Below are 128,003 nucleotides of genomic sequence, written 5' to 3' on the forward strand. Positions count from 1 at the left end.
AAAGAAAAGAAAAGAAAAGAAAAGAAAAGAAAAGAAAAGAGAAAGGAAAGGAAAGAGAAAAGAAAAGAAAAGAAAAGAAAAGAAAAGAAAAGAAAAGAAAAGAAAAGAAAAGAAAAGAAAAGAAAAGAAAAGAAAAGAAAAGAAAAGAAAAGAAAAGAAAAGAAAAGAAAAGAAAAGAAAAGAATTTTGAAATTCTTTTTAAACTGCTGTTTGAGATGAGCCTGTGGGTTGATTTTTCAGAAATGCCCCGATCTGTAGGAGCTCGGTGATGTGGAGGAGGTAAACAGGAAGCACTCTGGAAGCAGGAGGGCTGAAATCCTCAGGCAGGGGTTTAAAAAATAAACGAAGTACACTCCCCTTTTGTAATGCAGAGTGCATAATTACCTGGTGGAACTCATTGCTGCAGGACAATGTGGAGGACAAAAATACAGGCAGAATTCTAGCATTATTTACACCAAGTCTTGTTAAATTGAGAATGGTTAACACACTTCGTCTTTGGGTATCTGTTCACTGGCCACACCACCTTCTTGGATTTTTTTTTTTTTTTCCATTGTCTAATTTGAACCTCCCAAGCCACAAATTGTGGCTGTTGGTCACTATCTCACCATCTTCCACTGTTGGGAAGAGGCTGACTCTGTCATCTTCGTACCTCACCTTGAAGTAGATCTAGGCTGCTATCGCGTCATTCCTTAGACCCTACAGTTGAGACAGCTTCTCAGTCCCAGCCTTACCAGCTCCCAGAGGGTCCCCTGCATTGAGTCCAACCAGGCCTTCTCAGGAAGGCAGAACGTTCCCAAAAGAGCTGATGTCATCTCCTGCCTCTGCACCACACAGCAATTTGTGCCCAGCGTTCTGATTTATACAAAGAGGCTGGAACATGGATACCAGGACCCAGGAACCACACACACCTTTGCAGAAAAGCAGTGAGTAAAACTCACCGCCATGTATTGCTGGAAAAATACCTTCAGGTGGGATGCTGGTGAACAGTCTGCAAGAGGAGGATGCAGCCCAGCAACATTGGCTTGTGTCAAGCCACTTTCTGAGATCTCAGCATGGCATTGAGATGCATCAGTACTGCACCTCTCAGAGGAAATCCACTCTTCAAGTTATCCTGGGTGCTTTTTCGTGATGCTTGTGTCACCCGAGATGAATCAGGGAAGAATGAAGTACGCCAGGCTTATTAACATTTCTTTAATTAGTAACAGAACAAAAATGTTTGGATTTTTACTGATTATTTTACACAGAAAACATTGGAATAATGTATCAGGTGGTTTTGTGTCCATTTTGCTCTGTTTTATTTCCATGTAAAAATATACATCTGGTAAACAAGATTAAAAAAAATAGATTTTCACAACAAAATAAGTGCTTTGAGTACTAAAAATTCACTTGTGCACTTTAATGTTGGCCTAAATATTTACATTTTCTAGCCACATCCCCTCCCTACCCCCAAAATGGGCAAACCCCAGGTTATAAATATCAGCTGTGTCTGGTGTACAAAACTTTCCCAGAAAAAGGGCAGGAAACATAAACATAACACTGCGGTGGCTCAGACAATTTGATTTTAACTCCCCCAAAACAGTAAAAAAAACAAACAAAACCAAACCTTCGATTCATGTCAAAAGAAAAATGGCACAGGGAACACAACACTACTTATCAGGCATTGCAAGCAGAAGGGGAAGAAATTTTGAGATGTAATACCTTTCAGGGGAATAATGGCACAGACCAGGTAGCAACAGTATGCTTTCAGAAGGTCAAAAAGGTTTAAGAAGAACTGATCTGGCCTTTTTGGAAGAACAGGGTAGATTAGATGTCTCTTAAAGTCCTTCTCCACCTGATTTACTATGCTGTAGGGTTGGGTAATGGAAAACCAATAATTTCTACAGCCAGCATCTGCTGATCGTGAGCCAAGACAACATGTCAGGAAATGCTGAAATGTTGAAAATGTTGTTTTCTAGCAACAGCTTCTTTCCACTTTCTGAATCTTTTTTTGGTAGGCTGTGCTGATCACACTGAAAAGTGGCTTAGTTCATCTCCTCTGTCATGGGGCCACCTTGCCATTAGTCCAAGCATTGTTGGATGCATCTTAGCACATCATGAAGTTCCCTCTGCCAAGTGTGAAAAATCCCTCATGGGTAAAAATGGTCCCTTTGGTAAAGCATGAATTAGGGCAGGAGAGACATTCATAGCTCATGGTTAAAAATGACATGAAGGCAGTTGGGATTGAATGTCACCAGCTTTGCAGAGCTGATCTCAGACGTTATCACAAACCCACTGCACGTGGGAAAGGTAACAGGCGTTACTCGGTAGCCAAGGGCACACCTGCTCACAGGTCAGGAATCACTAATAAAATATCTGGAGATCAGTGTAGCTGGGGACAAAACAAGAGGAAACGTAGCTGAAGGGATGTTACCAGACATGAGATTGAGTCTTAGAAGCCAGAGTGTGCAAAAGTCAACCAAACCTGCCTTGTTCTCCAGTGTGTCAGTGACTTTCTAAGACAGGAGCCATACAACAGAGATGGGGATCTATTAAAAAAAAGTCTGTCCAGAGATGTTTGGCAAGCTTAGGATTCAGCCCTGGCCTGAAGAGGCTCTTCTGCAGTGTTCATAGTTCGGTGAGTTGAAATGCCCAGAGCGAGTCTTTGGGAAAAGGTCTCCCACCACAGGGTGCCTTGTCCCATCGGGCTCCGAATGAGCCAGCTGAGTTCGCCTGCCAAAATGCTTCAGTGGCAAATTCGTTCTGTCATTTCTTTCTGCATTGAAGTGGGAGAGAAAAGAAAGAAACAGTAAGTGCAAAAGAGGTTTTCGTAGAGTGGCACATCAGGCAGTTTGGTAGGTGTCCAAAAACAACTCAAGGAAGCGACCGTGGGAGTCTCAGGGAGCATTTCTCTATTTCCCGTACCAGCCCTCCTGGGAACTGCTCTGCCTCAGCAGCTCCGTCCTGGCATCCTCCTCAGTTTCTGTGGCACTAGGTTATTTTGGCCGTGCTTTGCGAGCAGTCCAAGGAAAGAGCAGTGGCTGAGATGTTGCAAGATGCAGGTCCTGTTCCTGACTCAGCCGCGGAGCAGCCAGACAAGGTGGTGCAGCTCTCAGAGCTCTTGGTTTGCAGCTGCTTAGGGAGACGGGACACGGAACTGCTCCCGGCTCTCGCTCCGGGAGGTGACAACAGCTTGCCCAAAGGACCTATGGTTTTGGCAAGGGATCCCATGGTCACACTGCATGCAAATGAGTGCTAATAAGAGCCAGCCACGGGAAACCTCCTGCGAGAGCGAGCTCTGTTTAGGCTAACAGACTGTTTTCTTTAGCCGGGGTGGCATTGTGCCAGCTGCATTAGGAAGGTGCCCGGCTTTCAGCTGGTGGAAGATGGTATTTGTCCTTAAGAAGCTCAACTAATAGCTTGCAAATCATGTACATTGCTGCAGCGAGGAAAGTCCGTGATTCTCTCTGGCTCATCAGGTTCATGGCTCGTGTATCTGCACGTGCACACAGCCCCCCTCACGCACCCCAGAGAAAGGTTTGCACATCAAAATGTACTCCCAAAATAGATCTGAAGTAGGAGTGGTCTGCGGAGAAGGAAGGACGAAACTGAAAAAAGGAGAACTGGGAAAGTAGTATGACCCTTGAGTAACCCTATAAAAGGCCCTTTAGTGATACAACCAATGGGGACAGAAGCTGCAATCTCAGCTCTTCAGTGCTGAGAGCTTTTTTTAAAAATCCGTTTGGGGGAGAGTGGCAAAGAGAGGGCTTCTCTGTAGGAGTAACAGGCAAAATCACTGGAGTGCAGAACCATGCCATCAAATGAAGAGCCGATGCTCTGCCACAAAAACATGTTGCAAACAGGAAGTGTTTGCAAACATCTCGGAAGGAAACAGAAGAGGGTGGTGAAAAGACTGTGAACATCCTCTTGCAACAGCATCCCGCCCACCCCACTAGCACAGCACCATGCACAACAGCAGCCGTGAAGGGGATGGGTTGGGGCGGCCAGGGGACTGCCAAGCCACCCACGAGCTCCTCAGGCTGGCCCCAAATGTCCAAGGCATTCATCACACTCTGGAAATCCCCACAGCTCTGCCTTAGTACGTAACCAGCTGGACCTCTGCCAGTGCTGCTGCCCGGCACCGTGACCTACCCTTGTCAAGGAAGCAAGTGCACGGCTTCCCTCTGCCCCCAGATTTCTCAATTTGTTAAGAGAGTGAATCACTGCCTTTCGCTAGCTCTGCCCGTACAAAGGACCTATCTTGTTCTCTGCTCCCAAGATTTGCTGCTAGGAAATCATGTCCCAGAAAAGCTTGCCGAAAGGGAAACTGAGGCAGCAAAGAGTGATTCAGCCAGAGGCAGGCTTAGAGACCAAGAACTCCTTCATCCCACAATCCCTTTAATTTTTCTAAGCTATTATTGACTAACAGGACACTTTCTGGCTACCGATGTGCTGTGTTTTTCTTCTTACTTCTAAATCTGAAAACTGGGACTCCTCAGTAGAAAGCCCACGTCTGGAAAGCCATTATACATCACTCAGACCTGCTGTCCTGCTCCAGATGTGCTCCCTCCACATGCTTGGTGACCTTCCACAGTCACATGCAGGAAACAGGCGCCTCTGCGGGCAGGAGTCTCCTCTGTCATGGGATTCATGTGGAATAACTCTGTCCATCTAAATGTGAGGTTAGGACAGTTGTCTGGGCTTATGAGGCAGTCGAGCGACTGAACCTCTCAAGGACAGCTCATCTCATCCCTGCTGAGAGATTATCGCCTTTCCACAAACGTTAAGAACTTGCAAAAACTAAACCCTGCAGTCTTGGCTGAAAAGGAAGGCAGATGCAATGCACTGTCTGTCCTTGCTTAAGTGTCAAATCATCTGATGAATCCTTCAGGACCTAAAAACACTTGGGAGCAGGGCAACGGTTATGGTGCAGCCCAGTGAGAAGGGGAATGAGCAAAGCGAGTCACTGGTGCTCTGGCCTGGGCTGGGGAGTTTAATTAGCCACAAGAAAAGTGGACTGTGGTCAAGTGGAAAGTGCTGCAGAGGTTGGATGTTACTATTTGTGCATCCTCACAACTGCTGCTGTAGCAAAGCCAGAAGAGCATGAACGCTGGGCTCCCCACACGCTCCACAGCACAATGAACCGGAGCCACGCCAGGTCCCGGGGGCTTATTGGAAAGCCCCGGAGATGCGCATGAAGAAACTTCCCATTATTGCTTTCCCTGCCTGGAGCAGAGAGAAATGCTGTTAGAAGCTACTGGCTCAATCCTAACCCACGCAGACTTTGGGAATGATGGCAGTGCCAAGCTCCAGCCTTCCTGGGCTAACAGCATGGCCAGAAGGACCACTTTCTATTTTTGAACGTTGTTCATAAGCTGCAGCAACTTATCCCTCCCTCCTCAACTCAGCACTGCATCCTGGACACAGCCAGCCTCTGGTTGCAGGACACTGTCACACACACCCCCCAACAACAAGTCATCCCCTGGGGGAAGGAGGTCCCCCATGTGGTTGGGTCTGCTGTAGGGCTTGGATGCCAGGCAATGGACACACCAAGAAATGAGACACGGATAAACCAGGGGTAAATGTGTCTCATTTCCTTGTAGTTTAACCCTGGTTGCATCACACAGGAAAATATGTTCATCTGAGATTCATCCAGACCCATAAATCATCCCATGTTGCATGTGAGTCACTGGCATTGAAAGCCTATTTAGCAATGTCAGCCTCTGCTTTGGCTATTATGTGCTAATTATTTACATTAGCAAGCATCAGTCAAAGGAGATAACATCATTATGGGCTGTATATCAATGCTGAAGAAGTTTGTCATGAGGAGTGGTGGTGAGGAGGACTAGCAGAGGACAGAGGGATGCTGAGCTGCCATTTTCTGGAGCTGAGGGCCATTGTGATAATATAGGTCACAATCAAACTCTGCGAAATAATTAATGTCGATGCTGTTGTCATTCAAGTCTCCCCTGATTAGATCATCATCTCTCCATCACCCCAGATCACCAGCAGAGCAGACAGGCAGCAAATTGACTGAGGCAAATGAAAGCAGAGAAGGAGTAAAGCGCTTAGCATTTCTCCCAGATACTCCTAAACAGGCAGCTCATGCTTGGACTTTCCTCAGTTGTTTCTTTCTCTGGGATTAGATCCTCTTGGTCTTCCCTCAGTTAGTTATTTCTCTCTCTGGAATTAGATCCTTTTGGTCTTCCCTGGCTCTCTGCTGCTGGATACAGCCTTTTCTGCAACCCAGCCCTTACCACAGACTGCTAACTCTGTGTTAGGGTTCCCTATTAATTCTTCTCCCCATTGCAACATGTCCTCTCTAGGTCAGACCACACTCAACCTGGCCGGTGACACACTTGCTTCTCTTACAAAACTATGTGCATTCTCTAGTTTATGTGCCTGGGCTCTCTCGCCTCTGCTTCCCCCTGGTCCTGCTGTTCTCAAGGACTCTCACTCTCTGCCTGCTAATTGCTTCCCAAGGGAGGCTGCAGAGAAACTTGGAGCTCCAGCGTGGCCTCTATAGCTGTTGTCTGAAGTTGTGTGTCCTACCGGGGCTTGTTTTCTTGCAGCCTCATTGTAATTCACACTAGGATCTCAAGCAGGGACCCGAGTCTGCTAATGAGAAAACTCAAGACTGTGGAGAGGAGACTTGGGCTCAAATCTGACCGCTGAATGCCACATGGACACAACTGGCTGTAAACACTTTGATGTACAAATTGCATTAGAGCTACCAAGACAGTATAGAGGGACACTATGTTATGGTGGTCCTGAGGACGCTGAAGAGCAATTCATAGACATGGCAGCCAAGGCAAAATTTAAGGAGGGTTTTCCAAGGGTAAACAGTTTCCTCAGTGTTGCTGGGAAGTTCTCGCTCAGAGGGTTGATAGTTCTCGCTCAGAGGGCTGATAATTACAGGAGAGAAGACATGGGTGTGCTTCTGAGGTAGCATGACTGAAAGAGTCCAGAGAGGGTGACTGCACTGCTCAGAGTCCAGCCCCCACCTGAAGCTACCAGTGCTGTGTTCAGCCCACGCCACTCTCACCCCCTCCACCTCCCCACCCCTGGGGCATCCTTACCAAAGGCTCCAGCTCCCGGTGGTCAACGAGGCTGAACTCCCTGATGAAGTAGTAAAAGTGCTTGTAGCAGGTGTTGACGTGAGCCTCAGCACCCATGTTGATGATGCTGTCAAAGTGGTGGATGTAGACATGGACAAAGACACGGAAGAGGCGGGTGAGGATCTTAGTGCAAACTTGCTGGAACTGCTTGGGGAAGGGAACACCTGCAAAGCAGAAGCAAGTTGGAAGCCATTTGACCATTTCAAAAAAAAAAACAGCTAGCGTTTAAATGTCACTGTCGTGCTTAACAGTCATGGATGAGGAGGAAGGAGTCCTTCGGCTAATGTCAAGAGTGACAGCTACAGCAGGGCAATGTGCCATCTAGGTCTCCCCACATACTTCCTTATTGCCCAACTAGCAATTTCACACAGGCATGGTCTGAGGATTTGGGGGGAGAGAAGATTTCTCATCCAGTGGAGAAGGCCACGTCTCTCCACATCTGGCTCTATCCAGAGCAATCTGGCAAAGGATCCTTCTGTCCTCTCTCCCTGCCTTTCCCCTACAAGCCTGTGCAGGCCCAGCGTAAGTCAAATTGTATTTACCCAGGTCCATGAACAAAACTAAACCTCCTCCCAGCAGAAAAGATACCTTTCCCAGTCCTTTGAATCAAAAACACGGTCCATACTGTTTTTCTTCCTCCACACACCCTCAAACATCACTTCTGATGCATCAACAGAAACAGGTGGGGCTTCTACCTTTTTTCCTGATCCTTGTTTCAAACAAATGCCTCATTAAAACAGGAAGAAAACTGCCCATCTTAATGATGCTTAGGTTGCAATTTCATCACACCTGTATGATGCTCCCTCCTGAGATGTCCTCCCAGGTTGTTCAAGAATGGGACCCACCACTCATTGCTCTATACTTTTAGCCATGTCCCACACAAAGACACAATTTCATACTGTACATTTCCATCCTCGTCTAAATGCACTGCTGTCACAGTGAGAATCTCAAGAGGTGTGATACAGTCAGTGTCAGCAAACTTGGGGTAAATCTCTAAAGGGAACATGGCTGTGAAACCCCGAACACATTTTTGGGGAGGAGGAAGATGAAACAATTGGAATTTGTTTTCCTGAAGCTTCTTCCTCTCCCCTGAGCAATTCAATGCAAATTTGCAAAGAACAAAATAAAAACATCCCTTCCAACGGTTGCACCAGCCTCCTCCCTTAGCTTCTTACTAATGCAGCACATAACCTCTTAAAAATCTTTCCAAATAATCTCCGCTCAACCGCGGCCAGCTCGCACATTTTGTGCTGTGGAAAGCATCAGCAAATCTCTTCACTAAAAAAAATTAAAAATGGTAATTTTATCTTTGCGCCTTCCTCCTCAGCCTCGCTAGGCAATTAAACTATTTTTTTCCCAAAGGCTCCTGGCAGTTTGGTTTCCCAGCAGCAGTGTCGTGCCCCTCTCCTCCGTGGGTGGCAAACACGAAGGATGTGTCCCTCCAACATGATGCGTGGAGCCTGTGTTTTCAATGGCTGAGGTTCAGCGGGTGCTGGGTTCGGTATCGCAGTGTTTCTCACAGAAAATGATCTTTGGTCTAAACCAGCGTCACCCTCAGCCCAGCCCAGTCTCCCTTTGCTTCGTGCACAGCGTGGGTGCGGCAGGCAGGGCAGAAGCGCCTGTGCTCGTGCCACCGGTGGATGTCCCAGCCACCACTTGGAGGAGGACACGTATCAGCTCAGCCTCGCACGAACGCGGATGGGTGTTTTTGAGACTGATTCATGGCTGCTGCTCTGCATAACCATGAGCACGCTGCAGCCCCAGGGCTGCTCCCGCAGCAGGGACCTCATCATGACCTGTTTCACCGTCAGCTCTAACAGATCCCATTAGGACTTGCTGGGAAATGTGTTCGCATCTGGCAAAGCACAACCAGGCTCTCCCCGTGCCAGCAGCTTAGAGATGGTACTGGAGACCTGCTTCTGCCCTGCACGTTGACCACGGAGCTCTCCTTGCCTGCCAGTCTGATAAGGGCAGGGATCAGAGAGAGATCTCCAGGTTTCCCTGCAGTCAGGAGGGACGCAGTGCTTTATCAATGGCTTCATTTGAGATTTTTGCACAGACTGAGAATTTGCTGAGCAAATAAAAGCCGTAATCACCCAGCTGGAGACTCAGACATGCCATTAGGGCGGCCCCTGCAGACCAGCTTTGACGAGCCAGTCAAGAAACATTTTTTTTTAATAAAGAAAAATTCATCACAGTAAGTAACTGCCGATGAGCACACAATGCCAGACTGGGGAATACACCCTGTTCTGAACAGCCTTTCTTCCTGGGACCAGAGGTCCCAGTCGCTGCTGGGAACTCAGCAAGGTGCCAGCAGGCATAGAATAACGCATTCCTTGCCTCCAGTTTGTCACCCATCCCACTTGCCTAGTGCCTCCTCCGGTCAGAGAAGGCAGCAAGGAAGAAATCAGACCTCACCAGCCACTGGGAGTTTATCACCAAACTGCAAAGAGTGATAGTGAAGGAAAGCAGCAAACCTCAACCCAGCCCTGAGCTGAGAAAGAAATAAGATCAGACAGTGAACAGCAGATAAAAAGGATCTCAGACTCGCAGGGCTGATAGCTTCTATGGTCCAGATCCTGCTGTTACATGAGCCACCTCAGGAGCTGGCAGATGGAGACAAGTGGCTGTACCCCACTTTAGTCCTGAGGTTAGCGAGGAACAGTCTTGTCCTATAAATCGGTTACCAGCAAGTCTTCATGGACATGTTGGCAGCTGAGAGACTTAGAGAGTAGACACCTCCAGCTATGTCCCAAGTTATCCAAAAGCAGCTCTTGCATCAGGGAACAGAGATTTAGCACCAATCATAGAATCGTTTGGGTTAGAAGGGACCTTTAAAGGTCATCTAGTCCAAGCCTCGTGGCCGTTGGCAACTATGGGAGCTGCTGAGTTATCCTGTACCTAATGATGCTTGGAAGGATATCACCAAGCTGTCTGGACCTGCAAGTACCCTTCTGGCCTACCCCACCACTGTGCTTTCACATGAACCCAGCAGCAGAATTGGCTCCTGGGAGGTGAAGCTGGGCTGCTCTTCTTTGTGTCCATCACAAGGTGTCAGTGTGTGGCCATCCCCTCCAGACATGGCCGAGCTGTGGTGGTGGCTAGCAGTCACCAATGCACTTCTACAGGTCACATCTCACCCTACCGTGTCATGAAACCACCACCCACTATGGTCCTTTGGGTTCAGGGATTACCGGGGTCCAGCTCAGACTCTTTCTCCCCACATCACCCCTCTCGCTCACACACACGCTGGGGGAAGCAGGACAGCCCCAGCAGCACAGGGCACAACCTGGGGCCATCAGGTCCTGCTTCCCTTCCCCATGCTGCGGCCACATTTGTGCCTCCTGTGCCAGGACGCTCAATATGGGCTACGGATGCTTAACTGGACCCTGCATCTGGCACGGGGGCCTGTAGGGGTTGATCAAAGCACTTCCCCGTGGGAAGGAAGCAGGGCGGATAGCTGATAAGCAGGTTGCCTCTTTCCACAGTAGTCGTGCCTCATTGCTGATCTCCAGTGACTTGGAAAGCAACTTACGGCAGCCTCAGAAGGCACTGGCCATGCTGGTGAGGAGCTGGAGAAATTCTCCATCCCCTTGCCCACAGCTGGAAGGAAAGGGCTCTCCAGTAAAGGCTGCTTCTGACCAACCCGGGAAGAGCAGCAGAAAGATCTGGCATAAATACGGCTTGCCCTGGGTCACGGCTGCTGGTGCGGCGGATATCCAGCAGACAACGCATGTGACATCCTCTCCAGTGCACAAGGGGACACAGCGAGAACAGGCTGTGCCTCTGCCTCCTCCCTGCAGCCAGGCACGCACTGCAGCCAGCACATGCCAGCAAGGGGAAAGCCCTGGGACAGGGATCTCAGCACTGGCCACGCACCTACACCTGCCCTTGCCGATGTTCAGCTTTAAACCGAGCAGCCAGGTCTCCGTACGTTCATGTCGGAGCCATCCTGGCTGCTAGGAGGGGTCACTGTGACAGCAAGGGGCGAGCAACGGGGCCCATTCTCCAAGTGTGCGGGGCAGCAGGCTGCTCCCACCGTGGCTCCCACCTCCCTGCCAGGCTGGGCCAGGCAGGTCAGCTTTACAGCCGGTGGCAGAGAAGACCCTATGATAGAGGCCACTGTGCTGATAGGTGGCACTTGAGAGTAGGGCAGTGGTGGCCCTTGCTTAGGGGACTTCATCTGTCTCCGAGGTGGTGCATGTTGGCACAAACCAGCAGGAGTAGCAGTGTGGTGGGACGAAGGGATGAGGCTGGTGGGACTGGCTCGGCATGGCTGAGATGGCCTGTTAGCAGAAGTTTGGCAGGGCAGGGCAAAGTCAGGATGGAGCCCCAGGTTTTGACAAACCACCCTGGCAGGGTGACGCTGCTTGGGTTTGCTTCACCCTCTCCAGCCCTACACACATTCGGGGACCCAGCAACACCATCCCAGTGCATCCCACTGATGCTGGTCCACAGAACCCCCTGGGCTGATTTAAAGGCATTGAAATTACCTTTACATTTAATTCACTGGTTGGTGCTCGCTGTCTTGCAAGCCTGGAAAAAGCAGCAGCAACCCCACAATCTGGCAGGTGGTAAGCCCCCCTCTGACTCTTCTTCCATGATGAGTGATGAGGAGGGGACCACAGGATGCAGTGTGAGCTCGCTCAGATGCCGGGAAAAACGTTTATACCAAAGGTGAGCTCTATTTCTCCACCGGTGATCGCAGGCGTGCGCTACCCAGAGGCTGGATACAGACTAGCCTGTCCCAGAGCAGAAACGCAGCCAAATCCCAGGGGGGATGGAGCGGAGCAGCCACCCGCAGCAGCGGAAAAGGGAGAACCATACCCGTGGTCCAAGCCAGGGCAAAAGCTCTAAGTACAGCAGGTACAATTTCACTCACTGCAACACAGCCGAGGGCGCTGGTGAGCGGCGTGACTTCACAGCCCTGAAATGATTTAGCACCTTCAGTTTATCTTGGATGTTTTGCTTGAAAACCCCAAGATGTGATTTAATGCTCCGAGAAATCTGTTTTCCCCACTCTGCGCCGTTCGCTTCAATACATAAGGAAACCATGCGGGACCACGTGTAAAAGGAAATGAAAATGAGAGGTGACAAAGTGCCCGTGCTTACGGTAAGGGACTGCGAATGGCTCTTGGATCTTTCCTGCCATCTCTCCTGTCCCTAACCCTCGCACTCCAGCCAATTTAATTTTTTCGTGATGAATCAGTACTGGGAAGCTATTTTGCTTCTTGGCAATTGTATTTTTTTCCTCTGCAAAAGCAGTAATTCAGTGAACTACGTGATGAATTATTGTTGTTGTTATTATTTCTCAACTCCATTTTGGCCACCGCGTTGTTCGGTGATTCATTTTTTTTCCTAAAAATAAGTCTTTAAAGCCCCATTTAAAACTAACGGCATGATGGCAGCTGCAAGCTGGTGTGGTGTTAATTTTGGAAGAAAATAGGCAGAAAAAAGAAGACAAATCATGTCAGAAAAATAGTCAGCTGAGAGAACGGCAATAATTAGCTAAATTCTGTACATTTTTCTCCTGTTGTTATGGGGAGAAAGTATTGGATAATTTCGCACCAAGTTTTCTCTGTTTTTTATAATTGTTTTGGGATCGTGCTTGAATGGCAGAGCCTGAGTTTTGAAAAGCTTTCCAAGAACTGTTCCAAAATCTCTCATGACTGATGCTCTTTAGAGCTGCAGGCACATTTGGCAGAGAGCGCGGGGTGTTTCCGGCATTGGGTCTGGTCCAAACTCTGCGTCTGCACTGATTTAATAGCGGAGAAGTTTCAGCAGCCGCGATGGTGCTGATGGAGGATGCCCGGCCTTGTGCAACCAGCAGCCTGGTGCTGGGCTGACTGGTGCAGATACAGCCGACTGCCACAGGCTCTGCAAACCCTCTCCACCCAACCCTCCTCCCCAGCAGCAGCTCCCTAAAAACCAGTCACCACGGGGCAGAACGATTACCGGGAGGAGTCAATATTTTCCAGGTGGTAATTTGTTCATGTGGCCACTCACTGATGAAATCCACTGATATAGTTTTACCAGCTGGTAAAAATACGCCTGTAGAATCATTCATTCTTCTCCCTGCATGGGAACAATGCTTATTCTGCACTTAAATGTATTTTTCAGGACAGCTACATTGGTTGGAAGAATGGAAACAGGGCGCTAGCACATGCAAACTGATACGGGCCGTCTGGGAAAGCTGCTGCTGCTGTAGATTTATAGCGACCAGGTTGACATAGCTCCCCCCATGCAGGGATTTGTCTCATCTTGACCAGCAGACAAACAGGTTTCTGCTCCAGAGGAAGGATTATACGGCAAAGCCTTTAAGCGGGACCGAGCCCTGCAGGTGGATTTCCCTGGGGAAGATACAGTATCTCCCCCCGACCCTTTGCTGTGGTACGCAGAGGGCTTGGCAGCTCCCCTCCCCCCCATCCCCATTAAACCACCGCAGGGATTTTCTACTGGTGCAAGCATGCCGTCCGAGGGCTGCGGTCCTGCTGGCTAACTCTGCCAGGTCACAAGCTGTCTGCTGGCATCAGGCTCCCTTGCTGCTGTTTCGGATGTCGGCTGCCCTTCCGGCCTCGTGGCAGAGCCGGCACAAGCTCTGCATCACGCAGTTTGGCTAAACCAAAGGTGTCTGTCACCCAGGTCGCTCTGCTCCCCTCCCACCTCTGACATGTGCTGAAGGACCAGATACTTTAGTGGTGCAAATCAGCCCAGCTCTGCTCTGGTCACTGAAGTTGTGCCCATTTACCACAGCCAAGGTCTCCCCCATGATGCCAAAGGACCTGTGAGCCCACAAGCCAATGAACCGTCTCTGCTCTTTCCGTGTCTCAGGAAAGACATGGACCTGTTGGAGTGGGTCCAGAGGAGGGCCACCAAGATGATCAGAGGGCTGGAGCACCTATCCTACGAGGACAGGCTGAGAGAGTTGGGGTTGTTCAGCCTGGAGAAGAGAAGACTCTGGAGAGACCTTATAGCGGCCATCCAGTACCTAAAGGGGGCCTACAGGAGAGCTGGGGAAGGACATTTTACAGGGGCACATAGTGATAGGACGAGGGGGAATGGCTTCAAATTGGAAGAAGGTAGATTTAGATGAGATATTAGGAAGAAATTTTTCACTGTGAGGGTGGTGAAGCACTGGAACAGGTTGACCAAAGAAGTTGTGGCTGCCCCATCCCTGGAGGTGTTTAAGGCCAGGCTGGATGGGGCTTTGAGCAACCTGGTCTAGTGGGAGGTGTCCCTGCCCATGGCAGGGGGGTTGAAACTCGATGATCTTCAAGGTCCCTTCCAACCTAAACCATTCTATAATTCTGTGGTTCCCAGCTGAGCCTCCAGGGTGAAGGATTTCCCCCCTCTGACCCATGAAATACCTCCCCGTTAACTGTCAGGACAGCCATGAGTGACTGAGCCCTCTGAATCATGTGCTGCTTCAGGTTTTGTAGCTTTTGGATGGAGAAGGATGCTGAGGTTAGTCTCAGGCAACATTAGCAAGTTCAGGGAACACTTGCTGTTTCTAAAAAAAGAAAAAAAGTCTTTTGTCTGTGGTCAGGTGGCCTTAGCCAGGGAAGTCTTTGTTCTGGGACAGTTTTAGGGCACATGGCAAAGAGGGGCCAGGAGGCAAAGCTGAGGTGCACACAGCTCATGAAACACCCGCTGAGATGGTGGTCAGCCATGGACCTCTCCAGCGCGAGCGGGAGTGGAACAAACCTTCATGCTAAATCTCATCTCTACTACTGATATTGAAGAGCATCACCTCAACCCTGAAGCATGATATTTATTTTTCCCTCCATCACCTTGTCAGACTTCTCCCCCTCCTTAAAACAGCTGACATCTCCCCTGTGTCCTCTCAGTACCTTATTCCCCTTCTCCTGGGTCCTTTCCCAAAGGGCTGGCCCTTCAGGAGGGAGACTGAGCATCTCCATTTGCTCACCCTGGCCGTTGTCCCTCAGCCCTGCGTCCCTCCCCGCTGCGCGTCCCCCAGCCTCCCCCGTCATCCGGCACGGCGACGAGGATCAGCCCGTCGGGAACGGGCGGATGTGACATTTCCCTTCAGCCAAACACCTCCATCTTCTGAAATGCCAGAGCTGCCGAGCAATTACCCAGCGCACCAGGCAGGCCAGTGAAAGGCAGTTAATTGGGGACAGGCTGATGACAAGCTGCCACCGGCTCCCTCCTCCCCTTGCCTCCCACAACAGCATTTCATGTGTTTTAAAGTGCGATCTCAGGCTCAGTTCCCTTTGATATGTGTGAGGCCAGAAGCACCGAGACGTGTCAGCAAGGGGACTAAAGCCACTCAGGGACATGAGGGTCAACACCCCCCACCCCCCACCCCCCCACCCCGGCCCCAGAAAGGGGCTTGGAAGACGGACCCTGGGAATGGCTTTGGAAGAGAGAAAAACCAGGTTTGCGCCAGGACCGCCTGCAGCCAGCCTGGATCACACCCAGAACTACCCCCACGCCGAAACAAAAGGAGAAGTGGAAACCAGAGGCAGCAGCTGTTCCCTCCCCACATCAGGATGTGTTACACCTCAGAGGGAGAAGTGCCAGAAGTGGGGCGAAAACCAACAGGACCAGGACCGTACTTGACTTTTGCACCTCAGAAGGAGATGTGAGAGAGCAGAGGGTGCTGCGACGCTGCCGTCCCTCCGTGGCTGCCTCCTGCTTTCTGCAGCGTTAAGGCTTGCAGCTGCTTTCAAGCCGCATCACATACCAAATCCCACCTGAAAGGCTGGAAATCGGACCAGGACACTCTCCTTTCTGGCCAGAGGCAAACCGAAGTAAATCCACATCTCTGCCCCTGCTTTTAATGGCATGCAGAGCTTCTCCTTGGGAACAAGCCACCTCAGGAAGAGGAAGACCCAACCTGTACCCTGTGGCTGCCGTTTTGCCCCCCGGCAGCAGCGAGCCTGTGCCCAGCTGCAGCCAGAATCAATGGGGACTTTGTTGTCCCCAGCAAAGCTTGGGGTTGATGGCACGGAGCGTCCTGCACCGCCACTGTCAGCCAGCCACACTTCCAGCCTTCTCCATCCACCGGGATGCGTGGAGCCCACTGAGCCCACGAGGGAGGGATGCCTCCATGAATGCCCCCGGTGAATCCCAGGGGCTGACTCCCCCGCATGCCCTGAAGGCAGCCTGTCTGCCTGTCCTCCGGCACGAGGATCCGGCACTGTGCTACCCCGCCGGCGAGGCGAAGAAGGCAGCGATTGCCTGCAGGTTTTGGCTTCAGGTGATGGAGGGAGAGAGAAAGAAACCCCCAGAAGGGGAGTTGTACCACCCTCACCCCAGTCAAAGCCAGTACAGCCAGGTCAGACCAGGGGTCTGGGGGATCACCCCATCGCAGAAAGCTGAAATTAAGAGTTTGGCACAACCACCCCACAGGCACCACCGCCCTCTTGCTTGCAGAGAGCCGTGACCCCTCTGAGCCTCCGAGGGCTGGAGACTTTGACGAAAAAGACACACAACTAGATGTTGCAGCACAGCCAAATGGGGCTACGACAATTGGTGGCAGCAAGTTTCCCAGCGTATTGATGAAAATCCTGAGCCTAAATTGCTCTGGTTTCATATGGCTCTGTCAGCTGTGCTGCTTGGGAAAACAGAAAAGGTCAGACAGACTTGCAAAGCCAGGCGTTCCCCCCAAAGCTCCTTAAATCTTCTTTTACACTCAAGTAGTTTTGTATTTCATCTGTAAAGCAATAGCTCCGAAGCACGACCCGAGGCTCCGGCAGCCCCACGAGCACACGCGTCAGCTCCAGCCCTCGAACTCATCTCCCCAAACTACAAGAAAGCAGCTGAGTTGCAGGGCTAACGTCAGCCCCAGCAGCTGCCAGGCACTGCAGGTCTGCAACAGAGGGGTTAGTTTGCAAGCCGTGTTGCTTTTGGCAGCTGCCACAAGCTCTTGAGGCCCAATTTTTTAAAGAGATGCATCATACACGCTGGGGGTTGGCAGCTGGAAAGGCTGGATCCTGGGTCAGGCACCTCTGCTTGGACGATGCCCCAGCTAGACAGCAAGATGTGGTGTATGATCAGGGCTGAGATGAATTAGCGGAGATGGAAAGAGAGTTGAGAAGTGGAGCAACAAGGTGGGACAAGGGTTAGACCTTGGGAGCATGAACCTACCTGGAGAACCAGAAAGAAATCGAGTTGGTTAGTCGAGAGAAGAGCACACTGCAGACGTGTGATGACCACCTCCAACCAGCCCTGGCTCAGCTCCTCGAGGAAGGGCAAGGAAGCTGATGACCCACCAGCCCTCTTTTCTCACAAACACAGAATATGGGGGAAAATTCAAGCACAGAAAAGGAGAACATTGTTTTCCACACCTCCTACGAGCCAGATGAGGAATCCCAACCTCAATTTGCAGCAAAGGGATGGACACTGAGGATGAAAGGGGATCACAAAGTTCAGCAATACCAACCATGAGGCGCACCAGTGGCTTGGGAAAATGAGCTGGTTACAATCCCAGCCTTCCCGTGAAGAACCAGAACACACTCACCTATCCTGGTGGGGAAGATGTCCTCATTGTTAATGAGCATCTCGATCCAGTCCATCAGCATACACATGTACTGCGGGGCAGACAGCTTGGTCGGCTTCTTGTATTTGCTATCGTCCTGCCACCTGTACTCATATTTGAGCCCACCCGACATGATGGGGCAGCTCTTCTCCGTGCAGTACTCTGACATGGTGCCGTAGATGAGGTTGATGCGGTTGAAGAAGTCCACCACGTGCACGGCGATCCAGTCATTGATGCTCTCACCGGGAGGCAGCTGCACCACCGCTTTCAGGTCCAGCCCGGACTTGAGAGAGGCCTGGGCTTTCTTGTACAGCTCGAAGCGCTGGGTGCCTGGCTCAAACTTCTTTCGAGGACGAAAAGTTTTATCTTTGTTGAAGACTTGCTTGAGACACAACGCCATCGTGGGCAGGGCCAGCCAGGGTGAGGGCAGAGGCTCGACGTGACGTGAAACCCGAGGCTGGGAGTCTTCAGGGGTGAAGGTTTCTGGGAGGAGAAAGAGAAATTTTGGTCACCTATGAAGGCAGCTCCATGTGTGAGCATGCTTGCAGGGACAAACGAGGATGCTGGCTGGCCCCGCTGCTCCGGCAGCACATGGGGATGGAGATTTGGGGTGAGCTCCCGCCCCCCCCACCCCAGCCAGCAGGGTGACCTGAGGCTGCCACCTCACACAGCAGCTCCCGGCACCGGAGAGGGTGAGCGCTGCCACACACGCCCTGTGCAGAGCTCCACGGCAGACAGAGCCCTTCCTCCTTCCCGAGCATCCCGGGAGCTCGTCAGGCTCCAGCCAGCCTCTTACCTCCGGGGGTTTTATCAGTAACTGCTGCCATAAAGTGAGAGCCATGATATCAGTGGAGCTCATCAGCCCAGGCAGCCCCAACCTGGTGGCCCTCTCCTCTTCCAGCAAAGGGGAAGCTTCTCTTTCCCAGGGATCTCTCCGTACAAATAACACCTGATCTTGCCGTGGCGGCTGGCAAGCCATGCCCTGGGGACCGCGCTGCGACCGCAGCTGGCTGCGGGTTCACACAGCCCCGGCACCGAGTTCAATGGGAAAAGGGGGGGGGAAGGGGATTATTTTTGTTGTTCTGCCCCGTGCGTTTGTTCGAAAGAACAAAACCCGTGTGCGAAGAAGGGAAACGGCAGCACAGCACAGCAATGTGAGGTGCCAGGATGCGGCCATCCCTCCAGGCGCGCACACAATGCACACGGGAGCTGGCTCGGGGGCGAGTTGATGCTCGGGGTGACCTGGTCTGGAAGTCATCGCTCTGCAAAGCGCTGAGCTCACCCCTTCCTGCCTGCGGTTAGCGGCACAGACAAGGACTGCGGTATTTCCCTTTTTTTGTCTTTTCCTCCCTGAAGCTCCTGTGGGAATTCCATCTGCCCCAGGCTGCACCGGACAGGCTGAAATACACCTGTACATTTAGTAACCTGCGCTCATCATCAGTGGTCGTAACACAAGATCAAGGTCCCCTTGTGCCAAATGCTTTGATAAGTCTTAGGGAAGAGAAGGGCCTCCAACAGCCTCCCCCTGATGGCAGGAGATGAAGAAAGAGTTAAAAAAAAAAAAAAAAAAAAGAAGAAAAAGATTCATGGAAAGGGGAAGTGACTTACCCAAAGTCACGAGGAGGAGGGAATGGTGCCCAAGCAAATCTTGGGTGCGCGTTTATCATTAAAAAGATAGCTTCTAGCCAAAACCTTGCTATATAAACTCTGCTTTCTAAACTTAGTCCTGAGCCACAAGCAGATCCTATTTTGCCCAGCAGAAACCAGTTAAACATCTTGCAAGAGAAACCCTGTGCTCTCCTCCCTCAAAGCCCACCCACAGGGGCATCACTAGGAGGCAGCAGGACCTAGTGACCACCCCAAACACTGGCAGGATCTGCCCTGCGGCGATTTCTACACCACAGCCAGCACGTGGTTGTGAGGGGAAAATCCTGTTCCCATGTTCCTGTGCCTCACACTGGAAGTCCTTTGCAAATACTGAGCCACTCACTGGGAAATAAACCCTGCATGTCATCTCCCGAAGCCATCCTACTGCCCAGTAATTCATCCCACAACTGCATCTCTGCATCATCCACAACTGGATCTCTCTGTTACCCTGCAAGCTGCTCTCACTCATCAGGCAGGTGGGAACGTGCTTCGCGCTTCAATACCATCCTAATAAAACATCAATTAAAAAAAAAAAAAGAGCAATAAACCTGCTAAACATCTGCCAGCTGTTTTCCTACCGTGTATCTGTTAGAGATTCCTGGCAAGGTGGGAGCAAAACCTGTTGCTGCCGAAATGCTCGGAGCAGACCCATCCGCCGAGCCCACGGGATGCTGACATGGCACCGCAGCCTCTCTGCTCCCCGGGCAGCAGCACACGCTAGAGTAACTCGAGCGGTTTTGCTTTCGGGATCCTCGCCAGCATCACTACCAAATTACCAAGTCATTAAAAGGCCTTGTGAATCTTTACTGGAGAAAAATGTTCTCCAGAAGTGAAATTTAACACAAAGCCAAAAACACATCCTGGGATTTATGACCCAAAGAAGCAGGGAGAGGCGCCGGGCCAAAACCCAGATTTGTTCTCCACCTCGCTCCAAAGCTTTCACTGCCCAGAGAGATGGATGTGCAGGGAAAAATGTGAGCAGTGGAGGGAGGGAGCTGCACGGAGGGCTGGACCGGGGCTTTAAATACCAGCTATGGCCCTTGCAGTTGGGGTGCTGATGTGGGACGTACCAGCATGGAGCAAACACTCTCTGCAAAGTCACTGATGCCTCAGTTTCCCCTTGGGCAGGGACCCAGCACCTGCCCAAGCTTTCTGGTAAGAAAGGCAAAATCCTTTGGGGATGGACCCAGACACATCCCAAGTCTAACTGGTGGAAAAGGGCATCAGCAGCAAATGTTAAGATCAGATTTTCCCAGCGTCCACCTTTATGCATCCAACTCGGCTGGGTGCTCTTTTATCACCGGCCGAGGATTTGGGACAGGTCCACAGAAAGAGATGGAAAATGGGAGATCTTCCAAGGTTTAGCTGCAGTGCAAGGTTCAGGGCTGTCACGTTCCTGGAAATCAGGCTGTGGTCCACTGGGGCTTGGGGTGGGATAGGAGACCCATCCAAGTCCAAATCGCTGCTCGCACTGCCCGTTTTGGGAAATCCGAAGGGCGAGTTGCCATTCAACAAGCTTAGACAGCAGTTTCCTACAACATGACTGTACACATTCTGCTGCTGGCCCGTGCTGGCAGGGCCTGGACCGGTGCCGCGGTGGCAACTTGCAGGTCTCTCTGCCTTCAGTTCCCATGTGCAAAATCAAAGCTTTCCCAAGAGGAGCCTTGGCAAAGGCTGCAACCCCACTTCACCGCACCGCAGTTCCCATCGTGGGGTGGTGCCGGCACCCTGGGGGCTCACACATCCCTTTCTGAAGCATCTGCAAACCCCCAAATCAAACCTCATCCTGCTCCCAGGAGCAGACAGGGAGTGAAGCAGGGGGCTGCGGATCCAGAGCCTTTCCCTGCTGTCACCCCGTGTCCCCGCTGAGGACCGTCAGAGGAGGATGAGCGAAGCTGCCGAATGGAAAGAGGCGGCCGCTTCCCATGGGACATCCACGCCACTGCATGCTCGGTGCTCACCCCCATCCGCACGCCCAAAATAGACTTGGCTTTGTGGAGAGCTGGCTTCAAACCCAGCTGAATGGCCAAAAAACCCCATCCGCGGCGGCGAAGGCTGCTGGCTTCGGTCCTGCCCCTGTTTTTACCGGCAGCAGCAGCAGAAGCGAAACTCAGTTGGGTTCAGCAAGAGCCAAATGAGCGCAGGGTTAAGCTCTGCAAGGGCAAGGCAGGGCCGCTGCCGGGGATGTAGCAGGCAGAGACACGTGAAAAACTGATTTCCTAGATTGCTGGCAGGTCCAGAGACGAAAGGAAATTAAATGGATGGGGGAGGGGTGTAAGTTCAGGGTCAAACTGCACTGCTAATTTCAGATTTGAGAGTTGGTTTGGGTTTTTACTTAAGCTTTTCTTTTTTTTTTTTTTTTTTATCATTTGAAAACCGCAGAGGAACACGTCGAGGCGAAGGCTTTGTTGTAAATTTAAAACAACTCTGAAAGGTCTGTTTAGAAACTGGCAAAACAAAAGGGGAAAACAGGCAGAGTGGCGGGAGGGGAGCTTCCTCCCCCCCAGTTCTGCCAGCACAAGGCAAGGTCACCAAACGAAAACCTCCAGTTTTGACCCCAAATAAGCTTTAGTCAGAAACCCAGCAGGAAGGATCAGTCAGACGCACCACCAGCCTCCAGGGTGATGGGCACTGGGGACAGCCCTGTGCTCCCTGCCTCAGTTTCCCCACTTTCAAAGCTCCTCTCCCTCCCTGGGCTGCCTTTATACTAAGGGCTGCAAAAGGAAAGGCTTCAGGGGGGGAAAGTGCTTTGCAGGTGCCCCCGGGAAGCATTGAAGGTTATGGAGGGGAAGGAAAGGGGAAGGCTCCGACACCAGCACCTCTGGTCCCCAGCAGCATCCTCTCTGGATCCGTCCCGAGACGATTACACGCTCGCACAAGCATCTGACTGGAAACCACAGGCGGCCGCTTTAGCAGCACGCTCCAACCCTCACCGGCGGTGCAGCAGCCGGGGAGCACAGCAAAAGGTCCAACGCCACATGCAATTCGCAGGGAGACTCCTGCTTTGGGAAGAGGTGGCAGAGGGAGAGCGCAGATCTATGCGGCTCCGGGCACCGGAGAGCAACGCGGAGGTTAAACACTACCAGCTCTGTGCATCCCCCTCGGGCTCCCCCAGGGCATCTTGCCTTTGGCCACACAGATGTCTACTTCTGCATCCACGCTTTAGGGGATTCCCTTCTCCTCACCGCAGGCAGCGTAGAAGTCCGGTCCTGCCCCATCCCCGGTGAAGGAGCAGCGCAGGCATCAGCTCAGCCACCATCTGCCAGAGCCCCGAAACAGCCAGCCAGCCTCCAGATGGACAGTCTGACCAGAAACCAGCTGGCCCCGGGGCTCGGCTGGCTTTTTGCTGCTCGAGGAAGCATTACTGTCTGGCTGCTGACTGAACAGCCCGTCTCTGAGCTTCCCCTCAAGCCCTAGAGAAGTCCTGTTGCAAAGTTTGATCTCTCCCGGAGCATCTTTGCGATCAGGGCTTCTTCTTGGTGGACTTGAAGGTACATCAGGAGCATCCCACTGGCCAAAGCTGCCTCTTCGGAGCATCCTTTGCACTGCTGGGGGCTGTGGGCGGATGGGGCTCCCAGAGAGGGGAATGTATCCCCTCTTTTCCAGCCTTTGCAATAGCCATATCTGGTTTTAATCACCCCAGGAAGGGGGTTTGCAGAAGGATGATGCTGGGGAGAACGGTCTCGGGGCGCTGGCCCCACTCCCTCTGTGCTTCCTGCTGGAGCCAAGCCCCAGCTGGGCTGTCCGTGAGAAACGGGGTTATTGGCTGCTGATCCCAAATATAACCCAAACGATGGAAAATTCCAGGAAATGAGCCAAGACAAGATGCCGGGAGGGGGATCAAGGCCCAGCACGCGGGCTGGGGGAGCTGTGGAGAAGCTCTGAGCCCTCAGTGGCGTCTCCCTGCTGCCAAACCCTCCTTGTGCAACTTTCCCCCCCCCCAGTGCTTCGGAGACCCACGAGAGGTGGACCCACGAGACAGCCCCCGAGCACCCATCTCCGGAGCAGCCACCTCCGGAGCAGCAGCAGGACTCAGCCCCCCATGCCCCGGCTGGGGGCAGCTGCCAGCGGTAAGCTGCCCTGGTGCTTCCCCCCAGCCCGCCTGATGCTCGGAAATCCCCAGCATGTGCAAAGTGGGCCCAGCATGGCTTCCAGGAACAGGACCACGCACACCTTGGCCTTCCCCTTGGATGTCCCCGCTGTCCCCTGGCTCCATCCCGCGCCTTGTCCTGCCTCCCTGCCACGCCACCAGCAAAGCAGCACCTCCCTGAGGACCACAGCCCGGCCCAAAGGCTCCAAAAAAGTTTTATCCCGAGTCACCCAAGGTGCCTCCAAGCAGAAAAGCAAAGCCCCATCTCTCCAGGCTAGAGGCAGCATATCCAGTTCATTTTGGGGGTGATGCCCTTGTGGGGCTAAGGGGTCTTTGGGGGTACCTCATTCCTGGGGGCTGGGATCTCGCCGCTGCCACCAGTGACTTCCTGGGAGCCCTGCAAAGAGGTGTCCAACAGCCTCCGCGGTGCCCGACTGCTCTGGTTCAGTCCCAAGGGTGATTATTCCACCGTCAGAGCCGTAATCCCAAACACTGGGAGCTCCAGGCCTGCGAGCCCAGGGGAGAAGAGGAGAGGAGAGAAGCCAGCTGCTGAAAACCCATCGCCGCCGCCTGCTCTCACCCAGTTCCCCCCGCCCACAGCTTTCCGCCTTCCCTCTGACAGCAGCAAAACCACTGCCGGGACTGTCCCACCCGGGAAACGGGTGTCTGCCCACACCACGAGCTGCCGGCAGGGCTGCCCGTACCCCCTTTCCCCTGCGTGTCCCCCCCCTTCCCCTGCGCACCCCCGGCCATCTGCACTGATCCCCTGCCCTGCCGGTGGCGGCTCCCGGACCCTCCTGCATCCCCGAATCAGGCTCCCTCTGTATTTACACACTGGCAGCTGAGACGAGACAGCATGGAGGAAGGGGAAGAGCCTTCTGCAGGCGTCCGTCCCCCGGCTGGGTGAAGGATCACTCCTCACCAGGCTAACCCCAACCAGGTCTTTCCCAACCCGTGCTTAAAAGCACCCCAGGAGCATCCCTGGGGGTGCAGCACCGGCTTTTTCCACCCCCAGCACTCACCTCATCCCCCGGCACTCCCGACTTCCAGCCCCAAATCCCTCCGCTGCACTTTCTGCTCTTACTAGGGAAAAAAAAAAAAAAAAATTAAGAAGAAAAAGAATCCAAGCCAGGCTCCCTGTCGGGACTGTCGGGGGTTTGGGGATCGCAGCGCCAGGGAGAGCTGCCGCACTCCAGCACTCGCTGGGGTTTCCTTACAGAAACCCGGGGCCAAGGGTTTTTCTCCAGCTAGTGATGTCACGTCCTGACCCCGCCGGCAGCTCCAGCTGTCCCGGGAAAACCCGCTGGAAGCTGTCCTGCCGGCCCCCGCCAGCCCCCACGGTGGGCAGCCCCGCTCACGGGTGGGCACCCCCACCCATGCACCATTCTGTGATGCTGAGGTCCTTTTTGGGGCACGTTCCCGCGCCACTGGCTGGCTCCGGGCTTTCACAGGACAGCAACGCACTGGGGGGGAAAGAGATGAAAACCCTGCAGTATTTCCCACTCCCCCCTCATCTTTTGCACAGTCCCTCTCCCTTCGTCCTTCCCCCCCTCCTTTTACACGCACACAAAATTCCGCCGGAGGTTTCAGTGCCAGGCCAAGCTGGACGCCGTCCAAAGCAGAAAAGCCAGAGAGAAGGGAAAGATTAAAAAAAAAAAAAAAAAAAAAAAAAGGCAGAAAAACTTTTCACTGCACAGAGCAGACTTACTTTCTGTCGGTCTCAGTGGCGGGGTGAGCTCTGAAGCACGTTGCGGTATTTAAATACCGCTCGGCGAAAGCGAGCCTGCGCCAGCACGCTCAGCGCCGAGAGGAGCGCCCAGCCGGCGTGGGATGGCTCGGCGCGGGCTGCCACTCTGCTTCGGGGTCAGAGTCCCCGGGTGGGGATTTAAAACCCGCGGAGCATCCCACGCGTGATGCTCACGGGTGTTGCAGCGGGGTGGGAGGGAGGCGGCAGCGCGGCCCTGGCGCTGACGGTCGCGTGTCTGTCCCAGGGGAGCATCCCAGCTCGGCCGCGGTGAGAAGAGATGCTCGCGTTGCTGGAAGCGTCTGCAAATTGTTTGGCACTGGGACAGTCCTGGCGAGGGAAAACATTTCTAGGCTGTGCTTAAATGTGTGCTGAACTTGCGTTCAGCCCAGCCTTTGCCGGTGATGGGGCGAGGTGGGGGGTCAGGAGCAGCAGGAGTGTGAGAAAGGAAACCACAAAACCCGCAGCCCGAGACGACGGGAGGATCTGGCTGCAGGAAGGTCTGCACCAAGCAGGAGGGCTCAGGTTTGCCTCCCTAAACCCCGCCTGGCTTCCCCTGCGGCCGCACATTTACCTTCCGCCCCCATGCAGACCGTGCACCCGGTAGGACGCATCTCCACAGCATCTGGAGTCCTTCCCCCATAACGGGGCTTCTCAGGTGATGCCAGGGTCTGCCCTTGAGGCACAACGTTCAAAGACACTCTTTAAAAATGAAGTTACCTGCCTGGGGATGGCAAACACCCTCAATTTTCCAGCAGCCTCCCAGAGCAGACAGCCACGATGGAGCTCAGCCCAGACCCTACAAGGCATCTGCTCTGCCCTCCTCCCTCTCCCTGGGCTGGGGCAGGGCCCAGCACAGTGCTGGTTTTGTGCAGGTGCAATAGAAACTATTTGTCACCTGCAGCAGCATCTTATTAGGAGCAGAGAAGACATGGAAGTGTCCGTAGCATCAGGACAGCAGCTGCCAGCGGATCACTTTCGGCCGGAGCCAGAGGGAATTGGGGCTTGCACAGCCCAGCAGCTTTCCTGCCTGTGCCTGTTTGGGATGCGGCTGATGGGCAGGTCATGGTCCAGGTGATGGGAGAAGGACGCACCGAGGACACGCGGGATTCACCCATGCTTGGCACCCATGGCAACACGAGATGGCTGAGGCATCTCACACCTGCAGCGTGTTTCTGCAGAAAAGGTAAAACCTGGAGGCGAAGCGCCCCACGCACTCAGCTCCTGGGGCGGGAGGGAAGCATGAGCTGACAAATTCATCGGTCCATCTGCTTCCCACCACCGTCATCAGCTAACTCAGTACAACAGCCATAACCCCGGAAGCTCAGCTCCGCGTGTACACCCTCCCCAGGACCTGAGGGATGGCTGATGGAGGCAGAGCCTTTTCCACGTCAGCCTGGCCCTGCTCCTGAGTGAACCTCTCACAGTCATTGCAGATGGTCTCAGGTTGAAGTCACACCCCTAAAACCAGGATCTGGAGCCCAGCAGGCTCCTCCTGGCCACTGGGGAACCGGCCCCATGTCTGGCTCCAGCAAGTTCAGCCAGCAGCAGCTCTGCAAAGTCTTCTTTTGGCACCTGGGGAGCGTCCCCAACACGGGATGCTCCCTACTCATGCGTCACAGCTGCCCCGAGTCCCGGCAAGGGCTGAGCAACACTGTTGTCCTCCACCCCGGGGACCCAGTGGGCACCAGCATCCACGCTCCTCCCCGAGCGATGCAGGAAACTGCAAAACGGCCTCGGACCTCGCAAGCGGGAGGCTGAGGTCTGCAGAGCACATGTAACTCCCGACAGCTAATGGCAAGCCAGGAGGAAATTTTCAGCCGAAGCCCCAGCAAAAAATGGGCACAAATCCAAAACTGAGGGGGGTTTGGCCGTACGGCAAAGATCCCAGAGGGAACACACGGCCAGGATTTACATCCAGGCAAGATGGAGCCAAAATACTTAGAGGCAAGACTGGGGTCCCTCCCACCCTCAGCGGTCTGGAGCCAAAGGAGAGGGGCCAGGAAAAGAGCACGAGGGCTGAAGTTGCATCAGCTGCAGCCCCACAAGTTCACAGGAGCCAGCAGCATCTCCTGCTCAGGGAGTTTCCCCCTTGCACAAGGCTTTGGGTTTTGGAAACCACACAGAACAGAGAGCCCACCGTCCCGGAGCCACCCGGGGTCCCAGCTGTGGGGAGGGAGGGCAGGAGTCACTTGGGAGAGAGGAAAAGGTCCAAGGGGCAGGTTTGGGGCAGGAGGGATGTGTTATTGTGAAGAGGGCATTTGTCTGCCCCGGAGGAAGGAAGAGAGGGGTTGGCCCCGCTCCCACGGGCAGGTGCATGGCTGAATTTATCCAGGGGGAAGGAAGCAAGGAAGGAAGCGAGCCCGGAGCGCTGGATGGCTCCATCGGACCTCACGGGTGGTCACGGGAAGAGGCCCAACAGCGATGTGGCCTCGCACGGCTCAGCAGGACACAGCTGCACCGGGGTGGGGGGATGATGGTGAGGTGAGGTGAGCCCCCCAGCGCGGCACCCCACTGGCAGGGGAGATGCTTGTGCCCAGGCAGGGTTTGAAGGCTCCGTGTGCCTGTGCAGACCACGAGACACAGCAAAGGGAGCAGTGGGTTTGCTCCGGTAATTCCCAGAGAGGCAAAGGAAGCGCCCAGAAAAGTTTGCCTCGGCTATGCAGCGTCAGGAACAGCCAGTTCCTCCTCCTCCCCGCTCCACCGAGTCCTGCGCAAGCTCAAGAGATAGGGAATGGGAACTTCCTCAGCTGCGGATCAGAGGGGACGGGAATCTTGCTGTCTGCTAAAGCACAGGGGAGAAAAAAAAAAAAAAAGAAAAAAGCAGGCGCAGATGAAAAAGCACCGGAGTCAGCATTTTAAGCGAAGGGTAAGAACATCATCCTTCAATCTGCACTTCCTTGATTGCTGCGAAAGCCACCTCTCACAAGGCAGGGTGTCTCCCCCGGGAGCAGGCCGGGCTCTGGGATTCCTGCTGACGCAGGGGTACATCTCCCCGGGGGCAACAGGGATGGGTGGGCAAACCGGGTTTTGAGACGCTGCTAAAACGAGCCTTTGGCTGCAAAACTTGCTCCACAGCTCCTAGGAGGAACTGCTGCCACATCCCTGGCCCTGGGCCCTCCCCCAGACGGAGGCAGCATGGAGGGAAGGAGGTGGCTCCTGCAGCACCTGGTTGCCCTGTGAAGACCCTGGTCCACATGCGGGTGGAAATCAGCGAAGCGACCTGGAAAATGAGTGTGGGATGTTTGCCCTCCCCAAGGCAGCTCATTTAGGATCCAGGACACCAGGCCAGGGGAACAGTTGGTCTAACTGAGAGCAGCCCACCACGTTATTGACCTGGGTATTTCCTTTTTTTTTTTAGAAAAAAACTCACCCCGAGCTTACATCACTGAGCAGACAGGCTCATGCAAGCCATGGGCGCGCCGGTAGCTCAGAATAAGGAGACAAACCTCCCCTCTAGCGGCTGTACAGCACATTAAGTCTCGCAGTCACCTCCTCTCCCCCACACCAAGCCCAACAGCGTTCTTTTCACCGGCTCCTAGGCTCAACGCGGATCCTGTGGGCATCCCATGTCCTGCAGACACGCCGAGGCCACGGCGGGCAGCCAGCAGGATGGTGCGCGCACAAGCGCATCCCGGGCACCAGAGAAACCACACAGCCAGGAAAGACCGCTGGTCGGTTTCTGCAGCAAGGACGGTTTGTGGGGCCAGTTCTTCAGCTGAGTTACAGCAAGCCTTTAATGGGATGGAGGATCAAGCCTAGAGTTTCTCCAGGACCTTTTTATTACAGGTCTTTATCCCAGTTTCAGTCTCATCGCCACCACAGCAGCCGCCAGCACAGATCTCACTGTGCTGCTCAAGTCCTAACCATAGCAGAAGGACACACATTAGCACATACACTTCCAAAAGGACTAAGAGCTTCCACTTTTCCATTTACGAATTAGGGAGCTTATTCATACCCTGTCAAACTTGCAGCCCTACAACTGGGCCACCCAACACTGAACCAGCTCTGTCGTCTGTGACCGAGATGCTCTGATGGTGCAACGGGTCAGACCACAGGGCCATCTGCTGTTAAGACGGGATTGAGTGCACCCTCAGCAAGTTAGTCAACAAAACCAAGCTGCGTGGAGCGGTCGACACGCTGGAGGGAAGGGATGCCATCCAGAGGGACCTGGACAGGCTGGAGAGGTGGGCCTGTGCAAACTTGAAGTTCAACAAGGCCAAGTGCAAGGTCCTGCACATGGGTTGGGGCAATCCCAGGCACAAATACAGGCTGGGCAGAGAATAGATTGAGAGCAGCCCTGAGGAGAAGGACTTGGGGGGTTGGTTGATGAGAAGTTCCACACGAGCCAGCAATGTGTGCTTACAGCCCAGGCGGCCAACCGCATCCTGAGCTGCATCAGAAGAAGCGTGGCCAGCAGGTCGAGGGAGGTGATTCTGCCCCTCTACTCTGCTCTGGTGAGACCCCACCTGGAATACTGTGTCCAGCTCTGGAGCCCCCAACATAAGAAGGACACGGACCTTGTTGGAGCAGGTACAGAGGAGGGCCACAAAGATGATCAGAGGGCTGGAGCACCTCTCCTGTGAAGACAGGCTGAGACAGTTGGGGTTGTTCAGCCTGTTCAACTTTCCACTATCTGAAGGGTACCTACAAGAAAGCTGGAGAGGGACTTTTTACAAGGGCATGTAGTGATAGGACAAGGGGTAATGGTTTCAAACTGGAAGAGGGTAGATTTAGATTAGATATTAGGAAGAAATTTTTCACTTTGAGGGTGGTGAGGCACTGGAACAGTTGTGGAGGCTCCATCCCTGGAAGTGTTCATGGACAGGTTGGATGGGATTTTGAGCAACTTGGTCTAGTGGGAGGTGTCCCTATGGCGGGGGGGGTTGGAATTAGATGATCTTTAAGGTCCCTTCCGACCTAAACCATTCTTATGATTTTATGGTTATAATCTGTAGGAATACAGACTATAACCTGTACACAGATCATACAGGAATACAGTAGGAAATAGCTGTCTGAAGCTTCCCTGCTCACAGCAGCGTTTCAGTGGCACAGTCCATCGGAGTGGCTTGCTGGAGAAGACACAGCAGTAACATTTTCCGGGGCTGCAGCAAAACCCCATCCCCAGCAGCAGATCTGGGAATACCCTCCCAGGATGGTGTGCAGCTCTCAGCTTTGTAAGCGCTCCACTATCTCCCTGCCATTGCACACACGGGCACATACGAGCCTAGCCAGATCTTTGCTCCTCTGCCCCTCGGGGAGACGCAACACTCACACCAAGTCAGTCGTTTCTGTGCCAAGTGGTCTCACGCTGACGCAAGAGTGGACATGTCATGGCGTGCACTTCAAGGCAGAAAAAAAGCCCTTGTTTCCTCCACCAGTCCATCCCACCTCTGCCAGGGCCAGAAAATGGAGTCTCTTGCAAAACGGCTGCATGCAGTATGATCAACTTTGCCTGTGCAGTTTGGGTCTTATTTAAAAACCTTTCCAATGCATGCAGTGCAAGAAATGTTTCCCTTTTTTTTTTTTTTTATTTTGACATTTCTGTCTGTCTTAAATCCTTGGAGAAGTTCTTCAGTTGGGATTAATCACATGAGAGGTTGAAAAAAACCACCACTCAAAATTACAGGTAGTGACTGCTACAGCCTTTACTAGAGACTTTTGGGTTTTAAGCTCAGAAAGAAGCTCAGGTGTAGATTTGGAAGCCTTGAATTTCACTCCCGTTGCCCATGACTCTTCTAGAAATGTTGTATTATAGCTATATTAAAAATGAATACAGCAACTTTGACTTCTTCAAAGCTGGAAGTGAATAATGAATCAAAACTGCCCTTATTTCAGCTAAGGGAAAATGATAAATGGAGCACGAATGCTATAAAATAGAAGTGGAAAGGCTCTTTAATATAAAGGTGATTTGCTGTTCAGATCATAACAGCCCTCTGCACATCTCCTCTGATCATTCCCCTGGTATGCACACACTCACAGACCCAACGCAATCAGAAACAAAGAGACGACATTACCAGGGAGTAAGACCATCTTCTTGCAGCAAAGCCCCAGGAGAAAGTGCGCCTCTTCTAAAAACATCTTGTAATTCCCTTCATGGACAAGAGTTCACACCCGATGTACATGAGTCGCTGCTAAAATAGACCCCAACAATAAAAACTTACTATCTACCTTCAGTGCTTAGCTGGACACTGTTCACGTCCAAAGGGTGGGCTGATAAAGTATGGAGTGACAGCGAGTATGACAGCAACAAGCTCCTACAATTACACTGGCAAACCGATGGTGTAAAAGCCCTTTATAACTAATCGAAGCTCTGTATCAGGTCACAGTTAAGGGTAGCACAGAAAATCTGTTACCAGTCCTGCCCCAAAAATGGGTCTTCCTCTAACAGAGAGACAAGCTGCATACCCTTCTTGGCTCCATTTCTTTGGCAAAGGAGGGAACGCTTACCAGCTTCAGCAGGCTGATACGGCCTGGTCATAACAGATAATTAGTGCTAAGGGCAAGTTAGTGCCAGGGATTTGATGTGGATATGGGAAATATTTCAGCATTGCTCCTGCAAAGTTCCTGCCTGTCTTCTGTTTACGTGCCTACCTGTGCAGCGGTGTTACGCTGATAATCCTCGTGCAGGCTGCACATCACAGCACTGCTGCAGCATGCCCTCATCCGCAGACACACTGCCTCTGCCGGGAATAAAAACGGGAGAAGCTGCAAGCATGGATGCTTCGGAGTTCTTCTGTTGAAGGCAGGTTTAAAAAACCAAACCAGCTGTAGTCCTTAAAAGCCACATTCTTACCAACACTGCCATGTTAAAGCTGCTGTGCATATTCACACCAATGCATTTCTTCATCGGTTGTCACTTAGCAATCGAGAAGCCAGCTGGTGGCTCTAGCTCTTTTACTGTGCCATTCCATCTTGCTTTTATTATGGATAGTGCCTTTCCTGAAATGGAAACAAGAGCTATTTTCTGTCCCTTCAAATACCATTTGTAGAGTTGGCGACTAGATGCCAGTCTGAGAAAAAATTAATTCTATAAAGCATGCAATAATTCCTCTGCACTATTCAAAAACATACAAAAATAAACCCATGTTTGTAATACCCTACTCCTCAAGAAAAACATTTCTAAGGCAGAAACACAGCAACAGGATAAAATTAATATATCAGTTAAGAAGCACAAACTTCCCAGAACAAATCTAGTCACTCTATTTTTTAATCCTGAGAAAAACACAGGCCACAGCATACATCTGTGTAAGGAACCTCACAGACAAAGTAACAAAGAGGAGTCTGTTTTAGCCCATTGGTCCTGTTCTCTTTTCTTGATGGACAAACCTGTATAAATTCCACACTGATGAAAAAGCGCTGGAGCATGCAATTATAATGGCGGACAGCATTTAAAATGCATTTACCAAGAAGAAGCATTGTTACCCCTCTCCTGATGTCAGTATAGTCCATTACATAGCTCCCCTTCTGTCACTTTATTTCAGATTTCAAAAATACAACATGCAGCAGTGAGTTACAGGACCGGAAAATGGCTCATACTGACGAAGTTACACTGAAGTACGGGGCTCCGTTTTGGCAATTAGTTATTGTCGTTCAAATGGCCTAAGTCCTCATCTTGCATCAGTGCCAGACAGGTTTGACTATCACACTCCCAGGATGTCCCCAGATCCTTTCTGTAGCCAAACCAAATTCCTAAAACAAGAGACAGGACCACTCCATGTAGGAAAGCCCCTGCCTGCCGTTGGCTCTCTTCACCCTCTACGACTTGTCAGGCTCTACGACTTGTCAGAAACTGGAGCAGGTCTCAGTTCTCGTCCAAGTCCGCTTTGCTCAAGCTCTGCTATAACTGACATATATTTAAATTCACTAGATCTGTGGTTGAAGGTCTCCACTAATTCGTAGGTCTCGGAACGATCTGTCGCATAGAAAAGCTGCACCTGATTCGCCAAGCACTGTGCTTCATGGACCACCTGCAAGTTAGAACAAAGCATTTGTCACCATCGGGTTTTGTTGTATTTGATTATCTCCTTGAAAAAGACTCTTCAAGCAGCTGCAAGGCTGTGGTCCTACTCATCAAATGACTATTCCAAGTCACCTTAGTTTTGCAAATCTCTTAACAAACCACCTCCCTCTTGTTCCTGACCTACTTATACACTTCAGCGCTGTGCCTACAAACTGCTCTCCTGCTGAGCATACACGGACGGAATCACGGAATCACGGAATTTTCAGAGTTGGAAGGGAGCTCTAGAGATCATCTAGTCCAACTCCCCTGCTAAAGCAGGATTGCCCAGAGCACATTACTCAGGACTGCATCCAGGCGGGTCTTGAAAATCTCCAGAGAAGGGGACTCCACAACCCCCCTGGGCAGCCTGTTCCAGTGCTCGGTCACCCTCACCATAAAGAAGTTTTTCCATGTATTTGAACGGAACTTCCTGTGTTCTAACTCGTGCCCATGAGAGCACACCTCAGAGGTCAAAGATGTCTTTCATGATCCCTGGCCACCCTAAGGCACTGGAGATGCACCATTTTTCCCTTCTTCCGGCTGACCTATTTGCAAAAATTGATTGTTTTCTCTGAGATACAACAGGGCACATGCATTACCAATGACTCCTCTGTGCACAGTTTCAGAACTGGTGTAAAATAGGTCAGCTAGAGGTGGGATGCTTTGGTTATCTTTTTCCACCAGTATAATCCCTCGTGCTGTTAGTCCTAGCACCGTGCTATTACAGATATGCAAATAACAGCACGCCCACACAGACGGAAAAGAGCAAAGGCATGCAGAAACCTAACACAAAGCTCTGGAGGTCTCCTGATTTGACGAGTAGTATTAAGCTTCACTGTTTTAACTTGTTGGCAGGTAGCAACAGCTTTCATTTAAATTTGCTTCCATTAATAAGAAAAAACAGAAGCATTTCTATTGTTTTACAAAAATAGAGTAAGGAGGAAAATAAAATAAAATAAAAAAAAAAGAATGAATGAGCTGAAATCACCAGACAGCCAAAGACTGATGATTTCCTTCTAGTTTTCCCTAGTATTAAGTAGATTAGGTTAAAGAAATCTAGTAAGACCAGTCTTTGGAAAAGGGTCTTTTAAAGACCTTTAATTTGGTTTTAATACAAAACTATAGGAGGAGTTGCAGCATAAAATGAAGAAAGCCAATAAACAGATTTCTCTTACCAAGAACTTTGAGTCCATTTCTGCTGTCATTAGTACTATCCCTTTTTCCTCCTGCAGCTCAGGATAATGGTACAAGACCAACTGGCTGGGAGCAGTTTCACCTTGAGTCTGAAGGAGATAAATATCCCATAAGTATCCCATAAAGAACTTCAGCTCTATTGCAGATCTGGAGGCTTGATTACAAAACTTTTGAGTATTAACTGCTATGGAGGCAGTTATTTTTCAGGGCTTAAGGGCCAGTTCTAATTAGAAGTTCATTATTCCTGGTATTTACAGAAAATAAGGGATTTGCAGAGTTAGGTTGAGTTTTTTCTTGACTAAAGACCATTTTGCATTTAAAAGAACCCACAATTTCCAGAAAGACATTTCATCTCATAGAATCTACTGGTATTTTAAGTAGCTTGCACAAACAGTTCTAAAAAGTTTGGCTCTTGCTTCTATTTTCAGGCTATTTGACTTCTGCCTCATTGTCCTTTAGATTAGAGACGCTTGATATCCACAAATTTACTAAGTACCCATAATTAATGGCAGTTTTTCCCCGATAATTATTTTCAAGTTAAGCTAGACAACCTGTTCATTAAACTACTTACAAAATATCATATATTGTAATATGCTGGTACTATATATTTCTGGATGCTAAGCCATTTTTGGACTTTTTATTTCAACCACTCACCTGAATGTTTATGAGGGAAGTGAAGTGCAATTCTGTTCCTGACCACTGCCCCACAAAGAACTCATAGCCTTCTTTTCTTGGCAAAGCATATAGAAACTGCAGAGACAATAAAAAAAAAAACAAAACTTCTTTTCATAGAACAAAATGATGCCCATGTCATATTGGTGGCCTCCAGCATAAATGCTTTAGCGAGAGGACCACAAGAGAAAAAGGGGTTTCTTTGTCCCACCAGGAGTGAGAGGACAGCAGGAACCAGACTTCAAAACAGACAACAAACCAGCATTACCTTATCAGTATTATTTTATTAGCAAACATGTTGGCACATATTTTTATCAGTATTATGAGATAGTCTAAGGAAAGGAAAGGACAGTGGAGAACATTCAGACTCTGACCTTTTTGTTCACTTGTAGAAAATTAACAGCAGAAATGGTCAAATATAAGATAAGGAGCATTTAGAGTTTTTAATCCTGCAATTTCACCAACTGTTCCACAACAGGCAGCAAGTATTTTCTCTCTGGAGATTTACAGTCTATTCGGCTCCATAGGCTAGGGACTTGCTCTTTTTCCCACACCAAGGGAAAGGACAAGATGGGAGCAGAGGAACAAGCAGGATACCTGACTAAATGCCAATGCACTTGAAAGAAATGCACTTAAAGTTAAAAATATCTTTCTAAGCTCTGAGTAGCTCAGGAAGCCAGATATATTTGATCTTGCTCTTGCCAAGTGAAATATACAGGGCCAATCCATCAATCCAGTAAAGTCTCCCATTCAGATCCACAAAAGCACTCCTCTCAACACAGTGAAGTTTAGCTACTTTGTTTTCATAAAGGAGTGAAGCATTTCATTTCTGCCTCAGCACAGTGAAATTTGCACAAAGTCCATGCTTCAGCGCACAAATTACTGTAAAAACACATTACTTTCAATAGAAGACAATACTAATCAAGCAGTATGTGGTACAAAACTGCAGAAAGATATCCTTTAGCTTGTTAGCCATTATGCTCTTTTGCAGTCTAACGTCTTCAAAGCAACAACCTGCTTATTCACACAGGAATCTTCTAATTGAAGCTCAGAAGATACCCACCAACCCACGTGAGAAACAATGAACCCAAATCTTGGGAATCCACTCATCTTTGAAATAACCATATTAAGCATTGCCAGTATTTTATGCTTTGCCGTGCTGGCACAGACCTAAGACACAACCCACAGAGGATTTACTCTGTATCTGCAATAAAGTGTTTGACTACACCCAATTCCCCCTATTCCTTCCCCTGTCACAGCTGTTGAATTGCAATGCTCTGCAACAGAACTTACGCTACTCATTGGCATGCCATAGTCTTTTTTGACAACTCACATTCCCCTAGAGACAGAGATGCATTATTTACACAGCACACTGCCTGCCCAGTTTGGCTTCCATGCAAAGAGCTTATATTCGCTTACCAATATTTACCTATCACAGATCAGCTGTGTGGTGAAGAAAGCATGGCTACGTACATTTATGATGAGGAAAAGCAGGCTAATGATGACAAGGTTCGGCTCATTCTGTGGGCAGAACCCAACATACTGATTTCTTGCCTTTTCCCCTTTCAGGTACTCCTGTCTATCTTCACTGCCAGTAAACAAACATAAAAAGAAGGAGGAGCAACTCACACCAACCGTAAGACAAGAGAATTCACTCTCTCCATGTACATGCAACATAACACAGTGGTGACAAGTAGCTATAGCTAAAAGCAGTTCATCCAGGTTAAAGCAAGGATGCTTTAAACAATAAGGAAAGACATGCAGGAACACAAATGAGGCTGGCCTACAAGGCCTGGCTCTTCACAACACTGCACGGAACAGATTTAACCACAAGACATCAATTAATAGAAACTGGAAGCATGTAGCTAAATCCATTCCCTGGGAGATTCTGTGCTCTCGTTACTAAACCCTACATCTCATATCTAGATACCTGATACCTAGGTCAACGTGTTTAATACATATGAATAGTCACTGCTTTTATCTGAATACTAACACAAGTATTTGAACACCTGCATTTTAGTAATCAAGCTGATACAATAAGTCCAAATACAGGAGGGTCAAAAGTTTATGAATTAGGCTTTAGAGAGGAGAAACGCATTACAGCTCTACATCCATGCATTGCAAGTCTCTGCCATACGTACCGATGGACATTTCTGGGCTCTCTTCCATATTAAATCAAACTTTTCTGCCTTTGGGGAAAGAGAAAGAGAAATTCAATTTTCATAACACAAACGTGGATGCATAGTTATTCAGAATCATCTCGTTAACCTTTACAGGGTACAATTTCTATCCACAGAGGGTCTCACTGCAGGAATGGTTAACAATGAGTCCATGGAAAACTGTATTTAGTTCTTAGTTACCTAAATGTCATTGATACCCTGTTTTAACAATGCCATCTCTAAGATGCAGCAGCAAACTCCTTGGATGCAAAGTTTTAGTCCTTGGAGGTGGGGGGCCCATGCTTTAGGCTTACATTACATCCTTTTTCAGTAATAGCTCCACTACATCATGTGGTGTCAACACTTGAGCAAGATGACACATCCCTGGCCTCGAATTGTAGATTTTACATCACAGTCATCTGTTCTTCAGTATTAAAGTGCAGCCTAGATATTTACTCAAATAACACACTTATTGCTTAGGTTTATATTGAAACCACAAACTTATTTGGTCATCCCTGATGAAACCTGGCAATCTCGTTCATGTGTCCTCTGCGTTCCCCCAAATCTTTTGCCTGCTCTTCTCTTCCCGGCACCATGTATTAATACCTAGTCTGAGGTGTTCATGAAAGAAAACATATGCCATTCATCAACACGAAATTCCTCTATGTGTGCTTTTGAGCACTGGAGAATTATGTTAGACCTTTCTTCCAGCCAACAAAAAGCTTCTGGCAAAAGATGCAGGTTTTTTTTCCCCGATGACACCACGAACTACTTCCTAATGTGCCTACGATCTGGTTTGCATTAAAGCCTTGAAAGCTTCCAAAGCTCTTCTAAAACAGTGCACCAAAGAACAGTGCCAGCCCCACTAATGAAAGACCTTCACCATTTTAACTGGAGTCCCCTGGCTTTGGCCCTCTGCTACAGCAAATGCGCAATTCCAACTATTTTCACAACATCCACATGTTGGGAAAACTCAAACACGAAGCTGCTTGACTTCAAATCCCACGTTGCTATTTTCAGAGCATACAGCACTTCATACATTCAGAATGAAGCCTCCCATCAACTTCGGTTGCAGCTCAAAGGGCCAAGTACAATTGCAAATCAGATCCCAGATCTAAATGAGGTTTCAAGAACTCCAAGAACACACAGTTCGTGCCCAGATGTGAAAAGACAGATTTAAGAGATCACGATCACGTAGAAACTCTGAAGCAAATAATAAAAAAAAAGAAACTCCAAAAGCGAAAAAAATTCATTCAGCCTAACGCAGATTAACAACAATTAACATATGGTAAAACTATCAGGAATAACAAATTTGATCTTATCACAGGAAGCACCATGCAATCTCAATGAAAGACAGTGCTGCCAAATAATTTTAAATGTACGAAAGTAATTCATAAGTGATTAGCCACGTGCAAGTTATTAGCCAAATGCTCTAATACTGCTATATTAAACTTGAGTTAGCAGTCCACACTGCAGGGAAGAGGGGAAAGGAACGAGCAACTCTGCAAAAAAAATTATGTGAAAATACAAATGCTACCTTAATAGATACTAGGGCCCTGCGAAGGGTATTGGATATTCATAATAAAAAATGCCAGGAAATTCAAGCCAGGTGTGCAGAAAAGGGTACTGCCCTTATTGAGACTGACGTAAGTGAGAAAAAAAAGGATACGCATTTTTGGAAACAAAAGCCTTTATTTGGGGCAATAAGATCACTCAATCTGGAAAGAAAGTTTGTTCTTGAAACCTCATTTTCCTTCAATGATTGCTTTTAAAAGCAACGGGATCACATTAGGAAGGACAGCTTTGCACACTGGCCTTTCAAGCGCCTAACTAAAGGGAAACTACTTACAGGAATAACAGCATAAACTGTATCTTTTGCAGAAAAATACTGATTCCAAATCTGTAGGAAACAAAGGAGATGAGATACAGTTAAAATCAAGCATCTAGCGGTAATACTAAATGCTTTAAAAATAATTCCATTTGTCAACTAATGTTTGTAAGCACTTTGAGGACTCATTTTTCAGTCAAGCCTGACTGACTTTGCGACTAATGCAATACACTTCTCCTAAGGTTGCGGAGTACTTGTACCAAATGACAGACTTCAACCAGACAACAGCAATAAGCAGTAGGCTCAGAGGCAGCTCAAGATTCACAAGCCATCAGGAGTGCTTCTTACATTTTTCCCAACAATCACACTAATGATTTCTAGAGGGTTTATGAGTTTTGGGGTTTGTTTTGTTTTGTTTTTTTACTAACATACAAGACATTTTCAACAGAATAGAAGACACTGCATAATTTTCCTTTGTGTTCACAATCTTTTTCTTCATCGCAGCAGGATGGCAATACCTACGTAAAAGCTCAAAGTCCTTATTAAATGGACAAGCACAGGTATAAGCCCAGAGTACAGGACTTTTCCACTTGCCCTTCCCCAGCTCTACACAACTAATGAGATTGCCAGTAAAATGTTAAATCAATACAACAGAAATATAGGAACTCAAAGGAAACTCACAAGTTATCAAATCCACTCCCTGCTATAACTGGCTGCACACCATCCTCTGCAGCGCACATAACCACTTCTGTAATGTTCTCGAGCTAGCAGGAAAGCAGCTAGGTTTCTGCTCTCTAAGTCATGCCAGAAGGCTCCTTCATATGTGCTGTCCCCTTAAATGATCATGCCTACATGAAGTTTCTTGGCATACAGTCTGATGAGGAAAAAAAAAAGAAACCCAAACAGATCTAACTCGAGCTATGTCAGAAATGTGCAACATATGTGACTTGTAACTAGGTAAAAGGGAATACAGTGCAAAGCCAAGCAGATATTAGGGAGAATAACTTGACTCACACTGTTCTTCAAACAAACAAACAAACAAACAGACCCACCCACCGCCTTCTTACTCTAACCAACTTTATTGTGAGTACACAGGCTCCTGAATGACAGATAATGCAAACAAAGGTACAAGGTGGCAAAAGCTTTTTTTTTTTTTTTCTTCCTGCAAAACACATGTAGCATATTCCACAAGAGCTACTGCTAGGGTTTCCCTTTATGCGGCTTCAAACCTGACAGGAGCTTGCTGATGCCAATTCAACTGCTACAAGTTAAATGGCAACAATAAGAATTACAATAGAGACAGTTTTTGAGCCATCAAGTCCAGATGATCAGGCAGGTACATCCTAGGTGGATTTAGGTACAACTATTGATATGCATGTGAACATGCTTTTTATAAATATACATCCATAGCAATGTTTTATTTTTCACTCTAAGTAAAATTTCCATCCTCACACGTAGATTACTATTAAGCACAGATGTGGAGCAAACTTTATTGCATTTAAAGCCATCACCTGTTTTATCTCCTCCGCTGATTTTTCTTTCACCATCTCAACATTAAGAATCGAATCAAGCGTCTGCAAGAGAGGATAAGGAATCTGGCATGATGACAGTTCTCTGATTCAAGTGAGAATCCAGAATGAAGGGATGCAATTACAGAGAATAAAATCAAGCTGGAGGAACTTAATTCAATTTACAATGTGACTTAGTCCTCTGAATTGCCAAAGAAACTAGTAAAACATAAGTGGTAACACTCTGAGAAGTGGATTCACACAGAGGCAGAATAGAAGAGATTCCGTCAGGACACACAATAGATTTTGCTCCAGTTCTGCAGATCTCGACTGAAGCTGCAAGAGGAGCTGTAGCCTGTCCCCTTCAGCCATCTCAGACACAGGCTCTGTTGGCAGATTTGCACAGAAGTTTGCTAAAATACAAGAATGCGAAAGAATAAAACCATTCTCTTGTCCCTCTGCTGGCTGATCGTTGGAAGTGTATTTACATGATGTAAAGGCAGCTTAACCCTTTCAATTTATTACTGCCAGCATTCAGTACAGATCCCCTAACTAAGAGGAACTTCCAGGAGGTCAAGAGAAAGGACCGGATAATAAAAAAAAAAAAAAACAAAAAACCAAAACAGACTGCCAGGAGTTTTAAGACTTGAAAGTGATCCCAATAGTAAATAAGTACCTTATACTGAAGCGCAGCATAAGGAACATTAGTTTTATCTCAGGAAGTTCTTGGCTGAAGCATCGATGGTAGCTACACAAGTTAATCTACACTCTTGATTTGCCAGCATGTCCTCTCCTAACACTTAGGTTCGTTTCCCTTACCTTATCTTTTGTGAAACCTCCCTTTGATGTCTTTGTGCCCAAGCCTTCTGCCTGGAAGAAAACATTCTTCTTTAGGTTTTTATAGCTGATGCTTTAATACCATTTATTTCCCTTCCCTGCCATACATAACACGCCTGCTGACAAGATGTCCCGAGTCAAATTTAAGATACTTAGAGATTGCAGCAGTGCATTTTATTAAAATAAAATATTGATCAGGAGAATAAGAATATGAGTAACTTTATGTGACATATGGATTCCAAGATCAGGAAGGATTAAAGCAAACCATTATGCATTTTGAATCCAATATTACTTAACAGTTTGCTTTCATTCACTACAAAATGATAAATGCAAGATCGTGTCACTCCATCTGGCCAAACTAACCTAGAACTAATTAAACACTTAAATAAGGCCTCAAGTGCCAAATTTACAGCCTAAAATACAGCAAAACAATACACTGGAATACAGAATAATATTTTTAGCCACCAGAGAGTGAAATTCTGGGCCTCCTCACTAATAGGAACACTGTATGTTTGTAGCATTACGCTGATCCTATATAAATGACATTATAGCATTAGTGTATGTTAATAATTACAACGAAAACTGGCCTTGCCTTTTCCTCCATACATTTGATAAATTCTCCTTGCTTGGAGTATCCCACGGGCTGCTTTTTCACATCATTTCTTTTTTCCATACGGGATTCAAACACATCTGGGCTGGATCTGAACAGGAAAAAGGATGATTAACAGTACTGGGCGATTAATGTCATTTGGCCTTTTAAAATGTTTACTGTGGTTCTGATTCACGTTCTTAACTTAAACTTTTAACTTCTCGTTAGCAAAACTTTTATCGAGCTGAACGTGTTGGGAGAGGACTCTCTGTGACTCGCTGGCACCACTAGTCAATTTCAAAGCTGCGTTTGGCCTAAACTGACTTATTTTCTCATGAGGGCACAAAGCTAAAAACGACCTCCCGCCGCCCCAAAAAAAAAAAAAAAAAAAAAAAAAAAAAAAACCAACACAAACAAACAAACAACGCAGCACCTCGTTTTCCCCAAAAAGCAGCGCACACCTGCACTCCCGCCCCGCCGCTGCCCCGCTCTTTTCCCCTTTAGCGCCCGGTCCCCGTCGTTTCCCTCAGGGCCCGGCCTCCCTCCCTCCTCCCCTCAGCGCCCGGTCCCCGCCGTTTCCCTCAGGGCCCGGCCTCCCTCCTCCCCTCAGCGCCCGGCCCCCGCCATTCCCCGCACCTCCGCAGCTCCTGGATCTTGTGCCGGTACTTCCCGTAGAAGGGATTCTCCTCCAGCGCCGCCTCTCCCGACCCCGTCCCCGCCGCCTCCCGGCACGGCGGGGCCAGCAGCCCCAGCGGTCGGAGAGCTGCGCGGCTCCTCAGGGCCGCCCCCAGCCCCCAGGCCTGCAGCAGCGGCCCCGCCATGGCGTCCGCTCCCTCCGCCGCCGCCGCGCTCCGCCCAGGCCCGCCCCGCCGTTCCGCCCTCCCCCCCAGCAATGAAAGGGCCGGAGCCGCACAGTGAAAACGAACTTTTATTGAGACAAATTAAAATGTCGCGTCACACGATAAAGCAACGCGGAGCTGCCGTAGCTCGAAGCCGGCGGCGCGGGGAAGGGCGGTGCGGGTCCGGCGCGGCTCCGCTCCTTGTACAGGCCAGGAACTGAAACACACACAGTGGTCCCTACACGGGAATCACCAACCAAAAAAAAAAAAAAAAAACAAACCAACCCAAATAGGGCCTGGAAGTGAACCAAGAATCACAGCAAGTCTCAGCTACAGCCCCAGCTGCTGCCCACAGACCCCTCAGGGCAGCAGAGAGCGGATCTGGACAAGCGTATTTAGGACGGCCATGGCTTTATGCCCTCTACCATCTGGAGCAGGAACAGAAGACAGGAGGAAGGCTGCCTGCACCCAGCGCCGGGGTTTTTGGGAAGCGTGCGGGATGGAGACCGGCAGCGCAGCAGAACGCTGGCGGGACGGCGGCGGCTGGGGGGGGAGCCGTGCTCCCAGCCTGCAGCACAGGGCCACCCCAGGCCCGAGAAAAGCGACTGCTGTTACTGGGGGATGATGGGATTTTGTTAAATTAATAGCACAAGTCTGCCCTACAACAGCAGCAACTACAGCAATTAGCGACCTGCTATGCTCTTGACATGCAAATTAAAGCAGCACCGCTGGACAGCTGTGCTGCAGCGCCAATTACTGACCAGCTCGGCTCCGGGGCCACTGGAGCAGCACACGCTGTCTCTAGCCAACAGTTTCACTATTGCTGTTGAAGAGCCTTCTAAAACGTAAAGCAGACTGCAACAAAACAAAACGCTAACAGGGTCACGCAGCAATACAATAATCCCTTAAATTTTAAGGTAAGTTAAATTCCGTACAAATCAAACTTCCAAAAATATTTTGCAAACTCTGGCGTATGGCTATGATACAGTATGTACAAATAAAATACCAGAATGGTTACATTTTATTGCTACTTTCTTTTTTTTTATTTGGTTAAGGAATTACACAGTAGTGTATAAAAGGGTGTGGGAAGTGGCAAGAAGCAAGTGTTGGCTTCTTGTCCTCTCAAAGCCAAGGTTGGTTGGTTTTGTTTTGTTTAAATACTGTGTTTTCAAATGTCACATCAAAAGTATCACCACATTGGGTCACGTCTGCATTACCCAAACAGGATAGAAGAGCAATAGTGAAAGAAGCCTAGGTAATGGGTAACAGGGTTCCATTTTATACATTCCTTCACTGAGTCATACTTCCAGAATACAGTTATTCATAAAACTATAAGCATCCAGTCCAAAGTTGTATATAGAAGTCAATGATTATGGACCAACTTCCACATAAACTGATGTTTTGGCAAGGTGGGCAACTTCAGTTCACTAATCATGCAAAAAATTCCCAACAAGATCAGCAATATTTGTGAGCAAAATCATCCAACTTGGTCCTGATCTAGCCTGCAAATGAATCCCTTCTGCAAAAGTAATTTTCTGTATTCCAGAAGGTTATAAAAAAGCTCTGTGTTTAGATCCACTACTGTAAATAAACCCTTAAGTTCCTCCACCGTAAGGTAACCTCACTTACAAAGCATGCATCAGTAGAGAACGCCGATGTGATTACACACTCCTATCCCGCTTTTTATATCCTTCTGTTGGTGAGAACACAAAAGTTTAAGGTACCAAGAAGTGATCATACTCACATTAGTCAGGAAACAGCCCACAAGTCTACTCTGGGCCTTCCCCACCTGCTCACGCTCCTCGTGACCAGGAGCTCTACTTGGGGCACTTCATCAGTGACCCCAACAACAGCAGATGGAAGAAACCTGCAGCACCAGCAATCCTGTCCAGAAGATCTCCAGCGACCAGTCAGCAAGACCGTCACCACACCGCTGATCATACCCAAGGCATGAACTATTTATTCATGTGCTACTCTGCGGGCTGCGTTGTAGACTCTCACCTCTTAAGCACCTGTTAAAAATATTCAATACTTTCTAAGTCTTTAAAAACAGATAGGCTCATCTCACAAAATGTAATCTGGATGCAATACAGCAAAGCTAAAAGAATGCTGAAGTGAAAACCCAAGCACTTGGCAGGTAATTGCTCCTGTAGGCTCACGATATAAAAACTTTCAACTCTTCCCTTTAAAAAATAAATCCTGCTATAGATGGGCATGATTTACCACTTCTGCTTTCCTCTGAGTCCAAATTCATTCATGGTTATACTTAGTCAAAATTAGAAATTTAGCTGAAGTTCTTAACCACCCCTTTTAGGCTCAGGCTCTCATTATAAACAGCTTACTACCAACACGGCCCCTGACACAAACTTCCCCTTAAATATGCGTAATTTACTCTATCTCAAATATTTACAAGCAGAAGAAGCCCATCTTTATAAGACAGATTTCATTCTGCTCTACATAAAGTGCAGCTCTCTAATTTAAGGCAAATTTCAGTGAAATATAAAACCATAGTTTTATTTTAGTATGTACACATTTAAAATTAAAAACAAGAACTCCCTTGAAAAGGAAAGAATGAGAGGAAAATGTTTCAAAGTTTTGGAATTTTCTGGATTTTAACACAGTCCCAATATTATGTCCTACTGACATATAAGTTTGTGATTTTTTTTTTTTTTTTTCAAAAAATGCAAACAAAAAAAAAGAGGTGGCAATGTGTACAGTAATTTAGCTCCAAAGATCAGTAAAACACTGGGAAAGTGCAGACGTAGTTTTTCATGTCCCGTAGTTTCCTTTAGCTACAGTAGCATCCACCAATATCACATTTCTAAATATGTCTCCTATACACCTAAAGCTAATCTCAGTTCTTGTAATGAGTATTTCTCATCTCCGTCTGTGTCAAAATTCTTAAAGCTCTGTGACTCTTGGGCTGTAGAGCCAAGCAGCTTTTGAAGATCTTCATAGGACAGTTTTCCATCAGCGTCTTCAGTTGCTTTTTCAAACAAATTCTGAAGATCTGCAAAGAGAACAAGGGTTTAAAAGTAGCTCCTTTCAGTACACAGGAATATCCTACAAACTGCTCTTCCAGTTTTACTGCACTATGTCTTACTACCTAGTAATTAAATAAAGCATCCCCAAGTATGTACTTTGCCCTCTGTGTTGTTGCAAACTGTCAGTAACAGTTTAGGAGAAAAAAAAAAAAAAACAACACATGAACATTTCTGGATTAAATTAGATTAAATCTGAAAAAAGTAATCCCTATTTCTGGCCACGACTCATAGCCCATTCTACAACCACAAACTGCATACAGATGCAGTTATCCTCCACAAAAGCAAGCTCTGAATGACTGTTGCTATACCAACAGCACAGATGATATAAAGAGAAAAGTGTCTATTCATTTCCTGATGCAAAGCATCGCCCTTTCAGTAGCTGAAGAGACTGAACAGCGAGATCCAGAAACCATTCATATGACCAGGCAAGTGTTCTCTTAAAAAAAAAAAAAAAATAAAGAAAAGAAAAAAAAACCCAAAACATACACACTCACACCTACTTCATTTTCCTTCAGCACCCTAATTCTGCCCTTGACTTCTCTCTCAAACTCTGGGGCGTTCAAAACAATTACAATTCACATCCTGTTTAAATCCCAGTTTCTTTTCTTTTACACACTAGTCTTTTCATTTAGGTTTTTTTTAATTATTTAAAAAAAAAAATTGACCTTACTTCTCCCAGAATTCCCAGACACACTACCATAATTCCAGTTATACTTACTGTGTCCTAAACATTTACATGAAACATTCAGAAAAAGAAAAGGTCAGCCTAGAAAGGACATACCTTTGACGCTGGAAATTCCTGGTAAGGACAGATGTCTCAGCTGCCCGTTACTCTCTGTGTTGTCATCAGCTGACCTTGAAGCCAGCCTGGAAAGGTCTGTGGGCTTTGCTGTGGTACTCGGACTACTTTCAACTGGTACAAAACAATTTCTATTAGTCTTACTAATTTCACAGAATTCCAGTTAGCAGAAACAACAACAAAAAAAAATTCAATTTTTTTTTTTTTTTCTTCTCATCACAGACGCTGTATGGGATAAGAATGCTGCAAAATCGTTTTAGGATACAGCAGTGTTGTCCCCTTTTACCAATAACTAGAAGACGAGAAGGAAGGAAACTTTTTTTGGGGACAGTTACACAGCTTTAATCTTTCATGCTGTAGTAGGAGATGTGTGTTTGTAAACCCCATACAACAAATGACTTGCAAGTGCTTTCTACTTCCCAGTCTGGAAGTGCTGAACAAGCTTTATTAAGCTAATTACATCTGCCCACCTGGGTTGTTTTAACCTTGTCACTGCAGGTATCTATCTTCCCCAACAGCAAGGTCTAAACTTCCAAGCTGCTGCTTAGCAAATTAACAAGCAGCACAGTTCTACTGTAAAGACGGATTTTAAATCTTATCTTCAGCACTACCTGAAAATATATACAGCAAAAGTGCAGAACTGAGACAAGTCAGCAGATGCACACCTTTCCTCTATGTTACACTTAGATTTTGAAAAAGCAAAAATAGATGTTGCTGGGTATAAATTTCTACAGGTTAATCACTGTACGCCTTCAAACACAAGCTACTGATGCACGTGAATGCTGCTACGCACACGGAAAGTCACCTTCAAACTTTTGTAATCATATATAGCTTTCTGGTTTAGAGCCATCAGTTTCCTACCACTTCAACTGAAATAATCTTCACCAAAATCTTAAGGAACAGTCTAAATTATCCACCTTCATTTGTTATTCTTTGAATTACACGGGGAACCTTCAGGTTTATGGATTATTACTATACAACATTCTTACCATTCTTTGATGTCTCAATGGGTCTGTCATTTTCTGGCTTGCCTGTAAGAGCACTGATCAGCTGAAGCTTCTCTCTTAGTTTTGATACCTGAGAATCTCTAGTTCCTGTTTCCTGCATATGCAGAAAAAAAAAAATCCTTAAAAAGCACCCCTTCAGTAGATGGAGAAGATCGGGAAAAGAAGTAATTTAAAATATGTAAGTACTTTTGAGTGACTTGGAGGTCTCCAGGCTAATCAAGTTTAAAATGATAAACAAGATTTAAAAATAAAAAAAGAAAAAGAAAAAATCTATGGAAAGATGCAAGGAATAAATTCACATGGTCTGTAAAACAACAATAGAATTGGTACCTCAACCTGAAAAGTAGGCAACTATTTTGCAGACGCCGATTTCAAAAGAATCTGACATTTAATTTCCATATTTCTTATATAAATGAGCAACACTGAAAAACTGTAATATAAAACAAACACACTTGGAGTGAACATTTATACATTAGTTGAATTGCATAATTGTTTCAAACGTTTGTCTGCAGCACTGACTACCTTAGTGCAGGAGTCACCATATCTCTGTCAAAGTAAAACCACAGCATTTACTAATCTGGAGCATCTTTGCTGCTTTTATGAGTAGGGTCCAGATGACAGGTTGAGTTCACATCAATCCAAGCCTAGAACTCACAGCGTAGCCAGTTCACTCACCTGCCCTCTTTCCAGAAGATGGAAACTAACCTCAGCAGTGCTGCCTCTTATCCCCAGCCCACAATTTGGCCACTCAGTCTGTCAAATTTGCTCACAGTCGGTCATCAGATCATTACTGAGAAGCGGCTTTCATCAATTCCCAGACTCCACTAGCGCAAAGTTTCTCTACGTCAACCCAAGAAAATTTTTAAACCTGGATAAATGCCGTAACCCCATTTGTGGTGCGAACCCACAACAGTCAGGCTAGCTTTGCTGAGAGCATGGCAATGGGTACTCAAACGAGGTGGCTGCCAGAGTCCCCTCTTCCACTGGCCCATGGTCTGAACCTCCCAAGATTCTTTCAGCTGCACGGAAGGATATTACCACAGCTCTGCTATGTTATCCCATATGTAGTCAGAATGGCAAGACTTTAATTTATTACAACTTTTCTTCCATCCTAATCGACTTCCTGCCCCCAAAATGCGGTGGATAAGCTGTCCTTCTACTTGGGACTTTTAAAAGAAACCTGATCAGACTAGCCTGCTTGCAGATCTTTCCTCATTTAAGTCTCACTTAAAACATGATTATAAAGACAATTACATGCTCTACTAATCCAGAGTAATTTGTTTCCATACTTTACCTTCAGTTCTTTATTTGAATGAGTTTCATTATCTAGTTTATCTTCATTTTCCATTTTTCGAGAGGTAGTTGCATCATTCCCCTACAGGAAAAACAGAGGAGAGACGAGTTTATTCATGTGCTTATTATTTTCTGCAAAAGAGTTTATTTCCTTCAAATTTGGCATGCATGAAGCAGGAACAAAACAGGACAAATACATGCTAGAATAAACATGAAGAAAGTGGGTTATGCAATTTACCACAGCAAGGTCAGCATGTTCCTTATTGCTAAACATGCAGAACATATTCTGAGACTGGCACCAGTATAGCACACAGAAAACACTGGAAGGATTTATGAACATATTTAGTATTAATTTTTATATATTTTTTTAGCATTTAGGCACCACTGAACAATCCAGAGGCCCACCTAGCTCCTCACTGGTTTTAACAGACCCATGCCAGAGCACCTTCCTAAAACATAGTTAAAAAGGTTTGTGAATCCCGTCCAATTAAGCAGTCACCAAAGTCTTAAATGTCAGTGTTTTGGATATTTTTCTGTAGGTTCTGTAGGGAAGAAATGACTACTTCAGAGATACTCTTAACATTGGTTATCTGTTCAGAAACATGGAACAAATTCCAGCCTTTTAAAATGAAATCCCAAGTGTCTCAAGTTTCATTCTAACATTTTATTTACTTAGGTTTGAAAAGCTTTATCTTTAATGTATAGAAAGTGTTGAAACTACTAGCCCGAGTAGACACCCTTAGTCATCAAATACTTACCACACTGGTAGACAAGTTCTCTCTTTTGTCCAGATTATTCACAGCAAGGGGAGAGTTTTCTAACAGCATAACCCCCCGGCTAAGGTTACCAATGGCTGAATCCACATTTAGAAGCTTGAGGTCATTCAACTTTTGGTACGCCACTACAGTATTATTCAGCTCTTCCAAAGCTGCATGCAGTGACTGGCTTTCCTGAAATATAAAACCAGCACATGTCAGTTCACTCAACCTCTGCAGAGCTCTTGCTATTAACAACATGGTGACTGACCCAGTTTAACTGGGCAGACTTCAGATTGGCTCTCCATCGACACCGCTGAAAACATCCAACTGGAAGCTTCCATAAAGTTATTCCAGCTTTCAAAGTTTGAAGCTGAGAGTCCTCCTCAGGGCTAACCTCTTTGTTGCTAATGTAATCACTTCAGCTGTGCCAGCAAACACAGAAAGCCTATTCATCTAATTTTCCAGGGCAAGCTTAGTAACCATACCAACTGTTTTTCCCAAGAAAGCATTTACTAGGCATATTTATACCCAAGATTCATTTTTGAGGAAGATATCAACTGTATTAAATGTAAATAAACGCAGTCATTCCATCCCAACCCATTTGGCTAAACACCCACACATTATCCTTTTTTTTTTTGTTGTTGCTGAATCCCTGCTTTCCTCACCTCATTACACTGAGGGTGGCTCAATACATGCCACTCTCAAATTTGCAAGGATTGGCAAGAACCTGCCATAAAATCCATTCCATAAAAATCCTTTAACTCACTTCCATTTACATGAGTAAAGTACACCTATAATTGGTTGGATATTAGTTTCAGTCTTTTATTCCTCACCCAGTTGGAACATAAAAAAAAAACTACTCTCACACTAAGGTATTTTTCTGTTTGCATATACACAAGAACAAACTACAGCAAAATTATCTCAAATTTTGTTTTGAAGGATGCTATTTGTATTGTCTTGATATAAACCATACTTTTTTTTGTATGCTACAGTACTGCAAAACACAAAAAATTACGTATCAGCACTACTTGTGCCAATATTTCTTATGCAAGAGAGAAAAATACCTTTTTGCAGTTTTCTGTCTGATTTCTCTCAGTCCTTGGCACAACAGTGGAAGGAAGTGAAGGTATCTGTTTTAATTCTTTCTAAGGAAAGAAGTAGAAAATTATGTTACCAAGTGCCTGTAAAGAAAAAAAAAGCCTAAGCTTTTAATGACTGGCAGGCTGTAGCTAAGGATGTTTTGCTACATTTATAGTCACTCATGCCTGTTATGCATGCAGCATTTTAACTAGGCTAATACAGAGTTTTCTCTTTCAAACACATAAGGTCCAAATTTATTTTAATTAAACCCTCCTAATTAGCTCTTCTCCCTTTAACGAAGTATTATGATACATATTTCACTGCTACCATATACACTGCCATATCTGCAATGTTTTCGTAGCACCCACTGACTGAATCAAGTTTTATAGTGTGTCTAAATCTAGATTTTATCTGCAAATATTCTTATGAAAGTATTGCAGTTCAGCTGAAAAACTTTAATTATTGGCTCAGTTTGTTAACCCCAAGTGAGAGGTCAGTATAAATACAGTGAGTAGTTTATGGTAAAGATGCTCAGTAATTTCATCCTTATATACATCCTTAATTCAGCCAACAAACTATCTCAATGTTTCCACCATCCCAAATCCTAAAACAGTGCAGACAGTTACCATAAGCAGTACCCTGCATGACACAGAAGCAGAGATTCCCAAGGCTCCACATCTGTGCAGTAGGAAGCAAAAATCTGCAGGATAAGCAGCGTCACAGGGACCAACAATTCTGGCTTCAGATAAATACATACCCTGTACGATTCCGGAGACGCCACAGAGTGATTAGAAAATGAGCTTATTAGCATACCAACAAACACCTATTGAAACTTCAAAAGTATTTTGAAGGCATAAGGCAGAAATCCACCACAGTTCTTCAACTTGCTTCATATCAGGCAGGTAACCGTTAAAATGCAGTGTTAAATCAGTACATTTTCTTACCACATCATTCTGGAGTATTTCTGTGGATTTCTTGTATTCTTCGATAGCTGTCTGTATATTTTCAACATCATGAGAAACACTGGTAAGCGTGCTCCCTATGTTCGCTACAGTCTGGAATAAAGAAGACAACAAAAATCTCAGCCTTTGTCAAACTGCACTGTCCCAAAGTTTCAGTCTGCTAAAGGCAATGTTTTGTTAATGAAACGGCAGGCAGACTGCCACAAAAATATGCACGTGAATTTGAAGTATTCAGAACTTTCTTTGCAGACAAAACCGCAAATTATATCAGTCATCTCCAGGACAATAAACAAAGACACACTCTGCACCATGAGAGCTTAAGCTAGATAACCAAAATTGCAGGTTTGCTACTCCCACTCCCAAAACAATACAAATGTTCTGGCATTAATTAAAAAAAAAAATAATAGTAATCCTGATATGAAGACACCTTACCTCCTCTCTACGTGGAGTATTTGTATTGAACACAAACAAGGATGCTGACATCATCAATTATCCTGCCTTAATTGTCTTTGAGGGCTACCCATCAGACACATCACACACCGCTAAACTAGTGTGCCAAAGGTTGCAGATTAGATTTTCCAAGCAAGTATTGCCGTTTTTAAAATGAAAGAATAGCTCTGAAGCATCAGGAAAGCCCCCATGAATTGAGCAGGTGCAGCCAGCGTGCTGACAGCTGCCTTTGCTTCTGACTACTCCTGTCTCATCCTTCCCTTACCTTCACCTATGCGAACTCCCCCTACCTTCAGCTCTAACTTTAGAAAGTAACTACTCTGTATAGCTGCACTGGTGTTTTAGCAGCTGACAGCATAGCACCTATCAGAGTAAGATTGTCAGCTAGGACATCCACAAACACTAGTGGAAGTCACAGTAGTGGGACAGAGCATGCCCCTGTGCTTCTCATTCCATTTTTAATACTTTCTTCAACCGTTAAAATAAACGGAACCCATCTAAAACTCCCCCTTTCCTGTGACCCTGCTATGCTCATAAGCTGTTAAGGCACTGAAGTGACCTTCTAGCTATGCAGACTATATTCAAACGAAATCCACACAAATCTTCCCCCAGCTCTTCATTTTGCAAGTCTGAACACAGGTTCAGTAAGCAATCTCTGCCCTGGAGGACCCCAGGACACCTTTAGCACCTTTCGTCAGTCTGAATAAAAGCCGCTGTCCAAGGGGAACTCCCTCAGTAATCCTTCAGGACTCTTAACACCAGCAGGCAGCTCCCCATTTTCAGGAACAGTACCTACAGGGAAAAAGGTTTAAGGAAACCAAAATCCTATTTTAAGAATAGCAGCCTTTTCATAGCATCATTTAAGTTGGAAAGGACCTTTAAGATCCTTGAGTCCAACCGTAAACGTAATACTGCCAAGTCCACCACTAAACCATGTTCCTAAGCACCATATCTACACCTCTTTTAAACACCTTCAGGGATGGGGACTCCACCAACTCCCTGGACAGCCTCTTCCAATGCTTGACAACCCTTTTGGTGAAGAAATTTTTCCTAATATCCAACCTAAACCTCCCCGGCACAACTTGGGGCCATTTCCTCTTGTCCTATCACCTGTTATTTGGGAGAAGAGGTCAACCCCCATCTCGCTACAACCTCCTTTCAGGTAGTTGCAGAGAGTGATAAGGTCTCCCCTCAGCCTCCTTTTCTCCAGGCTAAACCACCCCAGTTCCCCCAGCCGCTCCTCAGAAGACTTGTGCTCCAGATCCCTCACCAGCTTCGTTGCCCTTCTCTGGACATGCTGCAGCACGTCAATGTCTTTCTTGTAGTGAGGGGCCCAAAACTGAACACAGTATTCGAGGTGCGGCCTCACCAGTACCAAGTACAGGGGGACAATCACTTCCCTAGTCCTGCTGGCCACACTATCTCCGATACAAACCAGGATCGCCCTTCTTGGCCACCTGGGCACACTGCTGGCTCATATTCAGCCAGCTGCCAACCAACACCCCCAGGTCCTTTTCTGCTGGGCAGCTTTCCAGCCACTCTGCCCCAAGCCTGTAGCACTGCATGGGGTTGTTGTGACCCAAGTGCAGGACCCGGCACTTGGCCTCGTTCAACCTTGTACAATTGGCCTCGGGCCATGGATCCAGCCCTGTCCAGATCCGTCTGTAGAGCCATCCTACCCTCAAGCAGATCAACACTCCCACCCAACTCGGTGTCATCTGCAAACTCACTGACAGTGCGTTCAAACCCCCCCATCCAGATCATTGATAAAGATACTAAACAGGGCTGGCCCCCAATACTGAACCCTGGGGAACACCACTTGTGACTAGATGCTGGATTTGACTTCATTCACCACCACTCTTCAGGCCTGGCCATCTCACCAGTTTCTTACCCAGCAAAGAGTATGCCTGTCCAAGCTATGAGCAGCCAGTTTCTCCAGGAGAACAGTGTCAAAGGCTTTACTAAAGTCTAGGTAGACAACATCCACAGCCTTTCCCTCATCCACTAAGCAGGTCACCTTGTCACAGAAGGAGATCAGGTTTGTCAAGCAGGACCTGCCATAAACCCATGCTGACTGGGCCTGATCACCTGGTTGTCCTGTACATGCCACGTGATGGCACTCAAGATGATCTGCTCCATAACCTTCCCTGACACCAAGGTCAGACTGACAGGCCTCTAGTTCCCCAGATGCTCCTTCCGGCCCTTCTTGTAGACGAGCATCACATTTGCTAGCCTCCAGTCAACCGGGACCTCCCCCTGTTAGCCACGACTGCTAATAGATGACTTCTTCCAAGAAAGGCAAATAATTCCAAAGCCAGCTGGATGCAATGCATAATTGAGCAAGAGGTTTTTCACCAGGGCTATCAAAAGCCAGGCCACCCATCTACACCCACTGATGTTCTCCTGTGTGACAGGAGGTAGTGCAGCATACACACAGAGGTCAAAAAGAAGTCCAAGTTTTGAAACCTATTACTTTTCATTAACATCAGACTTACAAACCATTAAAACTACGGTATTTAAGCCTCAGAATAGATTTTCTACACTCAACACCTCACAATATACCTCCTGGGAGGATTCCAGCTCTGTTTTTATTATATCAACCTTCCAAAACATAAATGCAAGCAAGATGGCATCAAGTGAGCAGTGGAAACAGATGCCACTTCTAACACCCTACTTAGACTCAACAGAAGAGACTGGAAAGAACTCTAAAGTGCCCAAGATCTTTGATTTTCATGAAGCGTGACCAAAGATGGACTTATTTCAACATGAAAAAGCCTTGCTGCTCAGCACATCACTGAACTGCCCTGACAGTACTGAAGGCAGCAAGATGACAACAAGGTTTTTCTATATTATACATATATATAAAGTAGGCGCAGGGTCCAGACTACATACTGCCTTAAGACTGACTTCTGATATGACACAGGGAAAATCCAGCATGCTCATAACAGCAAATTAGAAGCTTAAGAAATAGCTTTGTACTCCTCCCAGAAAAATAAATCCTTGCAGCCTGATCAGCCAAACCACTCTAATTGCTTTCAACATGACTAGCTTGTTGATTATACATTAATTTTGAAGGGATAGGAAATGAGAAGTGGAAACACATAAAAGCCACAAGGACTGGACCAACCAATATAAATGTTATAGTGCTGAGTGTTAGCCTAATATAAATGGTTATTGCTAAATAAACAGAAATGCCATGGAAGAGCCAGGGAAGTTTCAACATGCCATTCTTCTTACCAAAATAAACAGGAAAGTTCTTTGGTAAAGAACGCTCGGCTAAGGCACGTGGTAAGACACTGTATTAAGAGTCACTTCAGAAGTAAGTTTGTGTCACCCGGTAGTGCCCATCTTTCAAGGGATTGTCAGAAAACCATCCCAATACAATTCATGTTTTGCTGTGCATGTGCTGAACACCAAGAAAGCTCCCACGCTAATGTTCCAGGCGCACAGCTCCCAGGTTAGACCCCTACCCGCCTCAAGATTGTAAATGCAGAGTCAGATGTAGAATTACATACTGCCCAAGACGAAGATGTTTCCCAGAAAGCAATCCATTTTCTTTTCCAATTAAAAAAGCTAAACAAGCCACCTATTTGCAAGCAGAGTTGTAAAATTGCAAACTTTTTGCAAGTGTCTTAAATGATATTAAGAATAGCAACCTGAAGGAAAGCATCCAGAAAGATCAGCTCCAAGGTAAAGAAGTGACAGCATAATATAACCAAATGCATCTCCAGAAAGGGACAAACAAGGCCTTCAAATTTTTTATGTGCCATATGTTATCATGGGACTATACAATATCAAGTATACGAAGTCCAATTCAAAAGCACGAGAAGGAAATATTCCTCACATGCAATTCAGGTAACTCCTGTTGCCACCGCTGTCCCCAGGAGCCCAGCAGCAGCTTAGCTGCACAGAACACCTTTAGCAATAGCCACATGTACAGTACTTGCCTTCTCTAGTTTCTCTACTGTGAGAGGAAGAGAAATCAGATCAGAAGCAGACTTTATGTTGTTTTTGAGATGATTCACTGTCGAGGTCAATAGTGATATCTAAAACCACAGAGGAATATTCAGAATTAGTAAACATAATCCTGATTCTGACCTTCCCCAGTACTAATAACTTAATTTGTAACATTAAAACATAAGGCAAGACACAATTACATATGTACACACACACGAAACACCCCTGTCTCTAAGTTAGAAGTTCTGCCTAGGCTACATTAAAAATATTCTGCTTCTGGCAACAGAAGCAAGATTTCTTTCTAAAAACTGAATGAAAGCCATAGAAGCCTCCTCTTTTCAAAAAGGTATCTTCTGTCCATTTCACATTCATCGCCTTAGAGAGAGGCCGTTGGCCAAGAAAGATTTAAAATATTGTGCAAGAAGCCTTTACGCAGAGAAAACAGTCATCCACTTCCGTTTAGTAATCAAACCTGCCTGACATAACCCAGCAAAGCCGTGCAACTTCTCTAGCTGAGTGATGGGCAAAGTTACACTTGTCACCCAAACCTTCTGCTACAGAAGTGGAACAGTGACAATTTAGATACAGTGGGTTAGCTCAGTTTCTGTCAACTTCTTGACCCAGACAGCCAGTTATTCAATGGGTCTTCAAGATTACTTGTTCATTCCAACTGAGAGGTTGTCAAATAAATTAAACACAACTACGTGCTAGTCATTAATTGCTAACACTATCACTTTAAGATCGATTTGTAGCCATCAATAGTCAAAACAGAGAAAAATAATTTCTTCTTGCATTTGACAACAGAAAAGTAGAGCAGATAAAACCCACTTTTGTCTGGTTAAAAAAAAAAAAACAAAAAAAACACAAACACAAAACAAACCCCAAGTTGTTTCACAAGCTGAGGAAATGGGCAAGATCCTAATTTTACATTAGGTCAACACTGATCTGCTTGAAGAGTCTCTGGTTCCACAGCTGTGAATATTGGCTGAAATAACTCCCAGTGGCACATCCCAACAATTCATGGGAAAAAACAAAAAAAACAAACAAACAAAAAAAGTAACTAAATTTTGATCCCCAGAAGAGCTGGCTTAGATTGCAACCAGACCCTGAAGTAACTTGAGAGCCTGCAAAGAACCATGTGCAAGTATCTTGAATGTCCAGGTGCAGATGAGAGCGTTCTGAAAGTCCAAAGAAGCACCTAAATATCTGTGGATAACACATACTGCCACATGCAAAAGCAAGCAAGTCAGATTTTCAAACATATTTATGTGCCCCATTAAGCACTTAACCACCGCACGGGACTGAAGAAAGAACAATCTGAGCAGGCACCTCAGTACTCTTAAAAATTAAACCCAAAGCACCAGTGTCAGGGAGGATTCCCCACACACACCTCCTGATACCACTAACTGTGAGCAGCTCTGAACTTTTATCCTCCAAGGCAAGAATTTCAATAGGAGCCTTGCTGGGTGCTTTGTTTGAAGCATGAGTTAATACAGCAGCTGAGGAAACAGCTTTCTGTTAAGTGGCTTAGTTCGAGCCGTGTAAACAGAGGTAAGATTTACACCAGCTCAGATTCCAAATGTGTATTAACAGATTTGATATTCACGAGACAACAATACTTCATCTGTAGCAACATGAACTTGCACTGGTTCAGCTCTTTTCCATGCACCTGAAACGTTTGCAGATACACTCAGAAATTTGAAATGTCAAATCTTTCATCATAAATATCATGATTATTTGGCAGGAAAATTAAGAACTGCACACAGAACTGAAAAGAACCTGAGAACTGTGAAGTCTTTCCACTAGTTGTGTTATTTCTTCTCTTTACAATCAGTTCCAGTCCAACTGGATGCTCAAATTTTTTTGCTTGTTTAATAATGAGGCTTATACTCCATTTTAACTTTAAAAATAAAAGTTTAGCATATGGTCACAGAAGCCCTTAGATAAAAGCTCAGCACTGAAATTAATTTCTGTAAAAAAAATTTGAATGGAATATTTTATTATTTTTCAAAACCAACACTGATCCCTCTCACCTGTTTATTTATCTCTGTAATATTTATCCAAATTTTATTTAGCCCCAGTTCTCCAGTCTCAATTTGTTCTAGTTGCTTTTGCTTCTGCACCAAGTCTTCATTCAGTTTAGGAATTTCTTGGAATGATGTCTTTTGATTAGATTCCACTAAAAAAGATAGATAAATTTGTTGTAAAAAAAAAAAGAAAGTCCAGGTAAACAACATTGAAAGACAGAAAACAAATTGCAAGCAGCAACATCTACAGCAGTGAAAGAAGGCAATAACAGTTGCTACATATGGGTTTACTGCCAATTCAGAATTAAGTGTTTGTTCAGAATGACAGCTCTTTTTTAAGAGTACTAATGTCTGCAGAGAGAACCCAGAGAGACAGTACTGCAGAAGTACTATCATTCTGGCAAGCCTCAGTAGGTCTTTATTTAGCGCAGTTATTTTACATTACTTTCACAGAGGGACATGGAATAGTAAAGGGACTGTAAATAAGAACTGCCAACGGTACCAGAGCAAAGGAGGCACGTGAAATGAACCTCAGTGCCCGTTTCAAGCCTCCAAAGGGGCTGCTGGCGATGAAGTGAATTCCAAAGAGATTAACATGATTACAGCTGTTCCATGTGACAGAAAGACAACTGAAAAAAAGTAAGCTTATACACTAGCGTCTGTTGGTAAACAAATCAGTAAACAAGGTCATATAAAGTCAGTTATTACTGCAATTAATAATACAGGAAGAGGGAAACACGCAGCTCAAACCAATTCAAGTGAGCCCCAGAAATGCAGCTCTTCCAGGTCTGCAGTGACTAAGCTGTTTAGCTGCAATCGCTGTTAGGCAATCCTAAATCCCTAGATCTGGGAAACAAATAAACAAAGGTTTTGAGATGGAGATGACAGCGTTCTCCAAAACCTGCACTTCCACCCTGTAAAGCAGCACTGGAATGCTCCACAACAAACCTGCATCGTTCAGACCACGAACCATGAAGAGCAGTGGGACCTACATGGTACATAGCTTGCAGCTCCCAGAACAAATTTCCATGCGTTGTCCCTCCAGTTAAACAGGGAAGCCTTCAGGAGTGCTTCATGCCCATGGAGTGGATGCCCGAATATACACAACTGGAAAGCCATGCATCTTCAAAAGCCCATTTTTTCTTGAAACAAGTCCTAAAAGTCATTTCTAGGTACAGAGTAACCTGTCTTGATCGCTCAAGATCCAAATAACACTTTCAGTTAAGTAAGACCTCGAAAGGACAAAACAGACCGAGAGCTAACTATGCATTTGACAAAAGCAGTTCAATCTGAATCTGATGTTTCAGAGGCTCTTGTAGACAAAGTATTTTCTGTTCTGCCGCTCTCACTGCGTACAGTGAGACTCCACTTAACTTTGCTAGCGCTCCAAAAAACTCTTAAGTGTTATATGCATTCTTAGCATCATTACTAACAACCAAAGGGAAACACTACAATAACTTTCCCCTACCCCAAACATTCTAGATGCAAAGATGTCTTATTTTAACAAGCACTCGTACCACACTCAGTTTGTTCAAAGGATGACAGAACATTAACAAGTACTGCCATGGGAATCTGCTCTTATTGGGAAAAAGTCTGGATGGAGATTCAGAAGAGGAATATTCTTTTTCCAAACCTGCTCTAGGACAGACAGATCCCATACCTTTGTTTCTCCATCCACCCACCCATCTCACCAAAGGACAATGTTACCTTTTAGAACCAGGTTATTTTTGCTGGGGTTTTGTTGTTGTTTTTAATGCTGTGCCTCACTATGAGGCTCCCGTCCAGCTTCTAGGCATGTTATTATAGTGGTAAGGAACCAACTATTAAATACACGGCTTTTCTGTCAGAGCTATTAAGGGGAAAAAACAAGCACATCTGTAATTGCCAGACAGTAAGCTCAGAGAGATCAACTTGCTTTAACAAAGAGGTCTGTGTAGAACAGGAATGATGAAACTTAACTACACCAAAGCCAACAAAAGTTGTCATCCTGCAAAATTTTTACTGCCAGTACATACTTAAAGCAGATCAGTCCATGAAGAGCAGCAGTCAGCTTACCCGGACACAGAAACAGTTACTGCAGAGCTGTTTGGTACCCTGACAGCCGCAAGGCAGCGCCTATAACTGAAGGTATCCTCCATAACTAGTGGACGCCCAGTTACGGCTAACTTTCAGAGTTCAGTATCAATTAATATAAAAGCCTATCCATTAGCAATGCCTTCTCTCACTCCCAGCCAGCCAGTTCCACCTTGACAGACAACTCCCCATCTCACAGCAGTTACACACCCGAACAGGAAGTCCTAAACACCACCAGCAAGGAATTTCTATACACGTTTCCTCAAAACCTCTTTCACCACAAGCAAATCAAGCGCTCTGCTTACCTCCAGCCTAGCAGCCTCTTCATTTTTGAATTAATTTAACCAGCCTTATTTTTAAGGTCACCTTTATGTCCTGGGCGTAAAAATTCTAAGATGAAGACCAAAGTTACGGGACAAAACCTGCAGTCAACAGCAGTGCTCCTCAGGCAAAACGTAACTACTTAAGTTCCCCGAAGCAGACAGAGATTGCTCGAATGCTTAAGCTTTGCTCTATTCTGCTCCATTCACACAGCTCCAAAGCTTATCCTTGCCTTTTTCAATATATAGGATTTTAAACACCACTAAAATAAGGCACTAAAACATATCTTGTGTCCAGAGGTGAGGTACAGAGAACCAAGAGCATACGTGACATGCAAATCTCACCATTCATTACACCTCAGCGCTACAGAAGTTATAATATTGAAATCCTACACGGACAGGGAGAACCCGAGACCTACAAGCAAAATGCTTCACAGTAATTCCATACTTTGAAGTATTAAAGATGATGTAACTCCACACTGTATGCAACACAACATAAAAGTTGAACAAGAACAGGTCAATGCAAGCAAGATAAAAACTCAGAGGATACAAAGAAAAAAATAATACCGAAGCAACATTCAAATTGCAGTAACGTCATAGCAAGCATAATAAGTTTTTAAAAGAGCTCAAGACAAGAACAGCCTTTTCCGTTAAAAAAAAAAAAAAATTAAGAAATTAAGAGATGTGTCAAAATCCCCTAGGGTGCTTTCACAGGCCTGATCAGAACTTTTTCTTTTTAAACAGGGGCTTCTTTTGGAAGACAGCACTCCCAAGATCAAAGTCAGGAATGTCAGAAATGTACATACCAGCAACTGCAAGCCCACCTAGACCAGCGTCCCTGCTCTTCAGGAGACAAAGCGCAGGCAAAGAATATATAACATTTGTCTTCGATTCGCCCAGCCTCTGAGTGTTTTTGGCTCAGAAGACTCCTCAATTCGGGGACAGTTTGTCTACTCAGTACTTCAAAACTTTGAATAAGCAGGTAGGCAACTAAAGCTCTTCATGTGGCACAAAGCGAATATGAAATATATAGTTACATTTATACTCACTAGTTCGAAACTTGTCCTTTATTGCATCCAGATCCTCCTTGAGAGCCACCTGCATCCAGACCAAGCCAACACACGCTACCACACAAGCCGCAAGAATGACAAACGCACATAACGGGTAACAGAATTTGCAGCATCGTAGATAGTCTCCCCTGGGTAAAACAAAAACAACAAATTGCAAATGTTCAACAGTCCCTAGAAAAGTTTTATTTTAAATGCTGATCTATCAAAGTAAGAGACAGCACTGGAACAGCACACATTTTGGCTGACAAGAGCTAAGGAAGAGCTTTTCCAAGAATAAATAAGGCTATACAGTGAGATCAGGGCTATTACTCTGTGTTCAGTTCATCCTCAGGAGGCACATCTAGCATATTTAAGAGCAGCTGTCAGGTTTCTCTTACTAAAATTTCCTGGTCTGCTCACATAAACTTATGTTAGGAACATCTGCTTGATAGCTTGGAAAGCAGGCTTCAAGGGAGGGTATTGCCATAATGTTATGACAAGCACTTCTAGATTATCCTAAACTGCAAAAGCATAAGTTTCTCTGCAACGTGCCTACTTTTAGTTAGTCTCAGTGGCCCGTTAATACCGCTGTTACTTTACTGAAAAGTTTATCTATTGACAAAAGCACGTCGTGTCCATGACAAACCCGGCACCGCGTCAGCTCGCAGGTACAGGATTGTGCCGTGCCGAGCACACCGGCATAACCGCGCTCAGCACTTCAAGCAGCCGATCCCGAGCTGCTCTCAAGAATTCAGTTGCGGTGAGCATAAAACAGAAGAAAAAACAAGAAACAAGGAAACAAGCCAGAGGGCGGTTCAGATCTACTCCTGCCCCCAGCCAGCCGACCTGTTGGGCCAGACACACTCAGGTCCTCCCTGGCAGCCCACACGCCCCGAGAGCGGCGAAGCCGACCCGCCGAAGGCCACGCAGCCGCCTCCAGCACCGCCCCGGAGACCGGCCCCGGGCTGAGGCAGCCCCGGGGACTCACTTGCCGCAGCGGCCCCGCGCCCCCGCCGCCGCGAACTCGTCCTCCTCGGAGCTGGACTCGGAGTCGGAGGCGGGCGGCTCGGTGCGCAGCAGCCGGTGGCCCGAGCCCTTCTTGGCGGGCTTCTTCCTGCGGCCGTCGGCAGCCAGGCCGATGAGGGCGTTCAGCTCCTTCCGCTTCTTCATCTTCTTGTGGGGCGTCGGCGGCGGCGCGGCCGGCGGCTGGCTCCCGCCTCCCTCCTCCGCCGCTGCCGCCGCCGCCGCCAGCGCGCCCCGGCTCGCCAGCCTGCGGCCCGGCCGCGGCTACAGGCGCTCCGCGGGGCCGCGGCCGCTGTTCCCCCGCCGGCCCCGCGGCGGCACACCCGGCCCCGCTGCTACAGCCGCCCGCCCCGCCCGCGCCATGGCTGCTCCCGGCCCCGCAGCCGCCCGCCCCCTCCACCTGCCAGCAAGCCGCGCTCCCATTGGGCGCCGCTGGACCGCCCCGCTCGGGGCTTAAAGGCCCAGGCGGCGCCCTCCGCGGGGGTCGGGAAACGCGCGGAGGAGCCGCGAGTTCGAGTCCCACCCCCGGCGGGTGGGACGGGCGGTGAAGGAGGCGGCGAGAAGCGGCCGAGCGGAGAGGCACAGCCCGGCCGGTTCCTCCCCCCGCGGTTACCCTTGATCCTCTCGCCCACCAGGCTCGGCGGGGGTAGGCTTACTCCCGGATATAACGGTGGCGGCCAAGCGGCGTTGCCTGGCAGCCGCCTGCCGTAAAGGTGCGCCAATGCCGCCGCCGCCGCCGCTGCACCCGCCTCTCGCCGGGCCCGGCACCGCAACAACTCAGCCCGGTGCCGGGTTCCACCGCCCTCACCGAGGAAGAGTATTTCCCCGGTGGCAGTGCCCAGCCCGGTAACCGGGGCCGGGGGAGATGTGAACGCACCCCGAGCTGTACCGGGGCGGCGCGGCGGAGCCCACCGGGGCGGGGGGGCGGGGGGTGCGGGCGGGGGAAGGCGGGGCGGGCAGCGGCACAGGGACCAGGCGATGCCCGGCACCCTGCCCTCCCTTTTCCCCCTCCTCAGCCCACATCCCCGCCGGCTCCGGCGAGGTGCAGGAGGCGGCAGCGGGGAAACGGCGCCGGTAGAAGAACCTTTCAGCCCGTTTGGGGGTTTGGGCCGTTTGGGGGTTTGGGGTTTTGTTGTCTTTTTTTTTTTTTTTGGCGGGTGAGCGGTGCCCTTTTCCCCCAGCCCCCCGCGGGAGGATGCTCTCCCTCCCCAACAAGCCCCGCCGTGATTTGGCAGCCGCTCGGACTCTGAACCTGCCCTCTCTCCGCCCTGCATTGACTGAAGGCGACCGGCGCCGGGCGGTGACAACGGCCTCCGCCTGAACCGGGCGGCCGGTGGCTGCCTTCGCCCCGGGGAAGGCTGGGTGGCGGGGGAGGGGGGGGATGGAGATGAAGGTCTCCTGGCTGGGGGTGGATGTCTCTCGGGTGCTGCACTTGGCCGCCGTCTTCTGCCTGACCTGCGTGCTGCTGAAGGCCATCCAGCTGTACCACCGCCGGCGGGAGCTGCTGAGGGCGCTGGCCGACTTCCCCGGCCACCCGACCCACTGGCTCTTCGGCCACGTCCACGAGGTAGGGCGACAACCGGGGCTGAGCCGCCCGGGGAGGGGAAGGAGGGAGCCCGGGGAGCAGTTTCCCCGAGGAGCCCTTGGCGTGGAGGGGATGATGCTGGTGAGACTCGGGGCGGGGGCGGGGATGATGCTGGTGGGACCTGTCCCTGTGGTCCAGGAGAATCACTTCTCCTAGTCCCCCCGGCGTTGAGGGAAAGGTGGGCATCCTTTTTTTCTCAGCCTGGCAAACCGCTTGTCTGGCTCCGCTTGCGGTGCCTGGCGAAGGGTGCGCGCAAGGCTGCTGCAAAACGCGCAGTGGGAAGAGGCGGCAGCTGGCTGGCGAGCAAAGAAAGCGGTGACAGAATGTGGCGTGGACAAGGTGGTAACTCAGCGTTGATGCTGGAGGCAGTGGAGCCACTGTGTCCCCAGGGCAGGCTCTGCTGTCACCTCTCCGCTCCTGTGAATGGCGGGGGCACAGCCGACCGCTGCAGCTGTCCCCGAGGAGATGCACGCTGATCCCAGCGTCCGGAGGCATCTTCTCCCCTTTGCCAGCTTGCACTGGCTTCGTGGCCAGGTGAGCCAGACAGGGCATTGATCGTTCTGTGTCACTTTTCAGCCACAAAACACATTAGCATCCCTAACAGAGGCCACGTGTCTTTATCAGATTCCATTAAGGCCATGACTTACCAAGCCTGCATATATAAGCAAGACTTGTTCTGAGTACACATGGCATGGATGACTATTCACCGAGGTATGTGCTTGCCCACACAGATGAACGTGTCTGCCATGGCAAACAGAACTCCACAACTCGTCAGCAGTTTCTCAAGGAGTAACTGAGCTGCCCTGATGCAAAAGGCTTCTCCGTACATGCTAAAGGCTGCTTAAAATCACCCTGACCTCTCCTGGGCTCTGCTGATGCCCTGCCCTGGCCAAATCTGTGGCACATTAAATAACTGGCACCCTGAAAAGTAGCTGGGAAATCTGTAGGGGACCTCCTATGGCTTGTCTCTGTGCCGCGGCAGCCCCAGTTTTCCTATGCTGGATGGGAGACTCAGTCTGTTGGCAACATTAAGTGTGAAGATGGGCCAGTTCAGGGCTTTGTTCCGCTGCCAGTTAAACTTTAAAACTGCAATTAAATAAAGTATGTTAGCCTATTTGTCAGTTGTGACTACGTATCCTGGAATGGGATTTAACTGTGCTGATCGCTCGCTCCCATCGTGGCTAGGTTGTTCACAGCTCGACTTTTGCCTTGGACGGAATTTTTTTTTGAAGAATTCCTGCTTTGCAAATTTGCTGATTAAATGCTGCTGAATTCCCCAGAGCCAAATAGTTCGTTGTGCCAGTGAGGAAACTGGCAATGCTCTGAGCACATGCTGAATACTAAGTTTACACGCACCTCGGAGGAGGAGGACCTGAGAGCTGTATTCAGGGAGAGCGCTGACGTTTCCTGTTGTGTTGATTTAAAGTGATTAATTGCCATTTTTTGATTCAGCTTAGCATCTCAAATATATTCGTCATGCCTTGGGTAGGTGTCCTGGGAATACATCGCTTTGTTTTAAAGCATTCTTAGGTATAAGTCTCTGCTTATCCAAATCCCTCAGTAGAAATGACATTAAAATATCAGGAGAGGTTGTGTAGGACTGTTCAGTCTGACTGCAGCAGCACAACTTAGTTAAAACCCGGAGTGCCATCCCCGAGGTGGCCAAACCGCCTTCCCAAGGTCGCGGTTGGTGGGAAGCAGAGGGGAGCAGGGAGCTACCCCGCGGGCGCAGGGGGGCTGTCGGTCCCTTGGTGGCCCTTTGCCCGCATTTGCCCTGCGTGGGTGGCTGGTGGCAGGGAGGCAGCCTGCTTCTGACTGAGCACGATGCAGCTTCGTGCTCAGATTTCAGCTCCTGTGTTTTCCGTTTCATTTGCTATTGGCACGTAGTCATTAAAAGCGCCTTTAAGCGCCTCTTCCCAGATGCTTTTAGTGTTGGATCCGTTTCAAAACTTGCATTTCAGTGTGAGATCATATTACCTTTCTTCCTTAGACCTGAGCAGGGGTTATACTTTTCTTTTCAAGCCCCCGAGGAAGGAAGAAGTGCAGGTGATGGTCTTTCCTGCAGAGCCTGGTAGCTGCAGCCCTGGTTCAGAAGCAGGAGCTTTCTGTTCCTGCTCCTCCGCAGCCTGCAGGACTTTACACCCTCTGCCCCGGCAGTGCTCAGCAGAGCAGGCAGAGGTTACTCACCTTGGGGGTAATCTCTCCTCCCAAATAAACCCATCCCACCCTCTGCCAGCGCAGGGATGGTTCTTGATAGCACAAACCAAGGCGGGCGCTCCAAAACCAAGGTTGGATGCAAAGGCTTCTAGCGTTAAGGCTTCTGCCAGCGAGACTTGCTCAGCATTTCCCAATTACTTCCATTTATGCTTTCTGTGATTTCGTGACAGGAGGAAGCGCGAGCAGACGTACCAAAGGGACTTTCACGTGTTCCAGTGTCACTTAGCTAAGGGCCCCGTGCCAAGCCCCACTTCTGCTGGCACTGCTGAAGGGGTGGGTGCTGGGGAGGGCTGCCTCCTTTTACCCCAAAACTTGATCCCCTCAACCAGAGAAGTTGACAGTTCTCTTTAGAAAGTCCAAAAATCTTGAACTTGAGCAAGAGAAGTCTGAACGATAGCTTTCTGTCGTACATGATAATCAGATGTAGTGGATAACCGGATGTCATCCTGCCAAATGCGAGAGATGCGTGGGATGTGCTGCAGGGCCCCCCCCACCCCCCCCCCCCCGGCTCGCGGGGAAGGGGGCTCAGCCTTGGTGCACGGAGCCTGGCCGTGCCCCCACGCAGCCTGTGCGGTCCCCTGGCGCATGCCCCGCGGCTCCTGAGCATCCTCTCCGAGACAGGCCTGACGTGGGTGATTATTTGAGTACAAGCCACCTCCCGGGTTGAGAAACACTCGCCAAACTACAAGGTGAGCTGAGGTAACTCAGCACCAAAGCGACTGAGCAAATATTCACTTGACTCGATCAATAGGGTGACTTTGTGGCTCATTTCTGCACCAGTATGCAGATGTAATTAAACTTCAAGCTTCAAGTCAAAGCAGCAGCAGCTATGGCAGCCTTAGCTCACCAAAATCCTTCCCCCCGCGTCTTGTGGCAGAGTAGTTAATAAGAATTCTTACACAGTTTTGTCTCTGTGATCTTTATTTCTCTGCTGGTGACTTTGGATCTTTCCACTTGTTTTTTGGCTATTGTCTGTTTAATATACAACAACACTGGCTATAAAAGCAATAAAACGGTGCTCGCTTTCGAAGAGCAAACCTGCCAGTGTTGCTGATACGTGGTGCTCACGTCACTCCTCAGCATGCATCTTCCAATGACCAGAGATGAACCTTTCTGGGAGCACCAGCTCTTCATTGCCTATTCAGTTCGTTTCCTGGAAATCAATGAAATCTTAATCTGGTGTTATTAACCAATGTCCCCTCCTCTGTACGCTCCATCGGTGACTGTGGTCTCGTTCTGTTGAATTTTACCTGGACACTGGCCTCCTCCACCTCAATGGCTGGAGGAAGCTGTGGCCCAGGTTTCCCCATCAGGAGGCATCGTTACACCGGGGCAGACATAGCAGTGATGCCGTTGGCTGCTGTAAAAGTGCTGCTGTATTTTCTCACGGCTGCGCGGTGCTGGTTGCTCAGCCATGTGCAAATGAGAACATACTTGCATGCCACAAAACGCCGGTGCTGTCTGGGGCAAATCCGAGTCTTCTTTGGGGTGGCCATGGAAAAAAGAGTAGGTAACGTATGTGCGCTAATAGGCACCACCACTCACACGTGTGTTCTCCATGGTTAGGGTCAATTGATAAGGAAGAATAAGGAAGAATTATTTTATATGAGGTTTAAAATTAACAAGCATCTCTAATTTTCATGCTCTGCAAACCCAGAGGAACAACGCCTTGTTCGTGGTCACCTGGTTTTGTGATACAGAAAGACCATGGGCTTTTCAAGAAGGTTGTTTGGGAGATTATTGTTTTTTTTTTTCTCTGAATCTAAGTATTCTTTCTCTTTTTGCTTCCTCACAACTGCAGTTTCTCAAGGAGGAAGAGGTTCTAGACAAGGTGGAGATCTGGGCACAGAAGTACCTATACGCTCACCCTCTCTGGTTTGGGAGTTTCTCTGCGTTCCTGGTTGTCACCGATCCTGACTATGCCAAGGTTCTGTTGGCCAGAGGAGGTGAGGAGGTCATAGAATCATAGAATGGTTTAGGCTGGAAGGGACTTTAAAGATCACCTGGTTCCAACCCCCCCACCATGGGCAGGGACACCTCCCACTAGACCAGATTGCTCAAAGCCCCATCCAGCCTGGCCTTGAACACCTCCAGGGATGGAGCTTCCACAGCTTCTCTGGGCAACCTGTTCCAGTGCCTCACCACCCTCAGAGTGAAAAATGTCTTCCTAATATCTAATCTACTCTCTTCCATTTTGAAGCCATTCCCCCTTGTCCTATCACTACATGCCCTTGTAAAGAGTCCCTCCCCAGCTTTCTGGTAGGCCCCCTTTAGGAAGGCTATAAGGTCTCCCTGGAGCTTTCTCTTCTCCAGGCTGAACAACCCCAACTCTCTCAACCTGTCCTCGTAGCAGAGGTGCTGCAGATAAGATGATGCCTGCAGCTGTGGAACAACAGCCACAGCCTGCAGATTTCCCATGCCGGCCTAAAAATTCGCAGCAAGGCAGGGTTTCACAGAGAGGTTGTCTTGCAGAAATCACCTGCATGGAGAGATATCCCTCCTTCGTGCCGTGCCCTTGGTGCTTCAGGCACAGGGCTGCGGCGGTCACCGGGATCCCTCCAAATCTGGCAGATCAAACTTCCTCAAGTGCTCTTGAAAAGTTATCTTCTCAGCGCCTGACCCCAGCAAGGAGAAGAAAGCTGGAAGCGTTTTTTTTGTCAGCTCAGCCTCCTGGGTCCTACTGTGGTGCCGTGTCTTTAGTGCATCTAGAGAGAAAGGTGCTAAACAGCGTTGTTTGGGAAAGTTAATAATTTATCACACCGTACAGACTTTGGACTACCAATATTCTTGTTTATTCTAGTCTGGCCATCTGCTTTAATCTTTTATATCCCAGCTGGGCCAAACAGTGTTGTTTTGTTGTGAAATACTGATGAATTCTGCAGGAATTCGGCTTCATACCCAACCAAAAGTGTGAGCCCAGAGGGAACTTCTGGGTGCAAACCAGTGGGTTGATGCTACTGAAACATTTACCATTTTATTTTCTCTTTCTTGGTAATTTTTTTACAGATCCCAAGGATAACATCAGCTATAAACACCTTGTCCCATGGATTGGTATGTATTCCCAGGGCTTTGCCTACCAGGAATGATTCTGAAGTTAGTCAAGAATGTGCTATAAATAAACAGCATTGTGCTTGTTCCTTGACGCAGTTATAGCTAAAAGCTTCCTGAAATTATTATGTTTATTAAAAAAGGTACTAGATAATGCTCTTTTTTTGTGATTCAAAGAAAAAAAGTTCAGACATAGTCATACGTACAAATGAGAACCACTTACTTGTCCGTAGTTAGAACAGGGCAGTGATGGGAGAAGGTCAGATTCAGTGGAGGACCAGTGAAAAATGCATCTGTTGATCTGAAATTCTCAGCTCCAGCAGTGACGGTGTTTCTTTTCGGAGGCAGTGCTGTGTGGTTTCAGCGAGCAGGGCTCTGCTTAGCCCAGGGAACCCTGGAGCTGATGGCAAACTGATGAAACACTCTTTCACAGCAGCTCAGACAGATGTAACCATGCTCCCTGCAGGCTGTGTCCACAAGCAGGTGAAACCAGCCTGCTTGTGCCCAGCAAGACCTTCCTTGCTTGTGTTTCCCCAGGGAACGGGTTGCTGATCTTACATGGACCGAAATGGCACCAACATCGAAAACTCCTGACTCCGGGGTTCCATTACGACGTCTTGAAACCGTACGTGGCCCTGATGGCAGAGTCTACTAACGTGATGCTGGTAGGACTCACATCTGATGCTTCTCTCTCTGCCCTGTTTTCTTTTCCCTGATCCTGACTGGTTGGTAGGTAAATGCTGGAGCAGGGTTTTCTTGCTGTGCCCTTACTTACAGCCTGGTAATTGTAAGGACAGGCTGTGTCCCGGTGGTCAAGCTTTCTGAGTCACCACAAATCCCTGTCCGTGAGTTGGAAGGAACGAGCAGGTTGAGCCCCCCTGCAGGGACTATGTCTCTGGTACTGCTTTGGGCTCTGTGGCCAAGATTTGAGGATTAATGTTACTGCCACCCCCAAAGTGTGCATAATCTCAATCCCAGCTGCAACTTCCTATAAGTTTTTATTTTTTTTAAATGAAGAATTGACGTAAATAAAGTTTCATAATAAATCCTGAAAATATGAAGGTTGGAGCAGAGCTATACTGTGACCTAAGGTTAAAGGGTATCATTTGCTGTCAACAAACCCATGAGTGGATTGCAATCCCTGCCTTGCCTAATACACAGTGAAGCCACACTGTTCTATCCATCGGTGCTGGGCACGATGGAAACCAGTGGGAATTACAGGTGAGGGGCACCAGGTTTTGTGCTCATGGACCATCGGGAGTCTGGGTGCTGGATCTAATCCTTCTCCTTTGTCTCCCTCCACCCAACCTCCCCAGCAGCTCCACATGGATCCTGGCTGTTCTCCCTCCCTCTGGCTCCAGGAGCAGCCGTGAGCTGAAGAGCCAGGAGAGCTTTTGCAATGCACACAAGTGCCTGGCAGTTTATAATTCCTTGCAGACAATGCAAAGTGCCTATTGTGGGAGCCCATGCCACCAGGTGGCAATCATTAGATGTGCTAAAGACATAAGTCTGTCCATATAAGCCCTGTTCCCCAGCCTGGTTTCATGCTGTGGGAGTTCAGATGTGACTGTGCTCCTCCTTCTCCTCCCTTTCTCAGCTTTTGAGTCCACTGGTTCCTTACAGCCACAAAGGGACAAAGGATTCAACATCATTTCATGTCTACCAGGCAAGAGAGATGCTATACTTTCTCTAGAGATCCCCTATGGGAAGAGTCAAGCAAGAGCTCCTATATTATATGCTGGAAGGACACAGAGGGAGATGAGAGATGGAGATCTTGAGATGGAAGCTTGCATCTGAGACACCAAAAGCACCAAAGTCATATGTGCTTCTGAGAGAGAGACAGAAAACAGCCTCAATGAAGCCCAATGCCTACATACACTGCTCTTGTGCAGGAAACACATTGCACCCTAAGAAAGGCTTTAGTAACATGCCCCATCACCCAGCGATGCGCCCATCCTGGGGTTCTCCAGCGTGCCCTTGGCCCAGGGTAGGGTGTACCAGGGGTCACCACTGCCAGGATTTGAGAGTAGCAGCTGCCTGAGGCAAATCGTGTATTAACCATCGAACTCTGGGCTTCCATTCTCTGGGATTTTGATGGCAACTAAGAGATCCTCCTCTTTTTTCAGTTTCTCTGGGATGTATCCCTAGCTGACCACTCATTAATCAGAAGGCGAATGCAGATCGTGCAGAACTGTCCCTTGCCTTCTCACTTGTCTCCTTTGCATCCTAGGATAAATGGGAACAGCTGATCACAGACGGGAAACCAGTGGAGCTCTTTGAGCACGTCAGCTTGATGACCCTTGATAGCATCATGAAATGTGCCTTCAGTTGTCACAGCAACTGTCAGACCAACAGGTTGGTCCTGCCTGCCCCAAACCCTGGCAGAAAGTTTGCAGCTCAGAAGGGAAATGGGCAAGTTGCTCATCGTGATGCTCCCAAATTTACAAACTTCTGCCATTCCCCTCTGCCCAGGAAAAACACCTACATCCAAGCTGTCTACGACCTGTGCCTCATGGTGCACCAGCGCCTCCGCATCTTCCCCTACCACAACGACATCATTTACTGGCTCAGCCCCCACGGATATCGGTTCAGGAAGGTCTGCCAGCTCGCTCACGACCACACAGGTATTGTCCGCCTTCATCCTCTCCCAAAGCTTTCCAGCAGGGTGGGTGATGGCTGACCAGAGGCAGCCGAGTTACCTCCTTGACCATGCAGCGATCCTGCCCGGAGGCTCGGAGCCGGGATCCAAGCAGAGCATCAGTTCACAGCAGTGGTCCAATCTAGGCATGAAGCAAGGGGGTGTCACAGCTCTTCAGTTATTAAACTGGACTAACAGAGGAATTCCCCTCTGGGAAAGCTCCTGTTAAATGACCAGAGACTGGTGAGACAAGGGATGGGCGCCGCAGGCAACGCCGGTGCAAGGAATGATTTTCCTTTCCAGGCCAGGCATGATTTTAATGCAGGAGGGGTGGGTAAAATAGGCCGAGGAGTCTGTGGTGAACAAAGAGGTTGGCAGGAAAGGATGGCAATGTGCACGACATCTGTTGCCGTGCTGCTGCAAAAGGCAAACTTGCCTGGGATGCAGAAGCAGACATGTCAAATGCATCGTGGACTGAGGGGTGGTCACCCCCTTGGGTGCCTTAGCGGGGCAGTTTGGCAGCTCAGCATTTCCTGCCCCTGCTGAACCTTTGACTCTTTCTTCCCCAGACAAGGTGATCCACGAGCGAAAGGAGTCCCTTAAAGATGAACGCGAGTTTGAAAAGATCCAGAAGAAGAGACATTTGGACTTCTTGGACATTCTGCTGTGTGCCAGAGTGAGTGGCGAGGAGTGGGTGTGCGGCAGGGCAGCAAGGTCCAAAAGGCCGTCAGTCTTTGCGGGGGTGCCACAAACCGCCAGGGACCCTCAGGGCTGCACAAGCCATTAAGATAAACTTGCCCAGTCCTGCCCGGTTGAGATGGGCCCAAGGTGATCTAGTTTTCCACCACTGAAACGTCGGTAGCATCTGTTGGGGAATACAACACACAGAGGGATTTCATAGTCCTGGTGGTTTAATATCAGGGGGATAAGTGGAGGAAAAAGGCCCCTGAATTCAGTCTAAACAGAGATTGATTTTGTTTATACGTATCCCGGGGGCATCACCACCCCCCTCTGCAACAGCTGAAAGAATATAATGTCCCCTCTTGGGATATAATATCTTTTATATATGTGTCCAGGCCACTATAAGATATATATTTTAATACATATATATATTTATACGGGCCGCTGAAAGTGTCTCTGGGCTGTTAGGATGAGAACGGAGCTGGACTGTCCGATGAGGACCTGCGTGCTGAGGTGGACACGTTCATGTTTGAGGGCCACGATACAACGGCCAGTGGGATCTCCTGGCTCCTGTACTGCCTGGCGTCACACCCTGAGCACCAGGCACGGTGCCGGGAGGAGATCCAGGGCATCCTGGGAGACCGGGAGATGCTTCAGTGGTAAGTTTACACATTTCCTCAGCTGGTAACTTTTTTTTTCCCCATTGCTGGTATTTCTAAGTGGGCAATGTCCTCAAGACCTGAAAGCTAGGATGCTAAAGGACTGATTTGTAAGGTTGCTGCGTGCACAGGGACTTCATAGGATGGAGCAGATACTGCTTCCCTCAGCTAAATCTGCCTCGCTGCCCTTCAGGGCTCCTCCTGCCAGAACAGACATGAGAAAAAAACATCCCAGACCAGGAGGACATGCTGGATGCCATGCCAAGACCTGGGCCACCAACATAGCCTTTTGCTCTGTCCTGTTTTCTCGCCGCAGGACATTGTAGTCATGGCTTTTCACCTTTTACTGTTACCTTGCACTTGAGCTTGTTCGGAGGTTGTTAAGGTTGTTCAGAGGTGTCTTGGTGTCCCCAGCTTGCAGCAGCCCATGCATGGACATTGTGGGTCCCTCCGTATGCCCCAAGGGGGTCTGCCCAGGAGGCTGATGGCCATGGGGCAAGGGACCTCTGGGCACAGGGCAGTAGGGGGAGCATGGGGCTCAACCTACCTCTGCCTCTGTCCTGGCAGGGAGGACCTGGGCAAGATGACTTACAGCACCATGTGCATCAGGGAGAGCCTCCGCCTTTACCCACCAGTGCCTGGCGTGTCCCGGCAGCTCAGCAAACCCATCACCTTCCCCGATGGACGCACCTTGCCAGAAGGTCTGTAAATCCCATTCTCGCTTCACAAAACTGTGCTCTCGGACATCAGCCATGTCCTCGCTGCCTGCCACAGAGCAACCTCTGTGACCTGCTCCTCACCGGCACCAATGTTCAGATAGGACTGTGCAGATGTTGGCATCTCGTTGATAGACGGGATGGGCTGTACAGCAGCATCCCTGTGACATCCTTCCTGCCACCATCACTACAGGGCAGCTGTGCCTGTGCCAAAAGCCCCTTCTCTTCCTGGCCAAGCACAAGCTCATTTTTCTCCCATTTTGATGAACTGCTGGCGCTGGGGAACAGGGACTGGTCCCATCCCAGCTTGGGGTGTGGGAATTGCCCTGTGCTGCTCCATTCCTTCTCTGATTTGGCACACAAGTGGGCAGTGTCAGGGTGGGGACGACATGCCTATGGTGCCAGTGCCTTCCTCTTTTCCACCTTTGGCTGCTTACAACTAAACAAATGGAAAATGTTTAGTTTTCTCGGAAGCCAACGTCAAAATCCTCACAGGTTTCCAGTTGACAGATAGGACCATGATGATTTAGACAGACCTTTGTGTGAGTGGGCTGCAACCTCCCCTTTAGTTTCTTTGTCACTGACCCCTTCTCCATTGCTTTACAGGCAGCATCGCTGCGATAAGCATTTATCTCATTCACAGAAACCCCGCAGTATGGAAAGATCCTTTGGTAAGTTTTCTTCTGCCCTTCTAGTAATTTTTCCCTTTTATGCTGTGCCTCTTTGAATGTCCCCTTCACCTGTTTGCAGGACAGCAGAGCCTCCCCCTTGCTCCTGAGCATCTTTGGCCATGGGAATCTAGAGGTCTCTTCCAACTCTGAAAATTCTGTGATTCGGTGAATCAGACTGAGAAGCAGTTGCTTTGCATTAGTCTCAGCCAGCTGTGGCACAGGGTGGTCAGACAGCAGCGTTAAGAGCTAGGTGCTGCCCAAAAAATAGGACAAAGTGCTCTGAAAGGCCTGTTGTATTAACAGGCAAGAAGATAATTTTTTGCTCAGCGTACAGGTGGAGAATTGAATCCCATCTCCCTGGTTTTCGTTGTATCCATGCCTGGTTTATCTTGGCCACACCATTGCCAGGCTCAGCGGAAAGCAAGGGAATCTGCTGTATGAGTTTCAGTCCGTCTCAAAATGAATTCTCTCTCCAATTAGGTGGTTCAAAAATTATGGGGTGTCACATTTCTGAAGACACCAGTCAGCACTGTGTCCCTTAAGTAATCGCTTTTTCGTGCTGCGTATTCTTCATTTCCAGGTGTTTGACCCTTTGCGGTTTTCCCCAGAGAACGTCTCTGGCAGACACTCTCACGCCTTTCTGCCTTTTTCTGCTGGAATGAGGTAAAGTGTGTTGAACGCTGAAAGAGTAGTGGGGAGAGAAAACATGCATCCCTGGAAATTGCTCAGCCCGAGAAGCGTCTGCTGCTGTTGTAATTGTTATCAGGGAGGCACTCACAGAGCGCTTTCGGAGACCGCCGCCTGCGGTTCTGGCCCTGCAGCTTTAAATAGCTCAGGATCGCATAAGAAGCGTGTGTGCCGCAGAGGGGTTCTGGTACCAGCAGGCAAAATGGGAAGAAAACATCGTTGGGCGCCTCTTGGGGACAGGGAATGGGGTCCCAAAGCTGCTGAGCATCCTGCTGGCATCACGTGGGGAGCCTGCAGCATCCTGGGCTCACCTGCTCTCCTCCTCTCCTTGATGCAGAGACTCCATCCCACCATGCCGTCCTTTGATTTCCCGTTCTCTCCTGCTCCCAGTCCTTCCCTTCGCCCTGTGCTCACCCTGCCAAGGCAAGCACGTTGCACACCCTCCTGCTTGGAGACCCACCACTTCTGCTCCACCGGCCTCTCCGTTGGCTTCCCCATCTCCCCTCCCTCTCTGTGCTCACTGAAAGTGTATCCAGGAGCTCCTGATGCTCCCCCAGATTCCTCCTGGCGCAGCCCATGCCCCTGCTTTTGCCCCCCAAAACACTGCCTGGGACCCCCAGAGCTGTAGAGGGGGAAGGGTTGGGCGCTGGTGTGAGAGGGTCGGGATCTAGCCACGGGGGTTTGCTGTGCCCGGCACCGAGATGAGGGGGTGGTGCTGAGCTGCTCTGTTTCACCCCAGGAACTGCATCGGGCAGCAGTTTGCCATGAACGAGATGAAGGTGGCGCTGGCCCTGACCCTGCTCCGCTTCGAGCTCTCGCCCGACCCCGCCAAGCCTCCCTGCAAAATACCTCAGATCATCCTTCGCTCCAAGAACGGGATTCACCTGTATCTAAAGAAAATCCGCTGATGCTCGAAAACTCCTGCCTTTGCCGGAGGGAGGGACCAAGCAGATGACCAAGCAACGTTTCTCTGGGGCAAAAGGTGCCGGGCAGGATTTGGGGATGAGGATTCCTGATTTCTGTGCTTCTTCCGCCAGCTGATAGCCCTTTTTGGCCTGGGCCCAGGTAGCCTGGATGGCATTGCGCAGGCCCATTGCCATCTGCTCCGCCGGTGCCGATCTCGGAGCAGCCGGGCACGGCCATGCCTCTTCGCTGGCCGTCCCCTTGCCCTGCTGTAACAGCTGGCCTGGCCTGGCAACATCTGCAGCTCCCACCGGCTTCCTCCTTACAAAATCCTGCCTTCACACTCATGTCCTGGCCGAATCCGTGACCTTTCCCAGCCCTGCTCCGGCATTAGCACCTTCCTCAGTGCCTGGAGGTCAGCCCTCCTCTCCTGCAGCAGGGACAGCCCGTGGCAGACCTCTGTCTCTCTTCTCGCACTTAATGCGTCTCTGTTCTGTTGAAAGCACTGATTCTAGTTTGGGCTCTGAAATTCTGCCTAAACTGCAAAATAGTCTGTAATTTTTGTGTTAATAAACCGATAATTATTCCTGTAAGAGCAGCTGCGTCAGTTTTTATTGCTGATGCTTGCCCACTTTGTCACAAATATGGTGTAAAACCCCTTTAGAAATGGGAGATGGAGAGGAAACCCATCAGCAGCAATAGACAACAACTCTGGGGGTGTCCAGCCGTTCCCCTGCCTGCAGGTCTGCAGCCGCAGCCAAAACAGCATCTCCTTCCATGGGCAACCCCTTAACCTGGGTCCAGTGTGCAATCTTCATTTAGAGCTGCGAGGGAGAAGTTCTGATAGTTAGAAAGTTCTTTTTTCTCCCTTTTTTTTTTTTTTTTTCCCTAAACTGGTAAAGTTATGAGAGTTGTATGCATGAGGTACACTGGAGGACACGAGTGAGCTGTGGTCTGCCTCTGCAGGAATCATTATTGGGGTAGAAAGTGTCAAATTGGGAAATCCCACGTGCTGCTGTTGCTATTAGCGTCGCAGTGATGTCGATTGCGGTTCTGGCGTCGTGAGCAGGCTGCTGTACGGTAAGACAGCGGCTGACTTCATACAGCTCTCATCTGCAGAGATAAGGCAGATAGAAAACAGCAGGGGAAACAGGAGGACCTTTGTGTGGGATGCACTGGGCAACACTATCAGCACCACAAGCGCAGTCACCGGTGAGCCCTGTTAGTGGAAGGTTATATCAAACAGAAGGTTTTGTCCAGTTTTAATTTTAAATACACAAAGGCTGCCCATAATAAAAGATAGAGATAATACAAATAACTTGTGTCATCTTTTGCACCGAGCATGTTACCAATCCGCTGCGAATGCCACACCAAAGGTGTCCTCAGAACAGCTTTAACTGAGAAGCTGCAAAAAACAGGCCAGTGTATTGTGCAAACAGGGTTGCCCACGCACCTCCTCTGTCACGTCACCTGTACCTCCTCTAACCACAGCTGTACCCACAGCTACCGCCAAACCCTCCACAAACCCCTCCTGTGTCCTCTCCGCTTACCTCCGTACCAGCACATCCAGCCACCGTGGGTAAATCCTGCCTGCCGTGGGGTGCTCGCTCGGCCAAACAGCCTCCAGAAGACACATCTCACCCAGCTTCACTGCCTACCTCCATACCTCATGGTGCTCCACTCACCCAAGCCACAAATTAATCCCTCCTATCAGCAAAACCTCCAGGTCACCCTGCAGCAACTGCTATGAATCAGTAATATCCCATTTCAGAAGAAACGGTAAAAGAAAGAAACCGTCTGTGCGCGTGGGTAACACGAAGGGCACAACTGTGTCATCCAGCTTCACTCTGAATTCAGTCAGAATTCTGTTAAGCCTGAGTACACAAAAAAACACCAAAAGATTCCCACCCTGCCGTGGATTCGCATCCATAGCTTGCAAGGAGAAAAACTTGGCTCTCTCCATATCCCGGAGTAAGTTAAAGGAAAGCAGTGATTTATCTCCTCCTGATGAGGCCCCGGTCCAGGAGGAAAGCAGTAAATACACCTGGCTCAAAGCTGTTCAGCTGCAGCCTCTAGTGATATGGCAAGTCATAAGCTGATAAAAGCCAGTTTCTTCAGATACGCTCAGTCATTTTTCAGGGTCATTGGGTAAAAGCTTATGGGGTGAAAGCTGCAAACTCATCTCACCTCGGTTGCTAAACCAGGGCTGCTCCAGCTACGGCAGCCGAGGAGCTGCCTACCTGGGGTGATGCCAGTACTCCCATGTGAAGCCACAGTCGTCCTTGTACGCTGAACAGACCCGGCGTGGTGGAGCTCAACGCAGCAGAACCATGCAGAGCCCCGTCACAGCAACTGCAGGAGGGCTGTGCGTGAAGCAGGAATGGAAACGGCTGTGTGTGAAAGGACTGGAAGCAATAACGTAGTGCAAAGATTGCAAAAATGGCCTCTGTCGACGACTAAGGACACAAGTGGCAGCAGTAAAACTGGTGAACGCTGAGGGAAGCATTGTTTACATCAAAGCAGGTGGCCCCCGTGCCAACAAGGCCACAGTACAGACGACTCAGCAGCAGAAGACCTGTGCTCTGATTGTAGGAGGATGGAGCAAGGTTGTATCGCCTGCACCCGCCAGGTCCCTACCTTTAACGGATTGTAACCCCTTAAATTACCAATTCAAGTGAGATCTGGGCCACAGATTGTGAGCTAAGACCACGCAGACCCTCCAGGAGAGATGAGGTGTCGATCAAGCCCCTTTCCTTTCTCCTCCTGTGCTGAGACCTGAAGCATTCTGTGATCAGACCACCACAGCCAGAGACTGAATGAACAAAACTGCCCTCAAATGGAGCCAACCCTGGAGTGTGACCCACCAGAAACTCCTTTACTCCTTATGCCCACGGAAAATGTACCCACGGGAACTATTTTGCAGGACGCTGGAAATACGCAGACATCCCACCAGTGGGAAGAGGGGCAAATTACAAGCGCAATTTAAAATTCACAGTTTGCAAAGGACAAAGGATTTAAAGCTAAAGAAGGGCTTAGTAGCACCAGACATCTGGACTGAGTGCCTAAGTTTGATGTCCAGGACCATGCAGAGCGTAAGCCCAGTAGGTGGGAGGACAACCTTCCACTGTCGTCATCACCTTGCCAAAGCAGGTGGGAGAGCATCTGCCGGACCAGGCAGTTCACGCATCCTCAGCACCAGGAGCCGTCGGCAGTGCTGGAAGCATCCCCCAGCCTCGTCCCTCCTTCACGCACCTTCACGAGTCCCTCCCGCTTATTGAGAGCGCTACGGCTGCCTGGAAAGGGTTTGCAGGGAGACCCACTAGTTTTTGGGTCAAAAAAAAAAATTCGATCTTGAATTGAGAATTTAAAAAATTAATAATTTTTAAATAAATAAAAATAATTAAAGAATAATTTAAAAAATAAAACTTACTGCATCTTCTCATTGAAGCATATGAATAGAGCTTGGGAAAGTGGGGAGCTCAGGGGCCAGCCTGAGCCCTCGGGGTTACCCCATATCTCTCCGCTGGTCTGGGTGGATAAACAGAGATCTCAGAATATGGCAGATTATTTTAGACACCATACTGTCTGGCAAAACAAAGCCTATGGAAAACAAAAAAGCATCAGGCCAAACTTCAGCCTAACCCAATTATTATTTTGTGGGCTCAAAAGCAGAAGTGATTCAAAATGTCATTTCTGTTTTCAAACTTTGAGTTCCTTTAAAAACCAGGACTTTTCAGAGGTAAAGTCTCCCAGGAATAAAAATATTTTCTGAAGAAAAAAATCAACAACTTGTTGAACCCCACATTATCATCTGCATGATGATACTACTGCCTTCCTTTGTCACGAATGCTTATAAATACTTAAAGGGAGGGTGCCAGGGGGATGTGAACAGTCTTTTTTCAGTGGTGCCCACTGATAAGACAAGAGGTAATGGGCACAAACTTGAGCATAGGAAGTTCCATCTTAACATGAGGAAGAACTTCTTTACTTTGAGGGTGGCAGAGCACTGGCACAGGCTGCTCAGGGAGGTGGGGGAGTCTCCCACCCTGGAGACATTCCAAACCCACCTGGACGCCGTCCCGTGCAACTGCTGGAGGTGACCCTGCTCTGGCGGGGGGTTGGACAGGATGACCTCCAGAGGTCCCTTCCGACCCTGACCATCCCGTGATTCTGTGAATTTCGCCAAAAGAATAAACCTGAACTTATAATGCAAAAGATGTATTTTGAAAATACATTTCAGCTTACGCGTAAAGGCAATCCTTGTCAAACGGCAGCCCAGTCAGCACGCAGTCTTAGCAGTTGCTCTCATTTGCATACATAAGGATCAGGACTCTGGAAAGCAAAATGAAAATAAGATTTCTCAGTAAATGTGCTTTTCCATGTGCTTTCCCGTCTCTATTTCCTGCCCTTCAGCAATGTTGGCTTTCCACCTGTGCCAGGAAAACCGAATCCCGCTTCAACTTATTTTTGCTTCCGAGCTAATCCGATTTATTTCGGCGTAAGCCAGCTCCTCTCAAAGAAGCAGGAGCGTCGGCACAACGGTGCGGCAGCCGCTTTGCAGGGGATGCTCACTGCGGAGGGGCAGCCCGGGCGAACGCCCGCACGCTCCGGCTGCCTGTCCCCTCTCCGGACACGAGGTGCGGCTCTTGAGTTGAAATCAGAAATCTCCGGCAATGGAGAGAGACAGAGAATGCTTATTCAAATGTAAAATGCTATAAAATTACGAGATGCCGCAAGCGCTTGGGAGGGCGGTATTGGGATTCAAAAATGTCTTGATAAATTAAAAAAAAAAACGCTGAAGTGAATGGGATGCGAGTCCGTAAGCACAGGCACGAAGCACAAGAGCGAGCACAGCCGTTGCACTAAACCGAGAGGGGAAATGACTGATAGGCAGCAATCTCTCCAAAAGGTATTTTGTAGATATAGAGGCTCACAAAGCTGACGCGAATCAATAATATCCTGCTGTTGTAATCAAAGCAAACCCCATGCTTGGATAGATAAATACAAATATTTCTCAAAAATTTTTCATTTGCATCTCCTTTCACTAGATGAAATGAGACAGTGTCCTTCAACCCTGTTTGGAGATTTAAGCATAAAGGCAACTTCATTTACTCCCAACCGTACCTTGCCTACATATTCTAAAGTAGAAAATGAGAAAATTTTTAATCAAAATAGCTGGAGTTACTAGAAGCAAATGACATGCATCTCTATATTAGATTCAATTTTCTTTTAAGATAAGATTTGAAAACAAAATACCATCTAAAAAGGAGCGGATGGACCTTGGCATGCAAATGTGAAAGATTAAAGCAAGCACATCTGATGAGCAAGAGCACAAGCCTGAAATCACGGCGTACCCACTGAAAGGGAGTAGGTAAAAGGGGCTCAGACTGGGGGAACTTGGCATAACAGTCCTCGTGTAACTAAACGGCAGCTGCTACACTGCATTTAGTAGATACAGATTACATAGCATAAAGAAACCCTAAGGTTTCTTAAGCCCTGACAAAGGGTACCTGGGAAATCTGCATTTTCAGAGGTTTTAAGAGCAGCTCACCATTTTTGCTGCATAATCCAAAAGCCTAAAGAAGGCAATGAATGTGGTGTAAGGGCACAGCAATGTAATTCCGGTCTGTTTTTTGGAAGCAGAGTGAATTGGGGGTAGAGGAAAAGCTGCACTGCTGCTTTCCCAACTGGATGATCCAACATGTGCGTGGTCCTGGCCCCGGGACCAAGCAGCCAGGCGGCTCCTGCCTTCACCCCGCACAACCACTGGCCCCCTCGTGACTTTTAGGATTCACTACAAATCTGCCTCTCCATATCTGAAGAGGAAAAGGAAAGGTGCTCTGCAGCATTCCCATCCGCTCCGCATTGTGCCTGTGGCTTCTTCCCCCTGCAGTCACATACCCAAACCAAACATCACATCTGCACGCAAAGCTCCCCTTGGTGCCAACACCCTCCGAGGCCAAGAGCTCGAGTCACTCTTCTAAATAACGCTGCGCATGGCAGCCCAACTCCTGTTCTTCCCGAGCCACATGGACCAGCACTGCATGCCAAGCCAGGCAGCCTGCATTCCACATCCCGCATCCCGCATCCTGCATCATCCCGCATCCTGCGTCCTGCATCCCACATCTTCCCTGGCTGCTCTGCTTTTGAACGGGCGAGCTGGGCTGAGGCTGCAAGAGGGCTTCTGGGGCAACCGTGTCCCAGTGCCAGTGAGCCAGATCTTTCCAGAATGTAATTGCTGAGCGCCTCCCCCCACTTACCCTCCCCTCCTAGATACTAGAGACGCGGCAGTAATAAAAAGACCCGGTCGCATGAGATGTATAACTCAGAGCAATAAAGACAGTCAAGGACTAGATGCAGAGAGCTTACCTCATTCTTTAATCCTTCCCTACTTTCGCTGCAAGGGTAATTGCAAAGATGATGAGCTGACCTTGGACTGCCTGATTCCGACCTCCAGATAACTAATTTAACAAGAGTTCACGCAAGAGGCCATGTGGGGTGCAACAGGATAAGTCTGTGTTTCGGTTTAAAAGATCTAAGATTTTTCTCACCGCTACGGCTCAGTCTTTCGATAACGGCAGCGGAAAGACGCCATCTACTCACGCAGTTATTCCTTTCCCCACAAAGATTGTCGTTAATAGCTGTACAGCCCGTGGAGGGTACCCGTCCATTGCAGTCCGGTGGTGGTACTTACTTGTACGCTGCCAAGAACGACGGGAGCAGCAGAACCAGCGGCGAGAGCAGCTTGGGCGCACCGCTGAGGGATGCGGTCCCATGCCGCTCTCTGGCCAAACCTATTATCAGATGGTACCAGCAATTTCCATCGAAACCCCTCTGGGATTTTACACTGGAAACAGCTTGTAAATTAAGTAAGTCTTGCAACATATTTGTAAGGCAGCTGCATTAAATGCTTCCAGACATAAATTCATCCTCAAGACATGTGTGGTCAGAGGGGATCCAGGCAGCTCACATTACTCTGGAACACTTGCTGGGCTCTTGCCGTGATTTCCTCATATATCATGTGTTTGGAAGCTTGAAACGTTATTATTTTTTTTGGCATTACAGCTACATTTCATCTGTCAGCACTAAGCCCTGCAGGAACACACAAGGACAGATGGGCCTGGACTCTTCTTCCTATCCAAATAAACACAGGCGCAACCGGGGAAAGCGGCTGCTGCAAGGTCACACTGTGGGGCAAAGTACCGATTTGCCACCTAAATTTCACCTGCTCAGTAAACCGGTTCTTCCTTAATGAATCCCAACAGTATGAGTTAAATCGGTGAGGAAGATCCTCTCCTTCTTCTGTTTAGGTGTCTAAATTAAGTGGAGAAATTCCCAAGAGCCTGAAAGCAACTTCCAGAGCCTGATGTGTCCATGGTTGTGGTACGGGATGGGAATTCTTCGGTGTAACTTTTTCTTTTACATTTATGGCCTGACCTGTCATGACATACACTGCCATGATGTGGCCATCCACAGCATCGAGCCAAATGTGCAAAGGCTCTTTGGAAATATTTGATGACCTTCCAAGTGTCCTTTAACACCCAACTGTAGTTCTGCCAATCTCAGATGTCCGGAAGGTCAAGCCAAGACTCTGTTTGTTCTGCCAACCTCCCCAGACCACTCCAGCTATCCGGAGACTCTTGTAGCTGCTTCGTCATGCTGAGTTCTTATTTCAGAGGCTCCTTACTTCAGCCAGGATGCCTGGGAGCAACAGGGCTGTAGGTTCACCTGGTGCTAAGTAGACCGTTTCTGGCCTTGTCCCAGTCCTGTATTATGACCAGACCAGTGTTGTCCTCTTGCACTTTTCTCCACTTGTGGCTCTGTGCCTACTTCACTTTCTCTTTTGAACTTCCATAGTTTCTTCGCCTGCCAAAAACCCTGAGTTACCAACCCCGGGCTGTGCTAAGGACTGTCAAACCCAACGTTCATGGCCTCTCTTGCCATGAAATCTCTGAAATATGTGAGAAAGGCATTTGTCTCCCCTACACCAATGAAACAGAAAATGCAGAGGGTGGAGGCTGGATTAGGCACCCAGTTTTGCTATTACCCAAGCTCAGATTTGTGTTCCAAATCCCCATTAATGTGGGTTTAGCCACTCTGTCCCCTATGTCCCCTCCATAGCAGCTCAATGCTTGACATCTCACTTGACCTTCAAGACTACCCATATCCCCTTGGCTCCATGCTTAACAGTTGTTACTGGTTATTAAATAACCACCAGGGAGCCAGATGGGTAAAAATCCACCCTGCTTGGTAACCCATGGTCAAACCTATTGTCCAGGGACTTTGTCACCAGTGAGAATTTCTGTGTTATAAAAGTTTCATCTGACACCATGCCAGTGATTTCACCACCCTGGTCCCTCCACCTGTGGGCCTTGGGGGATTTTTGAGTTATTTTGTAGGTGATTGCTGAAAGGTACCAGCTGGATCCAGGTCAGATCATCTGGTAATTGGATAAGTGCCACAGAACACCCCAAAACATCTCCATTGGTGCTGATCAAAGGCTCAACTCCCAGCTCCTTCTGTGTTCCTTATGTGGACCTTGTAAGGCACCCAACTATACGACATTGCTGGATTTATGAGTGTGCTGCAGGTCTTCACACGAGGGACCCACAGCAGCAATCCCACCTTTCGATGTCCTCAGCCCTATAGATCTTCCCTTCTCCTCCTTCTTATCCACAGTCACGGGCAAGGCCAGATGAGAGGCCAGTTGTTTATGGACCGTTTCCTAGAGGGGGATCTCTGAAAGAGCCTAAAGGCCATTTTAGAGCTTGTCAAGAGGAAAAAAAGCCGGGAGGAGGGACAGCTTATAGCAGGGTCCACGATGCATTGGAGATGGGGAATGGGGCCTCTTGTAGCATACGCCACTTGAACTTAACTTCAAGTTAACTCCAAGCATCATGGCAGACCTGTCCAAACTCTCTGTGACCTCAGCTGATAATGAGATTGCTCTCCTCACACCCTTCGCCTGCCCAGTCTATTTAGGTCAGCCCCACATTTTGAAGGCAGCTTGCAGAGTCGTAGATCTGACTCAAACAGCCCATAAGTGGCTCCTTGTGCTGCTTGCTCATCCTTCTCCTCCTCAGGTAGGCAAGAAGCAACAGCAGGAGCTTCCTGACCGTCTGTAACTCACACACTTCCCAGCGATCTGGCCGACCAGCCTGCGCTGCCTCCTCTCCTGATGGGAAGTCCATTAATCATGGTGCTGCAGGACAGGTGGAGGATCACAGGAAGAGCAGGAGTTAGCAGCTGTGCCTCCTACACCTTAAATGGCTGTGAGGTCACTGGAGTCAGGTGCTCCTGCTCAGGAGTGTGGTGTTGTCATGGCAGATTGGGTCCCTCTTGCTCTGGCTACAGTCAAAGTCTTCCCTAAGAAATGCCTAACTTGACAGACTGCAGCCTTCTTCATCCTAAAGAACAACCTTTGGCTCCCCTCTGAACTTTCACACAGATCCAGTTAGCTTGGCATAACGAGATACACTTAGTCTCATAAAGATGGCCAAGTGTGTGAAAAGCTAATGGTGTTCAGCGCCTGCCAGGGATGTTCTCCAAGGCAACACAAGGAGACTCAGTGTGTTCTTTAAATTCTAAAAATGTTGATGGATGTGACTGTGATGACTTACCAGGCTCCGGCCCAAAGGATGCAGCATGTCAGCAACGATGATGGGGAGAAAGCAGCATAACAAATGCCAGCCAGAGGATATAACTCCTCCTTCCACTTCTTCCCAGTCTGAAGAACTAGAGGTGCCATCTTAAAGTAGGTTACAGGGGCCCGGTTCAGGGGACAGTCACGCTGAGCAGCTAACGGAATGTGCTAGGACAGGGGTCATGCAGCCAAAGCACCTGAGTCTGAGGAGATAGAAGAGATTTTCAGCTGCTGTCGTTGGCTCTTTGCAACACACCTTCCCACCGTGCTAACAAAAGCCCAGTGCCATGCAGACAGCTGTAGTGTTGGCTGGGTCACCTTATCCCAGCTGAGGAACTTATGCAATCATTATTTCTAGGGAAATGCAGAAGAACTTTAGCGTTATAGACAAGGTTGGCAGATTAGCAAAAGGATATTTGCAGCCCAGGAACAGACTAAGAGTAGATCATAGAGTTGATGTCTTTCAAGAGAAAGGTGTGTTTCTAGAGAAGTCTTCTACCACCAGCATGAAGAAGTAATGAACAGACCCCCTCTTCAGCCCAAACTTTAGCAGGCATTGGGGCACACGTGGTAGAACATGGCTGTCAGCCAGCTGACAAGCCAAGTGCCTTTTGCGCCTTGAGTAGCTGCGATGGCAGGTGCCTCAATGTCAGCATTCTCGTCCCATCTTACATGGAAATGTCCAGGCTGCCAACCTCAGGATGCAAACCCAGAAGTGAATGAGGAGCTCTGGAAACATTGTCACTGCTGGAGCTGGAGACCACTGTTAGAAACTGCCACTTCCAACACATCACGCCCAAATGTTTGCAAAATGTCACCGCCTGAAAACTAGGTGATGATGCACATGACAGAGACCACGCACCACACCAGCTAATGGCTGCAGGGGGATCGATGTTCACCCAGAAAATCCACAACTGCACTTCCAAGAGGAGACAGAAGCAGTGGGCTGCACAGCCAAACATCCCTCCAAGGGACCTGAACCCACCAGGTGCCTCTGTGACCTGTTCAGCTGGAAGGCTGAGCCTTTGTATGGCACTCAGCACCTTCTAGCTGCATGGCAGGGAGGACAAATCCTCTTCCTTGCAAGGACCCACAGGTGGTATTGCAGTGCCTGTGTTGGACAGAGGTTCGGGCTGAGTCTTCCCGCTCCGTGCGCTAGTTTTACCCACCCATGAAAAGAATAAAAAAAAAGCCATGCTGAATTAGGTTGCACGTTTCAGCAAGAGAATCTGCACGGGTCCAAAGTAAAACTGTCCCAAATGCCCTCAGATGGGGGGTGGGGGTGTTATCCTGTGAGCTCCCAAGAAGGGCTGAGAGCTCAGAGAAGTTGCCTGCGAAGCTTTCAAGTGAGAAGGGACTTGTTTTAACAACACCTCTTGTCGAGCAGTGGCGTGCACCACACCTAAAGCGTTTCTGCAGTCTGTTGATTTTTCTCTCAAGGAGTGCAGGATGAGTCCAGCTTTCGCAGCGGGGCACCTTCCCATGCTACACCGAAACTGGCACACGCCGTGACCTTCAACTTGTTTGCAATGAGCAACGTATCACGACGGATGAGCAATGCATCTACAATACCTCGCGCAGGTTCGTAGCAGCCAGACAATCTAAATGTCCCTGCGACTGAAATATAAATGGTACCATCTGTACCTAGGGCTTTGTCTTTGCAATCATTAATTAACGAAGAGGCCACATACCAGCTGAGGGAAAAGTTACTCACTTCACTAACTTTCAGACGTTTTTGTGGAGTCAGGTAATTCCCAGACAGTAGGTCTTGTAAAATATTTTCATATATTCTTTCTGTCTAAAAAGTTTAAATATATTTCATTGAGGCTGTGCAGATTCACTTCAGCCAGCAATCTCCGTATCTCTGTCACTGTCAAATGGATACACCTGGACAATGAATCCCAGATAAAGTACTAGCAGAAAACATGGGTTTCGATTGGCCATGGCATAATTTAGACTAAAAACTAAAGGAAAGTTCCCAAATGTCAAAAGAGACGCGTTGAAGAGAAACGCACAAAATTCAGGAGCCCCTGTGTAGCAGCCCATCAGACTACCAGGTTCAGCAGCCGATGACCCGTTTGATCCTCATAATATCCCGACATCCAAATGGGAAATGATTTCAACACATCTGGGGATCCTCCTCTTTGCAATATGCCTGGAAGTCATCCACACGCAGCAGACTTCCAGCCCAAGTCCTCCACAAACTCTGGAATTCCGTCCAAGCCATTCCAGGCTTTTGCGCCTACGGGATGTGAGCCCAGGTAACCAGCAGGACCTGCTCAGGGATTGCTAGAAGGGGTTCTACCTTGGGAACAACAAAGCACCGCACTGGAGAGGTAAATGCGGTGATGCGCAGCCTTTTTTGAAGGGTGGTGAGGCGCCATGTAGACAGGGGAAGGAGGGCTCACCAGGACTGTAGAGTGAACATGACATTACCATCACGCCACCCTGTCAGGGTAGAAGTGCCCTCAGTTTTGCTGCGGCTCATTTTACTGTTCTGCTGCTTTCCCTCTCCTCATCTTATCTATTGATGATGGTAATTCTTCTGGGCAGCAGTTTTGTCTCCTGGCTTGTCTACGGCAGAACCCCTTGAAGAACGGGGCCACGGTCCTTTGTGTGCTGATGGGGTTATGTCCATTCTCTTGATAATAGCCCGTCGGTGCTGTGTGATTTTGCAGTCATTCAGAGCACTGCTTTTACAGATGAAGGTGGCTGAATCCATCCAGCCTGTGTGTCGGGCAAAAGTTCCTCACTTCACACGGGTGGATGAACTGCTTCCAGACCTGAATTTGGCTGAGGACAGGGCAGAGCTCAGGTAGAGCGTGAGCCGGGCTACCTCTTATAACTTCATCCACCTGGGCACGGATGACTTTGAGCACTCTTTGCTGGGGTGGATGGGACTTCAAATAAAGTAGCAAATATATACAGATTTTTTTTGTTAACAAGCCACCTCCATCCACAGGTTGCTGGAAGCAGGTCAAAGGGTGAGTGGGAGCAGCAGGCAAGTGGGCTGCCGGCCAAGCTGACGCATTGTTTACCATGATGTTCCTGCTGTTATAAATTGCTGCCAGCAGCACTTCACCAGGCTCAGCTCCAGCAGAGCAGGAGGGAGGGGATTTTTACCTGCACCCAGCTCCCCGTCGGGCACAAACGCGGGAGGAGCAGAAGAGGAGCAAGCAGGAGAAGGCAGTACCAGGCATCCCGGACGCAGGGCCAGCATGGCTTTGCTGCTGGACAACATAGCCAGACCTTCTGCTGTCATTTTGCAGCTGTCTGTGGTGCTTGGTGTCATCTTCGTGATGCTGAAGGTGGCCCAGTTCTACAGGGAAAGGAAGAAAATCATCAAAGCTCTGGAGGCGTTCCCTGGTCCCCCAAAACACTGGCTCTATGGCCACAATCACCTGGTAAGGAGGGAGCCGGGCTCAATCAGGGTGGGTTTGTCCCAACAAGTGTGGAAGATACCAGTCAGGACGTGAGGCGGCACCAGGTGGGATGTGCATGTCCCCTGCTCGTGTTCCTTCCGACAGGAGAGGACCCTTGGCGCAGGGAGTGCCAAGGCTTTTGCAGGGCGGGCAGAAAGGGTGCTTGGATATGAGATGAGCATCATTTTGGCAGAAAACAGACCCACGTTGTTTAAGTTAATCTGCTTAAATATGGAGTTAGGTGATTTCTGGGACTTTCATGAAGTTATTTAAATATGAGCAACTATGAAATGTCTCTCTCCTGCATCAAACCTCCTACCGGGAGTCTCTCCCCCTACAGCCGCTTAAGAAGACACGGCCACAAAAGCAGGGCATTTTACCACAGGCATTTTCATCCTTCTATGGTGAAGGTATTTTTGCTTTCATGTTGCATACCCACCCTGCGCTGCTTGAATTCAGAGAATGGGCATGTAATAGCCTTGGTCCCCTGGGGCTGTTCAGTGGCCATCCTGGCATTGCCCATGCCACCTGGTAGCTCCCAGGTGCAACACCGAGCCGCTCCGATGCCAGGCTGTCCTCTTAATGTGGCTCGACTGCAGCTGGGCCGTAGATCGGGACTCTCCATAGATCTACCTCGTGCTGCAGGGGCGCAGTGGCTCAGGCAGCTTTGCCACCTGTGCACGGTCCCTTTGCCATGCCCAGCATCTCCTCCATCTGCAGCATGGAAAGTTCCCCGTGGCAAATCCGCCCACTCTCTCCCGATTTCCCGGGAGAGGACATCTTGCGTGTGCTTTCCATGAGAGGGCAAGTTTAGCCTCTGCTCTCCCCGGCGTGTCCCTCTTTTTCTGCCTGAATTCAGTCTCTGCTTAACTGTCTTTGCAGATAACTAGCGAGAAAATATTAAATCAGATGGTGTCATGGGGAGAAGAATACCCCTATGCCTTCCCCAGATGGTTTGGACCAGTCCTGCCTTCTGTAATAATCCACCATCCTGAATATGCCAAAAGCGTACTTGGCCGAACGGGTGAGTCTCTACATCTGGTTTTGGGAAGTCATGTCCTTGACATTTCCCTACTGAGAAAATCACGGGAAACTTGCCTGGAGTCATCTCCTCTGCCAGCTTCCTTCACAGCTTTTGCAACTCCTTCTTTGCTTGTCTTCACAAACTTCTACCCCACCCCAGGTTTCATGAAGCAGTTTGTATTCTCATGCAAAATAGTGACCACGTGCCTGTTCCTCCCAGTCCACTCTCTCCATTATCATTGGTCTTATTGTCTTCTATGGCATCTACCATGACAATATCTCTGTTTCCCAGTAAACCCAGTAACGTGGGTGAGCTGGCATGGCAACAGCTCTCAGAAGACATCTCAAGATTTCCCCTCTGCTCCTTTCTGTGTAGCATAATGCTTATGAGTGATACATGAGCATCTTCAGTAACTCCGGTCCATTGTTCTCAACTTTTGAGATTTGCCATGGCCATTTCTTTACCACACACATTATTCATTACATCTTTCTCTGGTTTTCTCGAGTCCACTGAGGTCTTATTTGTAGAAGACCACTTTTAAACACTAATTCTAGTGTTAGGGTGTTTTACATACTGAAATGAAACTAATTCCACATAGTGATGTAGAGAACAGACTTTAACATCAATTTATCCTGATTTTTCTTTTTTGTTATGTTGAATTCATTACCCATTTATACTGTTTTTTCTTTACAGATCCCAAGTCCAATGTACCCTACAAATTCTTAGTTCCCTGGATTGGTAAGTCATTCTTTTCCATTATCCTTTTCGGCCGTATTGCACATTTCAGTGGCTTCTCTCCTGTCTTCCTTTATTTTGCTTTCTTCCATTCTAAACCCAGAGCTTGTAAATGAGAGGGTTTGTTTAAGTGTGAGCATTAGTACTGGTGGTGCCCACCTGGTTGTGGAGCTCATCAGATGGCTTTGCCTTGGATCGCACACCCTGGCCTGCACAAAGCAACCTTCAGTTTGTTCAGGGAAGGCTACCATGGATAACTGGGGTGAGACACATCAAGAACAGGAGAGCTCATGGTTTGCACACAACTTTGAGGTAGTCCTCCAGGGTCCTGCTAACCCCTGTCGGCGTTGTCTTGGGACCTATCTGAGAGAGCAAATCCTGTGCCTCTACCATCATGGGTCTGGTTTCAGGGTAGATTATGTGTGCATAGGTGGTTGCAGTGAAGGACATGCGGGTGTGCTTCTCCTCCATCCAAAGAGCACTGCTGTGAATGGCCTCAGAGGGGCTGGAGAAAAGGCTCCACCACCAGCTCTTCCTCCTCCCAGATCCTGGCATGTTAGCCTGTGCTTGGCCAAAAGCAGTAGTAAGGCAGTCAGGGCCATGATCAGAGTCTGGAGGAGCTGATTGCACCTTTGCTGTTTGTGTCTTCAGGGAAAGGGCTGTTGATCTTGGATGGAACCAAATGGTTCCAGCATCGGAAGCTGCTCACCCCCGCCTTTCATTACGACGTGCTGAAATCTTATGTGGCCCTGATGTCAGATTCGGTCAAAGTGATGCTGGTAAGAATCACCACTTCTGCTACTTTTACTTTTCAGCTGTGCACCAGCGAAAATAATCCAGTCTGGGAATGACTGAAGGAAAGAGACTGGGCTTAGGTGGTTCGTGGAGTTTCATTGAACTTTTTGGGTAGTTCTGAAGTTCTGAAATTGCTCCCCTCACTTTCCTCTGGCCGTGCCACTTATTCTCTCTTTCATCTGCTTTCCAATAAAATCAACCACTGCTAGAATATCCTTTCCTAGCCCAGTAATGGTAAACCTGGAGAAAGAAATGCACAGAAGAGTTTGATTCACAGAATATATAGTGAACTAGGGCCTCTGCTTGCAGAAAAGAAAGTAATTAGCAGTGTGGATCTGGGAAGAGGGACCAGAAAATATGACCAGATTGTAGGCTCTGTCCCTTCTTACCCCTGTCTCCACCACTAGGATAAATGGGAAAAGAAGAACACAGAGAGGAGGTCAGTGGAGCTCTTTCAAGACATCAGCTTGATGACGCTAGACAGCATCATGAAATGTGCCTTCAGTTATAATAACAACTGTCAGACTCAGAGGTCAGTGCCTGAACTTTCAAATTCTGGGAAAGCAAGCGCTCTTGTTTCCCTACTCATGTTGCTAACACCAGCTTTAACCTCGGTCTCCTTACAGCAACTCAGACTATTATATCAGAGCTGTCTATGACCTGAGCTACCTCATCAGCAATAGAATCCAGACTTTTTCTTACAAGGATATCTTCTATAACTTGACTCCCAAAGGCCGAGAGTTTCAGGATGCCTGCAAGCTGGCCCATACCCACACAGGTAATTCTCCTCCTTTCTCCCCAGCCCTGTCTCCCAGGTGAACCTCTCCCCTTCTTGCATCTGGAGCAGCTCGGAGAGGGCTTGCAGCATGCGCTGGCCAGAGGGTTACACATTAAACAGAGTCCAAGCTACTGACCGAGCAGACAAGCACATGAGCTCTCTGGAGGGACAGGACACATCTAACGGGTTGATCATTCATCCATACAGATAAGGTAATAAAAGAAAGAAAGCTGTTGCTCTCCAGTGAGAAAGAACTTGACAAGATCCAGAAGAAGAGACACCTGGATTTTCTGGACATTCTTCTTTGTACCAAGGTGAATGTTTTAAATAATCATACCAAATAACAAAGAACATACCTGTGTGGCACCAAGGATGCATCATCAGGGAGCTCGCCACCCCTTGCTGGAGTTGGTGGCAACAGCTTCACCACTCCAGATTTCCTAGCTTGGGAAAAGGTGGATTGAAAGGAAAAGAAATACAAATGTGTGAAAAGCAGTGATTGAACATAAATAGCTCAAGCAGACTCGCATCTTCCTTGTTCATTTTCATTGAGCACATGAATAGTTTAAAATAAGTGAGCTGTCAGAAACCAGAGAAGAATGAGGTCTTTGGAAATGTTACGGGGGGGGCACCTTGGCTGTAGTCTTCTTAAAAGATTTTGTTTCTTATCTTCTGTAGTTTTACCTTCACAGACATCCTCAGATACTCTGGACAGAAGCTGCCATTTGGTGTTCAGGAAGGAGATACTACACTCTGTGCTCACTCTGTCCTTCTGGAGCCACTGCTTTCTTTTGTGTCTCAATCTGAAACAAAAGCTGTCCAAACCAAACTCCTGAAAAATTATAACAGCCACCCTTAGTAGGGGATCAAACAGGATGTCTTTCTGAAGGGCTGGGATCTGGTATCCCACCAAAGCCCAACTCTAGTTCTGTTGACTACAGAGTTGGCAATCAGCACGTCTGACTCTTCTCACATATGTTGGATATATTTTCTCCTGGCTTGCTTCCTAATATACGGGGAGATACAAGAGACACCAAATCAGGACCTTCATCATCATCCAGGGTTATTTTTATACCCAAAGGAGCAAGTCCAACTAATGTGTGCTTAAGAATTGTATAGTCTCCTCTTTTTTAGGATGCAAATGGAGTTGGGCTATCTGATGAGGACCTGCGTGCCGAGGTGGACACATTCATGTTTGAGGGTCATGACACCACAGCCAGTGGGATCTCCTGGCTCTTCTACTGCCTGTCGTTACATCCAGAGTACCAGCAACGGTGCCGGGAGGAGATCCAGGGGATCTTGGGAGACCGAGATACCATTGAGTGGTGAGCTAGGACTTCTTATTCCTTTACTTTAAACTCTTTTCACTCATCCTAAGAAGGAAACTTCATCCACCTTATACTGCATCTGCACTGGGGCACTCTGCTTTTCACGTAGCAATGCTGGCAGCAAAGGGAGCACGAGGAGAAGGCAAAACCCCAACAGGAGATGGGAGACACAGTGGTCCAGCCCACCCAGGCCCCATTGCTGGTGTCCTTACTGCTGCCACTCAAACACAGCCTGACTCCTGGTTTGCTTTCAGGGAGGACCTTGGGAAGATGACTTACACCACAATGTGCATCAAAGAGAGCTTGCGCCTGTTCCCACCGGTTCCTTCCGTGTCCCGATACCTCTCTAAACCTGTCACATTTTCCGATGGACGCAGCTTGCCAGCAGGTCTGTTGAGTTTGCTCATCCTTCATGCTGTTGTCAGTAACAAGTGGGGCACCTTCACTAGAGCTGCTCTGTGGAGGGGCTGGTGAGGCTTCCAGCCTCACTTCTCTCTCCAAAGGGCTGTAAAGGGCTGTCACAGTTCACCATCAGAGCTCTTCTGGAAAGGTGGCTGGAGAGTGTCCAAGGACATGCTCCAGGGCAATGGGGTGTTCACAGAGCTCAAAGGGGACTTGCAGACTTGATCCTGAGTAAAATTTCATCCACCTGTACTAAAAGGAGTCCCAATTCTGAGGCCATTATTTCTCGCATGTGAGGGTTTCAGGAGGTGACCTGCCTGGACAGGCATGTCAGATCTCTTGTAACAGCCCCTGCAGAGCCCAAGAGGGAGTGCATCCCACAAACACCTCTCCTGGGTCTTCACTCTGAGGTCTCAAGAGCTTTTTCTCACTTTTCTTTTACAGGCTGCCAGGTTGGACTGAACATATTTGCTATTCACAGGAATCGGGATGTGTGGGAGGACCCTGAGGTATTTCACCCTTATAACAAGAAGGGGTAGATGGTCTCTGAGCCCAGACATCCACTTGAACAAGGCAGCCTGTGCCTCCCTGCCACTTTTTTTTTTCTCTCTTATTCCAACCATCCATATCTAAATGCAAAGTTCAATTAAATTACCAAACAGCCCCAAAGCTTTGAACATGACAAAGCCCTAGGAAAGGGTGTTGGATAGCCATCATGCATGGTGCACAGAGTTACTCAGGCTGCTTTCAGCTGCCATGGATAGACTTAAGTCCCAGCATGGTATGAGAAATCCCAAGCCCTCCTGGCAGCGTGTGATTCCAAGCTGATATCTTAGAGGTTTCAAGGAAAGAAATAGCGGGGAAACTTGAAAGAGTTTGAGGAGCTGCCTCTCTGCAGTGGCTGTCTGCAGAGCCAGGATCAAGCATCTCTGGACTGGAGGGAGTCTGACTCGATCATTGCTGCCGTGGATAAGAAAACACCTGCAGGCGTCTTGGGCACTGTAGTGGGTGATCTAGATACCTCCAAGGGGAAGATCTGCAGAGCCACCAGCGCCCTCTTCTTATCCACTCAGGGGCTTTGTAGACAGATGCCTGTCAGCTGTGGCTCCCCCAGGAACAGCAGAGACAACATCCAGCCATACCTTGGGGACCGGGGAATAACCTGGCGCTGCTCTTATCAGACCAAACACTGACCAAACGGCCTTTGTTGCTCCCACAGATTTATGACCCCTTGAGGTTTTCTCCAGAGAACTCAGCACAGAGGCACTCCCACGCTTTTCTGCCCTTCTCCGCTGGATCCAGGTGGGAGATCCTTAATCCCTCTTCTTCCCCATAGGTTGCCTTGCATGGAAGACCTCACTCAGAGCCTAGCTTGGAGCCGAGCTCCTGAAGCTAATCCTCCCTCAGTTCCCATGAGCCAACTCAAGCAGGCTTTCCATGACAGGATGATCACCATGCTCCATCAGCTCCAGAGCATTTCCCACACCCCAAGCTCTGTGGTCACTGTAGGGTTTCACACGCTGTTCTTGTGGATTTGTGGAGATGTTTACATTTTCTGTTGCCTGCATTGGGAACATGGGCTCCCTTCTTTAGGGGTCAACACCCAGTGCACCTCAAAGCCAAGCTGGGTCCAAGTCTCTGTGGTTCCCATGCTGTATCGGTAGACAGATGCAGGATACTGTGGTCTCAGTAACTTGCAAGAGGAGACACTCCACACAGTGCCAAAAATAACATTTCTGAGGTGTCTGGGTTTTTAGCTGGATCTGTCCAGCACTTTCTAGTGAAAGTGAGCCCCAGTTCTCTCAATCTCATATTTTTTTCATGCTTATTAATAAAAAACAGAAATACCCCACCACAGAGCTGGGTGCATTTTGGTGTGGCAACAGGGGACTCCTAGATAAGCTGTGGCATCATCCTCGCAGAAGCTGGAGGTCCCCCAGCTCGCACATGTGCTGAGCCAAGCTTTTGAGGGTGGTCAGGGATGAAGGCAGTCATCAGAACATTTGTCATCCTCTCCTCAGGAACTGCATCGGGCAGCAGTTTGCCATGAACGAGATGAAGGTGGCTCTGGCCTTGACTCTGCTCCGCTTCGAGCTCTGCCCTGATGCGTCCAGGCCTCCCACACTGATACCACAGTTGGTCCTCAGGTCCAGCAATGGGATCCACCTGCATTTGAAGAAGATTCGCTGATCCCATGGGATACCACAGTGGGGGGCAAGAGCTTTCCCAAAGACCACCCCCCACCCAAAGGTTTAAGAGAGGGTCACCAAACAGACCCACCCTGCTACCTCGGACCTCTCCCATATTAACACCCCCCGCTGCCATCCCGGGTGGGCACACAGAGTCCCCTCGCACACACACCGAACCCAGCAGGTCTGGGTCCCCTCTTTGCATGGGGAACAGCGCTGCCAAGGGAGGTTCACAGCACGGCTGTGGCTCGGCCTTCACCTCCACAGGCATCCTCCATGTCCTGCTCCTCACCTCACCTCCAACCTGCCCTCACACGCTGCCTGGTGGGACTTCTGCTGCCTGCCTGTGTGTCTGCGCCACTGCCGGTTCCTCGCTCGGGCACGGCGATGAACAACGCCGGTGTGGGTTGCGCGGGTGTCTAAAACCTGTACACTGCCCAAGCACGTTGTCCCTTCCCTGCCTCCAGCCTGGGTGTGCCGAGGCCGGAGACCTCCTCCCTGCAGCCACACTGCATCCCCACACACCACCCTCCAAATTATTCCCCCTAATCCGTTCTGGGGCTGGCGTTGTGCCTGAAATTACGGAGACAAAAAGCCAGCGGCTTTTTCTGCCCCTGTGTTGAACTTCCTCGAGCTGAGGGTGCTCAGGAGCCAGCACAGAGACGTGACACCAACCACCCTGGAGAAAGCACTTGCTGCCCTCAGAATGATCAGTCTTGTCTTCCTCTCTGAAATGAGAATAAAACCTCATGGAGATGCTCCCCAAGTGTGGCTTTGGCTTCTTTTGCATTTTGGGGGGGGGGGGGGGGGGAAGGGAGGCAGGGGATACAGGATGAGCCCTGGCAGCCTGGAGGCAAGGCTGTGCCCAAGGGTGCAGCCCCGAGAGAGTTCTCTCATGCCACAAGGGCTGTTTCAGGGGATTTGCCCCCTGTTGAGCCTGAGGAGCCTGTTTCCACCCTTCCCACGCTGCGGGTCACCAAGGACTCACTTCTGCCTCCGGGAGTTTCTGTGGTAAGAAAGAAACTGAAATGCTCTGGTGTCAAACAAAACAGAACAGAAATCACACACACCCCCACTCAAACAGTGGCAGCAAGAACAAAATCAGCTTGCAAAAAAAAAACCAAACCAAACCAAACAAACCAAAAAAAAAACAACCAAAAAAAGCCCCAAGAGGGAGCACAAGCCTGTCTCAAGCCCTTCTCTGCAGAGGCTGAGGACTGACTGCTCAGTACATGAGTGAGCTGCCCGAGGGGCGCGGGTGGGCGCTGGCCCTGGGGCTGGGCTGGGTTTGAGGGTGCAGGGACCCACTGCAGACCCTCACCCCAGCACCAGCTATAGGTGGCCTCCCCCCGGCTAAGGGGGACCATCTGGGTGAGCTGCAGGTCTGGGGTGGGAAATGCATCACTAGGTGGCAGCGGTAGACCCAGAAAAACACCAAGTCTTCCCTCGTCCCTGGAAAAAACACTTGAGCGTAGCAGGGAGCGTGGTCGGGCTCAGCAGGGCAGCGGATGGGCCCCATTCCTGGAGGCATCTCCATCCCCATCCCATCCCCACCCTCAGCCGTCGGGGGCAGTGGAGCAGACATCGCGCTGTCTCAGTCTCTAACACGATGGTGGTATTACCCACGGCACAGGGAGCGCTTGTCACTGAGAGTGCCGGGGCACTCAGCAGGCATCGGGGGAAACTGAGGCACAGAGAACTGCACGCGTGCCATGCCATGGTAGAGACGAGGCTGTTTGTCCAGCTCTCGCCTATGGCAATAGCATCACCAGCATCGCTGCAGCTCAACTCTGCTTGTGGCCAGACCAGGACAGCCAAATCTGAGAAATTCCCCCTCTGAATAAACCCCTGCAGCTCCCTGCTCCCCGTCTCTGCTGCATCTTCAGTTTGAGAAACAAAACTGCTCTGGGGCTGGATCCAGACCTTCATTTTGGCTGTCTCGGTACAAGACAGGGACGCTGTGAATAACCAGCAAGGTGCAGCTCGTATTTATTTTGCAAAGCAGATGGAGACTGAGCTCCTCTTCTCTCCGCTCCCTCTCCTTCTCACCCCAGGAAGAAACTGGGTGCAGGTTGTGTAGGTGCTGATGCCACCACCCTTGCACTGCCGGTGGACTCAGGCTGGTCTCCAAGGTCAGACTCCAGCTCTTCTCCTCCCTCCCCTGCTCCAGCACAGCGAGGCCGTTGGAGGGCAGCAGTTTGATGCAGCTTTTCTTTACTGGCCTGAATTGTCACACATTTTAGCCACTCATCCAGGAACAAGCAAGCCACCTTGCATTTCTGCTCATCCGTTCTCCAGCTTGTGGTCCAAACAATGAGCTATGGGAGTGCTTGACCACAAAGACCCAGCCCAGTCTCCTTGGTGGTGGGTTGCAAAGGAAACTATGTGGCGCTTGAAGATCTCCTTATGGCATCTTCTGGTTTGGGCATGGGGGGATAAGGCCAGAGCAGGAAAAGTTAGATCTGATGAGGACCCACACCTGCTGCCCATTCCTGTCTCCATACAATGTCCAGGTTGGCCTCCCAGCCCTGTGTTTTGAGTCCATCACCCTCCTCACTGCCATGACCGAGGCTGCTTGTTTGGGTTCCAAGAGTCCTCCTGACTGTTATGAGCAGCCAAACCCCAACCGCTTCCAGCAGAGACCTTTCCTGGGGAAACCGCTCTGAGAAATACGCTCAGGAAAGACAGGAGAATCTACTGCCATTTTTTATGCAAAAAAAGGGATCATTGTTCCAGGCAATTACAACAATAACTGAGATAACCTGAGCCAAACACTTTAAAGTCTCTCCCCATCAAGAATCACGCTTAACCCAAGTTTGCAGTTTGAAGGACCAAAGCTTTTGGGGGAAGGCCTCGCAACACTGATGCTTCGTGGAGCCACAACACTGCAGCGACCAGGAGAAAATTCTTCCGCTTTTCAGCTTATCCAGGTCAAACCGGGCAACCCAAACATCTTCCACACACACACACTTCAAACGCTGGCAGTTTCTGGACAGCAGCATGTTCAAGATAACCTCCTCTGCCAAGCCACTGCTAAACGGCTTCAAGAGCAGCAAAAAGCAGTGTGAGGAGCCGGGCAGCACCCTGTGACACAGATCTAATCGCCCGAGCATTTGCCCCAAATGTCTCCCTGCCAGGCGGTGACATTTCTGCGCTGTCTCAGCTCTCTCCCTCCATCACCATGGCTACAGCAGCCGCCAATCCACAGGCGAGTCCTTCCAGGGTACCACCAAACCCTCTGGGAGATGCTACAAGAGCCAGCCCCTTTGGCAGGGAGACACTTCAGGGACCCTGGGACTGCCCGTAGCACCAAAAATTCCCCTTTTTCTTCTTTCCCTCCTCCTTTTTATTTTTTCTCTCTCTCTCTTTTTTTTTCTTCTTCTTTTTTGAAGCACAAACAATGGAGCTAAAAGGTTGGGTATCAGGCCGATAATCATGAATGACGTGTCGTTATTACACACCACACATTCATTATCTCCCACTCCAGCCATGTCACAGGCGGCTGGAGGAGGGCAGATAACGGGGTGCCTTCATGCAGATGGCTTATTATCAGGATGTTCCAGGAGGGGCTTTAAGACAGTTAGTGATGCTGTTTGCCAGTTAAAGATTAGAGACCCCAGAGAATAATTAACAATCCCAAAACCCAGTTTTTCTGCTGGATTCTTCTGCTTTCTCCCCCCTCCCCCATCCCCTTTAATCTATTCACTCTAGCAGGTGTAATAAAGTGATAAGGACGGGCTCCGGGGATGTTTGTTTGGCTACTACGAGTGTATAAACCAACAATGGATGGTATTTTACCTCTGGCTTTCAGTGGCTTGAATCGAGACCAAAAACTTTGCAGCCCCCTCGCCCGCACACAGCCACCCCTACATGCCGCGTGGCCGGCTCCCACCTGGGTGGCTGGGCTCCTTGCCCATCCCAAAAGTCCACGACGGTGGGACGGGCTCCCTTATTGCTTCTGGAGGTCCAAATAGCATTGCTTGGGTGTCGAGGTACCCAACGCCAAGACATAAATTCCAGGCTACACTGCTCAGGGCCAGGGCTGGAGCTGGTGGCCCTTCCAGCAGCGGTTTACCTGCATAAGGCAAGGCTTTAATTAAACTACCTTGGAATAATTCGTATATCCTCAGGACCAGGCAGTGCTAACCCGCCTTTACCAGCGGTTTAATGCAGCTATGCGCATTGAGCTTTGCGTGGACATCCAAGGACTGTGGTAGGTGTCCACCTGCCCAAGCTGCTCCAGGATTGTGGTCACAGATGGAGCAGAAACATCTTAAACCTCTGCAGCTAAAGGGCCTCGATAACCTCAGGCAGATCAGGGAAGCCTCAGGGTAAAGGTGGCTTTCAACAAGATGATCTGTTATCTGGGGGTGCAAGGGGTGAGTTGCACCCCCCTAGGCCACAAAGGAAAGCTGTGATACATCTTGTAAAGCAAAAAGATCACGCTGAATATCTTCTGCCCAAAAAGATACTACACAGTCCACAGCAGGTCCCAACCCTGAACATCTTCCTGAAGCCCAAGCTTCAGAGATACTGGCGTTACGGAGTGAGGGGGAGTATGGAGCACCCACAGGTGTCCTTCCCCTTCAGTGGGTGTGAGGTGACTTGTAGAGGACATGGTCACCCCCCACGTTGCATGGAGAGAGCTGCTAGGGAGGATTTGGCCCCCAGGCAAGTTGTCTCAGGGCCCTTCAGAGAGGCCACCGTGGCTGTTGGAGGTGCCCATCATTTGGGGGCTATCAGGTACAGCCCTGGCTCTGGAGAGCATCCCTCGGCTCACAGGGTCAACGCGGTGGGTGCGAGCGCCACAACACCAGAAGTTGCCTTCCCGATCACGCTCATCCTGCCAGGGAGGCATGAGACAGCATTGTGCCTTAAACAGCATCCCCGACCCTATCAGGGAGAGATGAGATATCCTAATTATGGCAGTACAGGCGAGGATCCGGGCCGTATCAGCCAGCACAGAAAGGTAAACAAGAAATATAACAATGGACCCTTAACACTCATTAGCTGTGTCAGATAATACCTCACTTTTCTCCCTTTGGGGCTTAAAATCTAATTAAGATTTTCCAACAATAAATTTCATTTATTCTTGCTCCCTTTTGTTCTTTTTAGGATCACATCGAGAAGCATCCGCGAGCCGGCTGCACGGCTTGTGGGAAGGCAGCCCGCTTCGCACAGCCGGCCTTGGGTTGTGCTTGATGGACAAGGGAAACTGAGGCAGGATGACATCACGGACCATGCGGAGGTGAGATGCCACCGGGGAGGGAACACGGTGGCTCTTGCAGAAGATGTTTTCCCTGGGAAAGTGCACTGTGAAGGGGCACTGGCTGGGTTAAGACCAAACATCAAGGTTCCTGGGCTAGCCCAAAACATGCAGCCGTAAAGCCCCATCCCTCTCCCTGCTTGGACCTACGGCTGTGGGAGGGATCCACAGGCAAAGGGACACTGAGAAGACCCTCCGAGCCCCCGGCACGCCTCCACTCCGAACCCGCACCCGGGCACTGCCGAGGGAACGGCTTGGGCAATCGTCACGTATGCAGGGTGTGCACAGGGCAGGGAATAAACTCCCGCTGTTACTCATTATAAGGATGCCGTTCCTAACTCCTTTTGCAACCGAGAGGTAAAAATTAATGGGTTCCCCTCCTCTCGCCACACCCCCAGCCCCCAGCCCGAGTGCTGACGCGGCGGGAACGTGCAATGACTAATCCTCCTTAAACCCTGCTGAGCCAAGCGTTACCGCTGAACCCCGGCTGCTTGGGCTTTTTCCAGATCCGCGTGACGTTTGGCACCTGCAAGGGAAAAGTCAGGGGAGCAGCATCCATCTAGGAGGACGAGTGGGGAGGTCCAGGACCCAGCCTAGGGCTGGCTCAGCCTCGTGCCGCCCCAGGGAAGGCGGTAGGAAGGAAAAACCGCTCTGTCGTGATGCTGGGGGATGGCAGCCGTCGTGCCTCCGCACCCAAGGGCTCGATCCCTCCAACCCTTCCGCCTGTTTTCTTCTACCCCCATGGAATTTCTCAACCGGAGCTGGGATTTCTCAACGCCGAGTCTTGAAGGTGTTTTCAAAACGCTTGCCTACGTAAGGCTCTTCAGGGAGATGCCTTTCAGGGTGGGCCTCTTACTGGAAGACTCCTGTTTTACTCCCGTGCCTAAATTTTTGTGTCACCACCTGCTAGGGACATTGGCAGCTTCATCTGCTGGAAGTGAGACAATGGATCTTGGCGGGTGGTGGCACCAGCGTCCAGCTCCAGCCCCCGGCTCCATCCCAGAGGGCTCCCAGAAGTGGGAAGTGGCCCGTTTTGGGCTGAGCTCTCCATCGGGACTGTCACAGCTTCACTTCGGGGAATACCCAGCAGGTTGAGGTACTTTAGGAAAACCGGGCATTTTGCAAGCCCCGCTGCCTGCACCATGCTAGGCAGCACCTCCTCTGGGCTCGGGGATTTTAAGGTCACCAGCAAGCACAGAAGAGCAGTGGACAGCCCTTGCAGCAGGGAAGTATGTTCAGGGTTGAAACACGCACAGCAGGAGCAGAACCGCCTGCCCCATCACCCCAGCTCCCTGTTTCTGGCATTGCTGCTGGCAAACAGGCCTCCAAAGCACCTCCTGAGCAGAGGACAGTTCTCCCCCCAGACCCAAACCCACCACAGATGCTGTTTCCCAGCAGGGCTAACCTTTCCCCTTGCCTCGCTGCTAAGCAGAAAGCAAGAGCAGGAGGTGGCTCGGGTACCCGATGTCCTCCTGCCACCTCCTCCCCCTTGTGTTTGCACAGCCCCAAGCACAGCAGAGCCCCAAAACCACCCTGCTCCCCCCAAACCCAGGGGCTGCTAAAAATGCCACTCATAAAACCCCCATCCCATCCCATCCCATCCCATCCCATCCCATCCCATCCCATCCCATCCCATCCCATCCCATCCCATCCCATGCCTCCCAGTCCTGCTCCACCTGCAGCCCCTGGGCTGACCCTGAATGCAGAGCCCCTTAACCCTTTCCTCGCTGGTCAAGAGGAGGACCCTGCACGCCGCTTGGGAACTGATGTCCCCGGGGGAGGCCAAGGCATTACAGGTCTCTCGTTTCAATCTGCAAACGTCGCGGCTTGGGAGTGCTCGTTGCTCCCATGGTGGCCCCAGCGCTGTCCTCACCACAGCAAAAACCAGACCCTGGTTAATGAACAGCCCGGCAGGAGCAGGTTGCACCATGGCCAGCTGCCCCGGGGACGGCCAGCACTGCCCGGAGCAGCCCCCAGCCACATCCTGGAAACACCAGTAAGTGATTGCCCTTCGCAGCCTCCAGCCCTGGGAATAGTCCCCAGTTGGCTAGTGGTCTGCGCGCTGTGGCTCGTGGGATTCAGGGAGCGTTGCCTTTTGCCATCAAGCAGCATTGGGAAGTGCTGGGTTGGTGCCGTGCCTCAGTTTCTCCATCTGGTAAATGAAGGGGAATGGTGACCACCTCCCCACACGGCCCCTGGTGGCGCTGGGGCAGTCCAAATGCTGAGCAAAAAAAAAAAAATGCTCCACCTTTTTCTCTGCCCTGTTAACACAGAGAAGCAAAGATGCTCTTGGCTTCATCCAAGTGAAGAAATAAGAGATGGATCCTGTCCTGGACGGATCACAGGGGAGATGGGGGTTCTGACCCGTCTCCAAGCACCTTTCCCACCCTGGCTCTGCCTCCCCTGATGTCCCTCCCTGTCCAAATGCCTGAAGGCTGGGAGCACTTCAAGAGGACAGAAAGTCCTTTGGGTGATTAGCAAAACGACCCACTTTGCTGTGGTATGGGCAGCAATTCTCTTTATTGCTCACAGGGGAGATATATACAGGGGAGAAGGTTTGTTCTGACATTAAAATGCACGGTGCAGGTCATAAAAAGGAGGGTGAAACAAGGAGAAGAGGGCAGGTTTTCCAACAGCAGCTCCCTGGAGGGTGGCTGGGGATGCGGGGAGGTTCCAGGCACCCAGTGGGGATCCCTCCGTGTCTGGAGCAGGTCAGCATCCCCCTGGGACTGGGGACATCAACCTCACCAACCAGGTGGGGTGACTGCTGGGCAGGAAAGGTGGCACCTCCGGACCTCTCCTGGGGACGAATGTCCGCATGGACACCAGACCCCGAGGCAGAAAAGCATGTCCCACAGGCAGGAAGGGAAAAGATCAGAAGATGGTGGTGCCGTGGAGAGGTCGGGGAGCCACCACACACAGGGGATGCCAGTGCAGAAGGGTCCCTGTGAAAATGCCCATCGCAACAGTGGGAAGCAAAGTGAGAGGAGGAAGGAGGGACGATGGCTGGGGCTCCTGCTACATGGCAGTGGTGACCACCTTCTCCTCCAGCTCCAGAGTGTTCTCGTAGGCGTGCTGGCTGTCTTTGGACCTGCATTGGGAGGGAGAAGCACAGAGGTGAGCTTGACCCCAGCAAGACCAGCCTCCCTGAAGCCACCACTGGGGCCCTGAACTTGCTGGTGCCAGTCATGCGTTGAGCGAGAGGCAAGGTGGGGAGCGCAGGAGGGGTCCCCCTGCCAGGAGGAGAGTCAAGCAAGGGGTGGGAATTGCTCTAATTCCTACTGAAGACTGTTTTGATAGCATGTGCATGGTGATCTATGTCCACTTTTGATGTTTTCCCCTGCTTGAAAGGTGTAATGTAGCATAAGAAAAATGTGGTGTAGCAGGTTGCAAGGTGGTGGATGGACCATGGGGCTCAGCTGCAGGGATGGGGAGAGACTGGGGAGGGGGGGGATACTCCCTCGCCGCCTTCTCTTTAGCCCCTGGAGAGCATAAGAGCCCCAAAAACAGGTACATGGGACACCTGAGACCCTGAGCAGGAGAGGCTGTGGCTCTGCATGCCCAATCCACCCCCAGGGGAGTAGAATAGAGATCAGGAGCCACGGGGAAGAGGTTCTGAGCAAGTCTTTTACCTGAAGTCGGCTGCAGCGGTTAGGTATCTCCCATCATGGCCATTGGATGTGACAGCATCCTGCTTGTCCTCGACACTCACCACCGTCTCGACGTTTTCCCTGGAGAGGGAGAAGAGAGGAGCTGAGACAGAGCAATGGAGGGGCCGTACCAGGGAGCAGCTCATGATGGTGACAGAGAAAGGAACTGCTCCAACACCACAGGGACAATAAGGGCTTGTGATCCTGGCCTCGGACACCCACCTCAGCCCCCCCTTCCCGGCAGGACACAGCTCGCCCTTGCAGCAGGTTTGCAGGGGCCGTGCCCAGACGCCGATGCCACCCCCTGTCTCTGGAGCCGGTACTCCCAGTGCCGGGCTGGCACTCAGCAAGGCTCATTTGTCAATATGTGGGATTATTTTCTCCCGCGAACAGGTTTTTCCAGTCTTCTTCTATGTGATCTGTTGCAAAACAGTCCCCTACAGTCCAAACTGACACCGAGAGAAATTCCGAGGCTCGGCCGGCGCCGCAGCCCTGGCGCAGGACGGGTGTACGTGTGCACGTCCGTGTGTACAAAGCCCAGCGGCTTCCTTTTGGATGCGAGTCTGGATCGCTCGCAGAAGGAACCGCAGGGCAGGGACGGGGTGTTCAACCTCAGCCGGAGCCCAAAAGCTCGTCTCTGGAGCAAGCCTATGAACTGAACCGCCCTGGGAGGCTTTAGCCACGGTGGGTGGGTGCAGGTCCACCCTGCTCGAGCATCCCTGCCTCCTCCAGCGCTCTCCCAAGGGCAATTTGGGAGGCTTTTCCGAGGAACAGACTGGCATGAACAGGCAGTGGCTTGAGCTGATAGCTGCTGTCACCGTGACAGCACGAGGGGGGGTGGGGGGGGGGGGATGGCAGTGCGCCAGGCTGCCAAGCCTCGCTGCCGGCTCTTCTGAAGAGAGGCCAGATTAATTAAAACAAGCCACCATCCACCACCCCCCCCATGCCCCCCTCAAGCCCTCCTCAGCATCCTCTGCCTCCAGGCTGGGAAGAGGCAGCCGGGCACTTGGCAGCGGTGGGAAACACCGTCCCTGCCTCCCCCTGCATGGGCTTCTCCAGTTTGAGGACAAAGGTTTCTCTTTGGGAAACAAAGACTGCAGTTGCAAATCCGGCTGTATAAATATATATATATATGCATTGCATTATGCATTGGCCCTGAATGCATCCCAAAGGGCCCTCTTTAAATGCATCCGGGGCAGAAGCCAACCTGCTGAGCATAGGGGTACGCCCCAAGTCCCCATCTTCTCAGCCTGGAGAGGCTGCAGGGGTGTGCAGACACAAGAAGACTCCAGCACCTTTGGGTTCAAAGACCAAAGCACCCAAGAGGAACCCAAGGAACCCAAGGACCCAAGAGGAACCCAAGGAACCCAAACCCAAGCAGCCAAGGAAGTGCTGGTCAAGAGGAACTGGGAACCATGCTATAGGGCATTTTCAGTCTTCATCCCCTGTTGACTTTTGTCTCAGATTCAAGATCAAGTTACTGCAATTTAGCCAGCTAGCCCAGGTCAGCTGAGCAGGAGCAGCAGCCTGTGGCTCCACTTGCCCAGCAGCGGGCAAGAGGTAACCAGTCCCACACAGCCCTTTTCTCATGACTAAGGCCACCTCATTCGCCTGTGCCGTGGGCTCTAGGTGGAGACTACTGCCACAGATCGGCTACCTCCCTCTTCTCCCAGCTCCTCTCAGTGCCTTCTGCTGACTTGGACTGGTCTGCTTTGCAGATGAAGTTGTTTTGGGCTTGTTTTCCCACAGATATAAGGCACCTGAGAACTGCACCCCCAAATCCATAGGAAACCAGGCTCAGGCCAGCCCCCCGAGATGCGTGCCTTTGTAAACCAGCCACAATGCTGCTGCTCTCCCGTCTTCCTCGTGGTAGCATCCCAGTGCTCTGTTTGGGGGTGTCCCTACGCAGGGAGCAGCGGGGAAGGATGGTATACGCTCGCACATGGCAATAAGTAACAAGGAGCGGAGACCAGGACAGTGCGAAGAGGACAGGGAGAGCAGGACAGGGAGTCTTTGCTCTCCCTGCCTGGCAGCGATCACGGTGTTCCCAGCCCTGGCGTGGGGACGGAGGCGACTGGAAGTGACCCGTGCAGAGGCAGCTAAGCCCAACCCGGAGCAACCCCCGGCGTTCCAACACTTACACTTTCTCCTTACACCAGAACCTATTGACCACGAAAGCGATGGCCACCAGGACTAGAAACACAACCACTGCGATGACACCCTGCGACCATGGCTGGAGACTGCCCCGGGCTGCAGAAAAATAAGAGGACACATGTTAGAAATACATCCTCAGGCTTTATCTGCCGAGCTTCTCCTGTCCATCTTCACCAATGTCCAGCCAAGAGCTCAGTCCTGCAAAGCCGAGCAGAGCGTGTTGCTTTTAATCCAGGCAGGCTCACCTGAGAGATAGCAATGAAATAAAGTGCAAATAACAGCAGTTTCACTGGCATTTGCATGCGGAGCGCGACGTCTTGCAGCTTTGGGGCCCCATACGCACATACATATACGTACGCAGTGGGGCGCAGGTGTCTCTGGGATGGGGGGGACAAAGGGCTTGGGAACATGGAGGGAGGGAGGGAGGATGTTTGCCCAAAGTGAAAGAAGGCAGAAGGGTTTCAGCAAACTGTTTATTCTCCATCCCCAGATGCCACAGATGTCACGTCCGGGTTATTTTCCAAATACTGCCCGGACCCCCGTGACAAGGATGGTGTAAAATGCAGCTGTCACTCTCACAGCAAACGGTTGCCTGCGTGGATTTCGGTAAAATGTGCTATTCAACAAGTTTCCAGAGCAGCGAACTGATTTACGACGGGAAATGGAAGGCTGAAGCGTTCAGAGCAACAGCCTCCAGCGCAAAGGCCAGGCAGGGCTGGCGGGGGGCCAGGCGGCGGGAGCTGGGGGAGGGAGGGGGTGGCCAGGAGCCGGCTGCCTCATGCCCGGCTCTCCCAGGGTGGGACAGCCTCGTGGATTCCTTTTTCTCCAGCCAGACCCGAGCAGTGATGCAGCCACGGATGGGAACGCTGCTAGACGTATTCCTGGAGGTGGGAGGAACTCGAGGGCAGGGCGATGAGAAGAAGAAACCTTGTGCCAGTCCTTGCCGGGATGACTGCTCCTCACCTCCCACTGGCCTTTGGGCAACAGAGCACTTAGATGTAGCCAAACCCGTCTTCAAGTGTTTTCCTGAATATCAGCGCCGAAAGGAGACCTTGTCCAAGCAGACACATCCCTTTGGGATTTAATTGGTAATTTATTGAGGCACAGCTCTTCCTCTTTTTGCTGATTGAGACGCCAACCCTCGCACATGAGATGGGGCAGGTGGAGGATGCTCCCCGCCAGCCCCACCATCAGCCTCGGACCACTCGGACCCAGCCCCTGCCACCAGCACCGGGGAGGCTGAGCTGCCCCAGGACGGGTACGTTGGTACTTCAGTCCAACTCGGGAGCTTGACGTTAGCTGAACACTTCATCTGTCTCGTGGGAGACAAATCTCTGCTATAAACAGCAAATAATCTTTACTAGTGGCAATAAAGGCAGGTGTGTGCAAACTCCTCATCCACAGCCAGCTCCACACCTTCTCCGCCGCTGACAGCACTCATCTTCTTCCTCTGTTTTTGGGGAGGGGGCCTCACCTTTGGTAAGATCTCCAGCTCCTTGAATCCTTACTGCAGGAGGCTTTTATTTAAAAAAAAAAAAAAAAAAACCAAAACAAAACAAACCCCTTTTTTTGTCTTGGAAGTGGAATCAGCCTGGCCACCTGACTCACCGCATATGCCAGCCCAGAAAGCGATGGCACCTTCCGGGTGAGCAGCCGGGAGAGCAGCCCCGAAAAACAGCCTTCAGCCTCCCTGCCTCCCCGCAGAGACACTTGCCATGTTTACAGCAAGGTCGCGGGGCCAAAACTCAAGCAGGAGGAATTCAGGCGGAAATTCCCTCTTGTATCAGCCTGTTTTGGCTGAAATCCCATTGCATCGGCAGGCTGCTGGTAGGGGTACTGGAGGGGGCGGTGGCAGTGGGAAAGAGCAGGACTTGGTCCCCTCCTGCCCTGTGTGATGGGCAGGGATGCTCCTGCCCCTGCTGCCCATCACCCCCATGGGTGCAGCCCCCAACGCATCTATTGCCTTCAGGCTGAGCTTTGCCTCGCTTTGCTTCATCCCTCGCTCTGCTTCATCCCTCGCTCTGCCCTTGGCTGTTATCTCAGCCAGATTTATTAGTTGTAGTTTATTTTTCCTGTCGGGGCCAGGGTTTCCAGCCTAAGCCTACGAGGGGATAGTCAGGTCCAGCCCTCAGGGAGCTTTGTGCCGGGGTTAAGGGAGTTCAAAGTCAACCAGGGAGTGAAGTCAGCGATGACTGAAAACGCCAAATTTGCATCTCGTGATCTTCAAGCGAAGAGGGCGAGAAGATAAGTGGTAGGAAACCTCCTCCGAACAGCCATGCTCAGGACGTACTATATGTTTTTGCAAGCGAAACCTCACTCAGAGGGCTGTTTTCCACCAGATTTCAGAGCGTCCAAAGCAAAAAGGAAAAACACCAAACCAAAATCAAGAGGTTCGGGTTTTGAGAGACTGCATAGACCCTGGCTGCAAAGGGGGATGAGGATGGCAGTGGGAATGGCAAATGCCTCCACATCGGGCTGAAGTACCCCCCCGGGCACTGGGAACGTTCGTGGGCATAAGAAAGGAGGAATGGGAACCAGGCAGAGGCAAGAGCTTGATAGCATCTCCTCGGGGAGTGAGTATGCGGATGGCAGCCCTGGGGGGCACCGCCTGGCTGGAGCCTCACCGGAGCACACCTTGCTGCCTCCTGCCAGGAGGGACGGCCGAAAGGATGAGTCTCACCCATGGAAACAGGACTGTGTTCCTGGAAGAATGCTTTACTGGGGATGTCCCTCCTGGGACAGCCTGTCCCTCGGGTTCTGCCACCTCCTCCCTGTTCCACCCCATGGCGATGACAGGTTTTTTCCCTCCATAAGAAGATCTTCTAAGCCAAACTAAGAAATGCGGGATCTGCAACCCCGACAGACGTGTGTCTGCAGCTACAAACGAGACCAAGTGCGGATGCCGATACAAGCCCTCGCACGTGTTGTAACTCCGTTTCCAAACTCATCAGTTGGTTTCAAGACACAGATCTGCTTTTTGATACATCTTCCCTGAGTGCTTGGAAAGAGTCGGCTGGGCCCCGTCTTTTCCCCTCTCCGTGGAAGCTGTGCCATGCTCTAAATCCTCATTAAAGGTGTTGGTTTTTGTTGTTTTTTTTTTTTTCCCTTTCCAGTCAACAGCAAAACTTTCAATCCTGCTGACAGTGGAGACCCCAGACTGTTAAATCCTCAGCAAGTTGGTAAACAAATACAGGAAGAGCGGTCAGGGCTCGGGCATCAGAAGGAGAAAGGGGGAGGGAATTTTCCAGGACTTTGGCAGCATCAGATGAGTTTTAATTACACCTCATTATTTGTAGCCTTAGACAAGTCCTTCCACGAATTTCCTAAAAATAATGCCCTAGTCATAGGAAGTTTCTTTCTTAAGTGTTCGGGAAGGGAACGGGAGGGCAATTTGCAGAGGAAAATATTTGCTCCCTCACCTCAGCAATGATCAAAATTACAGATTAACAGGAAAACCTGCGAGCTCGAGGAGCGACCCAACGCAGTGCTTGCCCAGGGACGAGAGCGAGAAGAAAACAAAACGACAAAAAAAAAAAGCCTTAAGAAAACAGATTACTCATCTCGGTGCACAGTCCTGCCGGAGGTAAATCAGAGCTGCTTTATCTCCGCATAAGCAGGAGAAACAAACCCACGGATGGCAGTTTCAGCCTTCAGCAAAAGAGGTAGAAAGTCACCGTGTCCCAGCTCCGGCGAGACCTCCCGCCCGTCCCCACCGCCTGCTGATCCAAAGCCAGCGCTGAAGCTTGGGCAGGAGCCGTGACTTTTTTTTCTCTTCTTAAGAGGCTTTTTCGCAGTTGTCCCTCGTCCCCAAAGCCACCCCACCGAGCCGCTCCCACCCGCCCCCTGCTCCGCGCACCCTCTTTGCCTCCCTCCTGCCTCAGTTTCCCCGGGAGCTCAGGCAGCTGCCTGCACTTACCTTCCTGGCAGCAGGCAGGCTCCGGCGGCAGGAGCAGCCCCAGGAGGAGGAGGAGGAGGCAGCGGGCAGGCATGGCGGCAGGCAGGGCCACCGGCTCTCGGGGCGCAGAGGAGCAGCCGGGCTCTGCTCTTTGGGCACGCCGCTCTCCCACAGGAATGAGCGCTTGGTCAATTATCAAACGCATTAACGAGGGAGGCAGATGCTCACACCTGGTTATTCAAATCCTGCTGCGGGAAGGGGTGGAAGGAGGTGCCTCTCTTTTTTTCTTCCGCAGAAGCTGGCGGGGGAATTTGGGGCACGGTGACCTGAACGTGACAGTCCCCTTAGGGCGTGGAAGGGGACTTAGCCACAAAATATTTGCGTCGGCCCAGGAGGAAGAAACGGACTTCCCCAGCACGGCTGCAGCACTTGGGGAACGTGGCTGAACAGGACCTGGGTGTCCCCCAGGTCCCCCTCCCCACAGCAGGTCCAGCGATGCCCCAGCTCCGACACCCCTTCCCACCCCGCAGGACCCCGGTTCCTGGGGATGCGGGGACCTGCCCGGCATGCCCCCCCCCCCGCTTCCCTGCTCTTTTCTTTTCAGCAAGTGTCATTAGCAGCCCAGCAAAACACATTTGCGGCTTAAAAACAACCATTTAATAAACCAGACTGGATGCCAAGTACTGCCTCCCACCTCCCACGCCTTATTTAATGGAGAGATTGTTAAACTGAGCAAACACGGCGTTCGTTTTATTGAGCCTTCAGGGCTGTTTCCAAAATTTCTTCAACACCTGAAGAGGTAGAAAGGCACGAAGACCCGCGGCAGACAGCAAAGCTGGCGGGACCTTCACATCAGCTGGGCGGATGCCGCAGGATAGGGAAGGCGTACGGCAGGCTCGCAGGTCCCAAATTAAGCAGCTTCCCGGGTCATGCTGGGTTTGGATGTCTGATAAACCTACCCCGCAAGAAGAATAAAAGCTATTTGGCTTCACGGCTCAGTTACTCCCAAGGGAAGTTTTAAAATTGTGAGCCAGTGGTTTCGTCATCACTCTTCTCCCCGTGTGTCGTAGCACCTCCGTAAGCTCAGCCCCCCCACAGCTGGCGAGCATCCCGCTCGGCAGCATCCAAACTCCCGGCATCTGGGGCTGGTGGTCACCTCCACAGGGACCTCGCCTGGGCACCGAGTCCCCGCGCAGGCACACCACAAGAGACCCACGCTCGGGAACGTGCAGCACCCTCAGGAATACATACCCACCAGTGCAGGATTGCCCCCCCTTCACCCCTCCTCTTTCCCCTGTATCTAGAATAACGTCATTTGTCCTGAAAATAAGCTGGAGCTGGCTTGAGCTGTTCAAGACTGAAGGCTAGTTCCCAGCTCTCTCCCAAATTCCTTTCCATGGCCGTCCCTACCATGTGGGATAATCCCATTCCCAACCCTACTAGTTTTTCCTTACAAACTCCTTGGGGCAGGGACTCTCCAGCTGCACCCAGGAACGAAGTGACGCCACGGGGACCTGCCCATAATAAGGCCCTATAAAAACAATTTAATCCTGTTACAGAGTAAAAAGAATGGCTTATGAAGAAACACAAATGAAAGTGAACTTTGGGTTCTCCGGGACTTGCTTCCATGTTATCTATCCAGGAAAGCACACAGAGCTTGCGCTCTTTGCTGCCTGCTTGTCGCTTGTCTCTTAGCAAAAGCCCAGGAAAAAATAAAATGGCTGTTCAGAGCAGAAGGATTTATCAGCAGATCAGAAGACCTAGAGAAGCCAGTCCTGCTGCTGCCCTCGGAAAATTCAAGGTCTGAGACATCCCTCTGTTATTGCTGTCCACCCCAAGTGGTGCCTGGGGCTGCAGCGGCAGTTCATGGGGTTCCTTCTGCTCCTCCTCCGCACGTCCTCTCCCCCCAGGGCTCCACCCAGCCCAGCTCTAGCGACCTTGGGCTGATTTTCTGAAGATAGCGATGTTTCAAGGATCTATCCGTATCCTACGGCGTGTTGGGGGGAGGGGGGGGGCGGGAGGGAGGTGAAGGCAGAGCTGCTGTGCCTTCCAGACGGGGGTCTTGCTGTCGGCTCCCCCCTGAGGAGCAAACAACACTTTACTGTTGCACATTCCAACATTTTTAAGAAATTTAAGGACATTTAATTGTTCTGGGACTGCTGGCGAGGCCAGGGAATCGCTTGTTTGCTTATCTCAAGGCTCCCCTCTGCTCCAGCTGTGCATCTCCTTTAGCCCATGGCGGCTATCAGGAAGGTATGTGCTATTGTGGCCAAAAGCGCCTGTGGCACCTGCTTGGTTGCATATCGCTGGGTCCGACCCTGGGGGGGGGGGGATGAGAAATAGCAAGTCACTGTAATGGCAGCAACTTTGTTACAGGGGCAAAGTCAGAAATTTTGGCAAATAATTAGCCATGCGGCTCGTGCTTTTGAAGTTCTGGCCGTGGCTTGGGACCTGAAGAGGTGAGAAGCTCTCCGTTTCTGCTGCAACGTGCTGGAAATCTTGCTGTCTCTCGCATCGATGCCTTCCGCATCGGCCAGTCGTGGTGAGGCAAAGCCCTACAGGTCTAATTTACAAGTGGGGGAAACTGAGGCACGGAAGGGGCAAGTCACCTTAACAGCAGTTAGTCAAACCCAACTGGAGCCAGACCCAGCTCAGTTCTCTCCCTGGAACTCATGTGAGCAGTTGCCTGTACACCAGGTCACACAAATCTTGGGATTTCAGGATTTATATTGATAACCTCCAAAAACTGGCATTTCACCGCACCCCCACCCCACCCCCGAAAATTAACTTTTGCTCAAAGTGACATTCCTGAGCCTAAAATGTGTTGCTGGGTGATATGGCTCGGAGCACAGATGTCAGTTCCTCTTCAAAAAAATGTTGTGGGGCTCTGTGTTTTTATGGAGGTTATTTTTCTTTCTCCTTCATTTCCTTCCTTCCTCCATCCTTCCTTCCCTCCTTCATCCTCTCCATCTTCTCCCCCTCTTTTGGAAAGAGCCATAAAAATCAAGAAAATAAATGAGAGCAAGCTTGAACAGCCCGTAAAGACGAGATTGTATTTTCCCTAGGAAAAAAAAAAAAAGCAGCAAAGATGAATTTATTTGTTGCATTTCAATAGCTGCTCCAAAAAGAAAAGAAACATAAAAAACACAAACCAAATTTTTAATTGCTTGTTTCTTTCAACTTTTTGCACCAAAACCAGATATTCCTCGCTTGCCCCAGAATTCTCTCATTTCCCATAGACACTGGCTTTGAAATCCAGCCTGGGATGGATGCTGCCAGGGAAGCACCAGGAGCTACCACTGCTATTAAAAGGACATTTTTCATCACCCAGGGTGCCACTGTGGATAAACAGCAGCAGAAAAAGGCTTTTCTTCCGTCACAGCTCTATGCCTTCATTTTCCCTCTTTAAAAATGCCTTTAAACAGCAATGTGTTTTCTTATTTATGTGCTGATGAAAACCCCGATGGCAATGGGATGGCAATGGGACGTGGCCATCCTTGTCCTCCCCCCGCCAGCCCGGGGTTCAGCTGGGCCGTTTGCTCCCCTCCTGCACACACACACAGGGCTAAGAAAAAAAAAACAAAAACAAAACAAAAAAAAAAAAAAAAAACAAAAAAAAACCCAAAACCACCTCTCAGCATTTTATTAGACCATTTGTGAGTCCCCCAGGATTGATGCTAATTGCAAGCCTTGAGTAAGCAGCAGGGAGAAGGGGGGTGGCACAGTGGTGGCCGTTATCCCTCCTGGACCCTCATTTGGGGAGGATGTGGATTTTCCCCTTCTCCTGCCTGACAGCCTGGATGCTCCAGTGGGGTCAGCCAGGACCGCTCCCGGCAGGACACTGGCTAGGAGCTGGTACCCAGCAGACATCTGAGATGGGGCCCAGACATGGCACCACCATCGGGCACCAGATAGCGTCGTGCTTCTCCCTTCATCTTCCCTCGAGAGCTGCTCAGTAGCATCACCGTGGCCTGTGCGTATTTCATGGGACCCTCTGGAAGATGTTTTTACACATGTTGGGTTTTGGCACAGGTCTCTGGGCAGTGTTCTCACCGACTGCCGTCTGTGCTGGGGCCTGTCGGGTGATGCTGCTTCTCCCTACACCCAAAGGCAGCAGTGGGCTCTCTCCTCTATCCAGCTGCCCCTTTGCACACAGTTGCCGGGATTTGTCCTCTCTGAGCTCCCTGTTCCTCTGTCCGTGTCATCAATAGCTGCCAGGGGGGGGTCTCACAGCACATTCACATCAGCCTCAGGTCCTGCAACCTTGAGAAATTAGGCTGAGGAAACACCTACCTGGTCTGTCCCACCCTGCCCTGGGCTGGGAGGAATCAAACCAAAAAACCCTGAAACGAGAAGAAAATCCCCCTGACTCCTGTCGGCCTTATTGCTGGGGAAAGAGCCTGCATCCGTGATTCCCCCTCGGCTTTTCCGTCTGTTCAGAGGGCATATTGCACCCCTAATCATCTCTGAGCGCAGGGGAAGGTGGCGCTGCAATGCTGGAGTGACAGATAGCCGGGATCCCAAAACGTAACGCTCAGAAAGGGAGAAGGGAGCTGACTTTGCTCTGGATATTCCCTCCTGCCCAGCAATATCGAATGGAATGAATAATTTACTATCCGATCATCTCTAATCTTCGTCCCATAAAATCGACAGCGAGCTGGGAGGGTTTTTGAAGCCTCCAGCTGCATTCGCTGATAAGACATGAGGCAGGAAAGATTGGAAGCCCATAAAAATGATAATCTCGGGCTTCAGTGTAACTTGGTGGAAGGGTTTTCTCCTGTCCTTTCATTAAGGATGGATTTCATGATCTTCCTTAAATAACAACAAGCTTTCTCACGAGGAATCTCCCATCCGAAAACCGATTGCATCGTCATTAGGAAATGGGAGGCCAAGCAGCCAGAAAAAAAAGAGCTGGAGCACGGGTTAGCACAAGGGCCAAGTCCCTGCAGAGCGAATGGCACCTACCTTTATGGGGTGGGAGGAAAGGGGGTGATCGGAGGCAACTTCCAAACGCAGAGTGAAGCATTAGGCATCAGGGCTCTGCCTGAGGGAGATGGGCACCAGCACCGTGGCAAGCTGCTGGCCCCAAGCCTGACCGTGAGCCTGGCTGTGGAGCAAAGCCCCATCGTCCTTGTCCTGGACATCCTTGGTGCAAAGAGAAACTTCACGTCTCATTTCAGTCTGGTTTGGTATGGCATCCTCCTCTCCATCCCCAAATTCGGTGAGACTGGCGATTGCCTGGAAGAAGAAAGAAAAGGAAAAAACCCAACTCATCAACAGATGCACATGGGTGCATCTCGACCAAGATGGCCAAAAAGAGGAGAAGGAAAGAGTTGGTTGGCTTAGTGGCATGGATAGTTTCAGGAAATAATTATCCCAGAAGCCAGAATAGGAGAAAATTAAAAGTGTAAACTATAATCAGATGTTAAGTTGCTTTTCTTCTGCTAATTGAAATAATGTTTTCTCTGCTACCCACCACTCTACCCCTTTCAGATGCTAATCCCTATCAAACATGGACTTACAATTACAAATTCATAGGCATCTTTCCCAGGAGCAGAAATTGCTTTGCCCTGTAACCTCTAAGATGAGGTCTTAATAGGAATTCACGAGCAGTCGCTGGTAAAGCTTCATTAGCCGGAGAGAATAGACAAGGGCAAGTTGCAGTGCTCCCTAACCACTCTAGGGAAAAATTAATTTAAATTACTTTGTAAAGTAACAAGGCCAGATAATGTGTTTCTTTCTCGGATTATTGTTTTCTGACACCCTAATGCGCTCGTAGATTAGGATGCTTTGCCTGTCTTGATGGTGGTCCATACTAAGTTGTGGTTTATGGAGAGCAGAAGCCTTTGGAAGGAGAAACACCAACCCCTTGGGCCAGAGCTGGATGGAGATGAGGTGAGGATCTGGCTGGTTCTCACCAGGTTGGGTTGCTCGGAGGCGGTTGGGGATGCAGGTAGCAGTCACCTCCAGCACAACTTCAACACAGCCTAGAAGAGAAACCTGGCTATTGAAGGTGACACTTCAGTGTTTCCCTGGTTGAAAGCTGGTCCAAGCCAGTGGAAGGAGTCCTGTTGGTTTGAGTCATCTCTACGTTTGTTGCCTGGAGGCCAGATCCTGAGTGATGCTGAGCCTCCTCCTCCCGAGGGCTGGACCAGCATAGGAAACCTCTTCCAGAAGCCGCCATCTCTCAGCAAAGCTACAGGCGTGGGGCTGATTCCCAACCATCTAAAACCTAAAATGTGCTTAAATATGCTAAAACCCAAGCCTGTACCCCCAGGATGGGGGAGAAGGGGGCTGTGATTTCTGCCCCCCCTACCCCCCCACCCCTGCCAAGCCTCCCTGAAAGGAGCTGTACTTCTCTTCCCCTGGCACCAGCCTGGATGTTCTTCATGCTGGGCTTGCAATTTGGTGTGATTTTGTGGAGCTTTGCAGTGAGCCAAGTGAGGAGCCGCGGGAAGATGCAGAGATAAGGGCTTGGCAGAGGGGCTTCGACTCTTCCCAGTGCCCCGGGTGCTCACAGCCCGACTTTGGCGAGCGCTGCCAGCGCCTGGTGTCATTAACCTGAGACTTGTCACGCAGAATGGGCCGGTCTGGCTAAATCCTCGGGGGACTGGAACATCATTCAACGAAGAGACAAAGAGTTCAAAGGGCCTTTCAGCAACAAACAGCGCTGATCATCTCAGCTGATTAAATAGGTTCCCAACTGATCCGGGAGTCCTAGGAGACCAAGCTGAAGCTGGGAAGATTTATGGGGAGCTACCTGAATTGTAGAGGGAATACATTGATTTTATTCCTGGCTTCTGAAGGGGTTGGCTGGGTTTTCTCAGAGCAAGGATGTGTCGAGACAGAGGGATAGATGGGTAGGTAGATAGAGGATGGATGATTATAACCCCCAAACCTGAGGTTTTATGTCAGCCTAGCTCCTGCAGTCACCTGAAATTCTTTCATCCCTGTCAGCAACCCGTAGCTCTCCAAGACCTGACGAGTTCTGTACCATCTTTGGTGGTGAAAAATCCGGTGTTTCGACAGCTCTGAGCATGATTAAGTGCCCCCCTGAGTCCTGCTTAGCTTTACGGTCTCGCAACAGGCAGGACACAGCCTCGTGTGTCTGTCAGCCTCCTGGAAAGCGGAGCATCAGGGAAGGCTGTGTCCCATGAGGAGGACACCCCTGCACGTCCCTTGGTGCAGGTAGAGAAGAGCTTGACTTCAATAGGACTCCCCTGCTCAGCACCATCTGAGGAAGGTACTTTCCTTCCTCTAGACCCCACAGACTTCCCAGGGTGTATGAATGGTCCTGGACAAAGCTGAGGAGGACCCCTAACTCAGGAGATCAGCCTGAGCATCCTCGAACCATAGGGTCCAACCTGCCAGAGCCCTGCCGGCACGCACCAACACTATTTATTTCCACACTCATCAGCAAAAGCAGTGCGTTTTCAGGTGGCATCTCTCTCCTCTTCCTTCTCAACACCGGAGCTTTTTGCCTGGCATCCGAAAGGAAAAAAAAAAAAAAAATAACAGGGCCATCAGCAGCGAGCGAAAGGCATCTAATAACCTCCACTTCTTTTCAACGAGCTCCAGTTGTTGCTTTACAAGTGTACTCCAACCCCGGCAAGTGCCAAACAAAAGCTCCCCTCTCCTCCTCCGCGCCTGTTAAACAGCCTTATTATTTCAGCGAGCTGCATCTGCTGGGTGGCAGCCGTGATTACCATAACACAGGGGCAGGATTTGGCCTGGACGCTTCGCCCTCGCTTGATTCTGCAACAGGCGAGAGCGTTTGGTTAGTCGAAAAATACAACGCAAAATAAAGGGGGAGGAAAAAAAAAATAAAAAATCGAATGTATGAAGTCACTTTTCTGGCTGCCAGCCAAGCAAACAGATGCAGGTAGCAGAGGAGACGGGAAAAATCACGTCATCTTCTGCTTCTGTCGCTGGGGAAGGGGGTGGGAGGGACATGGAAAAGCCAGGGGGATTTCATGTGAGTCCACGGGGTGAAAGAGGCATTTCTCCGGGTACACTGAAGTTAGGGGAGCTTTTCAGGAACCTTAACCCATTCCTGAAGCCTCGGAGGCTGCCGGCCCCGGCAGGATGCTCCTGCAGCTGAGCTGAGTGCTGTGAGATGGGGACAGGGAGCTGTGAGATGGGGACAGGGAGCCGGGGCTCCCACGGGAGGGATGGGATGGATCGGAAAGGGCTGAACAGCGCTGAGCCATGCCTTTGTGCCTCAGCGGCTGAGAACAGGCTGCCCTCAAATCCAGCCCTGAATAGGTTTCTAGGACAAAAGGTGAAGACCCCCGAGAGATGCTTTTGCCTGGGATTGAGGAGAAGAGGCAGTTTCCAGGACTGGGCGGGCTATTAATTAAAATGCAATAAATAGCAGGGCGTTGGCATAACCACTGGCACTCCCACCGGGAAGCGCGAGCCTTCGCAGGGTCACCTTGCCCCTGCTGAAATCCCAGGGGACTCAGCAGCCTGTGCACCCCTGGCAGAGCCAGTGATGGCAGGCACGGAGCCCATCGTCCCCACGTCCCAGGGAGCGGTGACCCCCGGGGAAGCTCCAGGGCCTGGCTGAGCTGGGGAACACCGTCTGTCCTGAATTGTCTCTATGCCTTCCTGTCCCAAAATGGAAGGGAAGGGAAGGGAAGGGAAGGGAAGGGAAGGGAAGGGAAGGGAAGGGAAGGGAAGGGAAGGGAAGGGAAGGGAAGGGAAGGGAAGGGAAGGGAAGGGAAGGGAAGGGAAGGGAAGGGAAGGGAAGGGAAGGGAAGGGAAGGGAAGGGAAGGGAAGGGAAGGGGATGGGGGGAGGAGGGGAGGGGAAGGGAGGGGAGGGGAGGGGAGGGGAGGGGAGGGGAGGGGAGGGGAGGGGAGAGGGGAGGGGAGGGGAGGGGAGGGGCGGGGCGGGGAGGGGAGGGGAGGGGAGAGGAGGGGAGGGGAGAGGAGAGGAGAGGAGAGGAGAGGAGAGGAGAGGAGAGGAGAGGAGAGGAGAGGAGAGGAGAGGAGAGGAGAGGAGAGGAGAGGAGAGGAGAGGAGAGGAGAGGAGAGGAGGGGAGGGGAGGGGAGGGGAGAGGAGAGGAGCAAAAGGGGAAAGGGGAAGGGGAAAGCAGAAAGGAAAAAGGAAAAGGAATCGGGGAAAGGACAGCCTTTAACATCCTTTATTTGGAAAACACCAAGAAAACATTAAACCCTCTTAACAAACCCAGTTTCTCCAACTCCCCCCCCCCCAGCCCGGCCGTCTCCTCCCGCCCGGCGCTGCGCTCCCGCGGGGCGTGGCCTCGCTGGGCGTGGCCGCACGGGGCGGGGCGGGGCGGGGCCGCGGTGCGGCGCCCCCTGGCGGCCATGTGCGGCGCGGCGTGCTGGGCGGGGGGGCGGGGGGGCGGGCGGGCCCGCGGTGGCGGCGGCGGTGGCGGTAGCGGCCCCGCCGGCTCCGGCTCCGGCTCCGGCTCCGGCTGCTCCGGGCTGGGCTGGCAGGAAGCGCTGGTGCTGCGGTCGGCTTTGATCTGCCGTTTATCTGCGACCAGGGGTTCCCCGAGACCTGTTCAAAGGAGGCGCTGGCCCAGAGGTGGTTGCCTGGGGAGCACCGGCGGCCGTGGGCTCCGCCACGGGGCGAACACAGGACCCCCGCGTCACCCGTGTGGGACAGGGCGGCCGGGACCCCTGTCAAGCCACGGCACTGCGGGGACATGGACAGCGAGCTGCTGCTGGAGAGCAGAGCTAAGCACGCAGGGTGGTGGCGGCGGTGGATGTCACCATCCTCAGGGCAATGCCACCATCCTTGGGACCGCATCACCATTGGAGGGGACGGAACACACTCACACGCCCTTCGTGCTGCCTGTCCAGGGGGCTGTTGGTGTGTGCGGCTGTGGGACGTTATCCCCAACCCCCCCCCAGTGCCTGCACGCAGCAAGATAGAGGGGGGCAACTCAGAGCAGGGCCAGGGCCAGCTGGAGGGTGGCCCCGGGGACCAGGCAGACAGCCCTCCCACCCAGCGCCTGCAGAGATAGGAGCAACGGCTGTCACCTCTGGCATGCTGGATGTTCAGCCGTTCCTGTCACCCCAAAAAACATCCCGGCAAAAGCATCTGGTACCTTCTTGGGATGGTTTGACCTAGAAAAAGGGAAAAGCAGCTCAGAGCTTGCAGTCAGGGAGCTGCTTGGGAGTGATTTCTGCTGATGCAACCAAAAGCAAAACCACCCTGGAGTTTTATACAATGGGGACAACCCGCAGGGCAGCATACAAGGGACAGGGGACACACATGTGTGAGCGTGTCGTGGGCTTGGGTGGCTTGAAGACACATGCAGGACTGCATGTCCACATCTTTCCAAAGGTGTACTTAGGACTACGTCCTCAGCAGTGCACCCACAGGCGTGTCCACAGGTGTGGGATGTGCAAAAATGAGTGCGTGTATTTATGAATGTGTGTGTGCACCATCACACATGTGAGACTATACATGTAAGAGCACCTGGGCCGTGTGTTTGTGAGCAAATCAGTGTGCACACTTACCTGTCATGTGTGTGAGCTCATGCACGGACAGTATACACAGGGTATGAGTATTTTTGTGACTTCTTGTGCACACAAGCGTCTATGCTGATGTGTGACTGCTAGGACACCTCCTATGATGCCCCACGTTGGAACCACAGCCAGGCTTGTTCCTCACTGGCTCCCTGGCCCAGCATCTGCAGGCCATCAGTTCAGTGACCTCATACTGGAGGTATGGACACACAGGAGGACCTTGCCTCCAGTTTTGGTGGGCTCTGGACAAGCCCTGGGGAAGAAGGGTGCTATTCCTGCCTGAGGGCTGTGCTGCAGATGGTGATGGTGGTGGAAGCAGGACAGCCGCAGGGCAAGGCTGCCACCACTGCCTTCCTCAGGGCTTGGCCATCTCCCCAGCCAGCTCCGGGGTCAGATGATCTGGTATTCCCTGCTGCAGACATGGGGTGACCAGGGCACATGGGTACCACACTCTCCTGGCCACTCTAGGCTGTGACGCTTGACATTTTTGGAGCCACTCACTCCCCACAAGCCCGGCTCAGGGTCCCCCATCAGGGAGGACCACGGCTCAACGGCACCTCACACGAAGACGCGCCACCTCCACCTGCTGTCAACCTGCTCATTTCACGTGATGCAACCCAAGATGCTCTGCCACTTTCCAGACACCCCTGGGCCAATCCCCAAGCCTCTCCCAGTCCGGTCGGCAAGTCACCTCCTCCCCTTGTTTCCAGCATCTCTTAAGCAGCGTGACACCAGCAGAAAGCTGTCTTTCATTTTGCACTGTGCATGCATCAAGGAGCACAGTACCACTGTGGCTTTGGTGGCCTCTTTACCACAAGCCCTTTGGTGCAGGACCCGTTCCCACCTTGGCATGGCCAGGTTAAGCTGGTGTCACGCAGGATTTACTGCAGGGATGGGCAGGGAGCGAAGCCCCCGGCCCGACCGCGTGCTGCCGGCGGCACATCAAAGTGCCGGGGCAGTTTTAACCGTGCTCCAGACGCACCCTCCCATTTCCTGCTGGATTCCCGTCTCGCTCCCTGCGCCCACATCAGCAAAACAGAGTGTAAAAATAGAGGCTGGGCTTCACCAAAACACAATAGTAAATTGTTCCCCGGAAAGGTCACCAGGGTGGCTGAGAATAGCTCCAAGAGCAGGGGGAAAGGGATGTCTACCAAGGGGGACAAGTTTAAAAGTTCTTGCTGGACCCCCCCCGTGGGAGGTTTCCTGCATCCCCATCTGTGGTGTGGATCTCCCCTCCTGAGCCCCTGGGATGTCGGAGCATCTTCATCTTCTCCCCATCCATCCCCAGCCCCGCTGAGCCATGGAGCTCTCCCAGCTACCCAGTACCAATTTTTGGATGGAAACTGAAAAAAAAAAAAGATCAAAAAATGAGGTAAAAGGAGGCACAGGAGGACCAGCAAGGGAGAAGAGGGCTGGGAAGAGAAAGCAGATCCCGCTCGCTGCTCGTCTCCTCACCGCGTGTGACAGCACTGTGTCCCCTGGGCACCTGTGGCCGGCTGCAGCCTTTGTGTGGTGGTGGGAATGTCGGGGATGAGCCCCAGGATGAGGAGCGTATCGCACAGTCCCAGAGAGTCATAAATTACTCCCTCCTGTTGTCGCTGGCCTGTAATAGCAAAGAGGCGAAGCTTTCTCATCGTCTGCCAGGGTGGGAATGTTTGGGTCCTGTCATTTCTATGAGCATATTTAATTCAGTAATGTGGGAATGCCCTTAACGAAGCAGGTCCTTGCTCTTGGCTTTGGTGGTGTTCCCAGGCAGGGGTGCCAGTGCAGGCTGCCCTGACCATGGCTTTGCCAGGAAGGCAGTAATTAAAACCAGATAACGAGGCTTGAAAATAAAAGCTGCCCAAATTTGGGGTGATTTTGCTTTTTTTGTGTTTCTTGTTTTATTTTCTCAGACATACACATCCCTCTCACCTTCTCTTTTTTTTTTTTTTTTGTTTTTTAAATTCAATTCTATCTCAATGCCACTTCCCCTCCATTCTCACTCCCCAGTACCATCCATGCAACATTAAGGGGGATTTTTCTGCCACCAGGAGCCCGAATGTCACCAGGTTCCTGTGACACATTAGAAACATGGGTGAAGAAAAAGCCCTTTAAATGCACCCGCTTCAAGTTTGTAAGGAAACCTTATTTGCCAGAAAATTTCCCACAGTAGGAGACAGAACAAAACCCCCATCACCTTGTGATGCCGCCAGCGATGCCGAAAGGGGTGAGAGGTGAACCCCAAACCTTGTCCCAGCCGAGGGCATCGCCACCCGTGACACACAGGCTGTCACACTCCCCCTGGGCTGATCATTTCTGTGCTGTGAAACCAGGAGGATGCTCCTTCAGCACAGCCGACATGGGGCCATCAGCCACCCAGCTGGGGACAGGTCCCCAGAGCCTGTCCCAGCACCGCAGCTCCCAGGGTCTCCCCATCACTGGGGTCCATCAGGAGTGATGCACACTGGCCATCACACCGCAGAGCAGGTGGCATCGGCACCCTCCCAGCCCTTTCTATAGACTATAGGGCTATATATTAAATATATATGTGCAGGGAGTGGTTTGAAACCTTCACCTTGAGGATATTCTTCCCTTTGCTGGTGGCAAAGGCCATGTGGCCATGAAGGATGTTTTAACGGAAGAAAGCAAAGAAGCAGAAGGGGGAGGTGGAAGAAGAATTGACCTGGCAATGGGAGGAGGGAGGGAGGGGGCCGGGAGGTGGGAGGGAGAGATAAAGGGTGGGTGAGCTATCAGCTCTCACGGGGCTGGCAGCAGGACAGGGGACAAGGGTTAAACCAGCTGTGCAGCCCTGATCGCCCGACCCCAGATAAACACCCACCACCCCACGCCTTGTCCCAGCGCCCGGGATGGAAACCAGCCCGGCCCCGGCTGTGGGGGCTTTGCTCAGCCTGGATGGGGGGGTGGGAGGGGGATGGGGGACAACCCCTGTGTCCCTATTGTGGGGCTGTGTCTGGACAGGGCACCCCACACCCCCCTGAGTGGGGCTCTCTCTTTCACCCATGGGGAAAAGTGGCACAGAAACTTTAATAGGAAGCGTTGGCTGCCGGGTCGCTGGGGGTGGGGGGGTTAGCAGCTACGCTTGGGGGGGGGGGGGGGAAGCTTTAAAAAAGTGAGGGATGCTCTAAAAGACCCCGTTTTAGTAGGTAATGACTCCGAAAATCAGAGAATTTAAAGACAAGAAAATACCTGCGGTGCCATTCCTGTTCACCTGCTCCACGCTACGGGGTATGGTGTTGGCCACCAACAGCAGCATGGTGCTGTAGTTATATATATATGTGTGTATATATATATATATATACACATATATATACATGTATATATATATACGTACACACACACACACATTCAATGGACCACTTAGCCTGTAAACACTCCTTAACTAAAGTTACCAGCTCAACTGGTTAACTGTTTTTTTAAGTATTTGTGCGCATGGCTGTGATAACTTCTTTTTTTTTTTTTAAAAAAAAAAAAAAAAAAAAGAGGAATTACTGTCATTGCCTATAAAATTGTGGCCAAACGCTCGCCGGGGTGTGAAGGGAAGCAGCACTGCCCCCGGCAGCCCCCTCCCCACACCGTCACCCTCACCAAAAGAGGGGAAAAGGCTGTTGGAGCCTTTGGGGTACCTGCAAATAATGTGCCGGGGGGTACCGTGGCAGCGGCTGGTAATGCTTGCCTGCGGCGGGGGGATTGCTTCACCGCCCATCTTCCTTCCTGCCGGCCCCGCACGCTCTTCCTCCCACTTGCTCTCTCTGCAAAAGCCCAGCCCGGGCTGGACGGCGTGAGCCAAGCGAGAAAAAAAAAAAACCGAACAGATCCTTTTGCAAGGTTTTTGCTGCCTGTTTATGGATTTTGATGGCTGGGGATGGACCATCCTGGTGCCCTCCATCCCATAATGCCCAGGAATGAAACACCGAAGCGGCGATGGATCCGAGCGATGAGGCAGGAGAAAGGCAGACAGCAAGCGCAGGCTGCTTTGTAAAACTTTATTTAGAAATATTCTTGATATATTCATTATATATATATATTTATATATACACACACATTACAACAAATGTGTTTTCTAAATAGCACATCCACAGTGGGTTGAGACTCAGGGTACCAGGTCTGGTTACTTCGTTTCTGCAGAAAAAATGCAGAAATCCAAGGGGAGGGTGGCAGAGAAAGGGAGAGGGCTGAAAAACCCAAAAATCATCAGGTGGGGAATTCACTCACACGGTACGACATTGCCCCAAAGTGCTGTTTCCAACAGAAAACCGGGGGGGGGGGTGGGGGTGGGGGGGGGAGGGTGATGGTCCACACAGCGAGAGATGAAGCAGGCAGGAGGAGAGGTGGGCAGAGGAAATGTACCATTCAAATCACAATTAAAGTACAACTGTACATATCCCGGGAGACCTACGGCGGGCTCTGCCATGGGCTACGAGCAGGCGCGTGTGTGCGTGGAGGTGTTGGGGGGGGGAGGTGTGCGCCGCCACGGTTGTACCATTTTCCCAACTGTTCAGCTACCGAAAAGATTTAAAAAAAAAAATGAGACAAAAATTGCGGGGACTGAGGAATTTCTGAGTGTCGGTGACTTTTTCTTGCAATAGTTTAATAAAAAGGGTGTAAGACACACACACACCCACACGCCCCCCACACATATCCCAGGGTTGGTTTGAATGCTGAAAACCGAGAATGGCTTTACCTGTGTGACAGCATCCCTCTCCCTTCCTGGAGCCCCCCCCCCTGCCCCCCGCCTGCCAGCCCCAGCCACCTGCCTCTCCTACCCCTGGCACCGGGAGCAGCCAAAACCTCTTCCTCAGCATCGCTCCATCACCCGCCGGTGCCTCTCCCCCAGCCCAGCCCTGCGGGTAAACCCCTTTTAAAAAAAAAAAAACAAAACCAAACCCATGCATGGACAATCCAGACTCAGGAGGGAATTTTCTTCCTTTTCCCCAATGTAGGATGAGGGAGGTTGGTGTTTTCGGGGTCTGTGCTGGAAACCCTCGCTCTGGCCAGGACCCCATCCCGGGCAATTAATTCCACCTAATGTACCAACCCATGTTCCAGCATCCCACTTATTATTTACAAAGCGGCGTTAAACCCAAGCGGGGATGGAAATGACGGGGCTGTGAGTTAAGCCTGGAGGAGCTTGCAGACACCCGCCCAAATCCTCTGTGTGTCCTTGTACCTCAGCACCCTTGAAAAGGAATGAGTGTGGTGGAAGGTGTCCCCGCTCGAAGGACTTTTTCCCTTCCAAAGGATGGTTGTGGGTGTTTGGGGTTTTTTTTTTTACTGTAGCATGGGGGAGATTTCTGTGCCTTGACATCTCTGCAGAGGGAAAGGATGGGCTTGGGACAATCACTCTGTCACGCGTCAGGTGGTGGATGAGAGATGGACCTGATGCAGCGGTGATGGCATGATGTGGTCCTCAGCTCCCAACCCCCACAGCAGCCGCCTCCTGCTCCCCGATCCCCCTTTCCCAAACACCCTCCCAGGAGGAAGCAGGGGTCAGAGGATCAGCTCAGTCACAGCCAGAAATTTTGCAGCAATTCAGGCGCTGAGGAATGGAGGCTTATCCCACCACTGCTTTTAGTGCTTCCCCCCAAGATCTGGAGAGCCCGTGGGCTCCTACCAGCCTCGGGCAGGCGAGGACCCTCCTAACGCCAGATTGAATCCGGCACCTGGAGTCCAGCCTGCAGGCACTGGCACAGCCGAACCACCACCATTTTCACACAATAAAACCAAAAAATTCAAAGCATACCGTGAAAACCCTTTTATACCCTATGTACACGCACACTGTTGACGCATCATCGACTCCTTTTGCCTTTTTGTTGCTTTTTGAATTTTAAAATCCCCCAGTCCAAGGGGATGTTTCACTAGCA

At 50.0% G+C, this 128,003-nt stretch overlaps 6 protein-coding genes and 3 long non-coding RNA genes across 12 annotated transcripts; 2 read left to right on the forward strand and 7 right to left on the reverse strand.

Annotated features, from left to right (window-relative positions):
* Window positions 1–2,722: 2,722 nt before the first annotated feature.
* On the reverse strand, window positions 2,723–18,025 carry MOB3C (MOB kinase activator 3C; the record flags this gene model as incomplete). Its single annotated transcript, XM_082483542.1, has 3 exons — window positions 17,581–18,025; window positions 7,056–7,258; window positions 2,723–2,752 (listed from the first exon to the last, which is right to left on the reverse strand). Exons 1-3 carry the CDS (start codon window positions 17,996–17,998, stop codon window positions 2,723–2,725), a joined length of 651 nt encoding a protein of 216 aa, XP_082339668.1. The 5' UTR covers window positions 17,999–18,025.
* Window positions 18,026–18,029: 4 nt separating this feature from the next.
* LOC309672124 lies at window positions 18,030–24,399 on the reverse strand. Its single transcript, XR_014269214.1, has 3 exons — window positions 24,358–24,399; window positions 23,679–23,842; window positions 18,030–18,081 (listed from the first exon to the last, which is right to left on the reverse strand). It is a non-coding gene; the product is annotated as an uncharacterized lncRNA (long non-coding RNA).
* A 6,557-nt stretch (window positions 24,400–30,956) lies between these two features.
* LOC309672171 lies at window positions 30,957–32,166 on the reverse strand. Its single transcript, XR_014269215.1, has 2 exons — window positions 31,674–32,166; window positions 30,957–31,213 (listed from the first exon to the last, which is right to left on the reverse strand). It is a non-coding gene; the product is annotated as an uncharacterized lncRNA (long non-coding RNA).
* Window positions 32,167–32,271: 105 nt separating this feature from the next.
* Window positions 32,272–42,702, reverse strand: ATPAF1 (ATP synthase mitochondrial F1 complex assembly factor 1). 4 transcript variants are annotated; one of them, XM_082484529.1, is made up of 9 exons: window positions 42,505–42,702; window positions 41,872–41,980; window positions 41,262–41,312; window positions 40,446–40,508; window positions 38,956–39,006; window positions 37,089–37,136; window positions 34,930–35,025; window positions 34,257–34,364; window positions 32,272–33,049 (listed from the first exon to the last, which is right to left on the reverse strand). In XM_082484529.1, the coding sequence occupies exons 1-9, from the start codon at window positions 42,687–42,689 to the stop codon at window positions 32,855–32,857; spliced, it is 906 nt and encodes a 301-aa protein (XP_082340655.1). In that variant the 5' UTR covers window positions 42,690–42,702; the 3' UTR covers window positions 32,272–32,854. The 4 variants fall into 4 exon arrangements, with proteins under 4 accessions (XP_082340655.1, XP_082340658.1, XP_082340656.1 ...); XM_082484532.1 differs by having other exon boundaries at window positions 41,867–41,980; window positions 42,505–42,636; XM_082484530.1 differs by lacking the exon at window positions 38,956–39,006.
* A 76-nt stretch (window positions 42,703–42,778) lies between these two features.
* EFCAB14 (EF-hand calcium binding domain 14) lies at window positions 42,779–62,875 on the reverse strand. The gene is made up of 11 exons (XM_082484318.1): window positions 62,515–62,875; window positions 61,527–61,675; window positions 58,091–58,236; window positions 56,048–56,146; window positions 51,633–51,743; window positions 50,673–50,753; window positions 49,609–49,800; window positions 48,852–48,932; window positions 47,540–47,651; window positions 46,533–46,664; window positions 42,779–45,717 (listed from the first exon to the last, which is right to left on the reverse strand). The coding sequence occupies exons 1-11, from the start codon at window positions 62,694–62,696 to the stop codon at window positions 45,542–45,544; spliced, it is 1,461 nt and encodes a 486-aa protein (XP_082340444.1). The 5' UTR covers window positions 62,697–62,875; the 3' UTR covers window positions 42,779–45,541.
* Window positions 62,876–63,936: 1,061 nt separating this feature from the next.
* Window positions 63,937–76,926, forward strand: LOC309672627 (cytochrome P450 4B1-like; the record flags this gene model as incomplete). Its single annotated transcript, XM_082484180.1, has 12 exons — window positions 63,937–64,116; window positions 68,153–68,297; window positions 69,358–69,402; window positions 69,937–70,064; window positions 71,630–71,754; window positions 71,872–72,023; window positions 72,607–72,713; window positions 73,187–73,377; window positions 73,945–74,082; window positions 74,704–74,764; window positions 75,345–75,427; window positions 76,191–76,926. 12 exons carry the CDS (start codon window positions 63,937–63,939, stop codon window positions 76,357–76,359), a joined length of 1,524 nt encoding a protein of 507 aa, XP_082340306.1. The 3' UTR covers window positions 76,360–76,926.
* A 493-nt stretch (window positions 76,927–77,419) lies between these two features.
* LOC309672628 lies at window positions 77,420–79,598 on the reverse strand. The gene is made up of 3 exons (XR_014269246.1): window positions 79,492–79,598; window positions 78,542–78,717; window positions 77,420–77,467 (listed from the first exon to the last, which is right to left on the reverse strand). It is a non-coding gene; the product is annotated as an uncharacterized lncRNA (long non-coding RNA).
* Window positions 79,599–89,215: 9,617 nt separating this feature from the next.
* On the forward strand, window positions 89,216–96,671 carry LOC309672536 (cytochrome P450 4A6-like; the record flags this gene model as incomplete). Its single annotated transcript, XM_082484064.1, has 12 exons — window positions 89,216–89,401; window positions 90,302–90,443; window positions 91,137–91,181; window positions 91,830–91,957; window positions 92,381–92,505; window positions 92,600–92,751; window positions 92,959–93,065; window positions 93,886–94,076; window positions 94,334–94,467; window positions 94,926–94,990; window positions 95,701–95,783; window positions 96,503–96,671. The coding sequence occupies 12 exons, from the start codon at window positions 89,216–89,218 to the stop codon at window positions 96,669–96,671; spliced, it is 1,527 nt and encodes a 508-aa protein (XP_082340190.1).
* Window positions 96,672–104,767: 8,096 nt separating this feature from the next.
* Window positions 104,768–111,729, reverse strand: PDZK1IP1 (PDZK1 interacting protein 1; the record flags this gene model as incomplete). The annotated part of the gene is made up of 4 exons (XM_082484423.1): window positions 104,768–105,027; window positions 105,569–105,667; window positions 107,728–107,836; window positions 111,657–111,729. The coding sequence occupies 4 exons, from the start codon at window positions 111,727–111,729 to the stop codon at window positions 104,955–104,957; spliced, it is 354 nt and encodes a 117-aa protein (XP_082340549.1). The 3' UTR covers window positions 104,768–104,954.
* Between the last annotated feature and the right edge of the window lie 16,274 nt (window positions 111,730–128,003).

Source organism: Vanellus vanellus (genome assembly GCF_965231255.1).
Source record: "Vanellus vanellus genome assembly, chromosome: 5".
NCBI classification, from domain to species: Eukaryota; Metazoa; Chordata; class Aves; order Charadriiformes; family Charadriidae; genus Vanellus; species Vanellus vanellus.

Bases quoted from the DNA above. Each gene is read 5' to 3' on its own strand.
- ATPAF1 (XM_082484529.1), bottom strand. From the start codon at position 42,689: ATGGCGGGGCCGCTGCTGCAGGCCTGGGGGCTGGGGGCGGCCCTGAGG. The intron at 41,981-42,504 runs GTGCGGGGAATG...TTTCCTGTTCAG, and splicing joins AAGATCCAGGAGCTGCGGAG to ATCCAGCCCAGATGTGTTTG. The intron at 39,007-40,445 runs GTGATGGCTTTA...TGTTTCCTACAG, and splicing joins CAGCGGAGGAGATAAAACAG to ATTTGGAATCAGTATTTTTC.
- EFCAB14 (XM_082484318.1), bottom strand. From the start codon at position 62,696: ATGAAGAAGCGGAAGGAGCTGAACGCCCTCATCGGCCTGGCTGCCGAC. The intron at 50,754-51,632 runs GTAAGAAAATGT...TTCTTTCCTTAG, and splicing joins AAATACTCCAGAATGATGTG to AAAGAATTAAAACAGATACC. The intron at 47,652-48,851 runs GTAAAGTATGGA...CTGCATATGCAG, and splicing joins ATTCAAATAAAGAACTGAAG to GAAACAGGAACTAGAGATTC.